Genomic DNA, 116077 nt, shown 5'->3' with positions numbered 1-116077 from the left:
CCTGCGTGCTCTTAACACTCTCATAAGGAAAACAGTTGCACAAATACTTTGGGACTTTTATGTTTATGCATCAAATTACAGTCCAAAACAGTTTACACCCTAATCCACTGACGTCAGTAGACTTAAAAGGCATATAATTGTTTAGGATTGCACTCTTAATTGGGCAATTGCAGCCAATGCGTCACATGGGCAACTGCCCTGGGCCCTTCCCATAGGAAGCCCAGCCACCCACAACCCCACTCCCCAAAGTAGGGGGAAGGAAGAAGGGGATCCTGCTGCCACTTGTAGCTACCCCATCTGGGACTTAGGTAGAGGGTTTCCAGCTCATCTCTTATGAGATAGCTGCCTCTTGCTTGACCCCAGTGAGTGAGGGTCGACATTGATTTTAGGGCTGTGTCCTAGACTTTTGCCCAGGGCCCAGAATCACTAAGACTGGTCCTGATGGTAATCATCACAAACAGTGACATGCAGAAGGTACCCACAATGTCTCAACTCTGCCTTTCTCTTCTATCACTTTTTCAAATTCTGAAGGGAAAAAAAGATTATTTTACTCGGCTACAGTCATCAGCTATGATTCAGAGACATCTTCTAGGGAAATCCATGTGCTTCACAGGGCTTTTTTTTAATCTGTAAAGACCACACCTGTCACATAAACCCCCATAATAAAATGATTATGTGGATTTTGTTTTTAGATTGCAACTACTGGCAGTCCTTTTTTAGTAATGCCAAAGTTAGCTGTCAATGTTCAGGGTTCTTCAGAAGGAGGAAAATAATCTGGGATAGGACTGCTTATGGGTTTTCTCACCCTTTCTCACTAGGCAATATGTTATACAATGGGTTTTTTTCTTTTTCTAAACACCAAATAAGGGGAAGTTTATTAGCTGGAAATTTCACCAGACTCATTAACCAGGAAATCAATGCTGTGGTTAGGCAGCTTCTGCTTGCAATGCACAGAACCTGGTTTTCCTGAACTCAAACCTGGAAAGGGATTAATACACCTGTCAAGTATAAGAGTGTTTCTACAATGCAGAAATCCATTAGGGTAGACCTACACACATCTATAGTTTCAGTGAAACTACCTCTGTTAAGCAGACATGCGCAGAGTGGTAAGCAGCAGTACTGCAGCCCAAGCTCTGCTCATCATGACCATCACAACAGGCAGAAGCCAGGTTCAGATAGCCGGCTCAAGGTTGACTCCGCCTTCCATCCTTCCAAGGTCAGTAAAATGAGTATCCAGTTTCCTGGGGGGTAAATTGTAGATGACTGGGGGCTTCCTTACTAATCTCCATCCCATATGACTTGTCTATGCAGATCCTGTGATCCCTGCTCCACTTTTTGGTGCTTAAAGAGGACCTTTTTCTTTCTCAGCAGAAAAGCTGTTTGGACCCATCCTCTGTCGACTGAACTTCTTAATGATTTCTTACAATTATGTGCCTTCTGTGTGGGGAAAAGACATTTTTGGAGCAAACCAATACATATTTTCCTTATATTATTCTCACATTTTTCTCCTGACAAGTGTTCCTTTTCACTCCTGGAAAGATGAATCCTGGAACTGTGGACAAAAAGCTTCACACAAGTAATGTTCCTCTGATAAACGTGGAGGGGGGCATTTTGCTTTCTTCCTTGCTCCCCCCCCCCGACCCATCTTTCTGGGGGTTAAAAATGACTGCTGGAGGGAGAGGATCATGGCAAAACCCCACATCTGCTTGTGTCTTCTGCTAATGGTTGGCTTAGCTAGTAATTTCATTTTCCTACATTGATACCGGACCTGAGACACATCAGTATGGTTAGCCTTTCCCTCAGTTTTCCTAGAAATATCTGGGTGGTTTATCATTTAGCTTGTCTCCAACATTTGATGTTGTGAACATATGAATTATAATCAAAGCAGAGGACAACAATGGAATAACTGAGGAAGGGAAGCACCTAAATTTATCATGAATTGCCAGGCTACCAAACTGGTATGGATAGTGAATTGGTAGATTGGAAACAAGATGTTGGTGCCAAATTGATTATCGCTAAATGGTAGATTGGAAACAAGATGTTGGTGCCAAATTGATTATCGCTAAATGGCCAAATTGATTATGGCTAAATGGCATTACAATAATTAGTATGGACAGGTGTGTACTATTTTATGACAAATTAGTGTTAATGCATTATTGAACATAATACTACAGTTGTAAACTAGCTCCTATATCTCATATCTTCTATAGTAAAAGGCACTTGTTTTAATCTAGACCAACATCCTGTAAATACTCATCAGTGAGAAATATATAAATTATAAATCTACAGAGTTTTTTCATTAATATCTCTTATTAAAACAATATTCAGATTACTCTAGAACAATGATGGCGAACCTTTTTGAGCCCGAGTGCCCAAACTGCAACACAAAACCAACTTATTTATTTCAAAGTGTCAACATGGCAATTAAACCTGAATACTGAGGTTTTAGTTAAGAAAAAACAACTCATACAGTTGTCCGAACTAATTAACCTCTCTCTCTCTCTCTCTCTCGCTCGCTCACTCACTCAGGGGCCACGAATGAAAGTAAAGCAAGTTAAATCAAAGCAGTTTGCCCTTCTTTACACCAGCAGCCCGGCTTGCAAGCACTCACTCAAGAGCCACGACAAAGTAAAGCAAGTTAAAGCAGCTTACTCTTCTTTAGAAAGCCAGCCCCAGCAGCCTCGCTGCTGCCTGTGCTTTCTTCTGCTAAAGAGACGGGCAGCAGGGAGGCAGCCTTGAGGAAAAGGAATCACGTGGGCAGGGCCAAACTCCATGTGATCTCTGCTCAGAGCTACTGGAACACCGTTCCAGGTGTTCCCCCGCCAAATGAGCCCTGGACCTAGCGATCGGCGACTTGGCTCGTGGTGCCCACAGAGAAGGCTCTGCGTGCCAGCTGTGGCACACGTGCCATAGGTTCGCCATCGCTGCTCTAGAACATCTCTGCAGAAAAGGGAATTTTAAAAAAATAACTAGATTTTAGAAACCTGTTAAACTGAAGAATTTCTTAAAATTTTGGCTTGTAAGGCTAAAATGGATAATGTAACTTGTAGAAAGATTTACAGTGAAATCCTAAGCAGAGTTACTCCAGTCTAAGCCATTTGATTTCAATGGACTTAGACTGGAGTAACTCCGCTTAGGATTTCATTGTTAGAACATTATTTGTAGCATATACTTTTTGTGTAATATGAGAACTAGGAGGTATGGTGGATAAAATGTCGGATTAGGATCTGGAGACCCACGTTCAAATCCCCACTCTGCCATGGAAGCTTGCTGGTGACTTTGAGCCTGTCAAAAACACTCAGATTGACTTTCCTCACAGGGTTATTGCAAGGATAAAATGGAGAGGAAAAAATGTACATATGTAATGATATGTACATGATATTTAATTATGCATGTGTGTGTTCACTCTTGAATTTTTGTCATTATGTCAGGGTTTTTTACTCTCGTTCTTATACGTACTGCATTTTTTTTTTAAAGGACCTATAATTTTTACATGGGCTCCACAGCCCAATAATTCCTCGAACAGTCCTGTAAAGTCTTCTCATACCGTTACAAATTGAGACTGAAAGATGGTAGCCGAGCTTATAGCTGCACTGATATTTGAACAGAGACTTCTTATACTGAACTATAATATCTCTTTCAATACTATACAATTTTGCACTTTTGGAACAGATGATGGTTTTTACATCCTGTTTCTAGTCAGGAGAAGTTAAGTCGGGCTTGGGTCCCACTGAAATAAGTTGCTAGTCACAACTCTCATTAAATTCAATGGGCATTAAGTGCAACGCCAAAAAAAAATATCTGGGCTTATCTTTGTACTGTATTGACAAATGCCTCTCTCGCAAAAATGGGCCGTCGTCACACAGGCTTTTATTTAGCGCTAAAATGGCGCTATTTCCCGGCAAACACCCACCTTATTCCAACACTGTAGCGATTTTCTCTCTTCTGCTTTGTGCTTGATAGTCACGCTATTTTGTGCCTCAGTGTGAATGCCTCACATCGATGTATTTCGCCTCGCAACGTCCTATGCCCTCCCTTCAATCCCAGAATCCATTTCTTCCTGTGACTCCCCTTTTTTATTTTATTATGTCCTTATAACGCCATAACGACATAACACAATGCAAACTTTCTGCTGAAGTAAAAATGACTCAATCGCCATGGCAGAGTCTTCAGCGATGGGGATCAGGTCAGACAGGGAGTTTTCTGCGGGCAAAGGGCTATTTATATCATTTCGAAGTTGGAAAGACAAAAGGGTCGTCATGTTTTGCTCTAACGGAATGTTTATATGCTGTTATTCCGTTATAGCGGAATTAAACACCAGAATAATAAAAAAGGGGGGGGGAGGAGCTGCTTCTGCGCGGTTAGAGAGAACAGAACAGAGTGCTTCGGTGTGGACAGCTGGTGGCACGAAGAGCCGTTAGGTGATCCAAAGAAACGTTACTGTGCCGATAACAGGTAGGACGCTATATTCTGTAAATTTAACGGAAGAGATCCCCGTGTGACGACGGCCATGGTGTCTTCTCTTTATATGGCCTAGTCTAAACAGGCAACAATAGGCTATACCACCTTAGATTGCAGTGGAGGGGTGTCACGTATTGAACTACTTAAATAAATAATGGTAAAAAGGTAAGACTTGCAGTACCTTAGAAAACTGTCAATATTTTTCAGCAGGACTGTAAGCCTGTTAAGGAATTATAGGAGAAGCCACTCTCACCAAAGAGAAGAAACAGAAAACAGCCAACGTTTTCATTCCATATTTTGCATAGTATGTTGGTGAAGAAAAGGAGCTCTTTTCCTTCTTTAAGACTTTCCTTGGAGGAAACACCTGATAGAGTTAATAGTAAAGTGGAGGAGGAGGTAAGAAAAAGAGCATTCAGGTAGACTAAGTGTGAATGGGTTCACGTTGGAGGAGATTTTTGAGCATATTTTGATGATCAAATTCTGCTATTTTAACTATTCAAAGTTTAGTGAGTTTTCATTTAGAGGGTCTTTTGTTCAGAACTTGCCACAAATTTACCAAAAGGCCTTAGACAAGCCAATATCCTCTAACTCTCAGGCCTCTGCAATATGGGGACTATAATAGATACCAATCAAAGGAGACTCCTGTAAGGAATACAGAGACAATGCCTGGAAGGTGCTACAAAAATGATAACTATTATTTCTACTGTCAACAGATTTCTAGAAGAGGAGCTGTGGCTCAGTGGTAAAGCACATGAATTACTTGCAGGAAGGCTAGGGTTGCCTCCCAAATTTGGGGGGTGAGTGGGTTTAAAAGGAGATCCACAACCGTGCCCTCACGGAAAACGGCTGCTTTGCAGGGTGGACTCTGTGGCATTATACCCTACTGAAGTCCCTTCCCCAAACCCTTCCCTCTGCAGGCTCCACCCCCAAATCTCCAGGAATTTCTCAGCCTGGAGTTGGCAACCCTCAGAAGAGTGCATGTTCTGTTGCTAACTTCTCATGGTAAAAGTTCTTTGGGTTGCAGGTTTGGGGCAAAAAACTTTTGTCTACCTGAGGCCCTGGAGAACTAAGTAGAGTTGACAGTACTGAATTAGATGAATCAATGAACTAATTTAGTATAATGCTATTTCACATAACTAGTATAATTAATGACAGGCGTTTTACTGGATTAATCAATATAATTAGCACTTAATTGTATATGAATGAATGTTTGAATTTTAAAAAGGCACCTTTTAGATCATCTGTGCTCATGTCACAGCTCGTTGGTGCCTTAGAAGAGGTGATTCCTCCTCTTTTAAGAGAAGGTATAAGTTAGATCCCACATGGGATTTCTGTCCACGGAGCTCAATTTCTTCACTGTCAATCAAAGTACCCCCAAACCCAGCAGCTAACTCCTAGCAAGACTGGAAGGACTGTAGCTGCTGCCGAGAGCAGTGCAGAACCAGGAATAAGACCAGGATTTTGGCATCCTCAGCACATCTGGGTTAACATGAGTTATGGAGTTTAGGTATATTTTAGTACGTCTCCAAGGCAGCATACATACTTCCATTCCTCCTTTCATACTGTGGCATCAGTATCATGACTTGTGTAGCAGTGGAACAGTGGTTGTACTCACAGCTGCCCATACATTTATTGTTTAATTCCACTTGTGTCTTTGGTTACTTTTGAAAAGTCTCTCATTTGGAAGATGCCTGCAACTTTGCCAAGAAACCACTAGAGTCCCCTGCTGGCTTTTAATTTTTCAGTGGGTAAACAAAACATTATTTTTGCATTTCTGAACCTGTTTTACATGCAGCATCCATCCAGTGTAATTCAAGTTGCATCCCTAAGTACACCTACTAATGAATAAGTTCCACTGTACTCAGAGAGCTGTGTAGCATAGTGGTTAAATGGTTGGGCTGCAAGTCAGCACTCTGCTGGTTTGTATCCCTCTACTACCTTACGCTCAACAGGTGGCCCTGGGAAAGCCACTCTCAGCCGCCAACTGTATTGTGGAGATAATAGTAACACTGACTTTGTTCATAGCGTGCTGAGTAGGCACTAATCTGTTTAGAAGAGTGGTATATAAACACACTGGGGGAAGAGTGGTGCAGGCTTCTCTATGGTCCACCGCCCAAGCTCAATAGAGTATGCGGTGAAGGGGGAGCAGAGGACACCACAAGATGGTGGCGGGAGTTTGTTTTCTTTCTGATGGGGAGAGAATGTGGGGCTCTCTCCTGAGGCGATTTACAGGTTGAGCTTATTTTACCCTTTTACCCCCCTCCCCCCACAATGCCACCTCTGAGGCAAGGGCACGTCTCTCTTCCCTCTGCCTCAGCTGCTCTGCTGGCGCCTAGTCAGGGGGAGGTGGCGCTTGTGGTGCCTGGCTCTGGCTGGCTCCTGGCTGGCTCCTGCACAGCTTCACTGGGCATTGTCCTCATGCTGCACCTACAAGAAAAGTTTAAAAGAAGAAAGACAAAAAGAAGTCGGGGGACTCGGGACTTGACCGTCTAAACCCGCGACTGATAGAACTCTGGCGTTTGTCCTGTTTTTGGTGGCTCTATTGATTTGTTTTTATTGTATATATAGGAATGACTTGGAACTTATAAGGAATATTTATTGCCTGTATAGGAATGATCTGATATTTATAGGATATTTATAGCCTTATTATTTATTGCACTTGTCACTGTAAGAGGTTACTTTGCACATAAAAATTCTATTTGATTTTTCATGTTTGGATCTTGTGGTTTGGGGATTTATTAACCCAATTGTGGCTTGTCCACTTGTGTGTAGCACTTACTTTTTGGAGGGGTCTCTTTGTTAGATTAAATGGCCGTTTGGCAGGTATTCCAGAGCCCACACACGGAGCCCTACAGAAGCTCTGTGTTTAGGGGGCAGGTGAGGGGGACCAAGCACAGATAACCAAATGAAGTCATTGTTATTGGTTAAGGGGCCAGCAAAATTCTATATTTAGTAACCTTGCTGAAATGAAAACCACAGCCCTTTTCTAATATTGCAGAAGGCATGGTGCTCACTCGTCTTTCTCTTACCTCCATCATACATTGAACAGAATTTCACTCCTCAGCTGAGTGCAATCTTAAACTACATCCTTCTAAACCCATTGAAGTCAGTGGGTTTAGAAGGGTGTAACTCTGCGTAGATTGCATGGTAATCTTTATTTATTTCCATTATTTATAGTCTGCCTTTCTCACTGGGACTCAAGTCAGATTATATGGAGTAAGTTAATACAATCAACAGGATGGACCATCCAATAAACAATGCAGTAGGACTTGTGTTGTAGTAATCTGGAACCAAACAGAACTGGAGCAAAGCATAAGTATTAACATAGCGTGTTAAATGAGACAGAAATTACATAGTAGGATCCTATTTACAGAAACAGGCAAAACAAGCTTTACACAGTGGTATAGACCATAGGCCAGAAATCATTGTTAAATTAACTTTCTAAACTGTTCTGAACAGGGAAGCCCTGTTACCTGTGTAGAAAAGCCATCCTGAACAACTTGATTGTACATAGTTTGCAGAAAGGCAGGAAAGCGGGAGTCTTCTGGACCATGGGGAGTCTCCGTGTGAGCTGAGGGAAGTAGCTTTCAAGGAGACACAGCGAGACGGGGTAATTAGGGATCTCTCCACCAATGTATACCGGGATCATTCCCTTAGAGAATGCTCTGAAAGAACTGGGCAGGCGTTCAACAGGAATGGTTTTATTAAAGGGATAGTAAGAGCAAACACACAAGAAATCATACACAACATGCGCACAGAGCTAACTAGAAAACAGGGAGGAAGAGGGAGAGGAGTACAGGGTCAGGCAATATTTACCAGTTTAGGAGATAGTAGAGAGTAGTGGCTGAGCGACCAGTGCTTCGTGGCAAGAATAAGACTCACACACACATCTGAGGGTATGCATAGGATCCCAGGACACACACTGAGCACATGGCAGGGCAGTCCAATTATACTGAGAGACATACCTTGGGGCTGCATCTTCTGCCCCCAAAACAATAGCTTAATGGCTGTCTCCAGAGGTGAGACAATAAAATGGGAAAGGCTTGACTGTACCTTCTTGGCTGTAAGTAAAGGTAAAAAAAGCGATTGATGACCTGCAACCTTGTTGGATAGGAAGGGCTATCAGGTCCCTTAGTAGCCTTGATTAGGGAGGAGGAAGGGGGAAGACTGAAAGGGTGTGGATGAGATTAACTCAGGAACTCCTGGAAGACCTCTTTTTTCTTTAAATCTGTGCACATATCTGTGGTGTGGAGTAGCTAGTCAGCCTCACCTATGACTCACATTCCAGTAATTTCCCCTTCCAGCCGAATCGAGAACCATTCTGCTGGGCCAGGCAACATATCTTGTGCTTGAAGCACATGAGGGGAGGGGTTTATGATACGGCCATATTCATACGTGTCCCTATTAGTGTGAGGGTAGGGTTTGACTGCTAACATTATCAGGCAGACCATTCTGTAAGAAGAGAGCCACAATGGAGAAAGCATATCTGTGGGCAGTTATCAACTTTGCCCATTTTCAGGTTGGCACCTGGAGAAGGCCCTGCTCAAATGAGTGAAGGTACTGTAGTGGAGCATAGGAGAGGCAGTTCTGTAGATACGAAGAACCAAGGGCATGAAGGGCTTTGTATGTAATAGCCAATTGTGCTCAGTAACTAATGGGGTGGCTGCAGAATGGGATAACCTAGCTCCTGATAGGTTAGGGTTGCCAGTCCCCTGCAGGCAGCGGGGAATTGCCTGCTCCCACCCTCCACTCCCCGCCCCTGCTTACTTGGCTAGCAGGGGAAGTGCCTCCCGGGCATGCTCCCAGGTGGCAAGGCGCACTCCCGTACTCTGCAGTGGGCCTATTTGGGTCCCAAACAGGCCAAATTGGGCCCATTTGGTGCCTAAATTGGCCCACTGTGAAGCACAGGCGCTCACCAGGGCCCTCCCAGCAGCACTCCTGTGCTCCACAGCAGGCCAAATCAGGCCTGTTGGGACCAAAATCAGCCCACTGCGAAGTGCAGGAGCACTCCAGGGCCCATCATGCTGTCCTAGCAGTGCTCCAGCACTCTGTGGTAGGCTGATTTCGGCCCCAAATGTGCCCGATTTGGCCCCAAAGACCAAAATCAGCGCACTGCAGAGCGTGGCCATGCTCCCAGGGGCAGCACGTGGCCTGCACGATGATGTCACTTCCCAGAAGAGACATCATTGTGTAGCCTGGGAGCACGCACAAAGCTTGCATGCAAACACTGCCAGCGCCAGGTCTCTGGCACCTGCGGCAACCCCCCCCCCACGCGCGCCACAGAGTGAGTGATGATGTCATCACACGATGATGTCATCGCGCAGTACAAGCCGGGGCATTCGCCGGCGGATGGCTGGGGTGGCGGGCGGAGGCTGCTCCGCGCTCCACACGCTGCTCTGGCAGCAGCTCGTGGCTGCTGCGCCCGGCTGGGGGCGTGTGGCGGTGGTGGCAGCGGCATGGGGCTGGCTGGCTGCAGCAGCTGCGGGCCAGCCACACCAGCTCTGCGGTGCGCGCCTCCACCCCCGACACCCCCTCCGGCGCCTCTCTAGGACCCTCGCGCCTGAGGCCACCACCTACCTGGCCTCTATGGGCGCGCCGGCCCTGCACGCAAAGACAGCTTAAAAGGTGAATGCCAGGTCTCCCGTCTCCCATCTGGAGGGTAAGGGAACCGGGCAACCCTATGATAGATGGAGCCATGGAGTTCTGTACCAGCTACAGTCTCTGAGTTGATTTTGAGGAGTAACCAATTTAAAGTGCATTGCAATTTGTGAAGATGATTTTTACCACTACCTAAACTTGCTGCTAAACATCCAGCAACCTTCCAGAATAATATGCTGTGTATCACAGTACATCAAGAGGAAAATGGGAGCAAGAGTGGCCTGGGGAAATTTTAGCAGATTTTCCCTTTGCTGCTCCCCCACCCCATGCTCCATAGGATACTTTTTTTGCAGAATTCCCACCCTCCTGCAGCGTTGAGGGGAGGAGACTCTGGAAGCTGTTGGGGGGAGATAAAGATGGTAAAAGTTATTTCTGCAAGCTCAGTTCTCTTGCGGAAGCCTTGGTGCATGTGTGTGCATTATATATGTATTTTTTCATTAGTTTGTTGCACTACTATGAATCCATCATTTAAATAAGACATGAATCTTTACATAATGCCAAAAAGACACTATAAATGCTTTTGCAGAGAACAAAGTCGCATATCCCGTTTAGTGTTGAGTCATAAAACCCACAAACCCATCATGTAAGCAGATTTGGGTCATAATTTACATGAACGGGGGGATGATACAACCTAAAGCCCGTTGCAACCACCCACAGTTCATTTCAGGTCTGAGAACGCCCTCAAAAATCTGTTTCTAATTTTATGGAAAAACCTTTGAAATTTGGCACGGTAAAAGCCTGCTTGAGATTTGGCCTCCTTCTGAGAAAGCTGACGCTGCTGAAAACTGTTTTCGGAGGTCCAGTGTCCCACATCCAGAAGAGAAGGAAAGCTAGGAATCTTTTACAACACTTTTGGGAAAATGAAGGTCTGTAAAAAAGAAACCTCAAACCTAACTTAAATCTAGTTTTCAGCTTTTTGAAAGAATGCATCTATTGTGAGGAAATATCTGAGGGAAACACATGCTTCTTAAAGGAAAAAGAAACAACAGCTATTCCTCATATGCATCGAGGAGACCGTCTGCTGTTGGCGCGCTTCGTCCAGACTGTTGCTGAAATACTATTGTCTTGGGAGGAGGAGGAATGTGCTACAGCAGAAGCTACAAAGCTTTTCTGCTTTCAGGAAAGACATAAATTGTAATTGGTTTCTATCCTGCAGATTCGGATGAAAATCGTAGCTGGAGCCGTCTCATGCCTTTTGCTGTCTTTGCTTGTTATGTGCGTTGTATTATTTCCTTCAAGAGGTAAGATAACAGAGGACAGACCCAAAACATGTAATCCTGTGCCGGTTAAAGCTCTTCCCAGTTGCTTTTCTTTCCACTGGATTTAACATGCACAAACTCTGAAACAAGACTGACGTCTGCTGGTATTTTTTGAAGCAAATGGTTGGTTAAATGGAGTTGATGTTTGTTTTTCAAGTTGTCTTGTTGACATTGCTGAGCAATGGTGTAGAACCATTGGGTCTGTAGGACCACTGGGGTGACATTATCCAGATACCAGCACATGTCAATGTAAGGTATCCTTTCAGGTGAAAAGTGCACCTGCATTAACAGGTAATGTACTTTGACAAGGCTACAATCAGTGTTTTGAACAGCCATCTGCCTGTTCACATTCACCTCAGAATTTATGACCTTCATGGTTTGTTTTTGGCTGCTGTCAGTTGTGCTCTGAGTCCAAAGCAGATTTCATCCTGAAACTGCTTCTGGTGGACAGGGACCACCACCACCCCAGGTGTAGCATTTCAGGGGCATCTTGGGCTGGAACAGGAGGGGGAGGTGAGAAAATCACACTTTGAGGACAGGAATCTTTCCATCTGAGGAAATGCTTTAATGCTCCAAGTCAAAATCTTGAATTATGCTACTAATGCCAAGGATATATAAACATATATACTGGGGAGCAAATTCTGTTGATCTTACCAGGACTTACTGTTGTGCCAACTTGCTTTGATTTTCTACAGACAGTATATAACATGGATAAGGCCTGTACAATTCAATACCGGTTTTATCTTTTCCCTCATTTAGGAATCAGGACTATGGCTGCATCTTTCTAGGTTTCTGGAATATTATTTAGGACTATCAGACTTACTGTTGTTCATTGTTCTAGACACGTAGAATATGCAGGCAATTCCTTCTTCAGATGCAGCTGAAAAATTAGGATTTTTTGCCTGCAAAGCTTCTGCCACGATATCTTTGTTACTCTTTGAAGTCCCACTTCTTAAAATTGTTCCAGAATTACTGATTATATCAGTAATCCTTACAACAACATTGCAAGGTTAGCCAGTATTATCCCCCTTTTACAGATGGAAGGACTGAGCCTGCAAAATAAAGGCTTGATTAATGCAGTTAAGTGAATTGGTGGAAGAGGAACCCATGACTTCCTGAATCATATATCATTCATTCTCTTTGTCAATTCACAAGACTGTTTATCACATCACAGTTGTCTTTTTCACAGCCCTGTAGCTGCTGTATCTGAGGATAAGAATATGCCATGACCAATGTTTGTTACTGGAAAAATAGAGGCAAATATATATTTTATGTAGTATGTGGGATTGGATCAGGACTAGACATGAGCATGAATAGAAAAAAACCCGAACACCCTGTTCATCATTCGTTGCCATTCACGAACAACGAATATGGATGAACATGAACTGTTCCTGAACATGTTCATTGTTTGTTGTTCGTGGGGGCCAGAATCACTCCTAACCCCCCCCCACTTAGCCCCCCTCCCCTCAAACCCACTTACCTGGCCCTTTAATCCCACCCACCCCCGCCGCCTGCCAGCTGATAGTTTAAAGGGCCTTGTCCTGGCAAAAACAGCAGTGTCTGCTGGCTGCTAGTTTGAGGGGTTACAAAAGTGACCCTCCCAATGGCCAATACCCACCAAATTTGCAGGGGACATAGTCCTCACTGTCCTCTGAAGACCCCCAAGTTTCAGAGAGATTGCACCCCAGGAAAGGCATGCTCCACGGGTCTCCCCGTTGGCTGTCATTTTCTCGTCACAGTGGCAAAAATGGGACTCTCTGTTGGAAGTACTTTGAAGGGTTAAAGCCAAAAGGAAAGGGGATTAATTGTAGATTGCCAAGGGGATTGATTGCAGGTGCCAGACTGTCTGGCTTGATGAATGGCTGCCGAAGGCAACGAAGGAGGCTTGCAACGACAACCTGTTCGTTTAGGATGGGGCCTCACAAACAGCTTGTTCGCAAACAGCAGATTGGGCTGTTCGTCGTTTTTTTCTGTTCGTAATGCTGTTTGTGCCCATGTCTAATCAGGACTAAATATCCCACTCACACAAGTTCAGTGAAACAGGACTTTCCTGGCCCCCTCTTTCAACTGCAGCCCACCGATTTCCGCAAAATGCTGCTCCTGGGGGACAGAGACCCTCAGAAGCAGCATAAGTGGCAAATTGAGGGTCAGAGGTCTCAGGAAAGGGCATTGGTGGGGATTGCCCTTCCTCCATAGTGTTGGGAACTTTGAAGACTGAGGTTGGGTATTTAATTTCCACTGTATATAATCGAATGAATGTATCTAAGGACTACATAAGCTAGTAATCTTGTGAGACACTATGCCTTTCTTTCTACTAGCGAAGGGTATATTTCCAGCTCTAAAATGTTGTTTTGATCTTGTAAATTAGGTGGGATTTATCTCAAGGAGGATCTCTCTAGCCCTCTTGTCAACGTCATGGCTCAGCTCTGTCTGGACAATGTGATGTAAGAGAGTTAGCATAGGCCTGCAGTGCCTTTTCCTTCATAAGTGAAAAACAATTGTCTTGGACATTTGGAGTTAAGAAGAAGGTGGTCTAAGTTAGAGGAATAAAGTTAGAGATCCTAAAGTGCAGTTTAGGGATACCTTTTCCTGCCTGTAACCTCCTTATGAATGCTTTTGTCGGACAAGCTGACCTGATCCAACATAAATTGTGGCTCTGTTATGAACAGGGCTTTTTTCTGAGAAAAGAGGTGGTAGAACTCAGTGGGTTGCCCTCAGAGAAAATGGTCACATGGCAGGTGGCCCTGCCCCCTGATCTCCAGATAGAGGGGAGTTTAGATTGCTGAGGGCCATCTAAACTCCCCTCTGTCTGGAGATCAGGGGGCGGGGCCACCTGCCATGTGACCATTTTCAAGAGGTTCCGGAACTCCGTTCCCCCTCGTTCCCCCTGAAAAAAAGCCCTAGTTATGAATATTACTGTGTTGACATTTCCTTCCACAGACAGAATATCAATGAATGTTGCATGCTCAGAGGGTAGTAACAGAAGTCTCATTACAGCCAGCCACTGCTACCACATTATCCCTTACCATAGTGGTCCTTAAGCCTTTTGAAACAGGACCCAATTCTAAACTTACTATACTTTTTGGAAACACTTGCTAAGTAACTCCATGCAAATGGCTCCCTCCCCAATATAAAATGCAGCAATCTCACATCAGTTTACAAGCATGTTTTCTAATTGTTTGTGTTTAATATTTTTGAAGATGCGAAACAATTACAGCTGTTGAAGTTTTTTTTTATGTTGAAGGAAAATATTTTAAATGTGGTTGGTAAATGCATGATGTGGTCCTTACAACCACTACTAAGGTAAGCTGGAACTGTTGACTCAGCCTTCCATCCTTCTGAGGTCGGTAAAATGAGTACCCCGTTTCCTGGGGGTAAAGTGCAGATGACTGGGGAAGGCAATGGCAAACCACCCCGTAACAAAAGTCTGCCAAGAAAACGTCGTGATGCGACGTCCCCCCATGGGTCAGTAATGACTTGGTGCTTGCAAAGGGGACGGCATTTACCTTTTAACTGAAGGAATGCATTTTGTCAACCAATACTTGTTGTATTTAAAGCATATACTGGGCAAATCTGTAACAATGCAATCCTCTGCAGAGTTACACCCTTCTAAGTTCATTGAAATTAATGAAATTAATGGGCTTAGAAGAGTGTAACTCTGCTTAGGACTGCACTGTAGATAAGCAAGAAGGCAGTTTTGAAAGCTATTTAATTTTTCCAAAGGCATTTATTGAATAATTTAGTTATTTGTCATTATTTATATAAACATAGAGAGGCATGCACAAGACAAGTGGTCTGAAAAAACATGGGAGAAACTTGTGCAGGAACGACTGGCAAACAATGCTACGTATAAGATTAGGGGAAACAAGTGTCATTAAGAAGCCTAGCTGGAGCAATAAGACTGTGCAGCAGTGCTCTGACACTCAAAACTTAATGATCAGGGAAGTGCAAGAAGGTCAGGAAAAGAGCCTCTAAACAGTGATTTCCCGTTTCCAACAGAGATAGCCAAAAGCAGGGCTTTTTTCCAGCAGGAACGCGGTGGAATGGAGTTCTGGAACCTCTTGAAAATGGTCACATGGCTGGTGGACCCACGCCCTGATCTCCAGACAGAGGGGAGTTTTGAGTGCTGTGGGGGGCAATCTCAACTCCCCTCTGTCTGGAGATCAGGGGGCGGGGCCACCAGCCATGTGACCATTTCTCCAAGGGCAATGCACTGAGTTCCACCACCTCTTTTCCCAGAAAAAAAGCCCTGGCTGAAAGCAAACCAAGCTTAGCGGCAGAGGATTTCCTGTCCTCTTAAAGGCTGCTGAAGAAGGTACCGAAAGAACTTTCTTTGGGAAGGGCGTTCCATAAACTTGGTGCCACCACCTCAGAGGCTCTGCTTTGTGTTGCAACCTGTTGAAGCACCACCTAAAGTCAAGATTTAACAGATAAACTCCAGCATGGGCGGGATCATCTTGCAGAAGGCAGCCCATTAACTGGCCATGGATTGTAGGTTTTATCCTCCATTTTGAGGCTCTTAATTATAAAGTGTCATATTCTTTTCAAGAGAAATGAGCTTTTATTTTCAAAGCTTATCACCAACTCAATATTTGCTTTGAGACTGATATTTCAGTTATCTGGATTGCCCTTGCATCTTTTTTGTTCTTTCTTGACAGCTTTCTTCTGCATTAGTGCTGGTGAAGAGCAGTGTCAACAGTAAAACTGACATGTGTGTTCTACAGTAACTAATAGTTACTTAACAGAAAAATATCAAGCATTGCCATTAGAAATACATACCTATTTATTCAATAAATATTTGGCCTTGGAAGTAGCAGAAATCCTAAATGCCCTTGTTTATAGAAGAGTAGGAGCCATCTGACAGCATTACGAGATGAGAGTCAAGGATGGGGTTCAGATATTTGGAAAAGAAAAGCCAAGAAGTTAAGCTTTCCAACATTGATTGGCAAAGATTCAGGACAGCAGAGAAAAAAACCTAATTTTTAAGACAAAATGCACAATTAATTTATGAAATTTTCTGCTAGATGTGATGCTGCTATGAGATTAGAATTTAAAGGGGGATTTGTCAAATTAATGGCAAATAAGTCTTCCAGCAGCGATTAGCTGTAATAGCTAAGTGGAACCTCCAGAGTCGGAGGCAGTATATCTCTGGATAGCAGTTGCTGGGTTAATTTGACAGTAGAAGTCTGTTGCTTTCATGTCCTGTTTATGAGATTATTAGAAGCATTTGGTGGGATGATAAGCAAACAATAAAATGATGATCTAGCAGGACTTTCAAGATGTGGAAATTAGTGTTAAAATCTTCAGTGCCTCTACTTAGCAAGGGCAGTTTACTTGTTGAGGAGTTTGGCATGCGTACCCCCCCCCTCCTCTGGAATAGGCACTATGCACACTCAAGGGTGATGCGTATGCAGTTCCTATGCTGAATCCTCACTTCAAGCTGCCTCACATGTGGTTCCCCTGAAAGAAACCTGAGCTGACCATTTGTGGGAACGATCAAGGAATTAGTGTGCCTTCCTATGAAGAAAGGCTAAAACATGGGGCTTTAAAGTTTAGAACTAAAAAACTGACACAGGGGACATGATTGAGGTTTTTAAAATTATGGACTGTGTTGAGAAAGTGGATAAATACAATTTTTTGCTTCCTCTTCTATAATATTATAGCTTGGAGTCATTCTGAGAATGTTTTAGCTGGCGTGGGAAACAAGATACCGCTGGGATTGATAGATCTTTGATCTTACAGAGCTCTTTTTATGTTCTTATTGATAAACGAATCGTTATGTAGGCCCCAGAAACCTAATTAAATGATTCCACTTTTGGGGCGTTATCAGAGTCTATTATTAGGCATAGGAAGCGTGATTATAGGTGGTTGTGAGCTGGTTCTGCTGGCTAGTGTGTGTGCAGGAGTGAAAATAACAAAAGCCTACACTTGGTTTATATTTAGAAAGAAATAAGAGTTCTTTATTGCAGGAATTCCATACTCTGATAGGAAAGGAGGAGAGACAGATCCTAACTATCTATCTAGTCTAAAGATGGACATGGATTGCAGGACAAGGCCTGCATCCATGCTGCCAAGATGGAGGGAGGGGGAAGGAGAGAGGTGTTGCCCGGAACAAAAGCCAGGAAGAGAAGGAGTGAGAGGGGGAAAGTCAGGAGGAAATCCTGAGAATAGCAGTCTGCATATTAAAGGACAGTCAGAGCAGTAAACAATAATAAACAGTAAACAGAGTGCCCTGACCTCTCTATCTTTCTAACTCTTTGGTTTCTCCCCCTCTAAAACCTGAGGAGAGAGACAATGCTGGATCCAGGACTGGATCTAGGGTTGCCAGCGCCCAGGGCAACCCAAGACCTGCGCCTCGTGCTGTGTGTGCGTGCGCTGTGCGCACGTGCTCCCAGCACTGTGTGATGACGTCACTTCCGTGACATCATCACACAGGGAGAAGCATGCCACCCACATGGCTCACTGGCTGCCCTGGAGTGCCGCAGAGTTGGCAGAGGCAGCACGGGTGGCTGGAAAGCCGCCCACGCTATTCGCCTGCTCCACAAGACAGGGGGTGGCCGGCCGCAGCAAGCTCCGCAGGACAGGGGGCGGCTGGCCGCAGCATGCTGGCCGCCCCCTGTCCTGCGGGGCAGGTGAATGGCACGGGCAGCCTCCCAGCCCCCCGTGCTGCCACCCATGCACTCTCGACGGCTGGCTACCCCCCGCCTGCCCTGTCGATCCAACCCTGGTTGGATCCTCCTCTTCCAACACTTATGAAACTGAACATGTGAACATCATCATGCACAATTGTACGTACAAAGTAGATCATCACATAACATAAGAACTTGCTGCAGTGTTCGCTTGCTTACATGGCTTTAGAGGGGGCTAGAAGAGTCACAAAGAATATGTCCATCTATAACTTTGAACTTGTGGAACTGCCATATTCAGAAGTGGTATGCCACTTAATGCCAGCGGCTGGTGGCAAAAGCTAGACAACACTATTTACTGTTAATTAATTTCATTTATTCCCTAATTTCATTTATACCTTAATTTCATTTATACCGTTCTCTCCAGTGGGGCCCCAAAGCAGCTTATATCATTCTTATGTCCTCCACTTTATCCTCACAACAGCCCTGTGAAGTGGGAGTATACGACTTGTCCAAGTCACCCAGCAGACTTCCCTGCAGAGTGGGGATTCAAACCTGGGTCTCCCGGATTGTAGTTTGGCATTCTAGCTACCGCACCACACCTGCTCACTTGTGACCTTGGCGGGTGGGGGGTGACATCTAGTTGATTTTTGATCCTGAAGACCTGACAGCCTGCAGGCAAACTACTGAGAATGCTTTTTTTGTATTATTTTAAATATTTAGTTTTGTTTATTGGGTCTCATGGCCCAAGGGAGATTATGAAGGTCTCAAATGATTGTCTGGGCAAAAGTACGAAGGAATAACTTTCATACTTCATCATAATTCTTGTGTTTTTAGTGTTCAACGAGCCATTGAGTTTATAATAGTCCTTGTGGTAAATGTGTGACTCAGTGACCCTGTGATTGTGAAATAAGACTTATTCACATCGCTTTTTTTTAGGGGGTGTGATGTGGGTGAATGAGAGCAACTTGAATGTGTATGTAGGTTTTCTTCCACTGACAGATTTCTATTTTGGGCAAATTTATTTTCTAATCAGCATGTTAATATTCTTGATGGTAGCACAAAACAATGTGCCAGTCTTTCTGGGCTCTTTTGACAATCCAAAGTAGTTATCAGCTTCACTGGGCTCAAATTAAAATGTTCTCATAATTTTATAAACTTACGTCACTTAGCTTACTTGAGCCTTCCAAGGATTATTTTCTTAAAAAAATAAAAACCTCACAAATTTTTTTAAAAAAATCAGTCTTGAACATGACCAAACTAAAAACCTTGCTACCTATATATCTGTATTATGTTGATGCAAACATGTATAGTATTATGGGCAGGAAAGTCATAACTCTAGTGGGGAAGTTAGGTTAAAAAAGGTAAAGGTAGTCCCCTGTGCAAGCACCAAGTCATTGCTGACCCATGGGGGGATGTTGCATCACGACGTTTTCTTGGAAGACTTTTTACGGGGTGGTTTGCCATTGCCTTCCCCAGTCATCTACACTTCCCCAGTCATCTACACTTTACATCTACACTTAACCTGGGTACTCATTTTACCGACCTTGAAAGGATGGAAGGCTGAGTCAATCTTGAGCTGGCTATCTGAACCCAGCTTCCGCCAGGATCGAACTCAGGTCAGAGCTTGGGCTGCAGTACTGCAGCTTACCACTCTGCGCCACGGGGCTTGTCCAAGTCACCCAGCAAGTATTAGCATAATTTAACATCTAAACATAAAACAGCAACTGCAAAATGATAAGTAAACATTCAACTGAAGATTGTGCAAGTTGTGGCTTGGATCCCACAAACTGTCAGCAGAAAAAACTGCTGGTCTGGGATCTTCCCCATCTTTCCTTCCCAGAGACATTTTTTATCCCCCCAAAATTTATTCCTACTCATGGAAGAAAAAGAAAAGGAGCAGTTACGCTTCCTTATCTCTGTCTTCTGCAGCCATCTGATTGCTGTACCTTTCCTGCAATTGGAAGTGGCTGCGTGAAGGGGAGAGGAGCATGGGGAAGATCCTATGATCCTTGCACACACAGATCACAGAATCCAACCTTGTATTTTTCAACAATTCACTTTCCAATTTTTCTTAAGTGTGTTATAGTGAATGTACTCTAAAAAAGACAAAATCAAAAAGAGTCCAGTAGCACCTTTAAGACTAACCAATTTTATTGCAGCATAAGCTTTCGAGAATCAAGTTCTCTTCGTCAGATGCCTGATACAGATATCTGTATCAGGCATCTGACGAAGAGAACTTGATTCTCGAAAGCTTATGCTACAATAAAATTGGTTAGTCTTGGTCGGTTTCATTTTCTCCGCCATGTCGGACGCTCCTCTTCGCTGGCTCGAGAGGAAGCGGCCGAGCACCCTGTCCGGGCGGCTGATCTGCGAAGATTAGCCCCCAAAACTCCCAGTGAGGGAGGCTGGGTCCGGGACGCTGCGGGAAGAGCCCCCTGGAATCAATGCGGGGGGTTAATTGCCCGTTTGTCCCTACGGAGGCCAGCGGACGTGCGCGGCGCCTCGAGTGCTGCCGGGCCATGAGAAACGGCAAAGAGCAGAACTAGGCGAGAGCCTACAAGTAAGCGAATTCCTTCTGTTATTACAAGCGTACGTGAAGGAGAGGTGAGATCTGAAGCTAAGAAGGCTCACTCTTCCCCTTTGCTGAGTCTCAAAATTTGGTTGGCGCCCCCCCCCCCAAAATGGCAACAAAAAAACAAAGTCCTGCCCTTGGCAAGTCAGTTTCGGCTGCCTTAAAGGGAGAATCGCTGGAGGAAATTGTACGGAGGGCAGTTGGTGAAGCTATAAAACCCTTTGTTGACAAGCTGAATGAAACAGATCAAAGGGTGGGCTTAATTGAGAGCGAAGTGAAAACCATCAAGGAAGTAGCGGGGGGGCAGAGAAGTCTGCTCGGGAAAGTGCGTCACTCGTGAAGGCTACGAATAAAGAGCTTAAACTGGTGGAGAATCAGTTGATCGGGCTACAAGTGGAACGAACACAGACAATTTTGCGCCTCCAGAATGTGAAAGAGGAGGAAAACGAGGACTTACGGGGTCTTGTCTCTGAACTATTGGCGACACCCGCGAGGGCAACTAAAGAAGAAGTTAAAAGCGCCATTTTGGAAGCCCGTTGGGCTACTTCAAAGTATGCAATGAAGCGTCAGTTGCCGCGCGAGATCATCATCGATTTTTCATCTAAGAGGATCCGGGACACTATCCTATACAATTCATACAATGCGGATTTGGACTTCTTGGGCAACAAAATTAAGATATTGAAAGACGTCCCATTTCTAGTCCGGAAAAGACGTTTTAAGTATAAAAAGTTCGCAGCTCTTCTGAGAGAACGTGGAATAAAGTACAAATGGTTATTTCCGGAAGGAATCTGGTTCAGCCATAAAGATCAAGCCTTTAAGATATTATCAGAAGATCAACTAAGGGATTTTGAGGACAGGAACCCAGAATTCCAGTGCACCAAGCAAGACGAAAAGGAGAAGTCTGAGAGGGAGGGGGAGGAAACGAGCACTGCGGCTGCAGTTGCGCAGAGAGAACTCCGTCCGGGACCCAGGAGGGGAAGAAAAATTTAACTTGAAATTAAATTGTAATTTGCATTTAGTAAGGTCAACCACTCCATCAATATAATATAAAGCTTTAACTTTTGAATAATGGCAGTATGAAGGGAAAACAGAAATGTAGTGTTTAGTGTTTAGTGTTTGTAGGGTACCTTCCCCTTTTTTCCATCCCTCCCTCCCTCTCTTTTTTCTCTCTCCTCTTTCCTATCCCTTGTGTTATTGTAGTCTTTTGTAGTTACTGTTCTGTAGGGTATGTATGTATGTAGTAGTTGTATGTTAGATATTGAAAATAAAAAATTATATATAAAAAAAAATTGGTTAGTCTTAAAGGTGCTACTGGACTCTTTTTGATTTTGCTACCACAGACTAACACGGCTAACTCCTCTGCATCTAAAGAAGACAAACACTGCAAAGGAAAATAAAGATGGCATGACATGGTGGTTTCAGGGACAATAGAGCTTAACGTTTTCTATAAAGCACAATGAATGTATGAAATATTGCATTTTTGATGTTAAACTTGAATTTGACAATCCTAGACATTTTAGGAACATCTGAAAATAGACACACGTTTCACACTTGGCAGCGTGCAGCAAAGAAGGCTGAGATTTGGTGACTGTTAACATTCCCCAATTTATCTCTGAGTTCGGCCATTTAAAAAAATGATTTAGTCACAAACATTGACCCAAATCAAAAAGAGTCCAGTAGCACCTTTAAGACTAACCAATTTTATTGTAGCATAAGCTTTCGAGAATCAAGTTCTCTTCGTCAGATGCATAGTACAGAAACTGGTCAAATATAGAAGAGGAGTTTTGACCAGTTTCTGTACTATGCATCTGACGAAGAGAACTTGATTCTCGAAAGCTTATGCTACAATAAAATTGGTTAGTCTTAAAGGTGCTACTGGACTCTTTTTGATGTTGCTACTACAGACTAACACGGCTAACTCCTCTGGATCTATTGACCCAAATGTTCACCAAAATTTGGGTGTTCACTGTAGCATGCACATCTGTTCTAAAAATAAGTACAGTGCCAGAAGTATACAGTTCATTATGCATTAAATGCTTTGTCTCTGTAGGTTTAATAGTGAGGTACATAAGGAAAGTGTTTAGCATAGTATACTGCTAGTTAAATCCTTCCAAGGACATTTTTATGATGGGTGATGTTATAGTCAGGATTTTTATTAGTGTTGTTAACCCCTTTAGGGTCCAAGCATACAAATTATTTAAATGAATGTCAAATGGAATTGAGAGCTCCCATCCCTTCTGTCAAAATGGCAGCTGGCACCCCTGATCTTCACAAACATCAGCTAGACTGCAGGGCACCGATCCTGTGTGAAATGAGATGTTAGAACAATTCTCCTGGCATGCCGTCTTTCGATGTGATTTCACTAATCTGAGAGAGATATACTACTTTCATCAATACTGTGAATTGTGACTAGACATGGGCACGAACCAAAAAAAATTAATGAACCAGTGGTTCGTGGTTCAGTGCCGGTGACAATCCCGAGATCGCAAACCGCAACAAACATTTTCCATTGCTGAACCGGTTCACGGTTCGTGGTTCGTTGGGTGCGGAACAGCCCCCGTGGCACTTAGAGAGCCCATATTCCCGGGGAGTCTTTTGCACAAAATCCAAGCTCAATTATACTCTCAGTCTCTCTCCCCAAAGGCTAGCAAGTGGCAAGCAAGAGCTCTGTCCCACTCCATTGCTCGCTGAAAGTGAAACCCAGCCTGGGAGCCCACGGCTATTTATAAGCACAGGTCCCATTGAGCAACGCAGGAGGTCTGTGTTTGACCGTCAGAGCTGCCTATCAGGTTTTGCAGGGATGAGATTGGAGTGCCCATGGCTACAGAACACCCCTTTCCCCCTCCCTCCCCTGGGTGTCTTCTCCCAACTTGTAACTGCTTTGCAGCTCTGTGGTCGGAAGGAAGACCTGTCGATCAAGGTAAACTGGGCTTCCATTCAGGTTTCCAGGGTGACAGAAGGAGTGCAGACAGAGTTCCCCCAGCTCTGTTGCCAGGGGAATTGATTGCTGGTGCCTGACTGTCTGGCTTCCCGAACCGTGGCTGAACGCACCGAACCAGGCATCTCCCGAACGCTGGTTCATTGGCCATGGAAATCACGAACCACCAGATCGCGATTGCGCGATCACCAATTTTGTGGGTTTTTGAAGTTCGTAATGCAGTTCGTGCCCGTCTCTAATTGTGACTTCAGTCCTGGCCTATTCAGTGGGGCGGGGTGGGGGGGAAAGGCCTTTGAGTAATCATTTTTCCCTTCTTCTATGCATTGCTACTGATGTTCTCTCCTCTGTCCTACTTCTAAAGTTCAACACAATCAAGAAGATGATCTTCACTCTTTAACCTTAGAAGAATATCTAAACGGAGATTATCAGTACAAAACGTATTCTCCTTACTGGGTTTCAGGTAAGTGTATGTGTCTAATGTCTAAGTTCAGTAATACTACCGTTAAGGCAAAGGAGTCTTCTCCCTTCACTTTAAAGGTGAATCTGTTTGACTTTTCTTGTCAGATTCTCTGACTCCAAAATCCTGTCAGAAAACCAACTGACTGCCTTTAGACTGGTTCTCGACCAATCAGAGAAGAGGAAGCAGCCTGTCACTCAAGCTCTCCATTCTAGGGAATAGTTAACCCATCCCCTCCCAGCTCTCTGATTTTACTGCACTTCGGAAGCGTGCTGTTAAGTGCAGTCCATCAGAGCATCTAGCCACCATATCTGAATGGCACCCCATGTTCAAACCATCCTTCACATGCAATCTAGGATATTATAGAGAAAGCTGAATGAAGAGCTTGAAAAAAAAACCCCTTGTGTTCCTGTTACACGTAAGAGTTGTCCTGCAGCTCTAGGCAGCACCATCCTCGATGGTTTCTATTAGTGCCAAATGGAAAAAGTGCAGGGGTGAAGTTTCAGATGGGGGGGCACAAAGAAACTGAGGAGAGAAACATCCTCAGCAAATCATTTTTCAATGCAATCCAGGTTAAATTGCAAAACCCCTAATGTATTTTAAGAGTATTTATTCTTTTAAAAAATCTTGTTATGATTTACCAATGTTATCCACAGAGATAAATCAGTCACTTTTTTTCAGAAGCAAAAGTATTTTTACTTTTGGCATGCATATTTATACATACACCCTTTTAATTTTTATAAGAAATTAGTGTCTAGTAGCGCAATCCTAAACACAGTTAGTTAAACCTTTCTAAGCTTATTGACTTCAATAAAAGGGTGTCCCTTTGCTTAGGATTGCACTGTGCAGTTGCTTTTAAAAAAAGACTTGTTGTGTGAAATACGGGATGAGTGGAGAATATCTCCTCTCTTAATGGCTTCTCTGAAAAAGGAGGCCAGTGGTTTTTTCCTGGGAACCCCTATCTGCACAGCAGTGCATAGATTCCTTTCTAGCCAATGTTAGCTTCCTCATTCCCTATGGTTCTTATTGTGTCATTTTGTACCCTTTGGAATTACAGTATCAAAATTACATTGGCATGTATCTGACCATGTACTTTTGATGACTTAATAACACAAATCTTCAGTAATTGGTGGTGGTGATTTCTGCCTATTTTCCGCTTCTACCACATACCCCACTTGCTCCCATGCTGTTCTCAAGAGTCGACTGAACAAAATATTGGGGGGGGGGGGAATAAGTGAGCAGCACTAGAGAGTGGAGTAGGAAGGAATATTTTGCTTCACAAAGTCCACATGCTGTTGGGTATACACTGTGAAACTGCATTGCGGTTATGTGTAATGTGTAATTAAAGCAGAGTTTTTATTCTCCTTCTTAAGGAAATGAGTATCTCCACCAGACTGCAGAAGATGATGTGATTCTTTACAATGTTGAATCTGGGCAGTCTGTCACTCTCTTGACTAACAGCACCCTTGTATGTATTACAAATGGCTTTTACAGTAAATGAATGGAATGGGATTTAATTGAAAGGACGCCCAGATATAGGATTCTAATTGACATCTTAACCTTTCAGAGCAAAGTGAAAGCCACAAACTATGCATTGTCTGATGACCAGAATTTTATGTTGTTGGAAAGCAATTACTCTAAGGTAAAATATGTATTTATTGTTTAGGTAAGATTGGTGTCTTTTGCAAGTGGGAATCCATAAAGAATTCGGGGGGGGGATTGGGTATATGGAAACACAAGGAATTAAGGTGGAAAAGGAGTGGCCACAAAAGATTCTTTAATTGTCCTTCTTTTTGTCTAAGAAATCCATTATATATATGTTGGGGAGGGGGTCTCAGAGGCCAATTTCTTTTGTCCTCATACTGGTTTTGGCTGGAGGTCCTTTTGTATGAAAACAGTGAACACATTGCTATCTGCTGTTGGGGCACATTCCCCAAATACAAGAGGAATGCACATATCCTAGTTAGGGGTGTATTTAGTAATTTTATAGGAAGTATGGGGAAAGGGAGGAATGGCATCGTTCCAATTGCTTGCCTTTTCCCTTGCAAAGTCATTGAAAATCTGCCAGTAGGCATTCCTCTCATATCCTCCCTTACCTTCAGTTTAGAACAGTGAATGTCCTCATGATTATCAAATGTAGCTATTTTAGAGTGATGTTGACACGTTCAAGAACACAATACTAAGAAGATCAGGAATGTAAGAAATAAATTCTGATGTTACCACCACAATGTGGAAGTGGCAGCACAATGGGTTAAGAGCAAATTATCCTGTAGAGTACCACTTAGTGGATATAGTCTCCCTACTAATCCCAGGAAGGTATGGTGCTAGAATGGAAACTGGGCAGTTTATGTAGTGAGCATTTTGAACGCTTTCTGGCCTCATACATGGAGCTACCAGCACTGTTAGGAAACATTTCCAGAAGCTTTCGTATGTAAGAATTGTTCCTAAGACAGTGCCGTTTTGATTTCATGAGGATATGAATGCTGTTTGCATTCTGTTTTTAAAAGAAGCTGGAACGTTAGAAGGATTGCAGGCCTTTATAGAAGTCTGAGAATTGGCTTGCTAGGTTCCCTCTGGGTGCAGGGGAACCCTTGTCCCCATTGGGTCTTTTCCACCACAGCTCAGCTGGGTGGTAGGAGAAAAATAAGGAGGAGAATGAGAGAAGTGATGGGTAGTGTCCCAATTCACCAACATAATTTCCTGTGTGACAGGAAGTGATGTCAGCATGTCACCAGCGCTATCTGAGAAGAAGCAATTGTATTTCAGACACAGTAATAATTCCTTTTTTTCCAATGTGACTTTTTTCAGCTATGGAGGTACTCTTATACAGCATCCTATCACATTTATGATCTTATCCATGGGTAAGGATATTACTTTTTTTATTTTGTAGTGAAACCCTATGACTTTTGTGTAGTGCTCAATCTTCTGTTTACACTCCTTTGAAGCATAGTATTTTACTTTTAGGAAAACTGAGGTAGCTTATCAGTGACATTATCTCTAGTCTTCATGACTCATGCTGTTTGGGTGTGGTGGGCAATATCAAGTGGGTATGACATTGAGGAAATTTTACATTTAGAATTTTTTAAAATAAAGCTGAGGTAAAATTTAGGTGCCCTGATCTGGATAGCCCAGGCAGACCTGATCTCATCAGATCATGGTAGCTGAGCAGGGTTTGCCTTGGTTCGTAATTGGAAGGAAAACCAGGGTTGCTGTGCAGAGGCAGACAATGGCAAACCACTTCTGTTAGTCTCTTGCCTTGAAAACCCCAGCAGATGTTATCACAAGTCGGCTACAATTTAACAGCACTTTCCACCACCACAAAAAATGTAGGCAGACATGTGTTTGTCAGATGACAGATGGAGATACAGTAATCTCAGTGTACATATAATATAACTTTTTTCCAGGCTTTTTACTGAAGGATTCCATCTTTTTTATGGTCCCATCCAGAGGATGAATACTATTTTAGGATGTGCAACATTATGCTGGTTTTATATCCACTGGCTTGTTTTTAGTAGCTTGTTTTACTATTAGCAGTTCTTACATTGTTGTTTTTATGATTTTGTTGCACTGTTTTTACTGTATGAGCTGCCTCAAACAGGTATCTATAGAGGAAGCATATAAAATTTTCTAAGTAAATATACTGCAGTGTAAACAAAGAGATTCAGTCTGTAAGTTGAGTGGGAGGGTTGAGTTAGGGTGAATCATGGTCTTGCTTTTCATTTTTTATATGTTTTATATGCATGTCTGCATTGATGTGCATGTGTGAATACATCTGTAAGTAAGAGTGTGTGATAAAAGTAAATGTTCGAAATTGGATGCACGAGAATGCTAATGATACCAGATAATTTTTTTTGAATAGCTGATAACTCAGAAATTTAGTGTGAATGTTAACAATCACCTAAATGTGATTGTCAGGATTCAGTCATCCAAAAAGTGGGGAAATATTTTTATATATTCACATGTGAATGTTAACAGTTACAAAATTTCAGGCCCTTGCTTTAAAACACTAAAATAAGTGGGCTTCATTCACTATGGAAGTACTAACTTGTTTTTCTCTTTTGGTAGAGTCTTTGCCAAAGAATATGAGCTTCCACACAACATTCAATATATATCTTGGTCACCCAGTGGACATAAATTGGTCAGTAAGCTAATGAAGTGTTGAATAATCTTACGTTTTTGATATCTAGATGTGATTTATTTGCCTTTGATATTTGCTTAGACATCATTTTAACAGGCCTTTTATCTGTGTTCATCAATTGTGTTTAAAAATATTGAACATTAAAGATAATACTTCACTGGTGCATAGAGCTATGCCACATTAGAACTGTGTATGCAGATAAATCATGTGCTTTAGCAGAATCTTGATAGTGTTAAGCTAGGTTTTAATGCTGTGACTTGATCAGCATATGGCAGATTCAGGTACAAGAACCAAGACAATAGGACTCCTTTACTACATTCCTGAAAACTGAGATTCTGGACATTTTCAGTGTCTCACTGAAGTTCGGAGATCTGAACCACTGCTCAGATAACATCTGTTTGGGTATGATCCCTAACCCACCCTCTCTGCTTCTCCACTAAATCTGAGATAATCAGCAGGAAGGAAAGATAAATGGCCAGGATTGGGCCGCTGCCAGGCAAGGGAACACTCCTCTGCCCAGCAGTGGCCTGATCCTGGCCGTTTCAGGTCCACAGTGGGCCAAAACAGGTCCAAAGTGGCCAAAATGGGCCCCAAACGGCCAGGATCAGGCCCGAAATGACCAGGATCAGGCCTCTGCCAGGTGGGGGAACACTCCCTCACCAGGCAGTGGCCTGATCCTGGCCATTTCAGGCCCACATTGGGCTGAAATGGGCTCAAAATGGCCAGGATTGGGCCCAAAATGGTTAGGATCAGGCTGCCGCCAGGCGGGGAAACACTTCAGGCCCAAATTCGGCTGGAATGAGCCCAAAATAGCCGAAACGGGCCCAGAAGTGCCAGGATCAGGCCCAAATCAGCCTGGGGCAGGGAGGTGAGCAGACTCTAATCGCAGGCGCACTCCTGGGGGTGGCCACGCCCTTCACAATGACATCACTTCCTGGAAGTGATGTCATCCTGCGGTCTCCAGAGCATGCACACATATGGTACCACTGAGTTCCACCACTTCTTTTCCCAGAAGAAAAGCCCTGTACTTTCTCATTCCAGTATATAATGAACACGGACAATTTTTCTACAACTCTATCAGAGGTGGCAGAGCCATTTGACCTAGTATAATGTGTCAGTTTTATCATTGAGACAATTTTAGGAGAGTAAGTTGTGATTCTCCTCATCCTCCACTGAACAAGTGGGAAGCACTTCTGCTCACAAACAAGGCTGTTTGAATCAAATCCTGTATTAGATATCTAAAATATCACCTACTAAATATGTGCTTTGACCATATAGTTAACCTGAGCCTTGTGTAATTGCCTCAGAAATTTTGATTTTTTTTTTCCTCACAGGCATATGTATATCAGAATAATATATATCTGAAACAAGATCCTAGAGAACCTGCTATTCAAGTAACTACTAATGGAAAACAGAATGAGATCTTTAATGGAATTCCAGACTGGGTGTATGAAGGTAAACAGTATTTTAAAATTAAAATTATTACTATATAAGGTGACTGGGCAGTAAAAAAGTGGGATGACGCCAAACTTATATTTATTTATTTTGTTTCTCATAAAGGGACATGGTTTCTTAACATCCTTTATTTGGCTTTTTTATATTTTCAATGCTTCTTTAATTATTTGGGGGGGGAAGAGTATATTTTCCTATCATCTTCTTTTAAGGCCTTTTCTTTTGTTACCTCAAATGTCTGTCATTAAAATTATTTCATTTAAATCACGTACCATTTCCCCCCATAATTCTAGGACCTTTTTGCTTCTGAAAGACATCACTGAGATATATAGTAGCAGAATAATTTTTTAAAATGCCTTGTCCTACAACAGAATTTACATCTCTAAGATAGGCCTGAGCCTGAGGAGCAGGAGAATAATCTACCAGTTCAATCGTAAAAAGTGTTACTCCACATTAAGCCCACTGAAATCAATGGACTTAGACTGGAGTAATTCTTCTTAGAATTGGGCTGTACATGATTAAAGACTTCCTGAGCACTCCTAAGAACGTTTTCCTGGGAGTAAGCTCCGCTGAATAGACCTGGGTAGGATTCTAGGTAGATCTGCTTGAAATCACTCTATTTGAGAAACTTAATATTTAAAATACGAACTTGTCTCAGGAATCTGGAACTAGTGACCTTGAGCCAAATCTAACCTTCTAAGAGTTCCATCTACAGTTAGCAAAGCAGAGGCCAGGATGAATAAAGGAAAGAATAACGAGTATGAAAATGGTACTTTCCAGAGGAGTACTTTGAAGGGCGGAAAGGACTCCAACTCTGTCTTCACATAGCCCTCTTGAGAAACTATTGATCATCATAACTGATTCTTTGTCAGGTGTATGCTAAATGCTAAACAGCGATAAAATCAAACACAAACCCTGCTTATATTCTAAAAATGATCAACACTAAATATTTTACAATTCATAAATTCTAACTTCAGGAATATATATAAGTCAAGCAGGGGACCCATAGGACTCGATGGGAGCATCTCATTTTCCTTTCCCTCACTATTTCTTCTTTCCCTTCCCTGAAACTCCCCAGAGCCTTTCCCCTTTTCTTACTTCCTTTTCTTCTTCCCACTCACCAATCAGCCTACTTTTATCTGTCTCCTTAGCTTCAGCTTTCCCTCCTTCCCTCCCCAAGGCAGCTTCTCCCTGTGAAAAGTATGGCTAAATTGTGTGAGTCCAGCTGCTGGGCCAGTCCAGTTGCGTGGTGGGGAATCCACAAGGGGACACCACTTTCTCCTGTATCCCCTCTCCAATATTTTCTCTCCTGCTGTCAACCCCTGTGTCATCATCTTTCCCTGCTTCCTTTTCTTTCATCTGCTTTCCCATTTTCTGCTATATTTTTAAATTTCAGTTATACCCCACCATTCACCTCAACAGGGATCCAAAGCAAGTTACATTTTTCTCCTGCCCTCCACTTTATCCTCACAATGAAAGGTTAGGCTGAGAGTGTATGACCGACCCAAGGTCACCCAGTGAGCTTTCATGGCACAAGGGGGATTTGAACCTGGGTCAAACAATTGCACGACACTGACTTTCAGGGAATGGCTGCTGTTGAACAACAGCAAGCCGCTGGGCCTGGGTGAGTCATGCAAATTGCATGGTAGCAAGTCGCTTGGTGGTTGCTGGTGGGTCTGGCTCTGATGAACCCTCCCTAAAGGCCAAAACAGCTCTAGGAAGGGCTCAACAGCACAGATCACGTTGGCTAGTGCCAGATTTTTAGCTGCGGCTTGTAGAATCCGCAGGGAATGTGCAAAGTAACATCTGCTTTTATTTCTAACCCTGAAAGCCCACACTTTTGTATGTATATTGCCAAGTTTTTATATAATTATATATTTATATAATTATTTTTATAAAGTGGTGTATTTTGTGTATGATACTCACTTATGTTTTTTACAAGTCTGTACTGGTTTTTAACTGTAAATAAATCTGACTGACACCCGGAAGACTTATTCCCTGCCCCCACCCCCCACCCCCCACCCCCCACCCCCGCCGGCCAGTTGAGAGGTAGCAGGGGCAGAAGGTGGGAGCAGGGGGATCCCCACCTACATCAGGGGAACGGCAACCCTAGGTTGACTGGCAACCTCCACAGTGGCCACTAGAATCTCCTTTCTTAAATGTAAAGGCACTTCTATTATTTGGGGTTTTTTTAGATTTCAGATTTTTGTGCAAACCTTCAACTTTTGTTAGGCTTGTAGAAAAATCTGCCTTTTCTGTTCATGGCTTCTATCTCTGAATTTAGGTATCCACAGATTTGGCCATGTTGAGAATTAGATATATTGATTTACGGTGCAATCTTAAATACAGTTACGCTCTTCTAGGCCCAATGGGTTGGATCCCACCATGACACATGGAAGAAATAACAGCTGGTCAGAAGAAATTCTTTTGCAGCAGGTCATGATATTCCTGCAACTTAGTTTCTGTCTCTCCCCCAAAGAAACAGAACCAAAATATTTAAGTCAGTTATAACAGAAATGTGATATGACTTGGTCTGTTTTCACACTCTTTAACATCGCGCAACACTCACAGAATGAGGGCTTCTTCACGGCACGATTTCTGATGTCATCACGCCACAAAAACAGCATCATGACAGGGTGACGTCAGAAATTGCACCATGAAGAAGCTCTCATTCCGTGAGTGTTGCGCGATGTTGCGTGATGTTAACAGCGTGTGAAAATGGCCTTGATCGATGAAAGTCAATATTGGGATGGTCTTGTTGAGATATACTTTGCATTGTTTCTTGCCCAAACAGAAATGGACAAGTTGACTTAGTGCCTAGACTGCTTGCAGTGAGACTCTTGAGTTTCCACTTCCACAAGTGAAAATATTCCATAAAATGTAACTTATTGACTTCAATAGACTTAAGATGGTATAACTCTGCTTAGGATGGTACTGTTAGACATTGAAGAAAGATTCAAGCTGCCACTTCCGTCCTAGGTTAGTCAGAACTGAGGTGCTGCAAAATGTCTTGATGGTCAAAACAGTTCGTGGTTTCATCTTAGTGGAAATTCAGCTCATTTTGATCATTTTTATCATTTTTAAATGCTTCACTGGAAGCATATGCAGCAAGACCAGAGTAATAGCACAGGGTATTTATTATTTTATTTTTATTTTATCCCACCCTGCCCATTATCCAAGGCGCTTGGGGCATCACCTATGACTCATTCCTCCTTTTTATAAACAGTCAAGGTAGGTTAGATTGCGAGGGCATGACTAGTCCAAGGTTACTTGCAGTGCATTCGGAAGCAGAGTTACATGCTTCTAGGTTAAAAAGGTAAAGGTAGTCCCCCTGTGCAAGCACCGAGTCATTACTGACCCATGGGGGGACGTCTCGTCGCGTCATGACGTTTTCTTGGCAGACTTTTTGTTATGGGGTAGTTTGCCATTGCCTTTCCCAGTCATCTACACTTTACTCCAAGGAAACTGGGTACTCATTTTACTGACTTCGGAAGGATGGAAGGCTGAGGACCAAGCTACAAGTGATGAATGACACTTGAACGGCAAGTGGATCGAGTGGAGAAGAAGTGGAGGGCAAGTGAACAGGGAGGAATACACTTGCTATTCAAGTGTCATTTGTCACTTGTAGTTTGGCCCTGAGTAAACCTTGAGCAAGCTACCTGAACCCGGCTTCCACCAGGATCGAACTCAGGTCATGAGCAGTGCTTGGGCTGCAGTACTGTAGCTTACCACTCTGCGCCACGGGGCTTTTACATCCTTCTAAGTCCTTTAAAATCATTGAGCTTAGAAGAGTATAACTCTGCCTAGGTCTGCACTACAAGTGAGTTTCATGGCAGAGTGGGTATTTGAACTTGGTTGTAACACTGGTCTCCAACCATTATACTACTCTTCATGACATTGGACTAAGACAGCAGAAGGTGTGCCCTATCTTCCACCACTGCTTGGTTACTTAGAGTGGAACTACAAGTGACAAAAGGCACAGATTGGACACTTGTCAGCTTCCCTCAAGTTTTGATGGGAAATGTAGGCATCCTAGTCTTGCAGCTTGGCTCTCTGACTGCTGTCCAATGGACTTTTCAACTGTCACTTGTCCAACATTCCACCAAGCTGCCTACATTTCCCATCAAAACTTGAGGGAAGCTGACAAGTGTCCAATCTGTGCCTTTTGTCACTTGTGGTTCCGCTCTAAGCCAGAAGAAAAGAAGCTTTGGAACATCTGTAGAACAGAAACAAAACCTTGTGTACTATTTTACCTATATGCTTGTTATTGAGGCAGAACTAAGTGACAAACTAACACAGTCCTCTTGTATGGTGCCTTTGCTCCTTAGTAGAGAATATGTTCTGTGTATCCTAATGTCATCATAAGATAATAGTAGATAATGTATAATCTTCTTTTGTAATAAAACATGGATGACATCTAACATGATTTCTCCTAGAGGAAATGCTGGCTGTAAAATATGCACTCTGGTGGTCTCCAAATGGAAAGAATCTGGCATATATACAATTCGATGATACCGACATACCTATTATTGAATATTCTTATTATGGTGAGGATCAATATCCTAGAAAAATAACCATTCCCTATCCAAAGGTATGTTTAAACAAAAACAATTGTTGCCATCATTCTATTGAATAAAATTTTATCATAGAGAATGCTTCACTTTCCGTTATCTACAGTGCAGGCCTCAGCAGAGTTACACCCTTCTAATCCCATTGATTTCAGTGGGTTTAAAAGAGTCTGTCCCTGATTAGGATAGGAATGCACTGTTAGCCATTGAGTAGTTGTGAACTTTGAGTCAGACCATTTTGCTCTTTATTGCCTCGAGTCTGATAGGCAGTGCTGTCCAGTGTCTTGGGGCAGAGAATGGTCTTTCCCATACTTGCTTTAAGAAGTGAAGACGCCACAGTTTGAATTGGAGTACTTATGTGTAAAATCATGCACCGTAGACACTGAGAGCTAAGCTACAAGAGACGAATTGCATGAGGATGCGCACGTGAAGAGAGTCGCAATGTTAGCCGGGAAGCTGAGTTTTAAGAGAGATCGGAAGGCTTTGTCAATTTCCCCTCTCTGCAAAGCCAGCAAAGATCCCTCCTCAGAGGGTTTGCTAATATCCTCTTTGCCTCCCCTTCTACCAGGTAAAGAGGAAATAAACCCTCTGAGGAGGGATCTTTGCTGGCTCTGTAGAGAGGGGAAATTGACAGAGCCTTCCGATCTCTTTTAAAACTCAGCTTCCTGGCTAACATTGCGACTCCCTTCGTGTAATCTGTCTCTTGAAGTTTAGCTCCGAGTCATAGCCTTTTCCTCTGTTCCTAGTGCTAAATTAAAAATTGATTCATATTTTGAAAATAATGTAAATAAAGGCACAAGCCAGCTCTTCCCCCTACACACCTTCACAGCTCTCAGGGTTTGGAAAGGATGCTGTAGGGTCATGTATGTGACTTCAAGGTTCTCTCCCTCCTCCATTTTATCATCACAAGAGAGCCAAATGTGATGTGATTTGATCAAGGGTGACCCTGGGCCAGTCACATTATTTCAGCCTAATCTACCTCAGAGGATGGTTGTTGTGAGAAACTGGAAGAGGGGAGAATGAAGCTCTAAGCTGCTTTGGGTCCCCACTGGGGAGAAAAGCAGGATATAAATACAGACAACAACCTGTAGGGCTGGCTAGGCTGGGAGAGAATTACTAGCCCAAGATCATGCGGTGAGATTCAGGGTAACCAGGGACATGAACTAGGCCAAATTTAACCACTACACCACACAGGATCCTAAACTAGATTTTAAAAAGGTAAAGGTAGTCCCCTGTGCAAGCACCGAGTCATCACTGACCCATGGGGGGGACATCGCAGCACAACGTTTTCTTGGCAGACTTTTTATGGGGTGGTTTGCCATTGCATTCCCCAGTCATCTACACTTTACCCCCAGGAAACTGGGTACTCATTTTACTGACCTTGGAAGGATGGAAGGCTGAGTCAACCTTGAGCCGGCTATTTGAACCTGGCTTCCGCCAGGATCGAACTCAGGTCGTGAGCAGAGCTTGGGCTGCAGTACTGTGGCTTTACCACTCTGCACCACGGGGTTCTTCATTAACTAGATTAATGAGTCAAAAAAGGTTTTTACAGGTGTTAACATGCTTCCACATTTTTGATAGGTAGAGTTCAGGGGTAGGCGACAATTTCGGTTCAAGTTCTGAAAAAAATGGATGTCTTCGTATGAAGATGTTGATGTGCTGGCAAAGAAGTTGGGGAGAGGGCTGGGGTTGACAAGATAGGCATGAAGCTAACCAAGCTCCAGGGAATTGCCAGCATCTCAGAGATTCAGCTTGGACTTGGTTGGTTGCTGTGTAAGTCTGGGAAGCGATGATGGGCACGAGCCATGCCTGTTGACTTCACCTGCAGTGATGGTGCTGGAGCCTCAGTTACATGGGTGGAGATCTGGCCCTGGATGCCAAGCAACATGGTCTAGTATGCTGCTGTTGGCATCTGTGTCAGGGATTCCCTACCCTTGAAATAATCATTTGAAGCTCCACAATGCTTGCAGGGTTGTAGTGAAAATTTAGAAAACACAAAGTTTGTTTTTGACTTTGATAGGGAATTTGCATATGCATAGGATAGAGAAATGGCCCTATATTGTGTCAGGAGGTAGCATAGAAATCCAACTAACAAAAGTGCAGTCCTAAACAGAGTTACACTGTTCTAAGCCCATTGACTTCTATGGACTTAGAAGGGTATGACTCTGTTTAGGATTGCACTGTAACTAAGTAAATTGCAGTATTCCAACAACAAAGTCATGCAACTTTAGGTGTCCCTAAAGTGGCTAAGAATAAAATTTCCTGAAAACTGAAGTTAATGTTTTGTTTTTAAATATCTTACTTCAGAGATCAATTTGAATAACTTGATACATTTCCTTTGAAGGCTGGGGCTAAAAATCCTACTGTTAGAGTGTTTGTTATAGACACTACAAACCCTGAAGTTTCAGGTCCTAAGGAAGTACCTGCTCCAATAGTGATAGCATCAAGGTAGTGTATTCTCGTATTCACCTTTTCTTTTTCTTTGCTGCTTCCTTTTCTTTCTTTTTTTCACCAAAGCAATTATTTTTATTGACCTGGGCCCTTTTCACACTACTTACTTGCTTCCAGAACATTGCGAAATGTAGCACAAAAAACGATGTCATGCAAAACTCTTGCAAGAAGACGCTATCTTCCGCGTTTTTTGCGCTACATTTCACGAAGTTTCAGAAGCAAGTAAGTAGTGTGAAAAGGGCCCAGGGCTTTTCACTGAAGGGTTCTTTTCCATATAATAGTTCTGTTCTGTTTTATGGATCTGGGGTAGAAAGATTTGTGTATGATTTTTCCGCTGCTTTCGGAACACCATGATCTGTTGTGTTGTAGCTGTATTAATAAAACAGCACACTGTTCTTATAGTAAAGTGTCTTTCTTTACCTCTCTCATTTCCAGCGATCACTATGTCACTTGGATTACATGGGTAACAGATAACCGAATTGGTGTGCAGTGGCTGAAAAGGGTCCAGAACTTCTCTCTCTTGGCTATTTGTGACTACAATGACCATTCCAGAGCCTGGATCTGTCCAGAGGTACTGTTGTCCACAGAGACAGCATTTAAATAAAATTGCTAAAGTAGCAACGGTGAGCTTGCAAAATACTTATATACAATAAATTACAGGCAGTCATGTTGGCCCATTTTAAAAAATCCAAACTCAAGAATAGCAAAATTCTTTTTAATAAGTCCAGAGAGGAAGCCATGTTAATCAGTTACAACAACATAAAAAAGGTCCAGTGGCGCCTTCAACACTAATAAAATTTATTCCCATGTGAGAGTTCAGTAGACAAAGCTGTTTCGCAGAATAATTTTTGTTAATCTTTAAGATGCCACTGGACTTCAGTTTTACTTTTTATTAGGACCAACCAAAATGTCCCCAGTTGGCAAATACTCCCCAAAACTGGATAAACAAAACAAAACGAAACATGGGAATGCGAAATTCTGACAAGACCTATTCAAATTGTACCAAAACAATTGGGACACAGAAATAAAGGCAAGTCTTCCTTTAACAATATTAAAGTCAAAATTAATCCTTTGTCTTATTAGAGGAGCTTATCCTCTATAATTCTCTTCAGTTTTATCTTTCTAACAGTCCTGTGTGGTGAGTTAGACCACAGAAGAATGACTGGTCTAAGGTTACCCAGTGAGTTTCGTGGTGAGCAGATATTTGAACCTGGGTCTCTGCAGACTTATTTGGCTACCCTAGCACTTTGACTTAACATTTAGTCTGATGAAGAGTTCTTGTGAACTTGAAAACATGTTCATTCCTTTGTGACATTGTTGGGTTATTCCTGATGAAAACCGTTGTACCGCTGCTATTTTCACTCTATTTCTCCTTTCTGTGCAAAAGGAGGCAAAAAAGTGTTCATCAAGAATGTCTCTCTCTATTCACATATTCAAAACATTTTCAAAGTTTTTTATACACTTCTAGGTTAAAACCAACAAACAGAATATATATCCAAAATCACTGTGGTAACTGCTAACCCCTTAATTTTGTGCTGTCCTTTGTGAAAGAATAAGTCTTGTTTTCCCACATTTCTCTTGGGCACTTTCCCACTGAAGCTGGAAATGGAACTCAAGCTTCTCTCTGAACTGAGAGCCAAGCTACAAGTGATGCCTTACATAGGTTGGACTCTTGTCAGCTTACCTCAAGTTTTGATGGGAAATGTAGGCGTCCTAGTTTTACAGCTTGGCTCTCCATTACAGCTGCAAGACCAGGATGCCTACATTTCCCATCAAAACTTGAGGGAAGCTGACAAGTGTCCAACCTGTGTCAGGCATCACTTGTAGCTTGGCTCTGAAGCTACTAATGTGGACCCATTTCTTTTACCCTTGCTTATATTCATGTATCTTTCTCACTTAAATTATTTTTTCACTTTATTTTCACCGCCATACCCTTAGGTAGAAATGCTGTACTGATCAACATGCTTGCAATGCAGAGCTAAAACTTATAAAAGAGCGGTGTGTTGAGATGTTCCATCTGAAGTGGTTTGCAGGACTTGAAACTGGAGTGGTCGACATCCTAACAACCTCTAGTCCTAAATTGTGCTTTTCAGCATGTCCTTGCCTCTGCAACTAGTTGCTGAAACCTCTTTTGTAATGTGTTTATAAAGTGCTTTTATCGTATAAATCTGTGCACCGGTGGTTTGTTAACAGAGGTGCAAGCAGATGGGAGAACTCCATTAAGCCTTGTTTGCTCAAAAGATCTCTGCAGGAAAATATGTCCATCTCTTTCTTTGCTTTCCGATTAAACCGGAAGTTATAATGCATAAGAGATAGTGACTACTCCATATACTGTGAGATAATAAAAATGGAGTGGTCAGATATAGCCAGGGAATGTAATTCTGTAAACTCAGAGGTGTGCACCAAATGTGGACTTAACAGCTGCTCAGGGAAGTATCCCAATGAATCAGCAGATCTGTCATTATGAGTAAAAATGGAAATGCAACTAAGAATTTGGATGATCAGGCAGAAGGTCTCCAACCCCACTAATATCTTTGCCCCACTTTTCAAACATGAAACACTGCATAGACATCAATTAGACCACTTTTATAAGTTATGTCATTGGCATATTTGCACTTTTCGCTTGAATTAAGGTGCAGCTGCATTTAATTTTATATGAACCTGGCATATTAGTTGAACAGTTGGTGCTTTACGGGAAAATGCATTAGAGGAAGTAACAATGGGTTAATGTATCTGCATTATTTCCCAGGTTCTGCATCTTATATATTAATAGCCAAGTGGCAAAGATCTGAGGGTACTGGAGCCATGAACGTACAGGGCAGATCTTCCTAATCAACTAAAAAATTCCTCAGGTTTGAAGAAAAATCTGAAATCTAAAAAAAAATATATTGAGGGATTTTTAAAAAAAACTAAAATTACAAGAGGAGCAACTATTGCTTTAACCAGATGCCCCCAGTGACTGTTGCTGGGCAACCATAACAGTTCAGCCAGTATTTCAGGCTAGGTTTCTGTCAGTAAAAGGTAGAGAGGAGGGGGCAGGGTTCTCTCCAGGTCTGTTTTGGCCTTTGACAGAGGACTCATTGTGGCCAGGCCCAGAAGCAATTATACCAGATGACTTGTATAACTAACCCTGTTAAACAGTAGCACCCCCCTGAAAACCAGCATAGTGTAGTGGTTACAGTTTCAGAGAATGATGTAGGAGACCCAGGTTTGAATCACCACTCTGCAGTGGAAGCTCACTGGGAGACTTTGATCCAGTCACACATTCTCAGACTAACCTACCTGTCAGAGTTGTTGTGAGGATAATATGGAAACAAAGAGAATGATGTAAGCTGCTTTGGGTCCCCACTGGAGAAAAAGACAGTATATAAGTGAAGAAAATTAGTAAATATAGGTGAAGAATTGAGGGAGGGGGAGATAAAAGGTAAGTTGTTTAGTGGTTTGAAGGAGAAAGGCATGTAGGAAAAGGTGAGCATGCAGAGACTGTCAGGAGGAAGGAAAGAGAATATAGTGTAGGGAAGGGATTGCAGGGAAAAGTGAAGTACCTCCTGCAGGTCTATGCAACTGGGGCCTGATCAGGTGGCACCATGCAACTGGGCTACAGGGGAGAGGCTGTTGGGGGAGGAGGGGGAAAAGTGAAGACAGGGGAACAGACAAAGGGGAGTAGGAAAGACAGAAGGAAGAAGGAAAAGGGGAGATATGTTGGGGGCTTCCTGGAAAAGGAAAGAGGAAATGGTGGGGGAGGGGAAAATGGACCCACCCACCCCCGCAAATCCTTGTAGGTCCCCCTTTGTATAATACTATTTCAAATCTGTTGGTAGTGATGTTGAAAGATACCTACTAGAGGAACCAATGGACCTTGCCAGAACACAGTGTGTGTTACTTTTACAAGCATGGCATGCCAAGCCAAATGTTTATTTCATGCCAAACGTTTATGTTATGACCTTTACTTTCCTTGGGGTAGATGTTTCTTTTAATCTTTCCCGTACACCCTCTAGGTAGATTGCTGCCACCAGGAATATATTATTCCAAGATATTTTATTTAAATTTTCCCTTTTGGTAACGTTCCTAAGCGTCAGGCTCCTTCGTGGTCCTATGTGGCCCTGAGGAAAGGAATGGAATATAACAATGACAGCTACTCTGGGCTATAACAAAACAAAATAAATGTTTATTCTTCAAGAAGTGTATTGGTTTCATAAAAGTAGTTCTTAGTTCTTAAAGTTACTTCATTTATTCTCTTCTTTTTTAAAATTTTTTTATTGGATTAGAAATCGCTATAATATCTATTACAATCAATTTCCTTTAAATATTCCAGTTCTAACCCCCTCCCTTCCCCCCCTTTTGTTGACTTCCAACAGTATTCCAACCCCTTGTCCGTTTTTCCCCCTACTCATTTCAAACTTATTTTATTCTATTAAACATATACTTTCACTCTCTTCTAAGCTTCTCTATTATAGCACAGTGCTATCTCTATTCCCTTTCCCACTTAACTTATCAACTAAATGTTACATTCCTGGCATATATTCTTTAATAATAACAGTCATTTGTCTAATTTTGTACTCCATATTCTATCTTATTTCATTCTTGTCTCGTCAATATGGGGCAAACAATTTGTCCCTTATTCTGCATAACTTTAAGTACTTCTATAAGCATTGTATACATTCACTGTAAGTCAATCAATTTAACTTGTACTCTATATGTTACTCTTTACTTCCTTCTATCTTATATTCATTCTATTTTAGTTATATAATTTCTCCATTATACAATTATCTGCAAGAAATAAAATTAGTTAATTTCTATCCTTATAATTCTTATAATAACACCTCTATTACTTAATACTATATATAGTAGTCAAATAAAATATTTGCTTAGAATTTCTCATTTAACTCTCCTCCCCTCGGTAAAGTCACTTCCCTCTTCTTTTGTTGTATTTCAGTAATTTTCAAACTGCCACAGTTCTCCTCCCACCTCCCATTTTTTCACCAAATATTGCTTCAACTTTTCCCAATCCATGTTAAACTGTCCTGGATCAAGGTCTCTCAGTTTCCTTGTCATTTTGTCCATTTCCGCCATGTACAGCAATTTGTAAATCCAGTCCTTGATAGTTGGCACTTCTTGTACTTTCCACTTTTGCGCATACAAAAGTCTAGCCGCTGCTGTCATGTAAAATAACAATGTCCTGTATTGTGCCGGAATATCCTCCATTCCCAAGTTCAGTAGCAGGAGTTCTGGGTTCTTATTAACTTGAAATTGTAAAATCTCACTTATCACTCTTCTTATTTCCCCCCAGTACTGCCTAGCTACCTCACAAGTCCACCACATGTGGTACAACGATCCTTCATGCTTTTTACATTTCCAGCATTTATTAGACATGTTCAAATTCCCTAACGCAATTTTCTTTGGTGTCAAATACCAACGATAAATCATTTTGTAAACGTTCTCTTTAATGTTAGTGCATGTCGTGACCTTCAATGTATTCTTCCACAAGTATTCCCACGCCTCCATTGTTATTTCTTTATTAAAGTTTATAGCCCACTTCACCATTTGTACTTTAACTATCTCATCTTCTGTGTACCATTTTAACAACACTTTATAAGTCTTAGAGATTTCCTTTTTATCCTCTTGTAAAATTACCTCCTCTAATTCCGAATTCTCCATTCTTACCCCTCCTTTCACACAGTCCGAGTTATAAAGATCTCTAATCTGTCTATATTGAAACCAATCATAACTTGGAGACAACTCGTCTTGCATCTTTATTCTTAGTTTGGAAAATTCTATTCATGTTATCTCCTTATACGTTAAACACTGTTGTTCATTATCGACAGTTCTCGGATCTATTACTTCATAAGGAACCACCCAGGAGGGAATTCCTTCCTGTAGGTAATCTCTATACTTCTTCCAAATTGTGAAGAGGCTTCTCCGAATGTAATGGTGTAAAAACACAGAGTCTGCTTTTACTTTGTCATACCACAGATATGCATGCCATCCAAATATTTTTTTATATCCTTCTAAGGCCAGTAGTTTGCGGTTTTTGAGCGTCATCCAGTCTTTCAGCCACACCAAACAGATTGCATCGTAGTAAAGTCTTAGATTGGGCAGTTGCATTCCCCCTCTCTCTTTTGCGTCTTGTAATACTTTCATTTTCACTCGAGGCTTCTTGCCTGCCCAAACAAAGTCCGATATTTTCCTCTGCCATTTTTCAAACTGCTTAGAGTCCCGAATAATTGGTATTGTTTGTAACAAAAACATCACTCTTGGCAGCACATTCATCTTAACTACTGCAATTCTTCCCAACCATGACAAATTCAATCTATTCCATTTAATCAAATCTTGCTCTATCTGAGTCCACAGTTTCTCATAATTATTCTGTGTACAGTTCATATTTTGTTCGTGTTTGTATGGCTTATGGCTTCGGCCGGAAAAGCAATAAACATATTAAATAATTATTCTTGAATAGATCTATATTCTTTGCAGTCAGTTCAATTCCCAAATATTTCACCTTACTTGTTACTTCACAATCTGTTATTTCCGTTAATAACTGTTGTTTTTGTTTGGTCATATTTTTGCATAATATCTTGGACTTCTTTTTATTTACATAGAATCCTGCCAAATCTCCAAATTCCTTAATTTTCTCTATTACCTTTGGCATATTCTCAATTGGATCTTCCACAATTAACATTATGTCATCCGCAAATGCTCTGACCTTGTAGGAAAAGTCTTTTATTTTTATTCCACGGATTGCATTATCTTCTCGAATCTGTATCATCAATATTTCCAAAACCAAAATAAACAACAGTGGAGACAACGGGCAACCTTGTCTTGTACCTTTACCTATAGTCAGTTTCTTAGTCACCTCGTCATTCACCACAATTGCTGCACTCTGGTCTCTGTAGATTTCTTTCACTGCTCTTATGAATCTTTCCCCCATTTGTAGCTGTTCCATAGTGGCAAACATAAAATCCCAGTTCAAGTTATCAAATGCTTTTTCAGCGTCCACAAAGAAGAAGCCAACCTCCTTATCACAACGCTTGTCATAGTATTCAATAGCATTTATAACTGTCCTTAAATTGTCTTTGATTTGTCTGTTTGGTAAAAAACCAGCTTGTTCCTCCTCAATAACTTCGGAAAGCCATCCCTTTACTCTTTCCGCCAATATCTTCGCAAAGATTTTATAGTCATTATTAAGTAGCGAAATAGGTCTGTAATTTTTAACATTAGTCAAATCTTGTCCTTCTTTGGGGATCAATGATATGTTAGCTTCACTCCAAGTATCAGGAATCCTTTGATCCCTCAAAACACCATTGATGACTTCTTTTAGGAATGGCACCAGTTCATTGACCATTACCTTATAAAATTTGGCTGTAAGTCCATCAGGTCCTGGCGCCTTTCCCAGATTCGTTGACTGTATTGCCTTCCTTATCTCTTCCTCCGTTACTTCACTGTTCAGTTTGTCTCTCCATCCTTCCGAAATTACTGGGAGCTTCATTTTCCCCAAGTACATAGCTATTGAGTCTTTATTCACTTCTTTTTTGTTGTACAGTTTGGCATAAAATTTGTAAAAGGCTCTGCTAATAGCCGTCTGTTCCAGATATACTTTATTGTCCTCACATATTTTATTTATTGTCTTCTTCTCCTTCCTCTTCTTCAATTGCCACGCCAAATATTTCCCAGGTTTATTTGCACCTTCAAACGACTTTTGGTTCATTCTCTTAAGATTCCATTCCAGTTCTTTATTATTCATTGCCGTCAACTGCTCTTGAAGGATTTTAATATCCTGGTATATTTTCTTTTTCCCTGGTCTTTTCTTTAATTGTATTTCTTTGGCTTTTATTTTCTCCATAATCTCCTGTCTCTTCTCCTCTCTTTTTTTCCTGGCTCTTCCATTTAAGTCCATTAGTATACCTCTAATTACTGCCTTATAGGTATCCCATACCTTATTGGTTGGTACTTCTCCATTAATGTTGTGTTGTATGAAGAACTTAGTTTCCCTTCTCAACATCTCCATATTTTCTCCCTCTTGTAACAAGTCCTCATTTATTCTCCATCCTTTCCTTTTGGTTCTTTTTCCGAACTTCCACATAATTGGATTATGATCTGAGCCTACCATGGGCATTATTTCTACGTCCTTAGTCCAGACCGCTAAGTCTTTTGAGGCCCAGATCATATCAATTCGTGATAACGTAGAGTGTCTCGCAGAATAAAACGTATATTGTCTGCCTTTAGGATTCTGTCTTCTCCATACATCTTCCAAAGTTTCCTGTTGCATTAATACAAAAAAAGTCTTTGGTAGTAATCCTCTTTTCTTTTGTACAGTTGGTGATTTTTTGTCCTGTTCCAAGTTTGTAACTCCATTGAAGTCTCCTGCAAGAATTATCTGGTCGTAAGAAAGTTCATCTAATTGCTTCCTCAAATCCTCAAAGAAGCTTTCTTTTGCTCCATTAGGTGCATAAATTCCAATCACCAACACTCTCTTTAAATTCCATGTACATTCCACTGCTAAAAATCTGGCTTCCACATCTCTCATCACTAATTTTGGCTGTAGCTCCTCTTTTATATACAATACCACTCCCCTTTTTTTCTTTTTTGAGGCCACTACGAAGTCATTGCCCAATTTGTTCAGTTTAAGATATTTTACATCCTGCTTTCTAATATGAGTCTCTTGCAAACACACAATATCACATTTTTGTTTTAATAGCCAGTGGAAAATACTTTTTCTCTTATTCGGTGAGTTAAGTCCATTTACATTCCAAGATAACACTTTACACTCCATATTCATAACCTTGTTGTTGGTAAGTCCTTTTCATTGTCCCTCAAAAACTTTTCCATTTCTAGTTCAGATCTGATGCGCTTTTTCACTCCTCCAAATTCAAAGGACATTCCTTCTGGTAATTCCCATCTGTACCTTATTTTCATGTCCTTCAGAGTCTGGACTAAGGCTTTGCATTTTTTCCGATCTAGCAACACCGATCTGGGTAACTCCTTCATAATAATAACCGTCTTGCCATCAACCTCCAATGGTTCTTGAAATTGTTTACTTACAATCATTTCTCTTATATTTCTAGTCGTAAATTGCACAATCACGTCTCTTGGTAATTTCCTTTGGGTCGCAAATCTTGAATTTATTCGATACACCACATCTAGAATAGCCACAGTTTCCTCCTCCTCCTTTCCCAGGTATTCAGCTAACACCTCGGTAATCTGTTCTTCGGCCGTCTTTCCTTCCACCTCCGGCAAGCCGCGAAACCTCAGCTGCTTCTCCATATGCTTGCTCTCCGCAACTGCCATTCTTCCCCTCATCACCCTCATCTCTGTTCGTTGCGTGTCTGCAAGGTTCTCCACCGCATTTTCCACTACCTTGACTCTTTGCTGTGTCGCCTGCAGGTCATTTTGTATTGTTTCCATTCCCTTCTTCACTTCTGCCAGTTCATTCTTTACTGTCTCTTTAACCTCTTTCACCAGCTCAGGTTTCATATCCTTAAGTTCTTTGATCGCTTCTGAAAGTTTTTTATCCAAATTCTCTATAGCCGTTTGCCACTCTTTTTTCGACATCGTGGGGCTAGCTTTACCTCGCTCCCACGAGTCCGCTCACTTCCTTAACTCCGTGGCGCTTAACTTAGTGTCCTTTTGTTTTAAATGTCCCGGTCTTTTTGCAGAAAAGTCGTTTAAAAAGTCCAAAATGTCGGGCGTCTTTTCTCTATGGTTCCTCTATGGTTTTTGTAATCCAATATGGCTTGCTTCCTCTTCCGCTGAAGCCACAGCTCTTCCCCTTTCAAAGATGGCGATTCCCTTCTTCCTGTCCTCCGGCAAGGGCCGCTCCTCTCCAGCAACTCTATCACTGATACGTACTTCCTGTTTCCCGACTTCCCACAGCAGTTCTCGCGATGGTAAAGCTTTCTCACAGCCTGATATCTCCTTGTGACCACAGGTATGTAAAACAATAGTCCAATTTCTTTAATAACTCCGTTTAACTTAGTCCTTTTTCTAATATAGTTCTTGCTGGGTCCTCCCCTCCTTCTAATCAATCTGTTGCAGTTTAAAAGTCTACTTTAGTGCTTCATTGCTTTAAGTAATCTGTCCCGTTTCAAGAGATAGTGATCTTTACCTTCTCCAGCGCTTTCCGTGGGTTGTAATCGCTGTTTCAATATCAAATTCCCGTCAGTTCTTCTTGCCCCTGTTGAAGCTTGGGCATGTAGGTCTTATGCCAACCGCATTGGCTCCAGGACTGCTGCAGAGATTTTAGCCGACCTGTCTTCGGGTGGGACTTCAAGGGACGGGAGAGAGTCCGTTGCGCAGGACCCCCCCTCGCCCGAGATCAACGCGCCCTGAGGTTCTTAAGTGTCCTATGCCTGTTCTCCGCCTGAGAACAGTTGGCCGCGAGCTTATTTTGCCCCGCCGCCCGTTAAAACGGCAGCCCGGTCAGCTCAGCTCATGCGTTAGACCTCCATGGATCCCAAACCGGAAGTCGCCGATCCCAAACCGGAAGTCGCCAAGTTACTTCATTTATTCTCATTCACACAGCTGGCCTCTCTTTCCCTGACTGAGAGCCAAACTACAAGTGACATCTTACACAGGTTGGACACTAGTCGGCTTCCCTCAAGTTTTGATGGGAAATGTAGGCATCCTGGTCTTGCAGCTGTAATGGTGAGCCAAGCTGTAAAACCAGGGCACCTACATTTCCCATCAAAACTTGAGGGAAGCCGACTAGTGTCCAACCTGTGTAAGATGTCACTTGTAGTTTGGCTCTGAGTGTCCTTTCACAAACATGTTCAGTTCAGGTTCCACACAGGTAATATTTCTCTCATAAACACTTCAACATATTCAGGCAGCACACAGCTAGCCTGCTTTCCTCTGACTGAAACCTTTCTCTCTCTCTCCCAGTCTAAACTGCATTCACTCCGCCCACATATCCGTCATCAACCAATCATATCGCTCACTCATTCCTCTCTTTCACCCCCCACTCTTCACCTAGCTCAAACCAAGCATTTAAAGATACATGCACCCATTTCTTGAAATCATTACAGTTTATTTCCTGTCTCTCTCACCCCATGTACAGGCCAAACTATACATTACATTTTATAGTGAGTTGGGTCAAAAGACCTCCCTTTCCTCACAGAGAATGACATTTTAAAAGTCCACAGGGGCCCAGTTTGGCTTTGGGCAGTGGAATGGGGGGAGGAGGAACTCTTGCCCTCCCTTCCATGCCTTTTTCCTGAGCTGAAACACCCCTGGGGGAATTATTTGCCCCATTTGGAGTTGTACATGCACATACAGCTCCAGACTGTGGCAAATAATCCTCCAGGCCCATTTCAGCTTGGGAAAACAGTACAGGTGCATGCAGTAGGAACCACCATGGCCCCCACACCATGCCCCCCAGCCCTCCTGATAGCTGCTAGAGAGTTTTCCCCATAGGAGATAATGGCCAAATAAATATGGGATTCTCTGATCTGTCTTAACCAGATAAGAGAATCTTTCCCAGGTTTCAGAAATCCCAGATTTTGGGGGGATCCCTGAAACCCACATCTGGATTTTAGGGGGAGGGGGTTGATGCACACCCTAGAGCTGACTTCTGATAACGGATACTTTGTGATTATTGACTGCTGCAATGAACTGGGATCGGAAATTTAAATATTAGAAACAGTGCATCTTTGTGTTTGAGTTATCTAAATGCTGAAGTTGTGAAAAAAGTTTAACTCCTTTCTTCTGACCATGGTGACTGGATGTTTAGTAAAACAAACACACACAGTCTTTCTGGCTGCAGGTGACAACATATAAGGGAAAGAAATACTGAGTTTCCTAACTCCAGTAGCCCTGGGCAGCTGGGTAGTGCTTTGAGTGAACTGGCGGCCTGTCTGGTGAAGTCCCTGGGAAGAAGAGAGAAGGGACCCTGTGTGGATTTGAGTCAGGGCTCTCTACCGGATAATTAGGAACTAGACAGGTGGCACATTGTGACTGCCCTGAACTGCCTGTGAAGCCCAGAACCTGAAAAGGCAGGTTTAAAATGGGGTGGGGGCAGGGTTACAGGGGCCTTTTTTCTTCTGCTCCTCATAGTTTGTTGGGCTTGGGTTGATCATTAGGCTTGGCCCATAAGGAATAGTTAGACGCTAACTAGGAAGGGTCGGAATCATGTGGGTCTCAAGCACAGAGTTAAGGGTAAGTAATAGACAGCCACTGGAGGTTGGTTTTCCAAGCCACTCGAATGAAGACGCAGCCCTCAAGAGGGCAAACAACTTTCGTTGTCTTTGCACTTCCCTCCTCTCCTCCATATGGGAAAGGAGAAGTGGCCCATGTGCCATTCTTCTTCCTTTCCCCCTCCACCCCAGCCCCCAGCCCCCTCTCACAACATAGTGGAATTTTCAAAGTTCCTTCAGTTCTCTTCCAATTTTTGAAGTGGTAGAATCATGCATCTTTCATTCTCCTCATCTAAATAAAAGTTCTTTTCCCTTTCTACATTGCTTACCGTCAAGTTGGTGGCCATAATCAAATGGACACAGCAATTCTGATTGACCTGTAGGTGTGGATGTGAAATCTAGTTAGACCCTGAGCAGCTCATCATTTGAAGCAGGAAGCTGAGGGAGCTAAGATGCATTCCTAACTCACCGTTCTGTCATTATGCAGCCTGAAACAGCCTGAATATTATATTCACTACAAAACGTTATTTGGTTTGCAGGATAGTAATTCTGGTGTGTGTGGGGGGGGGGGCACCATGCGATTATGTTATAGCAAAAATAAACAGGAGTCTAGTAGCACCTTTGACTCCAGTCCTTAGAGACCAATAAGATTTTCAGGATGTAAGCTTTCAAGACTTAGAGTTCCCTTCTTTAGCAGCTCTGACTGTCAAAGGTTTGTACCCTGAAAATCTCATTGGTCTTTTAAGGTACTACTGCACTCCTGTTCAGTTTTGATTTACAGATTTCACAGTTATTTGTGTAGTTTTGTCTCAGTTTCCTATGGATGCAACACCAAGTGGTGTCTCTAAACAGCTACTGCCCACAGACAGTTCTAGGGGTTTCTTGTCCTTCTCTCAATCAGATGCCCAGCCCAGCAATAGATTGAGCCCCCGGAAGGAAAAGTATATTCTTGCTGAAATGCAACGTTGTGGATTTTAAAACTGCAAAAATTTTGTTTTCAGCAAGCCAATTCACTAAAAACATTTCACAGGGGTCCAGACTACAACAAAATATTGAATCAACAGAATGTTTAAATGACTTTGGCAACAAATAAACATGTTATGTAGTTGTATGAATCATTTGTGTGCAACGTTGTCAACCACAGCCTACTAATCATTTATTTTCATGTAGCAATTGGAATGCTGAACCAAAAACTAATTTAAAATGTTGGCAGTGTGCTAAGAACTTCGTAATAAGTCAGTGTCTAGCTGTGAAATCCTAACCAAGAGTTACACCCTTATAAGTGTATCGAAATCAGAGGGTGTTGGTCTATTTAGGTTTGTGCTGTAAAACATTAAATGGCTTTTATAATAGCAGTGTAATTTTTGTGAAGTATTTTCAGATTTTCTGGAACGTGTTCTGTACAATTGTGGAAGCTGTAGAATCCCCCAAACTCTGTCTTTTCATAAGTAGCCGAGCATGAAGTCAGAATTAACAGTTTTAGAGTAGTGGGGCCACTCTGGAAGCCATCTGACTGTAATCAATACATATAGGCCGAATCCACACTCACTCACCATCCGCTTATCTTGCACAGTCGTGGCAATCGGGTTCATTCTGCTACCATGCTGTGCATCTTCACATTCACCCTTCCATTGTGTCTTTATGGCGCAATCAGTTCTCCACACGCCACTGAGTAAAGCGTCACAGTGGGCAGTTCCATCCTCCACTGTCAGAATTGACGGCGCTCATCACTTCCGTTTTTTTTTTTAAAAAGGGGTCAATTATCCGGTATACCAATATCTTGACTCCGGTGACCATTTCTTTTCCCGCGCAAACCGCTGCTCACTACAGTTGGTTTACCGGTATACCGACATTTATGCACTGTGAAAAAAAAGGGGAGAAAACGTATTTCCACCAATATCATGTGGTTTTGAGGGAAGGCACAATAGTGGCATGGTGATGGCGGGGAACACGCGGAATGGGAAAGTGTGTGAGTATCTGCATGAATAGCACGCTGCTTGCGAAAAAGGCGCGGAAACAAAAAGGAAGTGTGGATTCGGCCTTATATTATCTTTCATCTCCAAAACTGAGCCGCTGCTCCCTCAAAAAACCCACACCAGTTATGTAACCTTCAAGCAGAAATTGGTTGTGTATGGTGCTGGCTGATTGTTCGTTCTTCCACGAGTTACCCAGAAAATCCTCCCACAGTATCAGAGCAGTTTTATTGTGTTTTTTTTTTAATGAACAAGTGGATGAATGAAAAGATGGACATATGAATGTGTTTAAGTAGCTTTTGAAAATTAAGGGGGAAAATGGGTTGCCTGTCTGGAGGAAGGGGCAAGATGAATGATATTCATTATGTTGATATGTGGTTTTTTTCATTTACAAAGTTAGGATAAAGCTAAGTGCTGTAAGTTCATTTTTTGTATTATATCTAACAAAATTTCGCAGTGCAGTCCTGAATGGAATTCACCCTTCTTAGTCCATTGAAATCAATGGACTAACAGTGCAATCCTAAGCAGAGTTACACCAGTCTAAGCCCATTCATTTCAATGAGCTTAGACAGGTGTAACTCTGCTTAGGATTGCTCTGTTAGAATGGTATGATTCTGCTTAGGACTGTACAAAAGATTAAACTTCATTCTCTTCTCTTTTTAAACCAGACTTTTCAAAGAATGTTATTGTATAAACTTTTACATGATTATAAGATAAGAGAAGTGTTTGAAGCTTTTATTTGGTTATAATCTGTAATATTTTAATAGCGTCTTTAAACCACTTTGAGCCAAGAGGAAAGGCAGGGTATAAACATTTTAATAGATAAATCATATCATAATATAATTTTCTATATAATTTTTGTGTAATAAAAGGTAGAAGACAGAAGCTAGAAAAAAATCTTGCTTCTTTTATGTGTGAAAGTTTACTGTAAATATGAGATCGGTTAGAAAATATTGCAGTTGACTTTAGAGAGAAAACTTTTATAAAAGTGGTGGGTGGTAGGTAGCAGACACAAGAGAAAGATTGTGCTCTTATACATTGGCACCCCTGCATTTTTACAAAACATTTAATCCTAAAATCGTGTGTATTGGCTGAAAAATATGCAGCTTGGCACACTTGTACAATTCTCTATGGAAAACTTTTTTGATATGAATACCAGTGAGTAGGCTATGTATCAGTACGCTCTTCCCCCATCCTGATGCTATTTAACTCGGTTTTGTTTTGCAGAGTCGCCAGCATATAGAAGAAAGCCAGACAGGATGGGCTGGTGGAGTATGATTTCTATTGTCTTTAAACCTTGGTTTTGATAATATAGCTCCAGTCCTAATTGATCAATGCAAAAGACTTGCTTTTCATGGTTGTTGTCAATCCATGCATTATACAGATTCCATTCAAAAGTTGTTTTTGTTTACTCATAACAGGCACAGATGGTCTTAAGATAATATTTAAATAAATTAAAATGAAGCATAATTTGATGTAAAAAAAACAAGTAGAAAGAATGAGAATGTATTCCACATATCAGAGTTACAATACACTCCCACTTTATACATATTGCCCCTATTAGAGCGTTCGTGTTCTTACAACAAGTCAACTTTGAGCATGGCAAAACAATTTCCCCATCAGTTGTATTGTCGAAGGCTTTCACGGCCGGAGAACGATGGCTGTTGTGGGTTTTCCGGGCTGTATTGCTGTGGTCTTGGCATTGTAGTTCCTGACGTTTCGCCAGCAGCTGTGGCTGGCATCTTCAGAGGTGTAGCACCAAAAACTGAGAGAACTGACTGAGAGATCTCTGTCTTTTGGTGCTACACCTCTGAAGATGCCAGCCACAGCTGCTGGCGAAACGTCAGGAACTACAATGCCAAGACCACGGCAATACAGCCCGGAAAACCCACAACAGCCATCTCCCCATCAGTTGTTGACAACATGGCTCATTAATTTTGATATTGAGTCTTAATGGTAATAATGAAAAAATGCATAGCAAGTAATGATGAAAATAATGCATTTTAACCCTCTCTTTAAGTTGAAATTTTTAAAAAAGAAAAAAAAATACAATCATGAGCTAAATAGGTGATCTGGTGAGTGCAAGATAGGTTGTAATGAATTTAAAAAGTGAACTACTTTATCCAAGAAGCAATAAAACTTTGAGTAGCAGGTAAAGAATTGCAATGCCTCTGGACTTTTAGGATGATGAAGAATGTAATGTATTGCATGTGAAGTATTTAATTTGGATTTTATTTCTGCTTGCTAACATGTGGGGTTTTGATCATTGTTGCTGTGAGTTTAAGTGCAGGTCTGTAAGGAAAGAAGTTGGGTTGGATGGGTAAATGAAATGCCCTTTGATGATTGGCTGCACCCTAGGGGCTGGGAGTGAACTGCGGTTTTTGGTTAGTGGGCTGAGAAGAAAGTATTCATTGTGGTTCAGTCAGGCAATCTGTATGGAGCCTGAGAGAGTCTTTGTGAAGTTGTGAGAAATTCTGTCAGGCAAACTGTGTGGAAAGGCCTGAGTGAATCTGTATGGATGTGAGAAGAGTTTAGCCTGTTAGTGAAGATCTGTGTGGAAAATTAGTCAGTGTAACTGAGTCTGTGAAAGTACCTTTAAGAAGATATATTTAAAATTGCTTAGTCTAAGACCAATTCTGAAACAATACGCTTATTAAAACTCTGCAAGCATCTCTATTGTGTACTTATAAATAAATTCTACTTTTGTTTAAGAAAAAAATCCCTTTTTTCCTCACGGCCAACCCCACGTGCTGACGGTTCTGTCAAACTACTATCTATAACAAAGTCTTCCTGTAGCCAATCAATCAGAAGAGATCTAAGGCAAAAGCCTTCAGAGGCAGTGAAAACTTTTAGGGGAGGCAGCGATATATAGGTCACACAAAAAAAAGGGAAGGTGTTCTCAAAGTGTAAGCCTGGGTAAAGTACACCTGAAGCTCTGTGAGTGTGGAAATGTAAGGAGTGTTGATGGGGACCAGGGCCCTCCTAAGGTCAAAGTTTAAGGTAATTGTTACAACCTTTACTTTCCTTGGGGTAGATGTTTCTTTTAATCTTCCCTTACACCCTCTGGGTAGTTTGCTGCCACCAGGAATATATTATTCCAAGATATTTTACTTGAATTTTCCCTTTTGGTAACGTTCCTAAGCGTCAGGCTCCTTCGTGGTTCTATGTGGCCCTGAGGATAGGAACGGGATATAGCAATGACAGCTACACTGGGATATAACAAAACAAAAATAAACTTTTATTTAGTCAAGAAGCGTATCGGTTTCATAAACGTAGTTCTCGGTTCTTAAAGTTACTTCATTTACTCTCATTCACACAGATCTCTTCTAAGGCTTCACACACAGTTAGCCTCTTTCACTAGACTCAATAGTTCTCTCACAAATACTTCAATATACTCAGGCAGCACACAGCTAGCCTCTCTTTCTCTGACTCTCATTCACAGAAATATTAAACCTGCTCAGGCAGCACACAGCTGGCCTCACTTTCCCTGACTGAGTGTCCTTTCACAAACATGCTCAGTTCAGGTTCCACACAGGTTATATTTCTCTCATAAATCCTCCAATGTACTCAGGCAGCACACAGCTAGCCTGCTTTCCTCTGACTGAAACTCTTTCTCTCTGCACTATCAGTCTAAACTGCATTCACTCCACCCACACTCTCAGTCATCAATCAATCATATCACTCACTCTTCCCACTCTCACCCCCACTCTTCACCTAGCTCAAACCAAGCATTTAAAGACACATGCACCCATTTACTTGGAATCATTACAGTAATGTAAGGAGGAACTGAACTAAAGGTCCATAGGCAAAGGATTAAAGACAAAATAAAATAAAAATAAAAAACAGCAAGTCATCACAAAGAAGAAACTACTTTTTTGTTTCAAGGCAGTTTTAAGATTCTGACTGACTGTGATAGAGCTGATTGTGATTCGCATATTGGTGACAACTTAGCCCGAATCTCTGGATGACCTCTTCCAGAAGCTTTATATAGGTGTTGAAAAGGATGGGGAAGAAGACAGAACCTTGTGGAACCCCATAGGCAAGAAGCCAAGGCACAGAGCAGCCATCGCCCAGCATTACACTCTGAAGTCACCACAAAATGATACATCCCAGCCCCAACCCCAAAAGGCATTTCAGAAGGATACCATGATCAATTGTATTTCAGCTCTAGATACATTTGAACATGAATAACAACTAGAGATGGGCACAAACCATGAAAATGCCATGAACCACGGTTCATGGTTCATCGCGTTTCACGAACCACAAACTTGCTCCAGTTCACAAACCAGTTTGGTTCATGGTTTGTCACTTCCAGAGTCTGTAGAATGCCCCCCTTGACAGTCAGAGATACCACACTCACAGGGAGTCTTCAGCAGGGTCTCCTCCAGCCACTGTCCAAGTTTGGCAAAGTTTGGATTTCAGATGTCCAAGTTGTACACCCCCAAAGCACCTGCCTCCAGGAAAGTTCCATTGCCAATTGACTTGCATTGGCTCCATTGAAATACATTGCAGCACTAAGAAGTTGCAATGAAAACGTGGGATGGAGTTACAGAATCTTCCTCTGAGAACAGTCCCTGGGAGCAGCTAAGCTGCTCTGGAGCTGGAATGATGGCACCAGAGTGGAATGACTTGCATTGGCTCCATTGAAACATATCGCAGCACCAAAAAGTCAATTGGCAATGGAACTTTCCTGGGGGCAGCTACTTTAGGGGTGTACAGCTCAGACATCCTGAATCCAATCTTTGCCAAACTTGAAGGGTGGCCTGAGGAGAGCCTGTTGAAGACTCCCTGTGAGTTTGGCATCTCTGACTGTCAAGGGCACTGTTCTACGGCCCCCAGAAATGACGAACCACAAACCAAATGAACTACTCTAAAGTTCATCACACTTCGTCAGAAATGCACTCCCACGAACCGCCGGTTTGCAAACCACAAACCAGCGTGGTTCGTCACGAACTTTGATTCGTATTTCAGTTCGTGCCCACCTCTAATAACAACTGCAGAATTTCAGCAAAATCCATGACAATGATGCCGACCTCGTGTGCCAAATTTTATCTATTTGACATGGCATAAGTGGAATAAATGTATAGCTGGGGGGTCTCAGTCTAGTTGCTTGTTTATTAGATATAAAAGAGGGTCTTAGTTTGGTTGTTTGTTTATTAGATACCTATTGCATTGCTCAAAAGGTATTCATTTGTTTCAATTTTTTATGTTTCTCAGTTCTTTGTTTCAGCTCCATATTTCACTTCAGATGCCATTTCATATTACAAAATTTTTAGTGACAAGAATGGTTATAAACATATCCACTACGTCAAAGACTCTGTGGTATGTCAAGCAATGAATTAATATTTCATATCTCTCTATTGCATTTGCAACACATGTGCCTAAAATAAAAACATCTGATTTATCACCTTTAAATGTATTGATTTGATAGGAAAAAGCAGTCCCAATCACTAGTGGAAAATGGGAAGCCATATACATTTACAAAGTAACCCAGGATGCAATGTAAGTATTTGAAAAAAAGTAGTGTTAATTGTATCATTCGTCAATGAAAATTGCATTCAGTGCAACAATGTTGGGGTTTTTTGTTATAGCAGAACCCCATTTTCAAGTCAGTAAAGAGGGTCTTTCTAGATGACACGATAACATGGATTTCCTTTAACAATAATAATCTTGATATTTAATAATAATCTGGATGTTCAATAACAATTTAGCAGTGCAAACACACTATTTATACAGTGCCTTACATTTCCCTTACATATTTTAGTATACCCTATGGGATGTTGAAGATCCCTGATTGGCTCACCAGATGTGTAATTTACAGAACCGTCTTAACTGCAGGTTCACCCTTCTAAGTCCATTGATTTCAGTAGATTTAGAAGGGTGTAACTCTGTTTAGGATTGCACTGCCAAACACAAAAAGCAGCCATGAAAGAGGAGTATGAATCAAGGCCTCAGCACTGAGAATGGAAGAGGAGGTTAGTTCTGTTCCCCATTTCCTCTACTGAATAGACCTCTTCTTTGCTGGCTGCTTTTAGCTCCATTGGAGGGCGGGGAGACATACTTGCTACCTTTTCCTAAAAGTAAAGGTAAAGGTAGTCAGTCCCCTGTGCAAGCACCGAGTCATTACTGACCCATGGGGGGATGTCGCATCATGACTTTTTCTTGGGAGACTTTTTACGGGATGGTTTGCCATTGCCTTCCCCTCTACCCTTTACCCCCAGGAAACTGGGTACTCATTTTACCGACCTCGGAAGGATTTTCCTACTGCTGCTAAAAGCAATTAAGAAGAAATACAGTTTGGTGCTAAGTTCCTCAGTCCAGTCTACCCATATGCTCCTATAGCTGCTGACCCAGAGGACATGGGGCCTAATTTTAAAAGCACCAATCCAGTGGTTTAGTGAGGGAGGAAGGGGGGATTTCCCTGTCCCATGTTCTTCCTCTCATACACTGATGATCACTGTCAGCAATTTTGTATCTTGATTCCAAAACTAAACTGGATCAGGTCGGAGAATGGTATGCTTAGCAACTGTTGTGCACTCAGTTCTGCCTCCCACTATGCGCACACAAAAGCCTCTTGCTAGTTTAATAAGGGTATTTGGCTTTTTCAGTTCCTTCATTTAGTCTTTTGAATAAAGAATAAAGAAACTTGGTGCTGTAATTCTACTACATCATATTAGAGCCCTTGGATACCCTCAATGCTGAAGTTGTTATGATCGCTCCGGTGAAGCACCGTATTTTCTTGCCAGATTCAGAAATAAACATTAGTCTTGATCAAGCCCTTCGCAACATAGGAGACACGAGGGATGCACATGGGTCATTTCGTAGAAAAAGAGCTGGAGGAACTCATTAGCATAGCACATTAGCGTATGCCACACCCCTTGACATCACCAGAAATGTGTCATTAGCATAACTAATTTGCATACCCCTCCCCCGAGATCACCTATCTTGGCTGTTTGGGGCCCAATCCTGGCCATTCAGGACCGAAATTGGTCCCAAAATGGCAAAAAGGGGCTGAAAATGGCCGAAAAGGGGCCCAAAATTGTCAGGATCAGGCTGCTGCTGAGCAGGAGAGTGATCTACCACCCGTCAGAGGCCCGATCCCGGCTGTTTTGGACCCAATCCAGGCCGAAACAGGCCCCAAATGGCCAAGAGTCAGGTGGGCAGGGCCACCTGACATGTGACCTCTTTGGGGAACTGCCGGAACTGTGTTCCGGCGCGTTCCCCCTTGAAATGAGCCCTGGATGCACATATAGGTATCAGCTAATCAAAGCAATATGCTGTTTTCTTTAATAATAGAATTAATAATAACCTGATTTTTTAAAAAAACATTTCTTAATATTCGTATTTCTTTGCTATCTGGCTCGTAGTTTCTGGAGGCAAGGACAGAGAATGTAACTGACAAGGATATTTTCCCTCCTTTCCTTCTGTCTTCTCTTTACTATGCAGGGTGGTCTAGGACTGCTGCTGCTGTTGCTGGCCCAGTTAAACCAGGCCTGGCTTAGCTTTCCTTTCCTCCTGCCTCCTCTAGCATCTCAGATAGTCTTTCTGATCTGTCAAAGGGGCCACACCTCCCAAGTTGCCGGTTGGGCACTCCTATGACATTTTCCAGGATGCATGGAAGAACAATGGCTTAGATGCATCTGGAGAATTCCAGGATAGGGGGGAGAGACATTTCACCCACTCCAGCACCAACACAGCAGCTGAGAGGAGAGGCGGATAACAATGAATAAATAAATAATGAAAATAACAAAATTAAGATTTTTTTTTAATGCATAGAATTTTTTAAAAATTGTGTACGCCCCTAATTGGGTGGAGGTAGGCTCCAAGAGCCCACTAGTGTCCATACATATCTGTTGTGCCTGCTGCACATTCAAGGGCCTTCTCCAGATGACTCACAAAATGCTGAACATCTTCTGTTTTCTTTGTGTTGTCAAACCATAGTTTATACGATACAATAAATTGTCTTCCAGATTCTACTCAAGCAATGAATTTGAAGGATATCCAGGGAGAAGGAATATTTATAGGTAAGTTGCCATCAAACTTTTAGTGATATTGTTTGGGTTTTTTTCCCCCTGAGATGATACCTGATACTATGAGGCATCAGTAGACCATTTCCCTTATTATGGAAAAGTTAACTTTTAACCTTGTTTACTTTTGAAGCTACCTCATGGCCTTGCTTCTTCTTACCTCTTCAGTCACGTACAGTGCTGCCTCTGTGACCTTTGCCCCCTCCCGCTGCACTCCCTTAGCTGTCCAAAGGTCTCCTGCTCACTCATACAACTCTGCTTTTGTGCACTGCAGCCCTTCAACCCTTCCTTCCAAAACACCTGTGTGATGTCACCTCTCTCACATCCTTCAAATCCCAACAGAAAACAAAGCCTTTGTCCCAGTTTGTCTTCCCCACTTAACCCAAGCCTAAGCAAGTGCAGAAGAAATGACAGCATAGGCTTCCTCTGTTTAGCTCTACATCCTTCCTTTCCCTTTGTTGTCTCCCTTGTGTTAGTTTTTAAATTTTAAGCGTCTTAGGACTGGGACTTGGGCCTTTGTACTTATTGCAAATTAATGGTGCTACATTTGTTAATTAATTAATTATATAGGAACCTTATAGGAGTGTATACATGCTGACGCACCCTATTACTCTGGACTAATTCCTTCTAAGTAATTACCACCCCCTTTTCCATATATAAATTGATAACTGCCATTTGAAACTTCATCATACCCAATCTTTAATAAAAGATGAAAGGGGGGGCAGTTAGTCAAGTTTTCTTCATCCACTGATAAAAACACAGAATAATAATGACACAGACCAGTCCAGAGCTGAGCAGATGCTGCGAGAAGCATACCAAGCCCCTTGCTATCACATTTATATGTCTATATGAAGCTGTCTTATACTGAAATGAACTGTTGGTCCATCTAGCTCAGGGGTCTCCAAACTTTTCAAGCCTGTGGGCACCTTTGGAATTCTGACACAGGGTGGTGGGTGCAACGACAAAATGGCTGCCACGGGAGGTGGAGCCATTTTGTTATGCATAATTCTTAATTCTTCAATATTTCAGGCAGAAGCTCTGTCTAACAGGATGCTTTATAAGGTGAAAACACCCAGTAACACAGTGAAAATCTTTGTGCTGTTGTGCTGGCAGGCCTGGCATGGGTGAAAAAATGCCTAACATGCTACCATGAAAACTTGTTTATCCAATGATAACACAGAATCCAACCATACCTCAAGGCTCTTTACAGAGTCTACAGCCATCAGCTGGACACCATCAAGTGGACACCTCCAGCTAGCATCCCAGTCTTTCCTAGCCACACGATCTCCATCTTAGATGGATTCAACTTTAGCCAACTCCCCTTTAACCAATCAACTACCACATCTAGGCACTGAGATGGTGTCGAGAGCCCTGCTGCCGGCTGCTTATCCAGCAAAAGGAAGAGCTGAGTGTTGTCAGCATATTGATGGCACCCAAATCCAAACTTTTGACAATCTTGGCAGAAGAGTGCATCAGAAAGAGGATCAAACCTTGCAGGATCCTAAAATACAGGTCCTGCAGGGAAGACCTCTCCTCTCCGACATCAACCTTCTGTGAGTATTTCTAGAAGAACAAAGAAAACCATCTAAGAGCGGTGCCCCTCATCTAGGGGAAAAGGCTTTCAATTAGGACCGAATGGTCAACTGTATCAAAAGCTGCTGATAGATCCAAGAGAATTAACAAGATGTAAGTGGAGATTGTCAGTCAAGGTGAACAGACCCCGTCTTGGCTCCAAAACAATGTCTGAAGCCCAGTTGAAAAGGGTCAAGGGCAGATGTTTCATCCAGAAAAACCTGAAGCTGCTCAGCCACTGCTCATTCAATTACCTTCCCCAGAAAGGGAAGATTAGACACAGTAGTAATTAGCCAGCTTCTTTTTATCCAAGGATTTTTTTAAAAAAACAAAGGTTTAACCATAGTTTTCTTACAGGAGCTAGGGAAACAGCCCTGTGTGAGAGAGATATTAATAATCTGTCACAGTGGGCCTCTTACTACTTTGTGGCATGACTTTACCAGCCACAAACAGCAGGGATCCAAGGAGCAAGTAGTCAGCTTCATAGCTATTAGGATCCTGTCAACATCCACAAGGGTGAGCAGGCTAAAGGAATCCAGAGAAGAAGAACCAGATGATGCAAACGGAGCCCCCATCCTGTTACTTTTATCAAATTTGTCAGCCAACTGTGGGTAGAGCTTAGAGACTTTATCAGCAAAAAAGGTTACAAACAAATCACAACTGAAGGCCAAATCAGTATCAAATTTAGGACTCACCAAAGGACTGGTAAACTGGTAAACTAATCTAAATAACTGAGTAGGTTGCGAACTAGTGGATGCCATAGAGGTGGTGAAATAATCTCTTTTGTCTTCAACTAGACTCTATAGTGTGTTCTCACCACTTCATCTTAGCTTTGTCACCAGTTCGCTCTAGCCGTTGGCGCAACCTCTTAAGATCTCTTAGACTCTTGTTAAAAAGAGCCATGTAGACACACGAGGGTGCAGAGGGCATAAAGGAGCAATCCAATTGATAGCTTCCTGAAGACCTCTATTCCAGATCTCAGTGAGTTCATCAAGGGAACTGTTGGCGAGTCCAGATAAATCCCACAGAGCGTTTTGGAAACAGTTGGGGTCCATCAGTCTCCATTGGCAAACATAAATACATTCATCATCACTCTAAGGGGTTAGTGCTTTCCAAAGTGGAATATCAGTTCATGCAGGGCAATGATGTGGCTAAAGACTCTTGGCTGTTGCTCTGTATGAGGTGACTTTAGAGCATATTCTAAAAAATTCTATAATACAGAGGGGTGGCAGACATCTTAGGTTTCCTTTTCAAAGAAGTCAGTGTGGAAAGAACTACCTAGATAGAAAGTTTTTGAGTGTTTTTCATCCTTTCCCTCTGTATTGTTGCTTTTTCATTTTAGCTTTTGTTGTTTTTATTGTTGCTGTGGAATTGCTGGCTTCAGTATATCTTGCTGCATGCAATTTTATTTTTTCCTGTTTGTGCTTGTTCAGTGCATGACATTTTGTTGTGATTGTCATTTTTCTTAATATGCTGTTAGTCATTTTTTGTTTGTTAGACTAGATACAAATAAAGTAAATGATAATGATGGTGTCAGGTCCTGTCATGGGTGTCGCCCTGTGAGACGGTGGCCTGCCTTACAGGACCTTCAGGGAATATGTGGGATCCCACTCGGTGGAAGGAGGGGGGTATACCTCACCCTCACACACTCTCAGTCCACCCACACATCCCTTCAACCTGACAGAGTCCTGGCTGCCTTTCACAACAGCTGTCTCCATCCAGTTGTTGGTCTGACTCCTTCTCATCCTCTCCATCTTCTTTCCTCCACCTCTTTTCCGCTGCGCTCTCCCTCTCCCTCTCCCTCTCCTCCACAACCCACCATGCCCTGTGAGTGAACTTGTCTTTTATCCCTTCACCATTCCCTTCTCCACCTGCCAGCCACACTCCCTCCTGCACTCTAGGCATGCCCCTGGCTGACTCAGGCAGTCACATCTGGGTTTGCACTGTTGGCTGCTTTGGGCAGGCACACCTGTGCCTCCTTGGTTGGCTGCCAAGCGTTCCCTGCTGAGCTGGCTGCTTGGGCCAGGCACACCTGTGCTTCCTTGGCTGGCTGCCAAGCTTTTCCTGCAGAGTGCCTCAGGCAGCTCCACCTGGGGTTGTTTTGCTCCCAGCTTCACCTGGGCTACTGCCTTCTGGCTGGCCTGCAGGCTGGGGCATGGCTCTGTGCTGCTTTGGTTGCCTCTCCACTCTGGCTGGTAAAGCTGCTGTCTGACTGCCCTTCCTTCCTGCGCCTCCTCCATCAGGTCTACTCCCCTCCTGAGGGTCCTTACTCTCCCTACCTGGCCCCCTGACCTCCCACCGGTGGGTGGGACTAGCTGGCTTCTACCTGCCTTGCCTCTCTGGGGCTTGGGTGTTTCTTCCCTGTTCTCTGTTGCTGGGCGTGGCAGGGTTTTGGTGTCTGTCTGGGAAGCTGCATGGTGGTCGTCTGGCTGTCTCCCCTCCCCTTCTCCTGTTAAGTCCAGGGGCAGAGCTTCAGACCCCGGACAGATGGTTTTGTTAGAGTTGTATTGAAGTTCCTGTGAATGCAGGAAAGTCTAAATTGGGACCAAAATAATTACTTTTTTTCTTTTTAATTCTTTTATAGAATTAATCTCCAAACAATGACAAAGCAATGTATTACTTGTAATTTAAGAAAAGAAAGATGCCAATATTATGCTGCAAGATTTAGTTACAATGCCAACTATTATGCTTTACTGTGTTATGGTAAGTCAAATATATGGCCAAATAGAATCACAATTGCTGTTGCAGATATATATTATGGTTTTTTGTGTCCAGCCAACCAAGAGTAGTATGAAGTTTGTGGAGTAGGGATTTCCTTCCTGTTGTATTCTATGGCAGCCCATTCAGTTATCTGAAATGCTAGTCCTGGAGGTCAAGGAACTGCTTCAAACAGGAAAGGGGGGTGCAAAGTGGGGTTCCGAGGAAGGAGGAAAGGATCAGTGAAAACTGCATCCTTTTCTTCACAGGCTTTGTTCTGAGTGAACCTGCCAACAGAGGTTAGATCGGTAGCAACCTGAGAAAAGGCCTTCCTGATTGGGTTGTAAAACTTTGGAACTCACTTCCCAGAGAGATTAGTCTATATCCATGTTTTTCACCAATGGGTGAAAAATTTTTTGTTTAGTTTTGCATACCCCCCAGTAAGTGTTATTGGTCCTCCTCCCTAGTTGTTTTAATGTTTTAAATGTTTTAATGTTGGGTCTTGGAGACTCTATTTGGGTGGAAAGGGTTATAAAAATGTTTTAGCTAAATAAAATAATACATGAATTAGTCATTCTTTAAAGGAAGTTATAGCACAATTTTCAATTGAAATCTAAGGCAGTGTTTATAATGAGAGCACTCGTAATCTCAGATGACTCTTTCAAAACATCAGCAACAGGTCTCTCCATGACTATTTGAGTATTCAAAAGAAAATTATTGGATTGTTGTCTGCTGCATTGGGTCAAAAAATCTATTTAATTGACTTGGAAACTGCTGACACAAGAGTCCTCCTGACTCACAGAACCACAAGAGCAACACTATGTGTCTGCTGCTGCTCACAGGGTATATGGTACCCAATGCACAAGTTTATGTATAGAACTCCATGTACAATCCTATATATCAAGGGACTGCTGGATGTGGGCTTCCCCACCCCAATAAGTTTTGTGCAACTGGCCTAACTTCTTTGTAGAATCCTGTTTCTCCCTGTGATGCCTATGGGTATAGGCAGGGCTTTTTTTCTGTGAAAAGAGGTGGTGGAACTCAAGACCGCACAATGACATCACTTTGGGTCAGCTGGAACAAGGGGGGAGTTTTTTAAAGTTTAAATTGCCAGTGGCACGGAGGGCAATCTAAACTCCCCTCTGTCTGGAGATCAGGGGGCGGGGCCACCGGCCATGTGACCATTTTTAAGAGGTGCCTGAACTCTGTTCCACCATGTTCCTGCTGAAAAAAAGCCCTGGGTATAGGAGACAGACCATTTCTAATAACCACAACAGTGGAAACATCTCCACAGTGTTTCTGTTGACTTCATCAAAGGTGGTTTTTAAATTGTGGAAAATGTCGAATTGAATATTGAAAGATTATAATAATCTGATTCATTATTCTGTTAGTTTAAAAGTATTATAATTCTACTCATAAGCAGAAGAGATGAGGAATGAAGTATTAATACAAAATAAGGAAAATGGCCATCAGTCATCTTAAGGAGTAGATCTTAGAGAGTTTTATGTTGATCCTAAATATATAACATTTCATAGAGCGAGCAAAGCAGGAACAACCATGCAGCAGGTTTCTGTGCTATATGAGTTTCAGAAATCAATCAATCAATCAATCAATCAATCAATCAATCAATCAATCAATCAATCAATCAATCAATCAATCAATCAATCAATCAATCAATCAATCAATCGGTTTATTTATGTCATTTATAGTCTGCCTTTCTCACTGAGACACAAGGCGGATTACATAGCATGAGATTAGTACAATCAGTACCAGGAACATTTCCATACAGTATCAAGGACATTTCCATATAGTGTTAAGGACATTTCCACAACAATGTCATAGGATTTTACAAAGATGTAGCATTAGCAAGGATCTAATACAGAGTCAAAGAATTGCTGAAATAGAACATAATTAATTCTAGGACTGACATTAGATAAACATGAAGTACAGGTAGTATAAGAGTACATATTTGAGCAACAGATAATATGCAAGGCAATGTAGCGGTGAAGTCTATGGTCTCTAACTCATTAGTGAAGCATTTGAGACCCCTCCCTATAATGCTTCCCTCTGATCTGAGTAAAAAGCCTTTTAAAATAATTCAGTTTTGCATCGTTTGCAGAAAGCCAGGAGAGTGGGGGCTCTCCTGACCTCCTCAGGCAGATCGTTCCATAGGGTGGGGGCCACTACAGAGAAAGCCCATGTGCGGGCTGCTGTTGATTTTGCCCATGTGCAGGCTGGCACCTGCAAGAGCCCCTGTTCAGATGAACGAAGCTGCCATGGAGGGGCATAGGGAGTGAGGCAATCTCAGGTATGCTGGGCCCAGGGCCAGATCTAGGGTTCCCAGCGCCCTGGACAACCCAAATCCGGCCACCCTTGCACGCGTACGCAGCGTGCTCACACCCTTTTTTTAAAAAAAAAATTTTTTTTATTGGATTAGGTTATAATATCATTCAGTACATTCATTACCCCCTTGTAAGTCTATTTCTAACCCCCTCCCTTTCCTCCCCCCTTTTTAGTTGACTTCCAACAGTTTTCCAACCCTCAGTCTATTTTATTACTTAATTACTTAATATCTCATATACCCTGTTAAACACACACTTAATACTCTTTTCTCTAAGCTTATTAAATCTCTAATAAAAATATCTCTATATCTCTATGGTACAAGTTTCCCTTTAAATACCTCAGGTAAACCATATATTCTACCTAAAATAATGCTAGCATAATCATATATATTAGCAATCAAGATATTAAAAATGTAACATTGCATCTATTTTACTTTCCGATTATCTAAACTCTTTACTTTCCACAATCCTCCTGATTCTAATATTAACTTAAACTCTAATATTCTATTACACACCCATCTTTTACTTTTTCTTGTTCTGAGCTTATTTTAAGTCTATAAGGTAACTGTTATACTCAAATATCTATTATATACTCTTTACTTAAACTATATATTGTACATAATATCTAGCTAGCTTAATCTTATATATCTTATGTATCCATAGTAAAACATCTATTATTTAATACTCTATAATTTTTACTTTTATCATAACCCCAATAGTAGTTTAGATTTCCGTAATTATATTCCCCCTTTCCCGGTAAAGTCACTTCTCTCTTCTTCTTCTATTACATTTCAATAACTCTCGAACTGCCACAGTTCCCCTTTCACGTCCCATTTTTTTTCTAGATATTGTTTCAATTTCTCCCAATCTGCATTAAATTGTCCTGGATCAAGATCTTTAAGTTTTCTTGTCATTTTGTCCATCTCAGCCATGTACAGCAATTTATAAATCCAATCTTCTGTAGTTGGTATTTCTTGTACTTTCCATTTCTGCGCATATAAAAGTCTTGCTGCTGTAATCATGTAAAATAACAATGTTCTACACTGCATTGGAACATCTTCCAGCGTGCTCACACTCCTGATGCTGTGTGATGACGGCACTTTGTGATGTAATCATGCATGGCGGGTGTGCTGCTAGCGGAGCAGTGGCAGTGCTGGTGGCTGGGAGGCTGCCTGCACCACTCGCCTGCCCCGCTGAGGGGTGCGGCCTGCTTGCTGCATGCTCCCTGCCCTGCGGAGCAGGTGAATGATGCGGGTGGCCTCCCAGCCCTCCATGCCACTCGCTTGCCCAGCAGGACAGGGAGCACACAGCAAGCGGGCCGCCCCCTCAGCCGGGCAGGTGAATGGCACAGAGGGATTGGAGGCTGCCTGCGCCATTCATCTGCCCCGCAGGACAGGGAGTACACAGCAAGCTGTCCATCCCCTCAGCCAGGCAGGCGAATGGTATGGCAGCCTCCCAGCCCTCCATGCCATTCGCCTGCCCAGCTGAGGGGGCAGCCAGCTTGCCGTGCACTCCCTGTCCTGCGGGGTAGGTGAATGGCACAGGTGGCTGCTCAGCTTCCCGCGCTGCCTCTGGCATGCTCCCAGAGGCTGGCAGCTGTGCCCTGTGCCCCCTCTTTGGCAGCGCCGGGGGCAGACTACCCCCCTGCCCCCTCTTGATCCAGCCCTGGCTGGGCCAAGGCCATGAAGAGAAACAGATTAGCCAGAGAGTGATTCTTTAAAAAATGGCTACTGAGGCATTCAAACATTCACGACTCCTCAAAATTAAGACTATTATTGAGTACCCTTTGTAAAAGCTGCATTGTAGACATGGCAATCTTTAATTGTTATTTTTAATTCTTAAACTTTGTTAGAGTGTATGGCCAAATAAGCCAAATAAACTGAATAGAAACAGAGTGGATTTTACGTTGAAAAATGTATTTTATGACTTTCCAGTTTGGGTTACCATTAGAGAAGCAAACATAAATTACAAATAGCCATTGTAGAACTATATTTAAAAGTATCACAACTTAAACCGAAAGGACCTCTTTTGGGTACTCCTACCCTTTGGGATTAACCAGGAGAGGTCCTTCTCAGTGGTGGCTCCAACACTCTGAAACTTGTCGGTCCCCTTCTGTTGCCATCTTCCATCTGCGGATAAAGCCTTTTTTGGTTTTTTTGTCCCTCCTTCCTGCCCTATATTTTAATTGTTTTTGTGCTTTTGTACGTGCATTTCAGCTGGGTTTGAATTCTTTTAATGATTTGTTTGGTTTTGGTGGTCTATAAGACATGTTTTATTATGTATTTTTAAATTTGTTCTCCACAGTGGTGGCCCTAATGAGGGCAAAAAGGTGGGGTATACTTTTTTGTAAATAAATGAATACCTCCTTTGATACAGAAGCAAATGTATAGATCAGGCATAAAGTAATACACTGACATTTTTACAGATTAATGGATTGGTAGGAAACATACAAAAGTGGTCAGAAGATCGAGATGTTCCCATTATTGTAGCAAACTGCATTTGCATGGAAACGTGCCAATGAGAAATTCACCTACTCGTTACTTCCCATCTCTGTTGTTAATACAGCTGAGTGATTTGTGCTGGATGTTCAAGCGTGCAAATAATAAGAGTTTTCTGCTAAGCAAAGAAGCAAATGTAACAGAATGACAACACCTTTCAATCATCCTTGCCCAGGATGTTATCATACAGGAAATGCACCTGCCTTGAGAAATGCATTACGACAATTTCTCCGGATCCTGATGCACATGGTTAATTCTGGGATCAGGTTATATAACTGTTAATTTGGGATCATTTCATCTGTGAGAGTGAAATATTCTCTTTAATCGATAAAGGTCACATTTCTGACTTAAGCCACAGAGGGTAGACTATGAAGTATACAGTCTATTAGACTGCATAGCCTTCTGTATTGTACAGAACGATATCCTACCTTAAACTGTGGTTTAGAGTTGAAGTTTGTGAAGAGGAAACAAACTTCAGTTTGCCCAGGCACAGCATCTCCTTTCAGACATCATGACAAACTGGAATTTGATTGAAGGATTTCTGTATCAGGAAGCCTTCAGTTGCATTGTGCATATTATGAGAGGGGGAAAGACAGAAGGGAGAAAACATACATAAGAGCAAGCTGCATTGTTCTTTTCATGAACAAACAGAGATTCACTGTGACATCTGAATTTGACTTTAGTAAGACATGCTTTCTGTCTACTACAAGCTTAAATCTGTTTTATGGCACTTCAATGACCATGTTGCCATTACATCAGTTTAAAGGCCACCTGTCCATTACAAAATCTTTGTGTTTGTTGGTGGACCGCATAAGGTGTTTGCATCAAACATTGAGCGGGAGCTTTGTGCCTCCGCGTCTCACACATGCCCTTTTCTCCTTGCAGCTTTAGCCTTCCTCTCTGCTGTGCCAGTTTTGCTTCTTCAGACCACCCTATGGAGGCTCTGTCAATTTCTCCTCCCCTTCCCCTCTGAGCAGTGTTCTTGCCATGCCACTCTAGAGAGGTGAAAATAGATTGAGCGACGCCAGGCTGTCTGCAGTGACAAACCAAAAATGAACCAAACGAACCAGCCTAAAGTTTGTCGCGGTTTGTCTGAAATGGGCTCTGACAAACTGCCAGTTTTCAAACCACGAACAAGCCTGGTTCATGATGAACTTTGGTTCGTATTTCGGTTCATGCCTATCTCTAGCAGTGAGCCTATACAATAATACGAACTTTGGTTCGAATACAATAATACGAATACAATAATACGAACTTTGGTTCGTATTTCAGTTCATGCCCATCTCTAGGAGTGAGCCTATACACAGTCCATGGTGCAGTGATCCCTGGATAAAATAGAGACATGAATCTAAGCATCTCTGGCCCTATTTAATTTGGGGCCTTTTCCAATTCCTTTTGCCTCACACCATTAATAGGCGCTGGTAATTATTATGATGCCAAAATATTAGGCTAAACTTTACAAGTAGGACAAGCTCAAGGCTTTTGGAAACTAGGGGATGGGTAATAAATTTTCTCAAACGTGTTGATATGTATGCTGTCATCCTAACCCATGTCCCTCCTGAGCACATTCTCTGGATTGAAACCTTAAGCAAATGAGAATGGTTGCCTGAGGATAAAAGTAGACTATGTATACTAAACTACAAAGTACAAGTCATTATCAGTAACATTTGTATTTTTCAGAGTTTTGCTTTAAATGTTAATTCCATGTTGAATCATTGTTTCAGGTCCTGGTATCCCCATTTCTACTCTTTATGACAACAGATACAACAGAGGTATCTTTTACTGTGTACAGTTGTGTGTCTTGTTGATAGTCTTAAGGTTGAAATCCAATACACATTTACTTTAGAGTGCATCCCAGTCAACTGTAGGACTTACATCCAAGTAAACTTACATACAGTTGGGCTGTAAACCATATAAAATAAAAACATGAAGATTTCACTCATATATAGTTCTGATTGTGTTTGTGGTTTCAAGTACATTTTGGCCGTCGTCACACGGGCATCTCTTCCGTTAAATTTACAGCATATAGCGTCCTACCTGTTATCGGCAGAGTAACGTTTCTTTGGGTCACCTAACGGCTCTTTGCGCCACCAGCTGTCCACACTGAAGCACTCTGTTCTGTTCTCTCTAACTGCGCAGAAGCAGCTCCTCCCCCCCTTTTTATTATTCTGACGTTTAATTCCGCTATAACAGAATAACAGCATATAAACATTCCGTTAGAGCAAAACATTACGACCCTTTTGTTTTTCCAACTTTGAAATTATATAAATAGCCCTTTGCCCGCAGAAAACTCCCTGTCTAGCGTGATCCCCATCGCTGACGACTCTGCCACGGCGATTGAGTCATTTTTACTTCAGCAGAAAGTTTGCATTGTGTTATGTCGTTATAGCGTTATAAGGACATAATAAAATTAAAAAAGGGGAGTCGCAGGAAGAAATGGATTCTGGGATTGAAGGGAGGGCATAGGACGTTGCGAGGCGAAATACATCGAGGTGAGGCATTCACACTGAGGCACAAAATAGCGCGACTATCAAGCACAAAGCAGAAGAGAGAAAATCGCTACAGTGTTGGAATAAGGTGGGTGTTTGCCGGGAAATAGCGCCATTTTAGCGCTAAATAAAAGCCCGTGTGATGACGGCCTTTATTTTCATTACAGTATACATTTTATTCAGACTTTTTAAAAACAAGGTTTCAAAAAAGTTTTGAAACATATCAAAAACTTTTTTAAAACACAAGTTTTAAAAGTCTTTCTTACCCACTCTCTTTTCCACTGCTTATACTATTTAGTTAGTTTTATAGTAATCAGCACTAGGGATGTGCAATTCGGGTTTCTGATTCGGGTTTTTAACTCGAATTGGGCCCCATTTGTCAAGATTCAGGATTCCCAAGGCAAAGCTTTCCAAAGTGATTGGTATCGCTTTGGGCAAAGCGGCAGCAACTGGGCGCGCAGCACTTTTATGGCTGCTGCTTTTTTCCTCCCATGGGGGCAAAAAGCAGTGGGGCGGGAAGTTTGAAAGCCACCCTTTACATGCCGCTTTGATGCACACTCCCATCACCTGAAGCAAGTGGTACGGCATTTGAAACTTAAAGCTCCCCTTTCTGTGTCGCTTTCAAATGCCCCGCTGCTTTCTTCACCCAATGCAAGAGGGAGCCTCCTCCCCCTCACATTGGGTGAAGAAAATGCCAGGGCATTTGAGCTTCAGTGTACTCCAAATCTGGCATACTTCTTTTGTCTCCCGTATTCACAGTGCAACCCAGTGTAGAGCTAGTCCAGTTTAAGCCTGTTGAAGTCAGTAGACAGATTGGTTTAACTCTGCACAGTATTGCACTTTTAGCTATCTAGCATACCTCCAGAAAATAAACCACTTATTTCACAACAGATTGTCGTAAATTTTCAGCTATTTCCTGTTCTTTTTAAAGCTGGAAATGTTTGAAACACAAGGGTATTTTCCCCCTGTGTGTGTGTTTCATTATTCATAGAACCAGGAAGTGGTTTTTCCAGTATGCAGCTGAATCGGGGAGTCCAAAATAGTTTAACAGTTACTACTATAATCTAGCTATAAAGATTGTAATATATGCTTTGTTATTCATATGCCTGCACATTTGGTCCTGGAACTGGTTAAGGATGTGTATGTGTAGACTCTATTTCACATGATCCACAGTACAATCTTAAATGGAGTTACACCTTCTAAGTCTATTGATTTCAGTGAATTTAGAAGGGTATAATGTCAGTATCCTCCTTAACTTTTCAAAACCTTTTCAGTTGTTAATCAGTTGCTAATCTTTTTAGCAGCAGTCAAGAGTTTTCTGCATCCCAGTTCCTCCATATAACACACCTCTTTTGTTAATTAAGCCCTTGTAGGTCCTGTTGCAAGTGTCAGCAATGTTTAATGGTTATTGCAGGGCTCAGTAGCCTTCCATAATTAAAGAAACAAACTGCATCAAAATTCAGCACAGGAGATCAACAAAGTTTATTTGCATAAATGAAAATATCCAGTTTAACATTAATGATAATTGACACGTTGCTTGATAATCCATAACGTTTCCACAGCCCAAACATGGATTGTTGTAAGTCCTGTATTAGCAAGTAACATAGAGATGGTCTCACAATAAACATTAGTGTGATTGTTTTACTGCATTGGTATAAATCTGCACATGGTTCACACTTGGATTACGGGCAGTGGCCAACTATTCACCTCTGTCATTTGTCTTTCTGTATAGTATCGCTAAGAAGCCCTTCAGTTCCGTAAAAATCTTTTCATGCCATCCCATTGACATATTACTACTACTACTACTAATAATAATAATAACATTTGACTTATATACCGCCCTTCAGGACAACTTAATGCCCACTCAGAGCGGTTTACAAAGTATGTCATTATTATCCCTATAACAAACACCCTGTGAGGTGGGTGGGGCTGAGAGAGTTCCAGAGAGCTGTGACTGACCCAAGGTCACCCAGCTGGCTTCAAGTGGAGGAGTGGGGAATCAAACCCGGCTCTCCAGATTAGAGTCCTGCTCTCTTAACCACTACACAAAACTGGTTATTCCACCATTCCATCTACCCCTCCAATATACCTTAACTTAAATATTTCATTTTCTTTTCTAAAGAGCCATATCCGGCTGAGTATTGAGCCACATTTGGACCCCTCTCCTATTGTAACTCCAAAAAAGTTTTAATCCTGGAACAAGTTTTCTGTTCTTCTCTGAGGAAGAGAAGTCTCTGTTGTTTGTTCAAAATCCACACAGCTGTTTGCTATTATAAATATGGTCTCAGTATTACAAACGTGGCTTTAATAGATTTAAGTTTCATTCTATATTCATGTCTGTTTGCACAAAAAATAGATGACAGCTTGTAAATGAGGAGGATCTGTGAAAGAGAAATATATTACTAATCTAGACATGTCTTTTATGTAGAGATTAAAGTTTTGGAAGCCAATAAGCAACTGGAATTGAATCTGCAGAGAATCAGCATGCCTTTAGAGGAAATTAACAAACTTGAAGTGGATGGTTTTAGTAAGTACCCTGTTTCCTTCTCACTTTATATTATGGTTGAAAATAGGTAAGTGGGCAATACATGGTAGGAACTTTATAGGTTACCTTGAGGTTGCTGTAAAAGTCACTTCCTATCATAGTGTAAGCCAAAGTCATGCATCCCAGAACACTGGGCAAGATTTTGGAAAAGCCACAGGGAATGGCAGTGCTGTCTTCTTCCTATGTTCAGAGAAGACAGATGATGTTTTCTGTATATGGCTTCATTTACTCACTGCAAGATTTTAATGGGCTACAACATGGTTTCCAGTCAGCCCTTGATTCAGTCCCATTTGAGACTTGAAAATGCTATGAACTAGCTATCAAAATGTGGACCAGGACTTCATTAGTGGTTTGTCTATTTTGTATGGGTTTATTTATTTATTTTATTCGATTTATACCCCGCCCTCCCCACAAATGGGCTCAGGGCGGCTAACAACATTAAAATACATTAAAATCACAAAAACATAAAATCAACAATAATTTTTTAAAAACCATTAAAATAGTCCAGGAGCAGGCTATTTAGACAAATATTGGGAGTCCGTATACAGGCATAGCAGATGGCTGAGGGCAGCCTCAGAAGAAGTGGTGGTCTTAGATGGAAGAAGGAGGACACCCACTGGCACTCAGCCAAAGGCCCAGTGGAACAGCTCTGTTTTACAGGCCCTGCAGAACTGTAACAGGTCCCGCAGGGCCTGGATCTCCAGTGGGAGAGTGTTCCACCAGGCCGGGGCCAGGGCAGAAAAAGCCCTGGCCCTGGTTGAGGCCAGACGGATGTCCTTCGGGCCAGGGACCACCAGGAGTGGCTTGTCTGCAGAGCGCAACACCCTGCAGGGGACGTAATGGAAGAGGCGGTCCCGCAGGTATGCAGGTCCCAGTCCATGAAGGGCTTTAAACACCAAGGTTAACACCTTTCCTCCCAGGAACTCACAACTGGGGATGAGCATTTGGATATACCTACGCTGAAATTAAACTCAAAATTAGCAGTTTCAAATTGGCTCGGGGATATCCAGAAATGACCCAGATCATTCCTAGAATTCTGAGAGTAATGAAAATTCATCACCTGAAATTTTGAGAGTGTTTTCGTTTTATGGAAGCACAGGAGTGGCAAGTGAGAGAGAAGAAGATGGCCTGGCAAACAGCAGTTAGTTAGCCTTTCCATCCCTTTAAATTTTAAGGTGATGAGAAGCCCCTCAACAGCTGATACTGCCTAACTACTGATAGTGTGGTAGAAGGGAGGCCAGGTCTACTGCCATTGGAAATAGTGAGGCCATTATTTCCTATGGGGACTAGAGTGGCCAGGTCTGCCCATAGGAAATAATGGCTCCATTATTTCCTATGGGTAGACTTGATCTCTCTACAGACCATAGGAAATAATGTCCTAATTAATGGCCAGTAGACCACCTATCCTCTGTCTGTTTGTTAGGACTAGCATCCTCTGTCTTCCTCCCTGCTGCCTATAAGGATGTGGGTGGGGGAGAGATGGGGGGGGGGGAATGAATTTTTTGGATCAGATAAAAAAAACCAAATGGTAAAGTGGGTCTGGAAACTTTGGAATAATGAAAAGCATGCCTTCCCCAAAATCTGGATCTGTAATTAACACAATTTTTTTTTAAGGGCGCATTTTTACTCACAACAACTCTTTGAGATACGTTAGGCTGAGAGGGAGTAACTGAACCAACGGTGAGATAACGGGCTTCATGGCAGAGTAGGTCTCCCATATCAAAGTCCAACGCTCTAACCACTTCTCCACTTTGCAAGGCTCTCCCTTGCTGCAAACTGCACTGATTTCCTGTATTTGCTTTAGTTGAAAAGCTTGAACCTTGCTTTCACCTTTGGCAAAACAGGTGGCTCAATCCTTCCTTTAATTAGCCTTCCTTCAGTGGATGAGCCAGTTAAGTTCAAGGAAGGGTCCTTAGAATGGAGGAAGACTTCAAACTTGAGCCAAAAGAAAAGGTGGAGCACAAATATTTTAATTAATAAATTAATAAACGTTGTTCAGTTCAGTGGTAGGATAGAGGTAGGATCTACCCCTTATCTGTCTCACAAATGTAAAAGTAGATAATTTTATTTGAAATATCATAGCTTGTATAAGAATGATGAATTTTATTAGAGATAGTTAAAATAGATTGTCAATTTTCATGCTTCTGCCCATCAGTTAGCAACAGTGTTTTCCAAGGTCAGGTCGGAGAGACTAAATCAAACACACTCACAAAGTTAAACTATGCCTATTTTTATATGTCAATACAATAAACTGAACAGAGCATACTCTATAAAGAAATTGCCATTGCTCTTCAGGCAATTAGCAACTGCTTTGGACCTTTGGTCCTTGTCTAGCCCAATACTGTTACTCCTTTAGGAGTGTATATATTATGGGGGGTGGGTGGGTAGTGGTAGCTTTAATTTCAAGACAACATTTTTTTAATTTAATTTCCAATAGCTTTTGATGGTAGACCTTGGCACATTTTGCCATTTGTGGCAGTGGGGGGTTCATATCTTCATGTCTCCATTATAGTTTTTAACTCTGTTGGTAGAAACTCAGTGCCTTGAGTAAAATACTTTGTGCCACTGTGCCACAGTGATCCAATATTGTGTAGGGTTTAAACTGTTAAACTTGGGTCTTGGAAATTCACATTCGAATCCCCATTTTGCCATAGAAACTCACTGACTAGCCTGAGGACAGTCATTATCTCTCTCAGCCTGATATACTTCACAGGGTTGTTGTGGAGAAGGGTAGAATGATATTGTAGATGATTTTGGTTGTCATTGGGAAGCAAAGTGGGGTATAAGTATGTAACTAAATAAAATAATGATATAATAATAATAACTACGCTTATATATCGCTCTTCTAGACAGATGAACGCCTCAACCAGAGCGGTGAAAAAGTATTATTATTATCTCCACAATATAGCGGGGAGCAGGGGCTGAGAGAAGTGGCTTACCCAAGGCCACCTCCTGATGGCTCACCAGAGAAAAACACTTGAGTTCAAGTACAGGAAAGTGTAGTTACCATCCAGCTTGGAGTCTAAGGAAACCAAAAAGTGTAAATGAGACATAAATTGGATTATTTGGGACTGTATCATGCAATCTTTATGCTGCATGGAGCTGTCATTTTGTTTTGAGAAATTCTGGCCATAACATATTAATGGCTGTACTAATAGTTAATTGGTAGATAATCAGTACAGTTTACCATGATCCCTATAACATTTTTAAGCTTATCATTGAGTTAATGAGGCTATCCTTATTTATTTAAGGTGTGAGTAAATAGACTTTTTGTCTGTTTACTATGATCAGACATGTACTTAAAAACAAGAATTACTTATATCATAAAGAGTTACCAAAATTATAGCAATTCTGATTTTTACCTCATGAATCCTGCTGGTAATTAATATTTATCTTGCATATAATTAGTATTCATTTTACAAGAGCCAATTATAGAGGGGTTTAATTGTTACCATCAATAATTTATTTTATAATATATCTTTTCTATTAGCATTTTGGTACAAGATGATTCTGCCTCCAAGGTTTGATAAATCCAAGAAGTATCCTCTTCTCATACAGGTGTATGTAAAATTTTCTTTAGACTGTTTTTACATAACTTTTCTGTCAGATAAATTATTACAATGACATCTCTGCCAATTATAGCAATGGCTAGGTAGGTCATTAAGACAGATAAAAGTTTTCAAACTACATGCTATGTGGGAGATCTGTGACTGAAATCCCTTCGGCACGGGCCAATTTTGCCGGTTCAGTTCCCATACTGCAGCATTTTTTTAAATGACCATCTGCATCCAATATGCCGCCAGGTGTAGTCACTCCAGCTACTGTGCGGCTTTTCCACGGCTTTCCTGGGAACACTTATACCCCAACTTTAACAAAAAAAATCTATTTTCCATTCTGCTGTTTCACCGTGCACATTCTTTATCCCGTCTTTTAGCGTTTTACCCTCTTCTGGCCACCTCCCAGCTTTTGCCATCCCACTTCATTGTGACTGACCTGTTGTCTGTCTAGCCACCCCTTCCCCTCCTTTCCATTCCTCTCCATTTTCCTTTCCACTCGTTTTTAAAATTTTTAATCCAGTGTAGGATCGGAGCACAAATGTGTTGAGAGAGAGAAATCCAGGAAATAGATTGATCCAGCATTCCAGCAATGCATCGATTCATTGTGTATACAAAAAAAAAAAGGAATGGAAAACAGGAAAGGGCGGGGTCTGTGATGTCACTGATGATGAAAGTGCCATCCCAACACATTTGAACATGGTGCAGACTAAAAAGAACAGCACCACACTGACCAAACATGAGAGGTGCAACAGGGCCCAGACAAGATTATTCCATTGACTTTCAGCTTCTGGGATAGTGAGGAGTTATGTCCCCAGTGCAGGAGGGGCTTGGATCTCACAACATTTACTTTAAAAGGAGGTACGGAGGAGGCAGTGGCCACATTGGGCCATCGTGTTGGGAAATGGGCTTTTAAGTCTTTCTGCCTGTATCATTTCCCCAGTAGAAACCGGGCCCCTTAAACTGTTAATATGTCCAGTAGGGGAAAAGACTGCTAAGTAAGAGGATACCTTAGCAGAACGAATAGCATTTCTCTCAAGAATACTGTAGGGAACGGAATACTCTTCTATGGTGTTTCAGTCCCAATCCAAATAGTTTCCCAGCCTCCGTGGCTACAGTTTAACAAAATAAACATTTGAAGATCCAGTCACAGATCTTCCACAGAATGTGAAATTTGACCCTCACAGAGGAAACAAAAAGGAGTTCAAAAAGGAGATGGGGATGAAGTTTGAATATAGTTTCATAACTTCAATAGAAAATACTACAGCAATTTCCAAAATTTGCATTCTTACGGTTCTTGGTAGCTATGGGAATAATTGGTCTTGGAGTACTTTTACCTTTTCTGAATTTGCTTATATTCCTCTTAAAAGCACAGTCATAGTTTGGGTGGGGGCAGTTGTGGGATTAACTTTGTTACTATATGCTGAGGGGGTGCATATGGTCAGAAAGACCTTGCAACTAAAATAAAGAAAACCACAGCTTTATATTATGAGGACAAACTAAAGGGGAACATCCCAAAAAAGTGCTTCTAAGTGTCTTTTTAAAAAAAGCTCCTTAGGAGTCCAATGTATTTTTAGCCTCCCAGTGCCCCTCTTCAGAGGATTCTAGAAAAGCCACATAGAAAACTTCTCCCCACTCCCAATTTTCTAAGTGCTTTTCTAGAAAGCCTTTAGAAGGAAGGAAGGAAGGAAGGAAAGAAACTAATTGGGTAAGAGGAACTGTGGAGCTGGAGTCAGCTGAGGGGCAGAGAAATGCTTTTCAGCTTGCAGAGAAGAGATAATTGACTCATCATTTTCTGAAATACATGAAATGTTTCTGTTCCATCTCAACTCAGGCACAGCAACATCTGATTCTTACTGTCTCAGCAACAGCCACCAACTTGAAGTCAACATTACCTGGTACAGAACTGAGAGTAGAAACTGGCCATGAGCTTTTTTCTAACACATTGTAGAGTGCTAGTTGTCCATTCTTATCCATGTCTTTCCTCATCAGCCTCTCAAGTGTCAAGGACAATGAGATATGGAACAAGGAAGACTTTAAAAGCATATGGTCTACTTGCCTAGTGGCAGACCTGCATTCACTCCCAAACCTAGTTTCCACACTTCCTTCAGGAGATCTAGAGTGGGAGATAAAGGCAGTGTCAGACATCCAGAAACATTTAAATTGCACAACACAATGGCATTGCTCTATAGTGTGATGCTGTATAGTGGAGCCAATGACCCCCATCTCAGTGATGAACTTCAGATAAGGAGGTTTTCAACCAGATTCCAGTCTTGTTCATACATCTTTGGAAAAGTACATAATAGTAATAATAATATTTGATTTATCTACCGCCCTTCAGGACAACTTGATGCCCACTCAGAGCGGTTTACAAAGCATGCTATTATTATCCCCACAACAATCACCCTGGGAGGTGGGTGGGGCTGAGAGAGCTCCTAGAAGTTATGACTGACCCAAGGTCTCCCAGCTGGCTTCAAGTGGAGGAGTGGGGAATCAAACCTGGTTCTCCAGATTAGAGTCCTGTGTTTTTAACCACTACATCAAACTGGTTCTCCTATGACTCTCATATGACTCTGTGACTCATAAACAGATGTCTCTGTAGAGCAAGGGAGCAAGAGATGTACATATGTAATTTCCTGAAGAAGTATGCATTCCCTAGTCTTTCTCCTTTGCAAAGGCTAAATGCTTAGAATGTTTACAGTTTTCTTCTAGGTGTTTACATTAACTAGTGCCAACCTATTAATATGGAAGGCACTCTTTTGGGTAAAAAAAAAATCCCTTTTTGCATTTCTGTCAATCAAATATGGAGATTTCCATATCTAAAGAAATGACACATGGCAAAACATCATAGAATTTTATGACCATGGAGTATCTAGAAAGATGAAGATAATATGAAAAGGTGTGCTTAAGGGTGAACTTTAATTATTTAGTTTCAAGTGGGTAGCTGTGTTGGTCTTCAATAGAAGAGCAGGACTTGCGTCTAGTAGCACCTTAAAGACCAACAAGATTTTCAGGATATACACTTTTGAGAGTCAAGCTCCTTTCATCAGCCATAGCTTGAGTCTCGAAAGCTTCTACCCTTGAAATTTTGTTGGTCTTTAAGGCTCTACTGGACTTGAGTCTTGCCCTGTAGTGCCCTGTTGTTACTACCTTTTGATTTTAAAAAGAGGGTTCATGCTGGTATCAGACTCTGAACTTCCATGAATATTTACTGTAGGTATGGAGGACCCTGCAGTCAAAATGTGAAACATACTTTTGGCATTACTTGGATAACCTATCTTGCAAGCAAAGAAGGGATTGTGGTGGCCCTTGTGGATGGCAGAGGAACAGCCTTCCAGGGTGATAAGATGTTGTATGCAGTCTATCGCAAACTTGGGGTTCATGAAGTTAATGATCAAATCACAGCAGTAAGGTAAGGTTTTCTGTGATCACATTTTGAACATTTGCAAAGTGAGCCACAGTCTTCCGTCAGTGTCTGAGCATGAATTTTTCAAACATCTCAGACCATTTATTTTGGAGGACAATAATGTGTGCAGGTTTTTTTCCCCAGAGCAATAAACTGCTATTATGGAACCAAAAGGCAACCTTATTGCATATCAAAAATACCCATTTTAATAAAATCACCTCTCAGTGGTCTGCTAAACTGGTTATGGGGAGATTTCATTGTAACAGAATACCAGATGTATGATCAGCAAAAGAGAAAATGAGGTATGATGGTAAAAGGGCAATCATGTTAGCCTGTTGTAGAATACTCAGAGCCTTCGGGCATCATAGGATTGCCAAATCTATTGTGTGATGTTCTGTAGACAGGAGGAGGAGGCTCTGATCAAATAGGCTTGCATGTGAACGCTCAGGCTATATTTTTAACATGCCTCTACACTGTTTGTTTTTTCATTTTATTTTTTGCCAATCTTTCGAGCGCTGTTTTCAGCACTCATAACCATGTGGTTTTCAGAACCTCGGTGTAGGCATAAGCATATTAGGAAGGACATTTGTATTGATGTTCCAGGGGACTTTGTGACATTCAAAATAGCGCATGGTACAGATTGGTGCATGGGCAGTGGCTTAAAATGTATGAAATGCGTCAGGGCTTGACAAGCAATGTAGATTCTGAGTGGCAGAACCAAGAATAGAGCCCATAAAGCCTTATCCTCTCACGCCCTTTGCTCCAGGATAGCACTACATCTCTATGGGCTCCCTCTTATCTCTTCCATCCTGTTCCTGCTGACTGAGTCTTCCATTTCCTCCTTGTGCAAGGGTGATGTTGGTTTTAACGGCTTTTTATTTTTAAAGCAAAGATTGAAGTGGATTAGAGATTTTGCCATGCTGGCTTTGCTGCTATCACTTGTTTACCTCTGCACAGAGCAACAAGAGCGCTGCTTGCTTTACCATAAAAGCTATGAATTAGTTTGTATTGCCCTAAAGTGTCCAGAGATAACAGCAGCCTTGGCACAGAGCAGTATCAAGCTTCTCTTCTTTTGGCAGTCTGCAGAGAAAATCTACATGAAGAATGGCTAGGAATGGCAAAAAAATTATTGCAATACTGCCATCCTCCAAATTCTGCTCCACCCCCCCACCTCAACCGAGATGCAGGGTGGGGGGCGTGTTTGCAGGCGGCCCCGCAAATGGGGAGGTGTGCATCTGACTTTAGGCCCCTTTACCCCTTTTATCCTCCAGCCATTCTGTGGCTGCACTGTGGCACCAGGAAAAGTGAAGAGTAGCACACATGGTGATAAGTGGCAAAGAAAGCTTTGGGGCAGGGTCTTCAAATTTACTGCAGGTATGGAGGTGAAGTTCACATTCTGAGTGGTCACTAGAATGGGTTATTTACTTACTTCATTTATAGTCCGCCATTCTTGTTGAGACTCAAGGTAGATTACACAGTCTAAAACAATGCAATAAGAACAGTACAAACAACAGTGAATGAATCTCGCTTACAAATTTAGAGAACTGTGCACTATAAACAGTATAACAAATAACGTTCCGGTACAATATGTACAAGCAACGTGCAACAGAGCTGGATTGCAAAGACAAGAGAAAACTGTAATTAAAACTGTGTGATCTGTATACAGAACAAAGCAGTGAAAAGTTCCTAAAAATTCGTATTTGTTGGCTGGCCTCCTCCACAACTGCAAGCCCAGAGGCTGGGAATTCAGAAGAATAATGTTGCTTAAATAGAAATGTGCTGAATCAAACAAGTCTGTTTGTAGTTGTGGCCAAATCCCCTCCCAGTCTGAACTGCCCACTTTGCTGCACTGGCTTGTGCGTGGGCTTCTCATCTGCGGGAATGTCCTGCTGACGAGGTTCCTGGTGTGGAAATTGCCCTGTTTATTTTCTTGCCATTTGGCTTCCTCTAGCAAGAGTATTTTAAACTACTGGCAAGGGCACAGAAAACAGCCCTTGACCTACTTGATCCTTTCCCTCATTTCCTCCATTTTCTTGCTGCTGTTTCTCAGATTCCTTTCTGATCACTTCCCCTTGCTTATTTTTTTAATATATATTTTATTAGGGTGGTTGAAGAGGCTGTGTCAGATAGAAATCCCTGAACACTTACTTTTACCTGTTAGCATGGCTCTGTTCGGATACAGCAACGGGGGTCACAGTAGGGATCCTCCCACACACTCCGTTCTCTTCAACCATTTTGCTTTTCTAAGCTTTTCACTAGATTCTGTTCAGGCAGTATTCATTTTCCACATTCTTTGGCATCCCTTTGGTACCACATTATGTTTTTCTCTTTATTGATTACATTTGCCTCTTTCTCTCGCCCTTGGAATAGCACAGAACAGTATTTTAGCCTCACTAACTCTGCAAGGTAGGTTTGACTGAGAGATGGTGGACTTGATCAAAGCCGCTCATTAAGTTTTATAGCTGAGCCGGGTTCCAACATAATAATCCAATGTTAAGCATGTTGAAGTAAAGTAAAACGATTTTATTTAGTGAGGCTTATTCCCAGGTAATTATGTATAAAATTGTAGTCTTAGTTTCTCACATCCAAGCCTAACACCAATAGCAAACATAGAACCCGCCTCCAGATATGACTTTTCGTAATTCATAATTTTCACAATGTGCTGTTTCATAAAAAAGAAGAAAGTCACTTATGTAACCCCCCCCCAAATATTTTGATAAAGTTATTTTCAATTCCTGCATTTTTGAAGTAACAGTTTATTTTATTTTTTTCCAACAGAAAGTTTATAGACATGGGATTTATTGATGAGAAAAGAGTAGCCATATGGGGATGGGTAAGTATACTGCCTTTATATTCTTGTTTTCTCTAACAATCTCAGGTATTTGGTTTATATGGTCCAAAACCAGCTGTTCCTACACAAAATTCAGTGAAGTTCATGGAGGTTGTGCTTGGAGATCCTTGCCACTGCATCCCAGTTCTTTCTCTAAGGGATCTAGCATGATCCATCCTATCACATGACCAGGATGTCTGCAAAAATGAAGAGTTGCATCAGCCACCAATCACTTCAGTGCTCAGTATTTCCTACTCTTTGTTTTCCCAGTGAGGTTTCTCCATGTTTGCGTATAAAGGGGAGGCTCAGAGGAGGAACATAAGGGAGGCCCTTTTCACGCAGCCTTTGTAAACAGTTTTGGCTGCTGGTTGCTAGTGGATTTTTGTGCCATTTCAGACACAACCAGTTTGGCTGCAGGTTGCTAACTTTTTTTTTTTTTTGCTTTTTCATGCAAGGCTGCTTGTGTTCCATTTGCAATGTGAGGTTGAGCCATCTTTTTAAAAAACTTTCCCCCCTCATTTTCAGGTTTTCAGTGCACTACTGTTTGAAGTGTCCATAGCACTTCCAATAGTGCCATCTTTTTTATTTTCCAGCCAAATTCCAGCATATTTTTTTTTAAAACATATATACATTCGCTTTCTAGTGTTGTATTAATAAATGCAGCAGGTTCTCTGAATTCCCAGCTTTCATTTAAAAAAAGTAAGTCTCTAGCCTTTGCAAAGATATGCCTAGAGACTTACTTTTTAAAAAGTGAAAGCTGGGAGTTCAGAGAACCCACTACACACATCATTGCAATGCTGTAGCACTATGCACTATAGTGATGTTTTGTGCTTTTCTTTAAAACTTGCAAAAGCCCTGGCGGTCCAGAGGAGGGGGGGGGTAGCCATTTCTGGCACCAGAAAAAGTGGCACAGCTTTACACAACGTCAGGTCAACAACTGGGTCAAAATGGAAATGGGGAAGGGGCCTGAGTCTCCAGCATAGCAGGTTCTTTCTGCTAAAGCTGGATAGCCCGATTTCATCAGATCTGAGAAGCTAAGCAGGGTCCACCTTAGTTAGTATTTGGATCCTGCTCCAGTGAAGACCAGGGTTGCAGAGGCAGGCAATGGCAAACCGCCTCTGTTAGTCTCTTGCCATGAAAACCCCACCAGGGGTCGCTATAAGTCAACTATGACTTGAGGGCAAAATTTCTTTTTCAAGATCCAATTTAAAAATGTGCGAACTCATGTCCATCACAGTGATTTTAAAATGCCCCCAGGGGCCTGATCCTTATTGGGCCCATAGCATAGAGCTCCCCCCATGCCTTTTCAAGTGCCAAAACAGCCATGGGCAGGCTGCACGTGCACACACCCCATGGCTGTTTCATCACTTGGAAAAGTGTGGGATGGGGGGAAAGAGCCCCACTCCACCGGCCCAATCAGGATCAGGCTCTCGTGGCATTTTACAATCACTTTAAAATGGCAACAGCAAACCCAAGGTGGCCAGAAGCCCTCTGTCATATTTAGTTTGGCCTTAAGTATAGGATAAACAGTAGCTTGACAGGGAACTGAAAACAGGATGCCATACACAGCTAAAGAGTTTGTAAACTAAACTGGGATGCCAGCTAATGATTCCTTGATTCTGTCCAGTATTTTCCTGTTTATAAATGTTGGTTAGTCTCTGATGATCTGTCTAGATGGGTCTTAGTCTCCCTCTCTTCAACTGATTGCATTGTTCCGGGGAGGGGGCTTTCTATTAAGCCCTCTTTTCCCTGTGTTTCTTCTTGGTCCAGATTCCAATGGGGGAGGCTCATCCAGGAACATAATACAAGACAAATGCCCAGAGCGAAAGTGTTTTTTTAAATGGAGGAAATTTTATCTGAGTACTTACAAACAAGTATTTTTAAGTGCTTTGGCTGCTGGACAATGTTGATATAACTGTATACAAGAGAATGGGATTCAGTAATCCTTTGTATTCTGATGTAAGACATAATAACTGGGATGGAGTAGGTGATGAATAAACTGAATTTTCTCATTCCATTCTGTCCCAAAAGTTCAGGACAGCTGGTACATATTAAACACACACACACAAAACTCACAGTTTAGTGTCCAATGGAGTTCCAGTTTTGCCTTTCTGCCTTTCTCCCCTTTCTTCTCATCTCCTGTATTTCTTGTCACTTTAGGATTGTAGTTCTGCAAGAAGGAATCACCTTTAAATTAAATTTCCGTACTGCATCCAATTGATCTAGGGACATTTATGGAGTAATAAATAACAATAATTGTCATTTTTTTTCATTAAACAGTTTGTACATTCTTAACTGGAATATACTGCTGCGTTTAACAAACTCTTTGATTTTTCTGACTCAAGTTGTGTTTTGCATTCAATGTTGTTTCTTAATATACTTTTGGCTTGTTACATTTACATCCCATCTTTCTTTCTGTAATGAAACTTGAGGCAGCATAGATGAGGCTCCCAGGAGATCCCACATCCAGGTCACGATTAGAACATTGTTTAGCTTTAGCAAGGCTGGTCCAAGAAGACCTTTAAGTGTCCAAGTGAAGGAAGAAATGACATGGTTCGCAAATGACATGAAACCAGGTCATCTAAATATGAGTCACTCCGTCACTGTGATTAGGTAGGGTACATCAGCATGGTGAAGACTGCTGGACTAGGATCTGGGACACTTGGTATTACAACTGACACCTCACACAAAAACCTTTCATACTCTTTGCCACCCACCCAAGCCTTCCTCTTCACAAGTTTGGGGCTTCTCAGTCAGGTAAAATCTGGAAGTCCACCACATTCCACCTGTCTAGCCTCCAATACAGCAGGCAGAGAGCCCTGCCCCAAATCCTCACAGGGCCCCCTCTCTCATCTTCCAGATGCTGCACCAGTCAGGCAACCAGTTCCCTATATTTGCTTCCTCTCACCCAGCTACAACCCAGGGCTATTGGGTAGAAGGGAGGTTACTTTCCCTATATATACACTGCAACCATTTAAACTAGGCCCATTTAACATGACCAGAGCATTTGTGTGTGTGGTATTTTTTCCCTTAAATGAAATGAATCATTATTAATTAAATTAAATTAATAATAACAATAAAATAATAAATATAATATAACAAATAAAAATAAAAATACGAATTAATTTAATTTAATTTTAAAATAATAAACTTAATTAAATTAAATGAATTAAAATGAAACAAATTTAAACTTTATTTATAAGATGGAACATAGGAGTGAACAAAACTTAAACTAATAAACAGAATATTTCAGAGTATCAGAACAGGGCCGTTTCCACACAGCTACCTGGCTTCGCAATGTCCCGGTAGATTGCGCAAAAAACGCGGAAGATCGCGTTTCCTCATGTGAGATTTGCGTGACGTCACGTGACATCGCGCAAATCTCGCACGAGAAAATGCGATTTTCCGCGTTTTTTGCACAATCTACTGGGACATTGTGAAGCCAGGTAAGCCGTGTGGAAACGGCCCAGGTTTGTAATTAGCTATGTCTCTCTGCTGCCTTCCTTCAGCAGAGTCAAAACCCTTCTCCCTTGGCAACTCCCAAGAGCCTTCTCTTCCCTCCAATGGACTCTAACTCCATATGGCCCAGCATTCCACCTGCTCCCATTGGCTGTCTCTCAGGAGAGGTGGAGCTGGATGCAGTCCTGTCCATCACACCTGGGTTTGAATCTATCAATACAAACTTGCTACGCAACCATTGGCCTGCCACTCTCTCAGCCTAAACTACTTCACAGGGTTATTGTTATAAGGATAAAAACAGAGGAGGGAAGAATGATGTTGTGAAAGACTTCAGGTCCCCAGTGGGAGAAAAGCCGAGTGTAAATATCTATACGTTAATAAATCAAACCAAGATCTGTGACCATGGTTTAAAGTTGGTTTATTAACTACACTTTTTCTTCATTATGGTTTTGAGTGATGTAAAAATGCATGCTTCCTGGTGTCCTCTTGGATCATTTTCCAGCGTCTTTCTTCTCCTGGATTAATGGTTGCTCATATTGACATATTCTTTGTGGCAATCTTGCATTTTTGGTATTCAATATGATTTTGATGAAAACTAACTTTTTGACCAATAGTCCAATTATTGCACTCTCTTGCACTTATTGCACTCTCTTGACAACAACAACAGGGTCTTAGGTTAAGACTCCTTCTGCCCACCCCACCCCCATCCTCACAGTCTGGAAGAACACACATAAGATGCTTGACTAGGTGTGTTGCTACTATCCCGCAGAAGCACCTTGCCTGGCTTGCCAGAGCCTCTGGAATTTTGCATCCTTCACTGCAGCCCTGGCAACCTTTATCCAGTTATATTGCTACTGTCCCTTAGCAGCAGCTAGCTTAACTTTTCAGACTTACCTGGGACCCCAGAATTTTGTACTCACTCAATTCCCCCTCTAGCAATCCAGCTATATAATACCTTTTCCCAGCTCTTCTTAGAAATCAGTCTCCTAGTTCCAGATATGAGCTCATTCTAGACATTGGGTTTATACGAGGGATTAAAAGCAAGTGGGAGAGACTGCTACTGCTCCACCCTAGAATTCTGACAGCAGGCAGCTGTGCCTTCCAGAAGCAAAAGGAATGACTGAATTGTGTGGGACAATCGGAGTTTGTTCCATTACATGCCTTAAGTTCAGTGAGCCAAGGTCTGGGATGCTAGCACTTTAGGTTTTTTATTTAGACATGGCATGCTAGAGTTCTGCCCATAGCTCTGAGTGATTTTCTATGATCCTTTGAGATGGCACTTGATACAGTCACAAAAAGGATACCGTCTGTTGTGTGAGCTGTTAGTTTGTTACTGGTTCTGCCCTGTCCTATGCCCTTTTAGTTAAAAATTCAAGGGACTTACTTCCAAGTAACTGTGTAGGACTGCAGACATGACAGGGCAGTTCTAAAGATACAAATTCACAGTTCATGGTGAGAGCAATGCAGGGTCTTTGAATTCATTAGGTAACCCTGATTGACTAAAGGTAAAGGTCTCTGTGCAAGCACTGAGTCATTACTGCCCCATGGGGGGATGCTGCATCACATTTTCTTGGAAGACATTTTATGGGGTGGTTTACCGTTGCCTTGCCCAGTCATCTACACTTTACTCCCAGGAAACTGGGTACTGATTTTACCAACCTCGGAAGGATGGAAGGCTGAGTCAGCCTTGAGCCGGCTACTTAACCTGGCTTCTGCCAGGATCAAACTCAGGTGTGTGAGCAGAGCTTGGGTTGCAGTACTGCAGCTTACCACTCTGCACCATGGGGCAGAGTGACTAGGGGGTGCCATAATATCACAACAGGCACTACATGATTCATTGGTATCATGCACCAAAGAAGCCATAAAAAGGGCTCCAAAAAGAGTGGCTTATCAGGGCTCCAAACAGACAGCTAAATTGAGGGACCCTGGAAAACATAATGCTATCGGGCATCTTCTAGTGGGCATCTTCTTTCTGTTTCTAATTCTTGCTTCTGTCTGGTACATCTGTTTGTCAGTCTGTCTGGAAGGTTTTTATTCCACCCTTCCTCCATAGTTTTCCCAACTCCATTTGATTCTTATGACAACAGCCTTGTAAGTTAGGCTGAGTGTGTGTGACTGGCTGAAGGTCACCTAGCAAGCTCCATGGCAGAGTGGGAATTTGAACCCAGGCCTCTCAGATCCTAGTCCAATACTCTAACCAGTAGATCACACAGGCTCTCCTGTTCTCATTCTAGAATTATACAGCTACACCTGTCAAGGAAACTAGCTAGTCTACAAAGGAAAGGAGATTCAAGTCCCTATTTGCTTCTGTGTCTGGTAGAGAATTGTTCAGGTTTTTTGCTGATGATGTCTTTGCTTGCTCAGTGCCTTAGGATGCCAAAGCAAATATTCCCTTTGGCTTCCACTGTTTACTACTTGGGTTCTTCGAAGGCAATTGCTTCATCACAGATCATTTACACCCCTGTTCTTTTTCTTCTAGTCCTACGGTGGCTATGTGGCCTCGTTGGCACTGGGATCTGGCACTGGGATCTTCCAGTGTGGAATTGCAGTGGCTCCTGTCTCCAGCTGGGAATATTACGGTACGGAAAAAACTCATAAACACTACACCTGGAAAGTGGGGCACAAACGATGAATTATTTTTGAAATAAAGTCACCAGAATGAGCTCAGCTAATACCACCTCGAAAAGAATCTTTCAGAGCACACTTTCCTCCTCAGATCAAACATAATTCCCTCTGCAGAGGCTATCTTGTTCCCAGACAGGGACTGGTTCATAATTATATCATCAAAGCAAGTAGTCAGCAATATAAAAGAGGAAGCTTTTTTTAGAAACACACATGAGCCAACCCAATTCCACCCTATTTCTTCATTCAGGACCAAACTGGACAATATCACATCCGCAAACTCATTCACAGGGACGCAGTGCCATTTTAGAACTTGGCCCAGGACACAGGGGAGACCAAATGGCATGGGGCAGGGGAGACAGAAGTCCCTCATCCACCTGCACTGCAGTCCCCAGCAGAATTGGACCCTCCCATGGTATTTTGAAAAGTTAAAAACCAAGCTCTAAAATGGAACGGCATTCCTGTGGCCAATCTGAGCATGTGATATTGTCTAGTCTGGCTGCCAGAGAGCCTTCAGTCAGGCCTTCCAACAAGTTTAAGTTTGCCTTTGTCAAGCAGTCAGTCTGGATTGGGGGAGGCGGGGCAGAGAGGATGCTCAAGGATGCGAGAAATAAGATTCATTGACAGCTCAGATGGGTAATGATTTGCTACGGTTTGTCAAACCAAAATGTTCACCAGATTCAGTTATAAACATCTAGTATGTTGATGCTGCATACCTGTTCAGTTCAGCATCAGCAAAAACGTCAATGGTTTATCCGAAACTATGCTAACCATTTTAGGTTCGCTATCTTCTCCTGGACTGCATCTGTACATGGTTGGACATTTGCATTATTGGTGTTACATCAGTCATTCACAACTGGATTTTCTTGCGTGGACAGAACAATCCAGTTACAAATAACTGTTATGGTACAACGATAGCGCAGCAGCCAATGATGTGTGGCTGCAGATTAGAAAATTGTAGAAGAGTGGAATAACAGAGAGGAACAGGAATGAACAGTAAGCCTAGAAAAATCAGAACAAGTTCAGAGGAGGGAAAAGTAGTAATGGGGGTTAAGTGGCTGGAGATCACGTGTAATTTACCTCCCTTCTCTTTGATACATTGAACTAACAAACATGATCAGCGTTTTCATCTTCAGAAGTTCTGATTGGCTGAAAAGTTGGGGTGGCTCCTAGATACAGAACAGAGGCCAGAGGTTTCAGATGGGGGGGCATGGGAGTGGTCTGCAAATGCAGCCATCTCCTCCATCCATTGAACTCTGAATCTGTGAAAACTATCAAGCCACAACTTCTACAGCAGCTTCTTGTGCATGCCATAAAAATAATACATGCACAGAATCTTATTTCTACATGGAGAGTGCATCTCATTGGATTGTCATTAGCATGACTTTGTGTATAAAAGGGAATCCATCTGTAACAAATAAACCATAAAGTATTTGAGAGTTTTTAAGATTTTTGAAAAGCTTTCCCCAACATATTACATATTTCCTTCTCTCCCTTTACTTATGAACCCAGGATGATGTTTGTGTTAGACAGAAGAACAGTTGTTAGATCATTCCCCCCCCCCTTCTCATTACAGTACACACACTATCAGTGGCCCTTTTACAAGCCAAAAGAAGTTTATTTAGCAGCTTTCCTTAAACTAAGATATTGCTAGCTTGCCATTTATGAGCAGAGTTCCGCCAGTTCTTTCCCATAACTGGCCCCAAATGCTGTGGATTTTCCCCTCTATTCCCAGAAGAAATGGAAAATCCAAACTTCTGTAAATATGTCAGTCTACTATTCTGCCAAAGGTAAGCACTATTTAAGTCCTGCTGATGTCAGTAGAAGAGTTAAGTATGTGTTTGATACATTTTCACTGACATCAATGGGATTTTAAAGTAATTTCCTTTGGATGGATTATGTGTATGATCTTGTGACTGCCAACTTGGTAGCACATGAACCATGAATTATGCCCTGCTGGGTTCTTGTTTGTATCCCTCTTCCCCACTTCTACATTTTTAGGCAGGTCTTTATTGGCTATCCCTACATGGCTAGTGGGTTGTTTTATATGGCTAATAGCCTGTGGTTAATGGGCCACATCACACTAGCCTATTCTGGACAAATAAAGCTTTAAAATAACTTACCCAGGTTATAGTGAACTTTCTTTTTAATCTACAAGATATATTCCTCTGAAGGCACAGCAAGGAGTAAATGTAATCACCCCAATGATATTTGCTATGATTTGCCTATGATTCTATCACCCCAATAATATTTGCTGTACCTATAATTCAATATGTCTGGAATTGTATGAGTATATGAGAACACACTCTGCTTTTATTGTATATTTCAGCATCCATTTACACCGAAAGATTTATGGGTCTTCCGACAAAATCAGACAACCTCGAGCACTACAGAGTAAGAATTCCATAATGTTTCTGATTAGGGGGTGGTTTTTTCTTGCAAGTTATCCTCAGCACACACAAACACACATACCCAATGCTTTCTTTCCTTGTTTCAGAACAAGGCAAGGCACCCCATCCCACCCACCCATGCTCTCATATTTCTTCCAGTGGAACTAAACACACCGTAAGACTCCAGCATTAGGGAACCAAACCAGGTATCCCCTGGAAGTTTTCACCTCTCAAGCTCAGTACAGATAACCCTTCCCACCAAGCACCATGCAGGGAGGGACAGCTGGCGCAAGCATGCGGGCCACTCCCCCACCTCCTCATGATTGCCAGGTCATCTAGATTGTACACCCTCTTTCAGAGCATGGCTGTTCCCAGGCCACTTCCTCTGCACAATCACATTCTGCAGATGACCAGAAATCATGTGGAGACAGGGCAGAGCCAGTGTGCTCATGCCTGCTCTCCCTCCCCACTCAGTGAGTCAATGCCCGGGGATTGTCTGTACCAGGCTACTGAGTAGTGGGACGAACATAGCATATGCATTATAATCAGCAGCAGTATTACCTTCACTGGTGCCCATTTACTGATCTGGAGAACGTTTTCTCCAATAAGAGAAGCTGCCTAGATTTTGCACCCAACAGAACATCACTCAGTTATTCCATGGACTTCAGCTCCAGTTTGTCTAGGAAGCTACCTAACTAATATTGAGTCTACTCATTGCTGCAAGAAATAATACTGGGAAGGGTATTGCATAAACAGTGACACAAGCTAAATGAATCCCTGTTCGATAATTAGCTTGGGTCAACTTGATCCTGGCTGTTTCCTTTTTGTCAAGAAGAAAACGTGGAAATGTTGAGCGGTTTGTTTTGTAATGGCTTGGCACTTGTAGCTAAAGACTTTCGTTATGGGCCCCTTCCTGTTGTGCAACAATAGCTTGCTTGGGCACATGAAAGCTTCCTGTGCTTATGTTAGTAAAAACACAAGTTTGCTGGGGGTGGAGGATCTCGACTTGGAAAAACAAATTCAGAGTAACACAGGGTGCTTATGCATTGACAAAACTCCATCTCCGATGTGTGAACTGTGTTGCCTGTGTGCAGTTCAATATGTTTATGTCCATCATTCCATATGTTTGCTACATGTCAGTAATTCCATATGTGTGCCACATGGATCCCTTCCCATCCTCCTCTGAAAAACAGCTGAGCAGACTCCTGGGGTGCACCTCTTCCTGGGCGGGAGAATTTCAGATGGCAGCTGGGGAACTGCATCTTCATTCAACAAACCCTCTTCTTTCAATTAACCTTTACTAAAGCTTTACTAAACGGGGTGCTGTGTTTGTGTGCTCTGGCCCCAGTAATTGGTTTTTTTCTTCTTAAAATTAACAGCTAGTCTAAAGCAGAAGACCAGCAAAGGGCTTCTTAATCTTTTTTCTTCCTGCAGTTTTTTTCTGCTTCAAATAATACATCCTCTGCTTCTTCTTTCTGAAAGCAACAACTTTGGGAGGGCTTTTTTTGCAGAATAACCTTCAGAGGGTAAAACTTTAAACTAGTCTTCCACTTCAGAAAACTATAGCCCCAAAGACAGAACTGGGCTTCTTCAGCTTCTTTCTGGCATGCTTGTTGTTGAATACAAGCGCATTTGAAAATATGATCCCTCGATTACAGGGCAATCCTAAACAGTTGCACCCTTCTAAGTCCATTGGAAGTCAACAGGCCATGGCTCAGTGGTAGAACATCTGCTTTGCATGCAGGTCTCCGATTCAGCTCCTGGCATCTCCAGCTAAAAGGATCAGATTGTAGATGATGTGAAAATCTTCTGCCTGAGACTATTGAGACCCATTGTTGGTATACACTACTGACTTAAAGCACAACTAGTTGTTGGGTTGGACCCAGGGATGCCGTAACATCTAGTCGTGTCCCTGTATGGACCGATGGTACGATTCATTGCATTATAAATCCACTGAAGTCAGTAGGCTTAGAACGGTGCAGCTCTGCTTAGGTAGCGTTAAAGTCTTAACCATTATGGTCCAACAGGCATTGCAGTGTATCATGATCAAGTACTATGTTCATGAAGAGTTCATGAATCAAGAGTTCATGAATCAAGAGTTCATGAATCAAGAGTTCATGAATCATGTTGGAAACTGTGTTACTTCTTTATTGCCTTTCTGTTGAACTCTTTTGGAGAGCAGTTTACTTTGGGTTCCCAGGTGATATTTTCCATCCCAAACACTGTGTAGGGCTGGACCATTCTCAGGACCAGTACTGGACAGAAGAGGCCATGTATTTTAAGCAGCCTTAAGGCAGAGGTAGGCAACCTTCATGGCCTGTGCTGAAAAAAATGCAGCATCTACCCCAACAGAAAGAAATGGGAGGCAGGAAATGAGAGTTGTCCTTGGCCCACCACAGTGGGAGCAAGCCAAGTACCAGTAGCCTTGGGCGCACCTCAAGGGTTCTCCATGGACTTGTCTGGTGACTGCACGATGTCAGGAGGTGATGATGTGCACAATTCATAACCGTTGCCCACTCCCTTGCACCAGGGAACTGGCCCTGTGTGCCAAACAAAATGGTCAGTGCTTGTCATACATGCCAGAGGTTGCCTACCCCGCCTTAAGGCAATGATGATTTAATTTTTCTCCCCATGGAGTTCCATAACAGACTTTATTCTTATATATACTCCCCATCCATGGGCTTTGCCCCCTACCGCCTTCAGCTCTTGCTCCTTTAGGCCTCCAGTGTACATTGCATAAAGCAATTCAAAAGACTCTTGAAGACAATGAAGGCATGGCCTGGTGGCCAAACTATAGATTGCTCAAGAGAGGGGTGATTGGATCCACATAGTAGCCACTGGAAGGAGAAGGATTAGGATTGGATTGCGGTGCTGGGGAGCAGATTATCCCTTCCCCCATTCCACACCATTTCCTCCATTGCCATTATTGGCTTGTAGGGGGGAAAGACAGGCGACTGTAAAGTGCCTTTCCCCCCCCCTTACTACCAGTGCTAATAAGCAGTTCCATGAGGGGGGGACTTATTGTCAGGGAAATGGAGCAAATTTTGAAGGGTTGATACCCCTTCCCCAAACATCATGGTCTAAATGCTCCCTCCCCCAGCTACTTTGCAACATTACAGAAAGTGTCAAGAAACCCAATCATGCATTTGCCTCGGGTTCGTGTTAGCGATTGCCAGTCATGCAAGGCAGTACATGCCCTGTTGGTGACCTGCTGGATCAAACCAGCGGCCCATCTCGTCCAACATCCCTGGAGGGCCAATAGACAAGGCCTTCCTCTTATGTTGCCTCCAAGAACTGGTATTCAGAGGTTTACTGCCTCTAGGTGTGGAGGTTCCCTTTAGTTGCCATTAGGGGATGAGTGCCAAGAAAAATTCATTATACTTTCATGTCTGCAATTCAAGCAGAATTTTTTTTCATAATTACTTAGGCTCGTGTAGGACATTGCCAGTTTGAGATTCCAATCCATGTGTTTGTTCAGGTTCTGTTTTTCAGAACCATTACTTTCAATTGGGAATCTATTGAAGGGTCTGGGGCAGCTGTTTATAAACATAATGACACCAAATTTGCACAGAACATATTCCTCCCTCTAATCTAAAGACCCCCAAGTTTCAAGTGAGTTGGATCACAAGGTTTGATTTTTACAGACCCCTGAAGTAGGTGCCTCTTGGCATAGATGCAGTTCTCTCCACTTCCTATCAGGGAAAAATGGTACTAGCTACCAGCATTTTTTAAAAAATCCACATTCATTCCATTTTCCTGCTCTTACAGTGAGTGATTGACAATAAGTTTTTTAAAAACCTTTCCACTGAAAACTCTGTTTTCCATCCTTCCTTATTGTGGTTTGTTGTTTGTTTTACAAAGTGAGACAAGAGAACAGCAGTTTTGCAATTATTGCCAAAGGGAGATTTTTTTTCAGGGAGTTGGAGTAGCCTTTTTTCAATCAAATGACACCAAAATGGCAGTGGAGCTAGGGCTGCCTGTAAGTTTCCAACAGATTGGACCATGGGTTGCAGTTCTACAGTCTATTGAACAAGGTGCCCCCAGTTGCTTCTTGCAGAGGGAAACAAGGGCTCCCCCCGCCAAGGTGGGAGTGAAGGAGAATGGCAGCTCTCTGTAGATTTTCTCCAAAGGTGATTGACAGGGAGAGTTCTGTGCTCCTCCTTTGCAAGAATCCAATTGAAAGGGGAGAAATGCTATTGCTCAGGAAATTAGTAGAATTCATGAAAAATTGGAGATCATGCCGCTTTGCTGGTAAGTACCCAAACTTAGAAAAAAATATGGATTGTTCAAGGGAGGGGGTTTTATAATTCTTAAGCATCTTGGATTTGTGTTACTGTTCTGGAAAATCACCGTTATGACCCAAAACAGCGATTTCTATGTGTAGCTTTGGCTCTAGAATTTGGTAGTGAACACCTTCAGGGCCAGCGCACCCATTGAGGCACATGCCCCTGGGCACAGCAGCCGCAGGCAGGTGTCTGGGGAGGCGCAGGGCAACCAAGTGGGAGAGCTGGGAGGCCACTCGTGTGCCGTCCCAGCCACCTGCCGCAGCAATTGGGCCAGCTTGTACGCACGCCCATGATGACGTCACACGTGACATCATCACACAGGCTGGTGCGCCCGCGCACGTGTGTGCGCATGCACACACCCAGCCGGCTGGCCACCTGGCTGGCCGCAGGTGCCGGAAATGCTGGTGCCACTGCTGCACACCTTAGTAGCCATTAATGGACAGATCCTTCATTGATTTGTCTAATCACCTTTGTCATAGATTTGTCTAATCCATATAATGGTCATCTCTATACTGGTAGTAAAATCAGAAAGAGTCCTGTAGCACCTTTAAGACTAACCAACTTTATTGTAGTGTAAGCATTCGAGAATCACAGTTCTCTTCATCAGATGCAGATGCATCTGGGGCGGTGCAGGGCAACCAGATGCATCTGACGAAGAGAACTGTGATTCTCGAAAGCTTACACTACAATAAAGTTGGTTAGTCTTAAAGGTGCTACTGGACTCTTTTTGATTTTGCTACTACAGACTAACACGGCTAACTCCTCTGCATCTATACTGGTAGTGAATTCTACAATTTAATTATTTATTGAATAAAGAAGTACTTCTTTTTGTCTGTCCAGAAGATAGTATCCATCAAATTCACTGGGTGCCCCCCAAGTTCTAGTATGGGAGAGGAAGGAAAAAGTTCTCTCTGTGCACTTTCTCCACCTCATGTATCATGTTATAAAACTCTGTCATGTCTCCTCTTAGTTGTGTTCCCCCCCCCCTTCACCATACCTTATAGGAAAGATATAGTCGGTTTATGTTCTGCAGCAGCTGAATTCTTACATTTTTCCCCTTTAACAGAACTCAACAGTGATGGCCAGGGCACAGAACTTCCATAATGTGGATTACCTTCTCATCCATGGAACAGCAGATGGTGAGGTTTATTAAAAGCTAGTAGCAATAGCGACACAGAATTGCTTTGTTTAAGAAACATAGTGTGTTTTTCTGCGCCTCCGATTAGGGTCAGCACTTTAGACGTGTTTCCATTTTTCCATCCGGCACATTGAGCAATACTGACTCATTGTTGATCGCATCTGCCATATCACTTGATAACTCATAACATGAGTCTAATGCACCACACTTGCGTGCTTTCTGGCATTTATCTGTATTTTTTTTCCCCAGCCACTTTCTTTCACTTAATTTTTTCACTGTTTATTTTTATTTCAGATAATGTACATTTTCAGAACTCGGCACAGATCTCCAAAGCCTTAGTCGAAGCACAAGTGGATTTCCAGGCAATGGTAGATACCATCAAGTTATTTAAGCATTAGTGTACGATCTGAATACCGACATTATGCTATAGCTGATACAGCCATTGGTGCACTTTGCGGAAATTCCAAAGTGGAGCAACTGAAAGATCACAGATAGCAAAAGCTGAGAAAGATAGATTTTATAACTTAAATTGCACTGGAAATATTAACCAGGAGGCACATTTGAACTAAATACTAATAATAAAATTTTTAGAGTCGGATTTAGAGTCAGGCTAAGTGCAAGAAAGATGCTGCTGAGGATGAAACATCTTAATATCCTGGAATCCAGTTTACCTTTTCTCAGACGTATGATGGATGATTTTTTTTAACTTTAGAGGGAAATTTACTCTGTGCGTGCTGAGAGGAGGGATTCTTCAGTATCGCTCACATGTTCCAGAATTAACTACCATCTGTCTATCTAGCTGCCCCCATACAGACCTCTTGCTCTCTCTTTCCTCTCAAACGGCATCAAGGTTATTTTTGAGGCGTGGTGGTGACTTCTGCATAACACTATCATGCAGTTGTCCCCCTTCCAGGTTTTCCTAACTACACTCCGGGTTTTCCCAAACCCACATTGGTATAATATTTCCTGAAGGATTCATAGTCAAAGCAAGGATGGGTTTGGGGAAAGCATGGATGGAAAGGTGCTGTTTACATGCGGTGCCATCTGCCCCACCTGCCCCCCACCCGCTCCACCGCTGGCAGGCTTTTTGCCAGTTTTTTTAAAAAAATGGTTTCCAGTTGCTGTCTCCTAGAACTGCTTTTAAACACTAGCAAAAGCCTGCCCGATAAAAGGTGTGAGTAGGAAAGCTCAGGAAAAACCTGTATGGAAGCAGCACAATTGCCGCGGCTCATTTTCAGTGGCAACAATAGCAAAAAGGGGAATCGCCTCTGCATGGAAATTCCTTGGTTTGGATCCAGCAAAGCATAAGCAGAAACATGAGTGTAGTTGCTCTTGTACAAGATCTTGTGCACCACCTGGCAAAGGCATCCCTCTATATTATAGTCCCCAGAAATTTTGCAAGCAGAAATGCAAGTGGGGGCAGAGTAAGTTTGACTTAGTGCAAGCAGCTACCCTTTTCTTGTGTTTCCGCTTGTGCAAGAGGGCCTCCTCCCAATAAAACTGCTATTCCCTGCCCTTTAGGCCCGAGAGCCAATAGTGAGGGCAATGCAAGCCAAACAGTGTGGAAATGTTCTGCAGGCGAGTGCTAAATGGTGGGAGGAGAGCAGGGAGGGGGCACGGCGACAAGAAACACACGGACACAGTGCTGGAGGTAAAGAGTCCACAACTTTATTGAGATTACAGCTCGGGAGCAAAGGCACGCATAGGGCACAGATCCGAGCATCGGCAGACCCGTCTGCCAAGCCAATGAACCACACGCCCCCTCAGACCCCTGCTGAGGGGGGGAACCATGGGATGACAGTCAGTGGGATGCTAGGTGGGTGTACACCCCTGTGTGGATCATCCCCTGTCACCTGGGAGTGAGGCGGACTGACAGCCCCCGTCTGGGCATGCACCGGCCATTCTTTACTCCCCAGACCCCTTATGTGGATCCCCATAATAGGGAAACTGAGCCTGAGGGCCCTGTTTCCCCCAAAACGGATCGGTGCCCAATGCCCCAATCTGTAGCCTGCTCACTCCAAAGTTGTGACAAAAGGGAGGGCTGGGTGGGATGTCGCCACGGGCCAAGTGCTGAGGGGCGGGGATCAGCTATCCGACCATAGTGAGGGCAATGCAAGCCAAACATTGTGGAAATGTTATCATTTCTGTCTGTCTGTCTATTATCCTACCCCTTCTCCAGCATGCTCAGGGAAGCATACATATAAATTAACCTCTTTTGCACATGTGAATTTCACTGTGGAATGGAAAAGCTTGAGAGCTGTTAATATTCCTGGTGGGATTTTCTAAACTTATTTTTCTTTGACTAGCAGACCCTGATGCCTTAATACCATCTGCTTTAAAAACTTTTCTTAACAATAATTTGTCCTGGGATGTATGTGCACGTAGGGCTGTTCGAGATCGATAATATCACAGTTCCCTTGGGGCCATCGGACTAGTTGTGTGGTTCTTTAGATCCTCACCGGCTATGAATTTAAAAGATGTCACGTTTCTCTTTCTTTTTAGTGGTACACTGACCAGAACCATGCCATTCCCGGTGTTTCTCTTAAACATCTGTACATCCATATGACCCACTTCCTCAAGCAGTGCTTTTCCCTAGTTTGAAGCAGGCTTCTTCCACCAGCCATCATGGCTGAATGTGTGATTTGCAGAAGGCTTGGTGTTTACATCTCTTATTGACATTAAGATTCCAGTTTGCAGTTGGGTATGTTTATTGTAAAGGGGAAGGGGGAATGAACCATAAAATAAAGCCAATTTTCAAAAAGCTGTGTGTTGTAGTGCTCAGGGACGCATGTGTGTGTGAGAGTGCTCCCTGCTTCTTCTCCCCCCTTTCCTACCTGGTATTTTGCTCCCCCCATTTAACAATGATATGGGACACTTGTTGGGCTCCATGTGCGTGGAAGGCATGTGGATACTTCCCCTTCCCCTTCTATTGTTTGAACATCATCCAACCCAGCATAGCCAGGAGATTGTAGCATATGCACAGAAGAAACAGACTCAGAGGTGAAATAGAAAAGAGTCCAGTAGCACCTTTAAGACTAACCAACTTTACTGTAGCATTCTCGAAAGCTTATGCTACAGTAAAGTTGGTTAGTCTTAAAGATGCTACTGGACTCTTTTCTATTTTGCTACTACAAACTAACACGGCTAACTCCTCTGGATCTATGAACACATAGGTGAGGCTCTTTGAACATAGTCTGAGTTATAGAGTTATAGAGACAGATGTTATCTTGGCATCTGCTCCTTGGGATGGACATAAGCCAAATAGAACTTAGGAAACAGAGCCAGACACCTCTCTATTCCCTTCCTGGGATAGCATGTCTCCCTCCTTTATTGCCCCACTCAGGTCACCCATCTTGCCCCCTTTGTGGTAGTTGGGCAAATGAGTATCTCCTTTCAGGAAACTCATCTCCACTGAGCTGGCAATTAAAGCATTTTAATACTCCCTTCCTTGGGAAAGTGTATTCTTCCTTGAGATTTGGATCCCCTGGGTGTAACTCAAGTCATCGTATACTCCCATGTCACAGCACTGTGCATATTACACACACACAGAGACACAAATTCAAATCTAGATGCTTTTGTCAAATACATATCACTCTTTGGATCAAGACCATAAGGCATTGGTTTTAGAAAGCATAGACTGGGTTATTACTAATGCATCAATAATAGGAGCAGTGTTCAGACTGACAGTAGTATAATTTTGAAAAATACAACATAAGCAATTTAGAAGGTTTAACTTCCAGATCAAGGAACTAAGTACTGAGCTGCACAGTCAGGCTCAGTTTTGTGCCATGAGAACGAGCACAAAACAAGGCTTAGCTGCCTTTTCCCTGTCTCTGTTCCACAATCTGTTTCTGGGTTCATGGCAAACCAAAGATTGTCATAACATTTTGGCTACCCTGGGGGAACAGGCAACCAGAACTGGTGGCTGAACTCTCGTAAACAGTTTTTCAAGAGTTGGGGAGCTCGCCCACATAGCTTGCTCCACTCTTTTAGAGAGTCCTACTGGAGTGAAAAATCCAGTAGCTCCTTTAAGACTAACCTACTTTATTGTAGCATAAGATTTTGAGAGCCACCACTCTCTTCGTCAGATGCATAAGCTTTCGAGAGCTGTGGCTCTTGAAAGCTTATGCTACAATAAAATTGATTCGTCTTAAAGGTGCTACTGGACTTTTTCCTATTTTGCTACTACAGACTAACACGGCTAACTCCTCTGGATCTATGCTACTGGAGTGAGGTGGTGAGGAGGATTATCTCCACCAATTTCTGGGCAGGGCCAACAGGTCAATCTGCTGCCTGAGGCAACTGTCTCAAGTTACCTCATTATGGAGCCATTCCTGAACATGGTCTGGAAAGCAGAAATAGTGATGCCTAAGGTTGCTGTGTCTCAGAGTTTGATATTACAGCTTTTGCCATTAGCTTCAGAACCACCCAACAACTTGTATCCTGGAGCACCTAGTCACACTCTTCCACCTGACCTACAGATAGGTGACATCCTATCTGTAGGGAAATATTCAATTTGTAGCAGAGTTTGCAGATTGGACATAATGAGAACCAGGGCTTTTTTTCTGGGAAAAGAGGTGGTGGAACTCAATGGGTTGCCCTCAGAGAAAATGGTCACATGGCTGGTGGCCCCGCCCCCTGATCTCCAGACAGAAGGGAGTTGAGATTGCCCTCCGTGCCGCCTAACGGCATGGAGGGCAATATCAACTCCCCTCTGTCTGGAGATCAGGGGGTGGGGCCACCAGCCATGTGACCATTTTCAAGAGTTTCCGGAACTCTGTTCCCCCACGTTGCCCCTGAAAAAAGCCCTGAAGAGAACATACTCCCAGAGTTTAGTTCTATAAAATAATTTACTACACAAAGGATAAAATGGTTACATTGGAATAAAATAAGAAATGCCTAACTGACTACATTGTTGCTAGCTAGAAAGACTGGCTTAGACTGAACAAAGAGCAATAAACTTCTGTAGTTCTTTCTACTTAATTGCCTCCCCTCCCCAATAAACTGGTTGCCCAATAGAGAATCCTAATTTTACTTCGTTAAGCTTAGAGATTCCTGTTTCTATGGTGGGAAAACTCACTCCACATCTAGGTTACATTCAGGTAAGTTTTCTAACTAAGTAACATAAACAACAGTTTAACTCTTTCATAACTGAACATAAACACTTGCTAATTCCCAATACTATCTCCCCAAAGTACCAGTGGGCTCAGTCTCCTTAATCTTCCTGTCAGGGTCTAACCCTCAACACGTTACAGCTACCGTAACAATTTTTATCTTTACAAATTTGAAGTGGACAAGGATTTTTTTTTAACCAAAAAAGAGTGATCTCCAAGAAGTAATAAATGGAATGGTGGACACAACTCCCAGACTACTGGAACTTCTTGATATGTGTTCCTGTGTGGAGGACTTGGGACTTCTAATTTAATTTTCTCAGCATCCTCACCAAATTAAAAGTCTCAGGGTTCCTTGAGGGAAAATACAGACCAATTTGTCTAAAGCTAAAATATATTTTTGCAGTGTAAATTAATGGTAATACCACCACAAATACTAATTTTACTCGAGCACATGTTTATATTCATACTGTTTATATAGTTATATGGTTATATGTTTGTTTTTTTTACTATTGTATATTGTCAAAAAATTCAAAAATAAAAATTAAAAAAATACTAATTTTAAATTGATTCATTAGTAGCAGCCCGGAATAAAAAATTGGTGAGGATTTTTGAACGGGCAAAAAGGGAATCATTTGTCATTTAAAATGTGTTTAAATGAAGGATTGGTCAAGTGAGTTTTTTTTTAAAAAATCCTATAAAACGGATGTTAACATGCTCTAGACATTGTTTTGTTTCAGCAAATCTGATTTTCCTACAGTGAGAAGATTTTTCAGACAGACACATCTTTATGAAAATGCCTCTGCCAAGCTGTTTTTGATGATTAAATTAGACTTTGATAGGAACTCTTTAGAAAACATTAAATTCAGCAAAGGTTTTTTTTTTTGAGACACTGCCAATTAAGAGATGTTAATGAGCTTTTTGTTGGTAATGTAATCAGAATTCAGCTGCTCTAATTGTTTGGGGAGGGGGGATTGATAGTTCTGTGAAAGTTAACATTGAGATAAGCAAATATAACATGGGACCGAGCTAATTAAAAGGGTGATTATGGGTTCTGGAAGGAGTCTGCCCACAGTGATGCTCTCACTGGGGCAGTTCCTTTGGAAATGGCGAGAAGGAGTCGCCTGAAGAGGGCCTGGGCTTCTGAACCATTATGTCAAAAAGAACGACGTGGACGGACATGATTGTGGGTACAGAGCATGCCCAACGTTCCTTTCAAAACCCTTCATGCTTCCCTCGAAGTCCCCTGGCTGTTTTGTTGAGGTAGAATTGCCCTTAACAGTTTGCTTGAGAGAAAACTAGGTGGCAATGGTAATTCTGACACTGGCATTTCACACGGCAGAATGACAGACTCCTTTTTTTAAAAACAAAAATGTTTGGTTTCCATCCTGGTTCAGACTTTGCCAAAGAGGGGGAAAAAACCCAAGCATTTTGCACAGCCCTTTGGAAACAAGCCTCTGCTTCCTGGGAGGAGATGAATCGGCAGCATTTTAACCCTTTCCTGGCTTGATTTAAAAAAATGAGAGTGGTACATGTTTTCCCCCAGAACTCTGCCATCAATTGCCTCTCCGGTGGGCAGGGGACAGCCCAATCAGCAAAAAGGGGGGAAGGGTTCCAACATTGCAACGTTACTACGCATGCTCAATTTTTTTTTAAAAAGTGTGATGTGAATTGCAAGGCCCCAAAAGCCCAAAATTGCATCGAGGTTTTGAAATGAAGCACAGACACCAAATCGAAATTGCAGTGGACAGTGTGAAATGAACAGGTGCAATGCCGAAGCCACTGCGATCGGGGCGAATGCTCATAAATGGCGGTTTAAACCGTAAGTGCAAAAAGGGCCATTGTATTGGGGTGAGACACTATGATTCTACTGAAAAACCATAGAGTTTCAGTGGAATCCTAGAGCATTGTCCTAATGAGATGGTGTAACTTATGAGTCTATATTGGAAATGGCACCCCTAACTGGCAAATCCCCTCTGAAGAAAGCCTTGTCTATCAGTAATCTTTTAATCCTGCTCTTCCCTCAGGCCCTCTGGGTGCATATATAGGGCTGGATCCTGCCAATTATCTCTGCTTATAGAAGGGGTAGATTTTAGCCATTCCCTCACTGCAAACCTGCTGACTTTACCCCATACTGTCCCTGGGTGTTGCTTGCCTGCCCCCAACAGCATTTGGGGGCTATTTTAGTCTACAGGGGATTCCACTGAAGAGAACCCTGTAAAGTCAATTAAGCTGCATGATTAGTATGGTTGCCAAACTCCAGGTGGGGCCTGGAGATCTCCCAGAATTACAACTTCTCTCCAGACTACACAGAACAGTTCCCCTCAAGAAAATGGCAGCTTCAGGGGGTGCACTCTATGGCATCACATCCCTGCTGAGCTTCCTCCCTTCCCCAAACTCTGGCCTCCCCAAACACTGCCCACAAATCTCAAGGAATTTCGCAACCTGGAGTTGGTACTGGTTAGGTTAGGCTAACTGGTTCACGTTAATTCAGTACACTTCATGGCTGAGTAGGGATCTGGATTTTGGCCTCGTAGATCCAAGTCCCAAATTCTAGACACACCAGGAGGATTTTCCACTGTGAGCAATAGGACATTTATTAAACCTTTGTTAGGTTTAAATTATGTTGACTACATAATTCTGCCCATTAAATTCTGCATAGTTTGGCCCCAACGTACCTGAAGGAATAGTTGCTTGCTTATGAATCTTACCATTCTCTAATATCTGCCAATGAGGCCTTGTTCAAGACTCTGTTTCAAATAGCTGCAAGGTTCACATCCACCTAGAACAGGTCCTTCTTAATAGTCATTCTCCCAAGAGGTTACCTATCTGTAGGGTTGCCACCAGCAGGGCTGATGCCGGGGTTTCTGGTACCTGAGGCGAGATACCTACTTGCACCCCTCACCCTCTGCACTTGTGACATCATTGTGCAGGAGCATCCCCCTCACCTGAGGCGGGTGGCAGCAGCGAAGGGGCAGGGAGGCAGCCCGCTTCCCCGCTCGTTGCCGCACCGCCTGGGTGCCCGGCTCGCCAGGAGTTGAGCCAAGGCAGGCAGCAGTGGCGAAGGGGTGGAGAGGCGAGTGGGGACACGGCCCATTTCCGGATCGGGGTGGGTCATCAGGGGCCGGCACGGTGCCTCCTTCAGAGTACAGCACTCAAGGCAGCTGCCAGTACCACCTCCATGGATGCACCGGGCCTGGTTGCCAGCTTCCTGCTGTGAGTAGGGGATAGCCTACACCCAGGTCCCATTACCAGCCACTAGTCAACTGGGCAGCAGGAATAAATGCACGGACAAAATGGGGGGGCACAACTGGCACCCCTGGTGTAATGACATTGCTTCTGGTGTGACCTGGAAATAATATCATCACACCAGGTGATGCTCTAGCATTCTCCCAAAACTTAAACCATAGAGTTTTAGGCGAATGCTAGAGTGCCATCCCTGTCACTACAGCGTCACTTCCAGGTCATGCCTGAAGTGACATCATTGCACCAGGGAACCAATCCCTTTCCCCTGCAAAATGGAAGTCCACCCCTCCCCCATCTTCCACCAGTTGCCAGTCATCTCGTTCCTTCCAAGAGCAGGCCAAAACTACTTTCCCCCAAGCATTGATATTAGGTAATAGGAACTAGAGTACTTTATGCCAGTTATCTTCTGCACTGCCATTTTTTCTTAATGATTTTCATGAGATTTCTGCCTATTTTGTGAGATTTTTACTGCTTGTTGTGAACTGCTTTGCAAACTGCTATATTGCAGTATGTAAGTCTAGAAAATAATATAAGTAACATTATAATGGCATTCTTGTGCCTTTACTTACTTTGTACAGAAGGTAAAATTTCATCAAATACAATTCTTTCAGCACTGCAACAGGGGTCTGGGAGGCTGAAATTCTACATTCTAAGATTTGGTTCAGACACCCGGGCTACAAGAGCTACATTTTCAGTACGGAGGAGAGAGAAATGGAGACCAAGCCCAGACCAAGAGAATGTTTGATATGGGAGGAAACAACCCTATCCATCTTGAGATGTATGTTTCCCTTCCTGGGTTTGTCTTGTTACTGTTCTGTACGGTATGTTCTGAGGTCATTCAAGCTCTCCTTTATTTTTAACACCTATGCCCCAAAGCTGCTGTGTAGCTGCAGGGAACTCGAGTTCGGTCTGTGGAACCCAGACCCAACTCTTTAAAAACCTGCACAGCTAGCTTGGCCCTTAGTGAGACTTACCACTGAGTAAATGTGCCAGAATGAATCTCCACCCACATTTTCTACCAAACTGACTATGGAAAGGCACACTCAGCCAACCTAGATGTTAGTGACATCATGTTTCATGATCAAGAAAATCACAAATATATCTCTATCGCATTTGTTCATTTTCCATTGTGCCAGACAATTTGCAATAAAAGGGTACAGCTGTTTAGTACGTTGTGTAATCAAACTGAATTATTCCTGTTTTAACTCAGTGTTATTGTTTACTGCTTTCAGTTACAGATGATGTTTTTGCAAACCAATCAGAAGTAATTCTTGGGAAAAATTCTCTGCGAGCATAAGCTTAAGGCTATTAATATCATACACTGAATTGGGCCTATTCAACAGATCTCAGAATTAGGGATTTTTACTGTCTCAAATCAGTGATCGCGCCATACCGGAACAGGATCCCAATCATTTAGATTTGCTTTACTCCCAGTTGGACCAACTACAACCTGGAACACTTAATGCTTTCCAGACATTCAAAGGCATGAACAGTTGATACACATACAGGAGAGCAGTATTGGTTCAATGGTAGAGCATCTGATGGTTGTTGTGGGTTTTCCGGGCTGTATTGCTGTGGTCTTGGCATTGTAGTTCCTGACGTTTCGCCAGCAGCTGTGGCTGGCATCTTCAGAGGTGTAGCACCAAAAGACAGAGATCTCTCAGTGTCACAGTGTGGAAAAGATGTTGGCAGGTCATTTGTATCTACTCAGGAGGGGTGGGGTTGAGCTGAGTCATCCTGTAAGAGTTTCCCAGGGTGTGGAATGCTAATGGCGGGAGGCTTCACTGTATCCTGAGGAGGTTCAAACACCAATCCATATGCAAAAGAACCTCCTCAGGATACAGTGAAGCCTCCCGCCATTAGCATTCCACACCCTGGGAAACTCTTACAGGATGACTCAGCTCAACCCCACCCCTCCTGAGTAGATACAAATGACCTGCCAACATCTTTTCCACACTGTGACACTGAGAGATCTCTGTCTTTTGGTGCTACACCGCTGAAGATGCCAGCCACAGCTGCTGGCGAAACGTCAGGAACTACAATGCCAAGACCACAGCAATACAGCCCGGAAAACCCACAACAACCATCGTTCTCCGGCCATGAAAGCCTTCAACAATACGTAGAGCATCTGCTTTGCATGAAGAGGGTCCCAGGTATTGGTTGATATGAGAAACTTCTGTCTGAGGCCCTGGAGAGCTGCTACCAGGCACAGTAGAATAAGCTGATAGGCAGCTTGCTAAGCATTATCTTTTAGTTGGTGTAATAAGACTACCTGATTCCTATGTTTACCATAAAGCAATTTGTCTTCTGTGATCTTGTGACAGACTTTATTACTAGGGGTGTGCATAATGGGAAAAAATGAACCAAAGTCACATACAAAAAGTGTATGGTTTGGCTCATTAAAGTGGCTTCCAGAATGTTGACCCAAATTCAGGAAACTATATTGCAATGATTCCCTCCTGCCAAGAAGTGTCTCTGTTTTGTTTCAGTTCATACCTTCCAGCAACAGGGAGGCACTGGGCTCACCTAGCAGGGCAGCAGCTTGTTTTCCTGAACAATGCCAATCAGATCCCAAAGGAAAAGTGGCCCTATATTATTAATTAACTCTGTTGCCAGGGAGGGGGAATGAGACCAATGTGCTTGAATGCATCTCCCCCCTGCCAATCATGCCCTTGCAAGGGGAGACACACACCCCCTCCTATCAGCTTTGGAAACATTTGGGAGACTCCAATCATTGGCTGCAATTCAAAAGACACTTCCCTTGGAGTAAGCACTATTGAATAACATGGGACTTACAGCTGAGTAGACCTGTTGAGGATTGCTTCCATGGCTCTTTCTTTTTTTGAGTCAAATGCCAACCATGAGTCAAATCCCCCCCTTTTCAAAAACAATCCTGCCTGCCCCCATAGCAAAAGGAAAACTTAGGGAGAAAACGTAAGTTGGTGGGGGTGGGGGATTCTGCCAGTCATTCTGCCTGCCTGCCTGCCTGCACTTGGGTGACGGAGAAGATTGGCAGCAAGAATGCTCCATTTTGAAGAGGAACGCTGAGCATCAAATGGAAGTATTTTGATTTGCCTCTCATTGTGGGATCAAAGCATATGGAAAAATGAAACCAACAGGCAGCAGCCGAATGCAAATGTAATAAGTTATTGGCACTATAGAAAAAGAAAAAAATGAACATGAAGCAGGCTTGTTTTTAGTGTTGCTGGACTGCACAGGTTTGAGCACACTCCTACTTGAGAATGCCCAGGGCTGGATCTAGGGTTGCCAGTGCCCAGAGCAACCCTTGTCTGGTCCTCTGTGCATACGCACAGCATGCGCGTGCTCCTGGCGCTGTGTGATGATGTCACTTCCGTGACATCATCACACAGGGTGGGAGGTGTGCCGCACACGTGGCAAGCCAGCCGCCCCAGCACCTGGTGCACCACGGAGCTGGCGGCGGTGCGAGTGTGAGCTGGGGGTGGCAGGCTTGCCGCACGGGCGGCTGAGTCCAGGGCTAGGAGGCCCTCCACATGGTTTGCCTTCCCTGCTGCCCCATGCTGCCTGCGCAGCAAGCCCACTGCCCCAGTGCCCGGTGTGCCACGGAGCTGGCAGCAGCGGTGGCATGGGTGTGCGCTGGGGCAGCCGGCTTGCTGCACAGGTGGCTGAGCACAGGGCTGGGAGGTCCTGCATGTGCAGCAAGCCAGCCACCCCATCGGCAGGGCAGGCAAGGACCTTCCAACCCTGCGCTCAGCCGTCTGTGTGGCAAGCCACCAGCTCTGGTGCGCTCCTGGCATCTGGCAGCCACGCCTGGTGCCCCCTCTTTGGCGGCGCTGGGGGCAGGCTACCCCTCCTGCCCCCCCTCAATCTGGCCCTGAGAATGCCCCACTGTTCTACCCGCCAACACTCACCGTCTATGGGTCCATTTTTGTTGTGTGCTATTGTGCTTGAGGAAAAACTCAGTGGATCAATGGTTTAGACTAATGATTGTTGCTTAAATGCATAAACAGCTGCCCTGTAGCCACATTTCTCACCCACCCCTTGAAAAGAACAGTATCTGTTTGCACATGTGCAGCCTACGTGAGTACAATGGACTGAAACAAAAATACCCAAACTGACCAGTTGTAGGCCAGCACCGGCCAGCCCAGAACAAACTAGGAATGGAATTATCCTGGACCCTCCCCCTGGAACCGAAACAGAAATAGAAACTTTCTTGGTGCACACTCCTAGTTATTACTACAGTTCTTTTAGTTGCCTCTTCCAATTTTAACTCTAACTCTGATTCTTTTGCAGTAGAAAAGAGCAAGATTCTATTAGCACCTAAAAGACTAACAAAATTTATGGTAGGATATGAGCTTTTGAGAGTCACAGCTCGGAGAAGTGAGCTGTGACTCACGAAAGATCATACCCTACCATAAATTTTGTTAATCTTATAGGTGCTAATGGACTCTTGCTTTTTTCTACTGTTACAGACAGACTAACATGGCTACCCATTTTGATCTGATTTTTGACTTTACTGTCTGATAGTCTGACCCTTGTATTGCTAAACATTATTTCCTGATAAACCCTTCCAAATGTGCTATATATTGAAAAAAGCTGATCCTGAAAAGATCAAAGCCTTGTTCAGCTGTTACAAGTTTGCTGCTCTACCTGTGATCCTCCAAATATGTGCCACTCCATTGCCATTTAGTGTGAATAGAATTATGCATGTTTCCCAGCTTTGGCAGACAAGAATATGTACTCTAAAAATATATGGTTTTCCAACAGCATGTATCAAAGTTAGCACTGCAACCTGTAGTTTTGGATCTCTCTGCTTTTCTCTTTCTTTGCTGCCATGGACTCTTTCTCTTTTCCTCCACTGAGTAAAACTATCTAAGAGGTCTTCGGCTGAATGCCTGCAATGGGAAACAGTGTGGATTCCATTTTAGATATTCAGACACAGGCTCCTTTCTTAAGTTTTTCCAGTCAGAAGAGGATGAGAGAACAATGACAGCAGGTGGAAATATGAGAGAACAAGGAGGGAAGATCAACTGCTTGAAACCGTTTTTTTACTGGCTGTCAAGATCAGTATCAGTCAGTGACAACCCCCGTCTTGCATCACAGCTGAAGAACGAGGGACAAGTCTCGTTTATATATTACTTGTGTCTCAATGCTCAGCATTTAGGTATATCCTCCGTATATATTAGATCTGTCTTCATCCGTGACTGAATTTTTTTAAAAATTAATTTTTATTGATAATACTTATTCTCCATACAATGATTAAATAGAGTTTGTACAATGTAAAATACAACTAACAACTAACAAATTACAAAATTCCAAACTTTTAAAATTCCCAGTTTCAAAATTACAATGTTCCAAAAATTTCAAACCGTCAGACTTTCATAATTACAAAATTTCTGATAGTTGATAACTAGTACATAACTATGAAAAAGTTTGCAAAGTGATGAAATACAGAAGTTTACAAATATTTTAAACATATTCTAAAATCTGAAAGAACTTTAGACCTGGATGAGAACTGTTACTTTCTAGATACTCAAAAAACGGAAACCACTTCATCTGTGACTGAATTTTGCTGGTACCAGGTTTATGGCTACGAAGCTCAGTTCAGACAGCATGTGAAACGAATTACTGTTAATGTGATCATCGAAATGCTTGTAATTTACAATTGAAGTATGCCAACCCAAGATCCTAAAACCATGATTTGAAGTAGGTTTATAAACCACAGTTAGTCTTAATTATGGTTTTCTGTGATGTATGGGCATGGGCATCTTGGCGTGCACTCCTACGGTGGCCTCAGTGCATTGTAGGCCAAGATACCAGTTAGGTCTCTTCAGGGGGAGGAAACAGTGAAGACAATTATACCATCACTTAATGAGGCAAACCAGGGCTTGGGTATTAAAAGGCCACTTTTATTTAAAATACAACATAATTGTCAATATGGTAAGGGTCTAACTAGTGGTACAGGTCAAGCCCTGGGGTCACCACGGACTTCCACCTTGACTTGTCTGGGTGTGACACCCTGGGTGTGAGCCATCCATATTCATGGCTGGGATCCAGCCAGCTAGGCAAATGACTCCCCCCCCCCCTTAAAGCTCCAATCACTCTGTCATGAAGCCCAAGGGAAGGACTTGTACAGGGGGTTCCAGTGGTGGTTTGTCCTCTCAGCTGGACACCATGACACCTACAAGCCGATCCTAACAGACCCCAATTCCTCACCAATGGGGATGTGCCAAGGATGTTCACTGGCTCGCTCCCTTTTCCCAACTCTATCCTGCCAGTGACCAACCTATTAACAGCTCCACCATAGCCAGTTACTACTATCCATGTACACAGTGCAAGGTAGGCAAAAAACACCTCTCCCTGCCAGCCAATAGGGGAAGCGGGGGGAAGTTCCTACCTGGCCCTAACAACCAGTGACTGGACAAACCTGCACTGCTATAGGGCGGGTGAATAGGCCGAGTACAAGGAGCCAACTGAACATCCTGGGAGGCGGAACCACCTTATAAAAGCTCAGCTCCGCTCTCCTCACCCCCAGCTGATGCCCATATGCCTGGGAAGGAGAGTGATACTGCTTTCTCCTTTCCAGGGCAGAAAAAGCGGCCCCTGGCCACAGCAGCCTTTGTCTGCCACCCAGGAGGACCAGATTATGTTACCTCTGAACTGAGTAGGGTTGCCAGCCTCCAGGTAGTGGCTGGAGATCTCCCAGAATTACAACTGGTCTCCAAGCCATGGAGATTAGTTCACCTGGAGAAAATGGCTACTTTGGGTGGTGGACTCTATGGAATTATGCCATGCCATGCTTTCTATCTGATGTTTACTACGAGTTTCCCACAAAAAAGAAGCAGCTTCTGCAGGGGTCAGCAAATGGGAAGTCAGTCAGACGGGAACAAGGGTACTGTTTTCTTATTTGTCCCTTAAATGCAACTCTCAGGCTTGCTTACTGTTTCTTCCTCCTCTTTTCTTCAAGTCGACCATGTAGCTAGAAGCTTAGAACTTCTCTCTCTATATCCAGTAATGCTACTTCCCTAGATAACTACCTTGTTCTCTTTAACTGGCCACACCTCCTAACATTCTTCGTTTGGAACAAAAACATTTGTTGATTGTTGTCATTGATTTTGTTATAAAACATAAAAATCAGTTTTATAAATAATTTTTTTTAAAAAAAATGCACTGTGCTAACATTACTATTTGCTAGTTTTTACCGTTAGGGCTGCAAGCTTGAATTAGTTTTAGATAAGGAAAAAATGTTAGTGAAACATACATTTATCCAGTCTGCATCCTCTGTAAGATATTCCAGAACATGCTTTTCTAGAAGGCAAACTACTAAGGTGGAGTTGGCAAAGGAAACTTGAGCTGCAGATGTAACAAGGGAAGCTCATGTTGGCATGCTGTTTACACTTTCTTTCTCTCCTTTCTCCTGTTGCCTAAAACTTGCATTCCTCCTTTGGTCTTTTCCACATTCCTCAGTCTACTAAGATTATTATGAGGAAGGAGTTGGATACTTACTGAAGTGCCACTTCGAACTTTCTGCCTGTGTCTCTGCCTGATAGGAACCTGGACTTACTAGAGCTCTGCTGATAGGAACTTGCTCATTAACCATTTACTTCATTGCCCTTTGTAGTGGTTCTCTGCAGCTGTGTTGAGGATGTGTGGGAAAGGCACTTGATGACAGATGATTTCTCCTCTTGTTGCACTTATTCTGTAACATTTCCTAATAAGCTGTCCATACCTAGCTCAGAGCAGCATACATGGTTCTCACTTCCTCACTTTTATCTTCAGATTATTCCAGCTAAGAGACAGTTACTAGCCCAAAGTCAGCCAGGGAGCTTTGTGGCTGAATTGGGATTTGAACCCAGGTCTTCTCAGTCTAGCATCCTAACCACCACACAACACTGCTTTACAACCAGGGCTTTTTTTCAGCAGGAACGCGGTGGAACAGAGTTCCGGAACCTCTTGAAAATGGTCACATGGCTGGTGGCCCCGCCCCCTGATCTCTAGACAGAGGGGAGTTGAGATTGCCCTCCGCACCACAATCTAAACTCCCCTCTGTCTGGAGATCAGGGGGCAGGGCCACCAGTCATGTGACCATTTTCTCCGAGGGCAACCCACTGAGTTCCACCACCTCTTTTCCCAGAAAAAAAACCCTCTTTACACCCAAATAAAAAGGATCTATAGAGAACATGTACATCTCTGGAAAATATGTGGAAGTAAATGAGGAAAATAATTTCCACAGTTTTTCCAATCTTGTGTTTTCACTGTATATAAATGGGATTATAATAATAATACAATAACTAATACAATAATAATCACTATATCTAATTGTAAGGTGCTGTGCCCCGTTCAGAAATCTGCATAGCGGGGTCTGATATGATTATAATACTTCAAATACTATCTTAATACATAGGCATTGATCCAGCTTGGCTTCAATGTGCTCCTTGAAGCTTGCACAACTCTCCTGTGAGTTCATATCTTTGCATGTGGCAGGGCTGATAATGATGAAAGAAGCAGGGGAAGAAATGCTGTGGGCAAGTGAGTAGATAGACCACTTAGAAGTTATCTAGTTAGTTCCTCTTTCTTCAGATATATGGAGTCAGAAACCCTTACAACACCCATGAGAATACATTAGAATTATTATCCCCATATTTTAAAGAAAATCTGCGGATGGGATGAGAGGGTTCCTTTATAAGGCTCAGCCTGGGAGTTTTATGGCAGAGGTAAAATTCCCTTGCCTGCTTGGACTGGAATTCTGTTCTCCAGGACTTTTTTTCTGGGGAAAGAGGTGGTGGAACTCAGTGGGTTGCCCTCGGAGAAAATGGTCACATGGCTGGTGGCCCCGCCCCCTGATCTCCAGACAGAGGGGAGTTGAGATTGCCCTCTGTGCCGCTCAGCAGCGCGGAGGGCAATCTAAACTCCCCTCTGTCTGGAGATCAGGGGGCGGGGCCACCAGCCATGTGACCATTTTCAAGAGGTTCCGGAACTCCGTTCCCCCGCGTTCCCCCTGAAAAAAAGCCCTGCTGTCCTCCGTGCTACTTACACTGTATTGAACTTCATTATCCATCTGACAAAATGGGAATTATCTCAAAAAACCTATGTGTAGTAACAAACATGTCAAAGGGTCTTTGTTACCTATGCAGTGTGAGCATCAAGTGAAGAAAAAAAATTAGGGGAGGTGTTCTAAATTATCTGAAAAGGCACTTACAACCATTTTTTATCCATTCACATACAGCCATGTGAAAGAAATTGCACATTGCATGCCACCTGGTGTCTTATTGCAGAGCTGTAACTCTTCTGATAGACTAAGGAAAGATAACAAAGGGGCTAAAGACAGAAAGGTGCTTCTTTCTGGGTATGAAGGTCCTGCTTCTTGCACATCAGTCTATGCAGGGAAGACACTTGTCTTGTTGAGTTGAACCCTCTGGAGGAAGGAATATGTGAAGTTTTCTTGATGGCTGTTCAAATCAAAGATTTTTAGGGGGTGGGGTTGGAATAGTTACAGCTTTTCTTTCAGGTTATAATTTTTATTGGATGATAAATTTTATTTTACAAATTCTGAAACTGATATAGAACTGCTACTTTTCCTACTGGTATTCACTGTGTCTACTACTGACGTTATTGATGGAGTTTGATTGTTGCTGTTTCCTGAGAGCCAGTTTGGTGTAGTGGTTAAGACAGAGCGTGGGACTCTAATCTGGAGAACTGTGTTTGATTCCCCGCTCCTCCACTTGAAGCCAGCTGGGTGACCTTGGGTCAGTCACAGCTTCTAGGAGCTCTCTCAGCCCCACCCACCGCACAGAATGATTATTGTTGTGGGGATAATAATAGCATACTTTGTAAACTGCTCTGAATGAGCGTTAAGTTGTCCTGAAGGGAGGAATATAAATCGAATGTTATTATTATTATAATTATTCTTGTTTTGCCTTATTTCATTGTTCTACACAAGAAATATGGTCTGAATAAATATTTTAAATAAATAGATAAATAAAATTATAGTCAGCGAATAGACCTAACAATATTTCCAAATGCTGGAGTATCACCTATTTATTGTAAAAGCTGCCTTCACAGTGCACTGCTAAGCAGAATTACACCCTTGTGAGTCAACTTAAATGAAAGAAAGCTACACTATTCAAACGTTACTGAGGTGTGGGGGAGAGCAGGAAACAAAACAGCCTTCTTTGTGGTTACATATGCAGGTTTACAACACATGACCAACTTGCTTATCTGACCACAGGAAGAGATATGAGTCATGTGTCTGAAAAGCCTTAGACCATCATTCGAAGGCAGTGATCCACAAGATGATTCTCATGGACATCATGGTATCCACAGATAAGTTTCTTGGTACCCATTTATTTCTTCCTCAACATGAAAAGCCAAACCTGGCTTTCCTCTGATTCATTGAAACAGGAGGTGCTTCAGAAGAACCCAGGAGGCATCACCTTTGTACCTGCAAAGAGCACCTATTCAGAAACAGGTGCCTCCAGGATGCTTGGCTGGTGCAACCTTCCAACCTTCTGTAATTGGCCCCAGCATCCCCTGGTGGCCATTTTGTGGTGGTACCCACTTTTCATTCTCAAAATTGACTTGTTTGAGAGGGCAAGTGGATTTCATTCAAAAGAAGATGCCCAGAAGATAGCAATGTTCTTAAATATTTGCAGACAATGAAGCTATCTCATTATTTAATAGCTTCAGTGTCTCATTCTGAACATAGTTTCAGGTGGCTAGCCATGTTGGTCTGCAGTAGAAAAGCAAAATTCAGCTCCTGTAGCACCTTAGAGATCAACTAGATTTCCAGGCACTTTCAAGAGTCAACACTCCCTTAATCACTCTCAAAAGCTCATACCCTGCAAATCTAGACTGTCTTCAAGGTGTTACTAGACCCAACTCTCACTCTGAAATGAATAATCAAAATTCAGTAAAATAAAAATGTCAAGATCATTGTCTATCATAAAATAAAATAAAATAAAATAAAATAAAATAAAATAAAATAAAATAAAAGACTTATGAAAGGTACACATCTTCAAAAAGATGGTGAAAGTTTTCCAGTGTATATTACAAAATTAAAGAATCTCAGCTGAATATGCAATTATGAGAATCTAGTAGACACCTTTATTGGTGACCAGATTGCAATTGGGATAAGAAATGAAGAAATAAAGAGAAGACTGTTAGAAGTAGAAGAACTGGACCTGAATAAAGCAATATATCTAG

General features: G+C 42.5%; 1 protein-coding gene across 1 annotated transcript; it reads left to right on the top strand.

The window, feature by feature from the left end:
• The first annotated feature begins 10940 nt into the window (after positions 1 to 10940).
• Positions 10941 to 99290, top strand: FAP (fibroblast activation protein alpha). Its single transcript, XM_054971380.1, has 26 exons — positions 10941 to 10985; positions 11276 to 11360; positions 23879 to 23977; positions 25348 to 25442; positions 25542 to 25616; positions 26783 to 26835; positions 28040 to 28112; positions 29447 to 29567; positions 34001 to 34155; positions 36477 to 36580; positions 37019 to 37154; positions 51912 to 51956; positions 55902 to 56006; positions 56116 to 56186; positions 58655 to 58708; positions 62868 to 62986; positions 69545 to 69592; positions 72738 to 72836; positions 76345 to 76414; positions 79626 to 79820; positions 82593 to 82647; positions 88583 to 88682; positions 91055 to 91119; positions 96468 to 96540; positions 96834 to 96907; positions 99042 to 99290. Exons 1-26 carry the CDS (start codon positions 10980 to 10982, stop codon positions 99138 to 99140), a joined length of 2274 nt encoding a protein of 757 aa, XP_054827355.1. The 5' UTR covers positions 10941 to 10979; the 3' UTR covers positions 99141 to 99290.
• Positions 99291 to 116077: the final 16787 nt, after the last annotated feature.

Source organism: Eublepharis macularius, chromosome 2 (genome assembly GCF_028583425.1).
Source record: "Eublepharis macularius isolate TG4126 chromosome 2, MPM_Emac_v1.0, whole genome shotgun sequence".
NCBI lineage: Eukaryota > Metazoa > Chordata > Lepidosauria > Squamata > Eublepharidae > Eublepharis > Eublepharis macularius.
This window is presented reverse-complemented; position numbering and strand designations above follow the sequence as displayed.

Excerpts from the sequence above, each read along its gene's own strand:
- FAP (XM_054971380.1), top strand. Across the intron at positions 25,443-25,541 it reads TCTTGACTAACAGCACCCTT|AGCAAAGTGAAAGCCACAAA; the intron begins GTATGTATTACA and ends TTAACCTTTCAG. Across the intron at positions 36,581-37,018 it reads CCAATAGTGATAGCATCAAG|CGATCACTATGTCACTTGGA; the intron begins GTAGTGTATTCT and ends TCTCATTTCCAG.